This window comes from Microcebus murinus, chromosome 1 (genome assembly GCF_040939455.1).
Source record: "Microcebus murinus isolate Inina chromosome 1, M.murinus_Inina_mat1.0, whole genome shotgun sequence".
In the NCBI taxonomy this organism is placed as follows: Eukaryota; Metazoa; Chordata; class Mammalia; order Primates; family Cheirogaleidae; genus Microcebus; species Microcebus murinus.
In genome coordinates this window covers 24,844,162-24,988,340 of record NC_134104.1, presented here as the reverse complement: position 1 = coordinate 24,988,340, position 144,179 = coordinate 24,844,162, and the positions used below count along the sequence as shown (strand labels likewise).

Here is a 144,179-nt window from a genome sequence, read left to right as displayed (position 1 = left end):
AGAAGGTTATACCAGATCAGGTCACCACTAATCAGGGATTTTATAGTCTACCTAAATTCTATCCATCCTTTGAGAGAACTTCTCCAGACCAGAAACCTGGTTTATGAAATTCTATGGTATATTCAGAAATGTTAGAACCAATTACCAGGGTGAACATAACTGTTTCCTACAGGCTTCCTTTTTTCTTTTTAAAAAAATGTTATTTGAATTGTTTATTATTGTTCAGTTTTTCATCAGCAAAATAATTTTAAGCTCCTTCAGAGTAGGGATCCCACTTCATCTTTGTTTCTCTAATAGCACGAATTACAATGTTTTCTATTTTACAGGTGCCATACGTGCTTAACAAATAATTGATCCTTACAAAAATAATAACTTTTTAACATAATGGGCCAAAATGTTAAGATGGAGTGTATTTGCATGTTTTTAAATCTCATGGGCCAATAATAATTTTTTAATTAAACTATATATAAACATAGGAAGCAGTAATTATTTAATTAAATGTATTATCTTATAATAAAGCTAATATATTAATTATATTAATAATATTAAATAAATATATTAAAGCTTATGTATACTAAACTTAAGTAAGGGTATTTCAAAAATCTATTGTTATATAAATTAGACCACCCAGCTGGGTGCAGTGACTCATACCTGTAATCCTAGCACTCTGGGAGGCTAAGGGGGGAGGATCACTTGAGCTCAGGAGTTTGAGACCAGCCTGAGCAAGAAGAGCAAGACCCGTCTCTACTAAAAATAGAAAAATTAGCCAGGCATGGTGGCACAAGCCTATAGACCAAGGTACTCAGGAGGCTGAGCCAGGAGGATCCCTTGAGCCCAGGAGTCTGAGGTTGTGGTGAGCTATGATGCACCATTGCATTGACTCTAGAGTGCAATGACAGAGCCAGACTCTGTCTCAAAGAAAAGAAAAAACCACCATAAAGTTGTTATCAGAAAAATCTGTTAATCTGTTATCAGGTTTTTATAAAGCTGAAAAAAATCAATTTTTCATAAAAGTAGAAATAATATCTCAAAATAAAGGATAGAATTTTAAATTGAATACATTTATATGAAAAATTATCACACTATCCTAATTATTTTTATTTTGCCACTTAAATCGTTTAAGTAAGTTGTAGAAGTTTAGAGAAGATAAAGTAAAAGCTAGAAAGTAAATGCCATCATATCACTGATAGAGTGACCAATTATCTCAATTAATCCTTACAAGCATCCTGTAAAGTAGGTCTCAAAAGCCCCATTAGACTCAGAGAAGTAACTTGCCCAACCCAGGTCCCTAAAACCCACTACTCAAAGCCAGGTCTCTGTGGCACCACAGTCCTTGCTCTCTCCACTTTGAGTCCTTATACTACTCCTAGCAGGTTAGCATAGGGGAACTTCAAGGAGGTGGGGGTATTTTGAGTTAGGCCCCTGCGAATGATAGGTTTCAATATTGCAGAGATTTAGAGTAAAATGTCCCAGTGTAAGGAGCAATCAGAGCTAAGGCCTGAATGCAGGGAAGGCAGTGGAATGCAGGAAATGCCATGGTTAGCCTGCCAGATCCCCTCTTCAGACTGAGGTATTCACTTTCCCAACAACTGGCAGCACTGGATGCTGATGGCTCTTCAGGATTTGCCCTCAACGAGAACCACCTTACCCAGGGGCAGCCCAAATCGAGTCATTACTCAATGGCTGGCTGGTGGGTAGGAAAATGGGGCCTAACTGCTTTGCCTCAAGGGTTAGCCAAGCTCCACAAGTCTACGTGAGATTGGCTGAGGCTTTGTTGCATGAAGCTGCATCACTTCTGTCCAATCCTACTTACTTCATTTCTAGATAAACTTTCTACACGCAAGTCCCCGTTGAGAGTCCCCGAGAAAGCAGATATAAGACAGTAGGGTATATAATAAGGATTGAAAAACAACAACAATCTCAAACAGTAAGGGTATATAACAACAAGAGAGGCCCATACCTGTAATCCCAGTTCTTTGGGAGACTAGGGTGGGAGAATCACTTGAGCCCAGGAGTTCAAGACGGGCCTGCGGGCCAGGCGCTGTGGCTCACGCCTGTAATCCTAGCACTCTGGGAGGCCAAGGCGGTGGATTGCTCAAGGTCAGGAGTTCGAAACCAGCCTGAGCAAGAGCGAGACCCCCGTCTCTACTATAAATAGAAAGAAATTAATTGACCAACTAGTATATATAGAAAAAAATCAGCCGGGCATAGTGGCTCATACCTGTAGTCCCAGCTACTTGGGAGGCTGAGGCAGCAGGATTGCTTGAGCCCAGGAGTTTGAGGTTGCCGTTGAGCTAGGCTGATGCCACGGCACTCACTCTAGCCTGGGCAACAGAGTGAGACTTTGTCTCAAAAAAACACAAAAGACCAGCCTGCGCACCATAGTGAAACCTTGGCTCTAGAAAAAGTTTTAAAAATTAGCCGGGCATGGTGGCACGTGCCTATAGTCCTAGCTATTCATGAGGCAGAGGCAGGAGGATTACTTCAGCCCAGGAGTTGGAGATTCAAGCTTTCAGTGAGCTATGATGATGCCACTGTGCTCTAGCCCAGGCAACAGAGTGAGACCCTGTTTCTAAAAAACAAACAAACAATTCAATAAGATATGGTGTGGAGAAAACCTTGAACTTCAAGCTAAGGAATTTATACTTTATCCATGTAACAGTAGTTTCCAAAGTGGAATGACTAAAAGGATGCTAAAGCGTATAGGAACAAAATATTTATCATTCCTAGTTTTATAAATGTCTATTTTTCTGTATGTTTTATAATATATATTGTAAAGTAACACATCTATATAATTATAAGTATATGTATATGCACTTTGATATGTGCTCTATTTTTTAAAAAACCAATAGATGTATGCAATGAAAATTTGAGACCAACTCTAGACAGTGGCGAGACAATGAGATCTTTTTTGTGGAGGAGGATATGCTCAGGATATAAATTAGAATAGTGGTTCTCAACCTAGGAGAATCACCTGAGCATTATTAGAAAATACTGATGCCCAGGCTACATCCCAAATCAATTATATGATATCAACTCTCTGGGGTAGGAACCAGAATCAATATTTTTCTTTTCTTAGGGTTAAGAACCACTGAATGAGAGTTATGATCAAGTTTGTCTGAATTGACCAATGAAATATTATGCTTATCAATTAACTTAAACTATTAAAAGTCCTCAAAAGTTACAAAGGAATAAAAGTAAAGATTTAGGAATATTATTCTTTTCTTTTTTCTTTTTTGAGACAGGATCTCACTCTGTCATTTGGGTTAGGGTTTTAGTGCAGTGGCATCATCAGAGCTCACTGCAACCTCAAACACCTGGGCTCAAGCAATCCTCCTGCCTCAGCTTCCCGAGTAGCTAGGACTACAGATGAGCACCAACATGCCAGGCTAATTTCTTAAAAAGTTTTTGTAGAGATGAGGCCTTGCAATGTTGCTCCTGGCCCCAAACTATCCCTCCACCTCAGTCTCCCAGACTGCTGGCATCACAGGCAGGAGCTGCCAAGAAGTACTTATAAATAAATAGTTTTTCTCTCCACTGTTTGTTTTTACTTTCTTATAAAGCTCAGCAGTGACATGACCCTCAGGGCTCTCTCTGAGGGAAGTAAGGAGTAACTAGCTCATTAAGAGAAAAGGTCTCTTAAAAAAAAGTACATAAACCACTTTCTTATCTGCCAGAATCTGAGAGCGCTCTCTCAGCCTTTCAGCATGTTTTCCCAAGTTTACACAATAAGAAAATACACACAATGACTCTCTTACTCGTCTTTTACTAGCCGATTATTTAATACCGATTAGCTTTGAAATGCAAATAGCCCTATCAAGTGGCAAGCTGCTTGCCCTCACCTGTGCTAAAACTGCTTTGGAGTGAAAGTCAAAACCATTTTATGCAAAGACCAAGCAGTCTGTCCAAAAGCCCCTAGATCTTCAATTTTTTTTTCAGGATTATATTCAGGATATGAAATTCTTTGTCCTGACTAACAGATTATCTTTTCTTCTAAATTCTTACGTTTCTAAACACCCAGTCTGTTTTGACTTACAATTAACCCATTGCTGACCACTAGCTGAACTTTCAAACAGAACATTACTAATGCTTCCAGTATTTGTGTTTATATCACAATATGACACAAACTAGTAAGAGAGGGAATTTTTATAAAAGAATCTTATCTAGCCTATTACATTAGGACCGCTATCTATTTTTCCTGAACAGAGAGTAACAACTTCAGAGCTGCAAAAATACCTTCGAGATTACCCTAATTCACCCTCTTCATTTCACAGATAAGCAGCCAAGGTCTAGCATGCCTTTAGTAGGTCAGTGTTTGGGCTGGAGGAAACTGGGTTGGGTTGCTGAATAGTAAATTCCTGGTAGGGTGGAATCTGAGCTCACATTGGCAGATGGGTGTCAAACCAGCTGGAGTCTTTGGCCTGAAATTCAAGGCTAGAAAGGAAAAGTCAGAGTTCAAGCAGGGCCTCAGACATGATACCCAGACTAGGACTGATTTCTCAAAAGCAGCAGGAGTCAGTGGGCTTGCAGGCAGGTAACCCAGCCCCTAGTAGCACCTACCAAGGGACACCAGGCCGGGCGCGGTGGCTCACGCCTGTAATCCTAGCACTCTGGAAGGCCAAGGCGGCCAGATTGCTCAAGGTCAGGAGTTCGAAACCAAGGGACACAGGACTCCCTGGCACTGGCTGGCCCCAGGTGATCTGGTCAAACTGGGCTATCCTCTGCAATGTCCTCCGGAAAAGCTGAATTAGTATCTCAGTGGGATGGTTTAGAAATGAAACAGACCTGGCCAGGTGCGGTGGCTCATGCCTGTAATCCTAGCATTCTGGGAGGCCGAGGCAGGAGAATTGCTTGAGTAAGTTTAAGACCAGCCTGAGCAAGAGTGAGACCCCCATCTCTACTAAAAATAGGAAGAAGAAGAAGAAAAAAAATTAGCCAGTCAACTAAAAATAGAAAAAATTAGCCGGGCGTGGTGTTGTGCGCCTATATAGTCCCAGCTACTGGGAGGTTGAGGCAGGAGGATTGCTTCACCCCAGGAGTTTGAGGTTGCTTTGACTAGGCTGAGGCCACTGTCCTCTAGCCTGGGCAACAGAGTGAGACTGTCTCAGAAAAAAAAAAAAAAAAAGACACAGACCTGGGGCAGAAATGCAATGCTTGCCACTAGCTGCAGATACATCATCCCCTTTCCTTTCTCTTCAAAATTATCTGCCATTAGAAAATTGAACGGTTGCCAGGGGTTGGGGGAAGGGAGAAATGCTGAGTTATTGATTAATGAGTGCTGAGTTTCTGTTTGGGAGGATGAAAAAAGTTCTTAGGATGGATAGTGGTGACGGTTGTGTAACAATGTGAATGTACTTAATACCACTGAACTGTACATTTAAAAATGGTTAAATTAGTAAATTTTATGTTATGTATATTTCACCACAATAGAAAAATTTGGTTCTTAATTCACCATCTTCTTTCTGCCTTTTGAATAAATTTCTAATATCCTCATTTAAAAAAATTCCAAAAAACTCAAGAATTCTGTTTTGAGAAAATTATTGCCAGATTGAAAATCACCTGATAATAAAATTTCTAAGCAAATTTAATTTTTTGAAACTTTGTCAGAAGCAGTGGGTATTCAAAGAACACAATGATTTGTAAATTTTGGAAAAAATGAAGTTTTCTTATAACCTCAAAAATTTTAGTTCCCAACACTACTTTCCCCAAATACAAAAGATCTCAACAAATCAAACAGAAAGAGAATAGTCTTCTTCTGTTAGAAACATGTAAAAGAAAGGGAGAAATTCCTTTTGGAATTGTTTTATATGTCATTTAGTTGCCATTTTAAAGCCAAGGAAATTGAGGATTAGAGAGGTTAAGTATGTGGCCCAAGGTCACGAAGTTTGGAAGAACAAGGTTTTAGATTAGAACCTAAAGCAATCAAACTCCAAACCCTCCTTGTTAACAATTTGCTATTCGTATGCAAATGTGTTTCTTGCTTTAGGCTATGTAATAATTATAAATAATGGGGCTCGGATAGGGGTAAAGAACTGACTTTGAACAATGCCCCTAATAACCATGAAGTAAATTGCTTCTAAATAGTGGGAAAGAGTCCTCATAAAGTACTCAGTCTTGGATCATCCCTCCAAAAGCAGGACATCAAAAAACAAATTAAACAAAACAAAACAAAACCCCTAACACCATACCAGTGACAAGGAAAAGAAAGACATTTTGCAAAATGCAAAAGGAGAATCATGCTAATAAGTAGACAGTGCTCACTGTAGCAAATACAAACAGAAATATCTAGAACAATTAGCATAATGAAGATGAAAATTGAGTGTTTCTGTCTACCTAGAACAGCTAGAGATGGAGACTGAGCATTCCATACAGTTTCTGTGTTTATCCCACACTAGGAAATTCCAGTCTGGCGCGGAGCTGTACGGCCCAGCCTGGCAGGAAGACAGGTATGAGAGTTGCAAGAGGATCAGCAGGTGAATCAGAGCCAGAACAATGAGCAAAACAAGCACAGAGGTGTTTGTCTTATTTTAGTTACAGATTTTTTCAACATGCTACTGAGAAAGTATTGAGAGTCCACACCCTTGTGGTCACATGTAGTACCTTGGTTTTCACCTGTATCAGGAACTGGACGTGTCTAAATACTTACTGAAAGGGATGGCCTTGCAAGATAACAGGAAAACACCTAATCCCACAATTTCCCCAGTAAGAGTTAAGATCAATCCTTTGAGTTCTCTCACTAACAGGTACCCTGCATGGGTTCTGTTTTGCAGGGCTTCTGAAAAGAGTTGGATAGACAGAAAAGAGATGTAAATCTCTCTCTTTCAAAATAGTTTTTTGAGAATGTGCTTTTATAGAGTTTCTGAGTAAACCACAGGAGAATGAGCTCCAGGCCTCAGCCATATCTCGAGGACAAAGTCACATCTGTGATAACCCCTTCTCCAAGGAAAGGCAGGAGAGCCAACTGTTGGACTTTGACATCTTGCAGTTTTTGTTATCTACCTGCCACCAAGAAGAAAGGAAGGAGCAGATGCAGTAGTTTCTCAACTGTATCGACTGTATCCTGCCATTTTAACAACCCCCTTTATAAAGCCTCAATAGCTGGTTTTTGGGGCCAGCACATTCTTCCTTTTTCCACCTCCATGCTGGTCCTTTTCCCCTTCCCCAGGGAAAAGTAAATAAACTTCTTCTTTCTATCCTAATCTCCACATGAGAAATCTTTCTCCACCTGGCACCTTGAGCACCAACTAAGCTTTCTACCCTAACACACATAGGGAAGCCAGGCCTTGGGTAAAGCTATGGGCAAAGGCAGCCACAAATTTCTGTTTCCCCAGACCTGCTTCTTCTATTTCTTGGGCACTCTGGTTTTCACATATTCCTCCAGAATTGTTCTAGGAGGAACTAGGGCCTATTTATCATCAGTAACTGGGTCTAGTTCTTGGAAACTGTTTTTCCCTATCCTATGCCAATTCACTACAGTTATTAGATATGACTCTGGTCACTTCCAATCTGCAAATTAGCAATTGTGATGCCAGTGTTTGCTGAACATGCTGTCACTGCTGTTGAACATGCAGAGGTGTGCCATTTAGGGGCCAATGTCTGATGTAGAAGACAAACACGTGCTCTGATCTATGAAGTCAGATGGCTAGAGTTCAAAATCCAACATTCCCTAGGTTAACACTGGCATAGGTTTGTGTATTTATCAGATGGGAATTTTAATGGCCCTTACGTTGGGGTAGTTGTAATGATAGATGACATAATGCACATAAAACACCCAGTTAACATTTATTGAACACTTATTATGAGCTAAGCAATGTTTTATTATTGCTATTATTTGTAAGAAGCACACAGAACATACCATTCTCTGTGGTTTTCCATGCAACAAATTGCTCTGCCAGTTTTTACTTATTCTTTAATTGCAGCCCCTCTAGGACCTAGACTGCCCCGAACAACAGGAAGGGCAGACACTGTGCTACACTCAAAAACAGTCTTGGCCGGGCGCTGTGGCTCACGCCTGTAATCCTAGCTCTTGGGAGGCCGAGGCGGGCGGATTGCTCAAGGTCAGGAGTTCAAAACCAGCCTGAGCAAGAGCGAGACCCCGTCTCTACTATAAATAGAAAGAAATTAATTGGCCAACTGATATATATATATATAAAAAAAAATTAGCCGGACATGGTGGCGCATGCCTGTAGTCCCAGCTACTCGGGAGGCTGAGGCAGGAGGATCGCCTGAGCCCAGGAGTTTGAGGTTGCTGTGAGCTAGGCTGACGCCACGGCACTCACTCTAGCCTGGACAACAAAGCGAAACTCTGTCTCAAAAAAAAACAAAAAAAAACAAAAAAAAAAACAAAAAAAAACACAGTCTTTTGCACAGGCCCAGATGAAACTCACACCTGGGGTAAACCAGGTGGGATGCCACCAGTATCCTGCAGACATAATAAACTGTACCTAGTTCGTTAACTATATGATTCTAGTACAATAATACTTTTTGTTTCATTCGAACGTACCAATAAAAAATGTTAGATTAAAAAAAAGGAAAAAAAATCCACAATTTTCAGGGACCTCCAGGTATTGTTAAAGAGGCTCTCAGATATAATAAACTCCACATGAATGTATACTTGTGAGTGTTTTAATAGATATATACATATTTGTGTTTATACATGTAAAACAATTCTGGAAATATATACTCGAAATTACTGATGGGGGGCAGTGTTTCAGCTGTTCGGATTGAACTCCTTGCTACCTTTGATTTCCATAAAATTGTGAATGGACATCAAATGGACAAAGTACAAATCAATTACAACCATAATGTTTAGGAATTAAATGATACCTCAAACCCCTCCCTCTTGATGGTTTTACTTATTTGAAATAATATTTAATATGGCAAAATTCCAGTGAAAGAATTTGGATAATCTCTAGGAGTTTGTTGTAAGAAGGATGGTAGGGAGAAAAAATGTACTGGAGATGAATGGTAATTTCCTTTTACTAAACCTGCATTCAGGTTGTCTTTTCTGAACTCCTACTGACATCTCAGAACTGGAGGGGGTACATAGTTATTTAGTTATTTAAATATTACCATCCCCTGGTCATGTTCACAAGGGCAGAGAACAAAAGTATCTATTTTCCAGGTGCCTCAGATCTGGGAGAATTGAAAGTTACAAAGGGTTACTTAATATTATTTACACATTCCCTCACTTTAGTTTGACCAACTCTTACCAGGAGACTATCTAGGGCCCCATATTATAAAGAACAGAAGAACATGTCTTAATGATTGTTTTACACTATACAATAGCTTAATTAAAACTAAATTGAGTAAATCAAGGACTCTAAAAGAAAAAACAAGGACCAAAACAACATTAATATAAAGCTACTGAATTTATAATAAATGGTAGATAAGGAGATAATCACAATGAAAGCAGAATGTAAAAGATAAAGCTTAACGCAAACAGAGATGGGCTAGTAGATATGAAAAGAAAGATAATCTAAGGATAACTGATGTTCTTGAAGAAGAGGAGCCAACATATGCAAAGAAAGATACAATTCAAGAAATAGTCCTGAAATGAATCAAAAATTGAATCTGCAGAACAAAATATCACCTCCAAGAAAATTTGATATCAACTCACACGCAAGCTAATGAGGTTCAAAAATAAAGATTTTTTTTCCCCAGGGGCATTTAGATTTTACAGGTAAACTACCACCAGAAGGAGAAAATTTAAGCTGACTCCAACTTCTCCATGGCAATAGTCAATGCCAGGAGAAAAAAGGGCAATGGTAGCCAGTCTCCAAGATGAGCTTCAAAGATCCCTGCATCCGGTATTTCCTGGTGGAGCCCCCTTTCTCATTTTAACAGAGTTGTGTAACGAATAGAATTCTGCAGAAATGATGGTATGTCACAACCAAGACTAGATTATAAAAGACACGGCAGTTGTTCGCCTGGTTGCACTGACATTGGGCCATTCACCCTGGGATAAGCCAGCTGCTAATCAGAGGCCAACCTGATAAGGAGCTGAGTCTTTTGCAAACAGTCAATGAGGAACAGCCTCTCAACAAACACCACACTAGTGAGCCATCTTGGAAGCAGATGCTATAGCCCCTGTCCATCCTTGAGATGACCACGGCCCACACCTTGAATACAACATCATTGGAAATTCTGAGCCAGACCATGAAGCTGAACTGCTCCCAGATTCCTGATGCTCAGAAACTATGTACAATAATAAAGATTTGTTGTGTTAAGTGGCTAAAATTTCCAGTAATGTTTCGCAGCAATAGATAATTGAAGCAATCCTGAAAAAGAGAAACAGGGTGAGACCCAAAAATAATATATTCAGACAGATGTTATTTAAGACTGAAAGTAAGTATAAATGAAAAATGTTAGGCAATGCATAATCTATTTTAAAAACTACTTGTTAAGGAACATCAATCGATGGAGAGATCAATCAAAGCAAAGCATTCAGAAACAGAAATTATGGTGAAAAAATTAGCAGTGAGCATTGACTCAAATTGGAGAAATGATACTAAGTTACTATGAAAATTTTGATGCAGACTGGAAAATAAACATTAAGAATTATATAGTGTACAAATAATAATAATGTAATTAACAATGTTGAGAGGAATGCAAGAATGCTGATGTTCTCCATCTTTTTCTAGAAGGACATTGATATCAGCTAAAATGCAGAGATTTTATTATAAAATGAACACAGTGCCTCCAATCCTTTTGTATCTTTCATAAGTTCATTGTTAAGAGAAAACTTTCAGAAAATAATATCTCGTTGGCTGTTCTGATTTTGAATTCCAAAAATTCTTTAGTTTTACTGGTTTCTTTTTTATTGTAAATTTAAATTAAAATTATATTTGAAAGTAGCATTTCTATTATAATCTCATTTGTAAAGAAGTTTTTCTTTTTTTTTTTCTTCTTTCTTCCTTCCACTGAAAAATGTCTTACCAACCTGAACAACATAGCAAGACCCTGTCTTTAAAAAAAAAACTAAAAGTTAGCTGGACATGTGGTGCATCTGTAGTCCCAGCTACTTAGAAGGCTGAGGCTGGAGGATCACCTGGGCAACAAAGTGAGACTCTGTCTCTTAAAAAAAAGAAAAAGAATTAAAAAAAATTTCTTCAGCATGAGGTTCACTACTCTGTTAATTCCTTTTGTTTTAATTTTTTTTACGCTTAAAATTTTTTTTTTTTGTTTTTTTTTTTGTTTGTTTTTTTTCTCACGGCAATAACTCTTTGAATAAAATTTTTTTTAATATTATAATTTTAATTTACTTTTTTTAACCTGAGACTTCTGCTTTGACCAAATGTTAATTCCTAATGATAGAATGTTTAGGCAAGGTGGTGGCTCACGTCTGTAATCCTAGCACTCTTGGGAGGCTGAGGCAGGAGGATCACTTGAGCTCAGGAGTTTGAGACCAGCCTGAGCAACAATTGGGACTTGTCTCTACTAAAAATAGAAAAATTAGCTGGGCGTCGTGATGTGTGCCTGTAGTTACAGCTACTCGGGAAGCTGAGGCAGGAAGATTGCTTGAGTCCAGGAATTTAAGGGCGCCGTGAGCTAGGTTGACACCATGGGACGCTAGCTCAGGCAACAGAACAAGACTTTGTCTCAAAAGAAAAAAAAAAGAATTTTTTTCACTTTCATTTTTGTGCTTTTCTGCATTGCATAAATTGTTTGTAATCTGCTTATATTGTTTTTGTAGTAATGCTTGATTAATGTTTACCAATAATTAAGAAAAAATATTAGAAGCAAATATGACAATATTTAGTGATTTATTCTAGATGGTGGGAATATTTATGGTCGTGACTTTCTCCTTCATATTGTTTTGTATTTCAAAATATGAATAAAAAATCAGTTTTTTTTGTTTTTTTTTTTTTTTTTGAGACAGTGTCTCGCTTTGTTGCCTAGGCTAGAGTGAGTGCCATGGCGTCAGCCTAGCTCACAGCAACCTCAAACTCCTGGGCTCAAGCGATCCTTCTGTCTCAGCCTCCCAAGTAGCTGGGACTACAGGCATGAGCCACCATACCCGGCTAATTTTTTCTATGTATATTAGTTGGCCAATTAGTTTCTTTCTATTTATAGTAGAGACGAGGTCTCACTCTTGCTCAGGCTGGTTTCGAACTCCCGATCTCGAGCAATCCACCCGCCTCGGCCTCCCAGAGAGCTAGGATTACAGGCGTGAGCCACCGCGCCCGGCCAAAAAAATCAGTTTTTAAAATAGCAACAGGTATCAAAAAATTCTTCATAAAATGCATGCAATTACTGATATATTTGTTATATTATCACTTTATTGATTACAAAATTAACACATGCTCATTCTTTAAAAAATGAAAAATATGTCAATGTAAAGAATCATGACAGTCTATATTCCAGTACACAGCAGGAGGCCCTGTAAAGAAGTTTATGCATTTTCTTCCACTTCCTTGTATGTATAATCCTCTAGAATGAATCTCCTCCTTGAAATGATAGTGACTATTTGTTCACTGCTATATTTGCAGTGCCCAGAACAGGGCCTGCACATACTTGGCACTCAATAAGTACTTCTTACATTAATTAAGAAATGGTTTGAAATCAAGATAATGTAGTATTTATGGATTTGTGTTTCCCTTTATTCACTTCTGTTATATAATAAACTATTTCCCATGTGACTAAATACTTTTCTGAGACATTTCATGTCTGCTAATAGTCCATCATACAGTCATTTATGTATTGTTGCACTGTTATTTTTAAATTTCATTTTTATAAAAGGTCAAAGAACATCCTTGTACATAAATCTGTCTGCATATTTATGTCTGTTTCCTCAGAATAGATTCCAAAATGTAGAATTAGTGCATCAATGAGCATGAATATTTTTAAAGTAGAATAATTTAGTAGTTTAAAATAATAATAAACAGTTATAAGTAACATTTATTGAGCACTTACTCAGTACCAGACATTTTGCTAAGAATGTAACCCACATTATCTCTTTTAATTATCCCTGTAACCCTAAGATGTTAGTACTATTTTCATTATACAGATAAGAAAACCTAGGTTGAGAGATTACCATTTCCAGAAGTCACACAATTAATAAATGGTGAAGGCAGCATTGGATGCAAGATGAGAAACCCCAGGGCCTAACTTGATCCTCAAAAGTGGAAGTTTCAGAATAAGATTGCTTTAGTTTGTCTCCACTTCTACCATTTACTAGTTGTGAGACTCTACTCAAATTACTTGATCTCTTTGGCTTTGGTTTTCCCTAAAATGGAGATAATAATGATACTTTTTCCTATCGTGAGAATGAAATAATATAAATAAAACCCTTAGTAGTGCCCATATAGAAGAAGAGCTCAACAGGTTAACTACCCAATCCCTGTTATTGTCCTTGTTATTTATAAAGCTCTGAATATGCCTTGCATATTTTCCATAAAATCCTCCCAAATTACATTCTCACCAGGAGTGTTGTCGACAGATTTATGTAGCTACAGATTGTAGTGGGATCCAAGAATGCTAAGAGAAATAATGCACCAAAAAGATGAACTATATATAACAAAATCACTTCCTGTTGTTTGTACATCACATACATCCCCTAAAGTTGTTATTTAAATTTGCCCTAGTAAGTTTCCTTTTTATTCTTTGCTATAGAATTCATTTTGGAAAGAGGAATGTAAATAAGTGAAGTGGAGAATTGACTTTATGCAGTCACACAATAGAAAAATTTTAAATCATTTATATATATATATATTTCTTATTACAAAATGAATTGGTATCTGTTACAGCAAACTTGGAAAATATGGACAAATACAAAGAGAAAAATAAAAATCACCCATGCTGCTTCATCCACTTTTAAACCTGTTCACATTTTGATGTAAGACTTACAAGTATCTTTTCAGCACATCTATATCTGTGCAATTTATTTCAAAAACTGGGTTTTTAGCACACATTCAGTTTTAGAGTCTGATGTCTTCACTTAACATATTGGGTGGTTTTTTTTTTTTTCATTTTTTTCAATATCCTTCTGTGATGGCTGAATATCATACAATGTAGCTATACTCTGTTTAACCAAACTATTTTTAGACATTTTAAGTTATTTCTTGTGTTTTACTATTATTTACTGCAAGCAAATTTCTAAAAGTAGAACATTTGGGTAAAAGTGTGAATACAGGTTGTAGGTTCATGATACTCACTGCACACCACACACGGCCACTCCTCCCCATGCCCCATCACCCCACATTCACTAGGTTATACCCCCATTAGAAATGTATACAAGAGCCTGATCCCAGCACCCCACACCACAGGGCATAATATGTTTTTCATTATCGCCAATTTAGTTACTAGAGATTTTTCCCCCATACATTTAATTGCCTCTTCTATACTTCACCCATTTTTTTAACTATAATATTCAAAGTTTTTAATGATGTTTTTTTTTACTTTGAAAAAAATAAAGATTACAGTAATTGCCCTTTGTCACACACTTACAGTATTTTTCTCGTTTGTCATTTTCCCCATAATTTAGTTTGACATTTGTTTGATGTACAGGTGTTTTAAACTGACTATATTGTCACACTTATCAATCATTTCCTTTATGTTTTCTTCCTTTGGTTGTATGTAATGACATGGGAAATTTCACTTGGTTTGAAAATTTATTCAGCCCATTATGATTTGTGTACTTTTCCACATGTATGTTATATTTCAATAAAGAAGGTTGCTTCTGGCATACATATATATATATATACATATATATATATAGAGAGAGAAAGAGATACACATACACATACATATAGATAGATAGAGATAGATACATACATACATATAACCATTTGTCACTTCTTTTTGACCTAGGCATTCCTGTCCTGCAGAGTCTCCCAGCAGTGTATTCTTCCGACATTGGCAGCAGCATACACTCAAATCTTCACCAAATGTCAAGCATATTTTTGTATGTGTGTGTGTACATATATATATATATATATATACACACACATATATTCTTCTGGTTAGTCTATTATTTCCTTTTTAAATTATTTAATCCATTTGAGTATGTTGTTGTAAGGTGAAATATCTGAATTTATTTTTTGAATATGAATAGATTAGTAGCTCTTAATCCTTCCCCACCCTGCCCTGAATTTCAGCATCCACATTTGCAAAATGAATGAGATAAATTGGTCTCTTGGCTTTTCTCTGTGTCGTAGTTCTTGATTTAGCAGCATAGATGTTAGAGAATATCTTATGGTGATTTAAAATCTTAAAGAGTAGGAAACACTAAAGTAAATACTTCAAGCAGATATTTTATCTAACAAGTCCAGAAAGACATGAATAACCAACCTATCAATGGTAATAGTGTTCATATTAGCAAAGTCCAAGATATTAAAAAAGATGAAAATGAAGGTAGAGAAGCTGTTTCTTCCAGACTTCTAAGATAAGTAGTCCAGGGGAAAAATCATTAGAAGAAGCAAATCTAGCCACATTAGCCGTTTCTTACTTTGTGGATGAAAGGCAGTAAGATGGTACCTTCTCCTACCTCTGGTAACACTATGGGTAATTTGGCCTCAAGGTTCCAGCACATCCCTGTATCCCCCCATTAACTCCTGATATTGACTTGGAAGCACTGCAGGCTCTGGAAATTGTATTGAAATTACCAAGTTCATAGAAGTCATTGCCATTTGCCTTCAAGCTCCTCCTGCAATGGACACATGCAGTGAGTAAATCTGGGAATTGCAATTCTTAATCCCAGAAATTGGACCCAAGGCTTTTAGCATTAAGAGGAAATAGGAGGTAATTCTACTCATTACCAATGAATCACCATTCTTTTCAATGCTTCTCTAGGCCTCCTAGTTTTAGAGGCACATACATGCAATCATCTAGCCCAGCACAAGCATTCTGTGATCTTTTGCTCCTGCTATCATTGCCATGACCACGTACTACTGCCTCCTAGAGTAGCAGCTAAGGAATCTGCAAATGTATGGAGGCACCTGTGCCTCCATAACTAAGAGAACCACCTCCTACCATGGTAACCTGAGGCACCTGGTTAGCTCTCTGGTTCCCAGAACATAGGCCTTCATAAAATCTATATACTCCTTCTTTGATCCTGACACCCAAGTGCTCCAGCAATTCTAGATACCAATGTATGAACATCCCCTAACATTATTGATAAGATAATACATATTTATTACTAGGGGCAGGGGTTAGTAATGAATCCCACTTTGCATTTACTACTGGGGCCAGACTGTCATTATCCACTAACACTAGTTTTCTGTCTCTTTAATCTCAGAACATTCAGCAAAACTCAAGCATGCCTGGATCAGTACCTCTGCTGGGTCTTATTTTGAATAAGGGAAGTCAGAAGTGGAAAAAGGAAAACTGCCTTCCATACCAATACTGACCTTTCAAACACATTTATGCCATTTGACTGTATTACACACTAGGGATCTCACAGTGGATTTCATTTTCTACTAAATCTATTGAATAAAGGCCTGGTACTATACCTCCAGAAGCACAGAAAATTGTCTGTCATATTCCATAATATCTGTAATGGTATCCATCATGTATTTGTTGGGAAAATAACTATTGTAAAAAGTCTTTTTTTTTTTGGAAAGATGTATACACATAGTACAAAAATCAAGATGTAAAAGTATATATAGTGAAAATTTTGTTTTCTACCCTTGGTCTTCCTGTCATCTAACTTCCTTCTTCAGAAGCAATCATTATTATAGGGGTTTTTTCTATATCTTTTCAGAAATAATCATATGCATTTAAATACACACATATATTTCACACAAATGTTGGTATGTCATAGAAATGGTTTTGTATCCTTTTTTTTTTTTTTTTTGAGACAGAGTCTCGCTTTGTTGCCCGGGCTAGAGTGAGTGCCGTGGCGTCAGCCTAGCTCACAGCAACCTCAAACTCCTGGGCTCGAGTGATCCTTCTGCCTCAGCCTCCCGGGTAGCTGGGACTACAGGCATGCGCCACCATGCCCGGCTAATTTTTTATATATATATCAGTTGGCCAATTAATTTCTTTCTATTTATAGTAGAGACGGGGTCTCGCTCAGGCTGGTTTTGAACTCCTGACCTTGAGCAATCCGCCCGCCTCCGCCTCCCAAGAGCTAGGATTACAGGCGTGAGCCATAGCGCCCGGCCTGTATCCTTTTTTTAACTAACAAAATATACTTGATATATTATATTACAGAGAGAAAAATATTAATATTTCATGAAGAGCTTCCTCAATGAAAACCATTTTGTTTTTCTCACCTGGACAATAGGACAACTTAGTCAAAACAATTTCTGCCTTCCAATGAGAATTTTAAAAATTATAAACCTGATTTTTTAAAAAGATTGAGTTTCCAGAAAGAAGGAAATAAAACTTAATCCAGAAACTCCATTTGTCTAGATTGGATTGAAACCTATATTCAAAAATTCTTCCAGAATGTATTAGGTTTCAGATGGATTCAAGCAGAGTCTTTTTTCAAACATCAGTAAGTGTATTAGGAGAAGGAAGGCCTCTCTCCTTCTAAGATTGCAAGTGTTAAAAACCACATGTAGAAAGTACCTACCTAAAATAAAGCCAAACCAAACAAAAGCAGAGCCAAGGAAGCTGAGCCACAATGTGATCATTTGTACCTCTGTGTTCAGCCATGCTTGAAGTGGGATTGGAAGTTGGGTAAGGTAAGTGAGGCATTCATCTCAGAAGCAAAAGTTAAGGGGATGCAAAAAAACCTCAGTAACCAAGAAAATAACATTTTCAATGATATTTTTAAAAATCAAAATGCCAAAAAAGGACTGGGGCGTGGTGGCTCACGCCTATAATCCTAACTCTCTGGGAGGCCGAGGCGGGTGGATCATTTGAGCTCAGGAGTTCGAAACCAGCCTGAGCAAGAGTGAGACCCTGTCTCTACTATAAAATAGAAAGAAATTAATTGGCCAACTAATATATATAGAAAATATTAGCCGGGCATGGTGGTGCATGCCTGTAGTCCCAGCTACTCGGGAGGCTGAGGCAGTAGGATCACTTGAGCCCAGGAGTTTGAGGTTGCTGTGAGCTAGGCTGACACCACGGCACTCACTCTAGCCTGGACAACAAAGTGAGACTCTGTCTCAAAAAAAAAAAAAAAAATGCCAAAAAAAAAAAAAATCCGAAAAAATATCTAATTTTTAAAAGAAAACAGGATGCTACTCTGTACCTGTACGACTTTACCTCACATGGCTTCCTTCTAATCCCAGCTCTGAAACATTTTGATTATTATGTGTACAGATAAATTATATGCTTTTTTTCACTTAACTTTATTTTAGTTGAGTTTCTGTCATTTGCAGTTGAAAAAGTCCTGCCTAAAGTATCACTTCACGATGTTACTATATAAGCATTACGCGATTTCATGCACGTGTAGTACTTAGGAAAGGCTTGGTACACATGTAAATGTAGGTTTGCTTTGGCTGTTGTTATTCATTGCAATGTCACCCCACCTCTTCTACCATCCTAATATACTCCAGACTCCGACACAAATTTATTGCAGATATCCGAAATTGTAAAAATGACCCTTTCTACAAGGATCCCATGGGATGACCACAGGTGCTGTGCTCTGAATCCACCACCAGCAGGGGTACCAAGTTCAAGTGTCTTATGTATGAGCTGCTGCTCCCAGCCAACGACCAAGTATGGCAGGGAAACAAAGGAAGATCCATTTTTTACCTGGTGATTATGGCTTTAGGACTCCTCATTGACCTTGACAAAACTTTCTTAGAACTGTACTGAAGTCCAAGACTCTTCTTACCTCCTCTTCCTTCCTGCCCTCTTTCACCCCAGGGCTCAGTCAGATCAGTGTTGCATCCAAGGCTCTCTCAACTTTGCCTCTTCCCTCTCCATTTTCCCTCACAGGTATTTTCCCCAAGAAATTTCTTACACTTTTAATCCTGTCTTGACATCAGCTTTTAGAAGGACAAGAACCACTACCTGTCCATTGCCTGTCTTTTTATTCCTGTGTGTACATTTCTCCCTAAATGACTCAGGCAAGCAGAACTATAATACTTTTTATACACACACTCACACTCATCCTCCAAACTAAAGGCTAAAACTCCTTGGCCATCAGGTGGGCCTTAGGAGCTTGGTGAGTGGTCGTACCCAGGGGAAGTCAGGCTGTGGTTAAGAAATTTACCAGGAACTACAAGTCCTGGTAGATTATCAAAAAGCTGAGTTATGAACAGTTATTCCTCCTTATTGTTTTTTTAAAAAAATCACAATTTATTTGTTTAAATTAGTCAAGAAATTGGAAAAATTTCTAGTATTTTCTAGCTTAATTTTCTGAAACACCTTTATTCCTGGTACCCCCCAAATTGCAACATAAGCCATAGTTCCCATCTCCCACCCCTCACTCACAGTGACTTAGGCACCATATAGGAACTGTGTTGGTCAAACACTCTGCCACCACTTATTCTCCTCTGGATCAGCAGGTCCTATTGGAAAACAATCAGAGAATTCTTACATCTTCAAGACGTGTTTTACATCTCCCCTAAGCATCTCTCAATGAAGAAAAAGGCTCTATCTAGGGAGATAGAACACATCTGCTGCCTGTCTGGCCCATCAGTGTGTACTAGAACATAGGACCTTGGTGCATGGTCTCTACCACTGGATTACTAAGCGTTCCTTCACACACAACCAAGCCACAAGAGATGTTCGATGATTTCTTGAGCCATCACAGTGAGAGAACATTTGCAAGTTAACATGCAAAGTGTGTGCCAGCCCAGAAACCTAGCCAGTAAACCAAAAGGCCTCCTTCTTCACCTGGAGCAGGCACACTGGCTATATTTACTGGTTTTATGATGTTGCCTTTGATTCAAGGTCATGATGCCATCATAGCACTTGTGGATACTGTTTCAATAATGGTTCATTGTCCTAGGTACTGGGAATCTCCCTCCCACAACCACCCACACTACTCTGGTAGAAACTGTTGGCTTTATTGCTTCTAGAGGGATTCTAGATGACTGGCAGTCAGGCACAGAGAAAAAATGTTTACTTTTATATCCTTTTACCCTATTGAAGTTGGAGCCATATAGTTGCATTACCTACTCAACCAACAAGTAAAATATAAAATAAAATAGACTGCTGTGCCACCCCTCTAGGAATTTAGATGGCCTTATCAATATCAAACCACATTTTACAATTCATCCAATTTGAAAAGATACTCTTCTTTAGTCTCTAAATCTTTCTCTGGCACAACACTTTTACAACAATATCTTAGTTATACTACCTGCCACTTGAACACCTGGGTCTTGCTCCTTCACATCTCTGAGCCCTGCTAAGAATGTTATCTATTCCTCCACGAAGAACATGGTATTTTAATATAGCTATGAAGTCTATCATTCTGATTTCACAATACTTGCTTCCACAAGACTATCCAAGATTGATCATTCTCAGCATGCTGAGACAAAGTATGCATACATCAGTATAAATTCCTTAAGACAGAGCCTCTTTGGCACTTCAGGTAGAAATCCCAATAAATTGAATGCAAAATCACATACATATATGCTCTTATTATTTTTTCAAGTGAGAGGATCCTTTAATCAAATTCTACAAGTGATCGATAATCACCAAAAATACTGAAGAACTATGTAGCAGACACTGTAGGTGCCTGGTCCATACCCATTCAGCATTTACTGTTCCCATATTTCCTATGGGTAGGCACTAATGACTGACTGAGGGCTTTCTTTAGCTGTATGAGTGTGCTAGACCCTGAAGGGACATATGAAGAAAATCTGGGAGTTAATGCCTTTAGGAAAAATCCTCAACCATTGACAGGTGGAAATTATTGAACAAATACCCCAGCTCCTCACCTATCAGATGGGACAACTCCAAGACCTACTCTACAGTCTTCCAGGGTCTCCCATTGGGGTTGACTGGACATCCACAGAGTCAACCCACTCATCAACATACCCTCCATTGCCTTTTCTTCCAAGGTTGTCTCACTTCTCTATTCCCCTCTTTGTGCTTCTTGAGATCATCTTCTCACCTGAACTCAAATCTTTACCTTAGGGTCAGCTTCTGCCCAAGTCAAACCGCTACCCTATTGGTTCTCTTATTGATTATCCATTCTGGCTATCAACTGGGTCATCTGTACACAAGCCAACCAATTCTAAAATCAGAATGCCTGCTCAATGGGCCCAGTTCTTTATCCATCTTTGGAAATCTACCTGTATTTCCCTGATCCCTCCTCTAATGGTGAATCAGTCCCTACTTTGTATTTCAATTCAGTGTACTGTACACCACACTAGAAGTAGCTTTGGAGAAAATACATTATTTTTCCTAATATTTTAGCCTTTTGTACCCAGCATAGTTACATCAAAATTCTCAGTAGCCCTTTGGGGCCTAGTTGAGAGGGTAACAAAATGAGTGAAAAAGGAGCTGACCTGAGAGATTATGAAGGCGAAATGTTTCACTGATCTCCTCATTTTGTTGATGATCACAACCTACTTTGGTTTACTGTGTTTTTAGACTTGGTTTGAGATTCTTCCTTCTTTCTCCCTTTACTTGGCTCTTGTCCTTCTTCAGAAATTAATTGGAGTCTTCATAGCTGTTACAAGAAGTTGGACCCTGGAAACCGCAGGCATGTTGTTTGCCAGATGGATTTTTGCAGTTCTGCAGACCAAACCTAATTATCCATTTTGAGTTGTCATCTGAGTTTCTATTTGAGTTGCCAGTGTTTGTCCATTTGATTTTTATCCTGTCCATTAAGCAATTTTACTGCATGATAGAGCATCTGCACAGAAAGAATTTCAGGAAACCAGCAGCCATGTGTTGAGAGCCATAGGGGATATGCCGGACTATTCATCCCAAGGCCGTTTCTCTCTTTAATCAAGCAAGTAGGAAATATATAATATTAGAATAAAAAACTCAAAAAAGATGTGGCCTAACACATCTACAGGACACAGTCTGGAAAATTCCTGCCATGTTAACAGACTCCAACATATGCACTGAATGCATTACTACTTGGTCAAGCCAGAGAGTACTTAATCACCATCTGAATAACACAAAAATTAAAATGCTACAAATTGCAACCACCTACATTTTTTTGAATTAATACATATTAAATACACTTAACTATTATTTTCTCATTTTTCTTAAGTTTCCACGAAGGGTCCACTGGTACCCTCACCTCCACCAGCGTCTCTTGCCAAGTCTGAAGTTGGTCAGACTCATTGACGCAATAGAAATTAAGCTCCTTTTAGTGATACCTCCTATATTTCTTTTCCCTTTTCTTCATTGCTTAGAAATAGTACCATCAGGGAAATAGAAAAAAATAAAACCAAAAAAGAATAAAATCATAGTTTATTTTATATGCAATTAGGTTTACATAAAAGTGAAATAATGTTTAACAGTGACAAGAATGGTTTTTAATGAAAAAGGGGACCTCTTAAACCTTTCAAGTGCCTTTTTCTCTCTTGAGACAGAGTCTCATTCTGTTGCCCAGGCTAGAGTGCCGTGGCATCAGCCTAGCTCACAGTAATCTCAGATTCCTGGGCTCAAGCGATCTTCCTGCCTCAGCCTCCTGAGTAGCTGGAACTACAGGCATGCGCCACCATGCCCAGCTAATGTTTTCTATATATTTTTAGTTGGCCAATTAATTTCTTTCTATTTTTAGTAGAGACGGGGTCTCACTCTTGTTCAGGATGGTTTCAAATTCCTAACCTTGAGCAATCTGCCCACCTCAGCCTCCCACAGTGCTAGGATTTCAGGCATAAACCACCTCGCCTGGCCTCAAGTGCTTTTTAAAAATTGATATGTAATAGTTGTATATATTTTGGGGGATATATGTGGTATTTTGATATATGTATACTATGTAATGATCAAATTAGGGTCATTGGCATATCCATCAACTCAAAAGTTTATCTTTTCTTTGTGTTGGGAACATTATAATTTTTCTCTTCTAGCTATTTTTAAATATATAAAAAATTATTATTAACTATAATTTCCCTACTGTACTATCGAATACTAGAACTTATTTCTTCTAACTGTACCTTTCAAAGGATTTTGAATAAGAAATACTTAACTTTTTTTTTTCCTAAGTGATGAGGTTTTGCTGTGTTGCCCTGGCTAGACTTGAGCTCCTGGGCTAAAGCAATACTCGAGGCTCAACTTCCTGAGTAGCTGGGACTACAGACTTGTAGGACTGTATCTGGCCTACCTGACTTTTAAACCTATAAAAGCAGGGACAGATCACCTAGACAGCATATCCGTTTGCATAATAGTAGAGCTCATCCTTTACCAGAAAGTTACAAATTTCCTAGTCCTTTAGAGTTTGAGAGCTGGAATAATATGTTCTCACCACCAGCAATCCTAAAAAAAATCAACATACCTAGGAATTGCTGTCCTAGCAGGGGGTCATCTGGTGTCCAAAAAACAGCATTTCCCTGCCCACTCCCACTCCTCCTAAGCACCCCCTCCATGTTACCTTCCTTTTCTTCTTCGCTACTAACTAGCAGAATGCATGGCTGATATCTTCCCAAATTCAATAATAAGGCCACCAAAGCTGCACAGGATCTGAGTTTCCCAGACTTCCTATCCTTACTGATTCACCACTCTGGCTACTCACTCTTTCAACCCTAATCAGGGTCCTTCACCCCATCCCCACCAGCATCTATCCAGGCTAGATCACTTACCCCTACCTTAAACCTCTGCTAATTCTCCCTCTCACTTTTTAAAATGAAAATTGTGTCCCTTACTCCCTAAAACTACAAACGATACTAGTTCCACACCATAGAATATGCAACTTGCCCTTAAACAATCTATGCTCTGTTGTTACTGGGAAGATAGTAAGGTTTGGCAAAGAAGCCTTAGGTCTGTGACTTTTTTCTGTGATTTGAGTGAGAAAAGATGCTTTACTGAAGTACCAATTTAGCTGCTTAATGCAAGTCCCCATGGAAACATTCTTATAAATATTTCATCATGTTCTATCAGAAAACCTATAGGCTAAATGGGTGTTTGTGGGCTTCCTTGGGAAATTAACCACACTTACCACATGGTTGCTATGAGAAAATATATTTAGATTTACAACCAATATAAAAAACAAACTAATTCCTCAAAGGAGTATAATCTAAATTCCAAAATCTGGATCTCTGGCCAGGTCGGCTTTCTTTCTGGCATCTCCACTTGGATGTCCCTCAGGTGCTGAAAACCTAACATTTGTACTCCACTAAACCTGCTTCTCCACTATTCCTTATTTTGTTAATAGCACCCTTGTCCACTGATTGCCCAAACCTAGAAACCTGAGACAGCTTTGATTGTTTCTTGTTCCTCACTGCCCACATCCAACTGGGTTCAAATTTTGCTAGCCCTTCCTCTAGGTTTTTTTTTTTTCTTTTCTGTTTTTATTAAGATACGGGGTTGCTTAAGCTCAGGAGCTTGAGACCAGCCTGAGCAAGAGCGAGACCTCATTCTACTAAAATAGAAAAATTAGCTGGGTGTCGTGGTGCCCACCTGTAGTCCCAGCTACTGGGGAGGCTGAGCCAGGAGGATTGCCTGAGCCCCGGAGTTTAAGGTTGTGGTGAGCTACAAATGATATCACTGCACTCTACCCAGGGTACTCTACCTGCCACTGTACTGCACTGTCTCAAAGAAAGAGAGAGAGACAGAGACAGAGACTCACTGTCACCCTAGCGTGAGTGGCTAGCGTGCAGTGGCTCATCATAGCTTACTGTAACCTTGAACTCCTGTGCACAGGTGGTCTTCCCACTTCAGTTTCTGAGTAGCTAGGACTACAGGCTCATGCACCATCATGCCTGGCTAATTAAACACATTTTTTTTAGACACTACATCTCACTATGTTCCCCAGATTTGACTCCAACACCTGGGCTCAGGTGAGCCTCCTGCCTTGGTCACCTAAAGTGTTGGGATTATAGGCGTGAGCCACCATGCCTGGCTATAGTCCATCCTCTGAAATATCTCCCAAACCTCTCTTGTTGTCACAACTTGAGTTTAGATCCCACAAGCTTTTCCTGTGACTATGACAATAATGCCTTCAATGATCTCCTTACTTTTGTTTCTTCCCACCCTCTTCAGACCCATCCTTGGCACTGCTTTGGGAGTTTTCCTTTTAAAACACACATAAGATTAAGATAGGCCCCTGTTTAAAAGGAAAGGAAACACACAGGCACACCTTGGATTATTTTCTGCTAAATCAAATAGCCTGAGAGGAGGGATTCTTGCCCACTCTGTTACACTTCGGCACCTGGGCAGTACAACAAGGCTTTCACTGGCTTTTTTTGTCTGGCTTTTCCTCCAGGACTCTCGGATATGAGCCTTTCAATAAGGCCAGGGAATAGACAGCTGTAATGCATCCAGTCTTCTCTCTCCAGGTGCTCTAGAAAAAATCTATTTAATAAGTCTTCCCATCCTCACCAGCAGCCAAAGGGATATGAGGAGAGGAGTCTACTACTTGGATTTGAGTGGGGACCCCTACTACAGAAATAATCCACCGACTTTCCTGTCTAATCTCAGATGTCCCATGACCAGAGATAAATTTTATATTAATTATGGTAGCTCCCTTTAATCACAATTTTTCTGAGCTCTCCTTTTCACCACCTTCCTAGTGTGTCTCTTGTCATCTTACTAGAGGGTTCTTTTGTTTTTGTTTGTTTGGAGACAAGATCTCGCCATCTTGCCCATGCTGGAGTGCAGTGGCTATTCACACACACAATCATAGCATGCTACAGCCTCAAACTCCTGGGCTCAAGTGATCCTTGTGGAGTCCCAGCCTCCTGAGTAGCTGGGACTACGAGTGCACACTACCATGCCTGGCCTTACCAGAGTTGTAATAGTTTTAGTTTGAATTAAGTTGTTAAAACATTCTCTTCATTTTCTATTCAAATATACGTTAGAATAATGATTTGGAATGCCAAACATTTTCTCCCTAATTGTACTTCAACGTTGAAGTTTCAGGATCTGGGTGCAAATTCTGAAAGAATACTTTTCCTACAATCTAAATTAATTCAGTCAACAAATAAGTTTTGAGCCTATCTTAGTACCAAGCACTAAACTAGATGCTGCAGCTACAATAACAAGGAAAAATGGAAAAGTTCCCTGCCCTCACAGAGCCTGCAGCTGGGTGAGTGGCATCAGTCAATCAATTAACATTCAAGCATGAAATTGCAATGCTGGTGGCAAATGCTCTGAAGGGGAGGTGCCCGGTCTTTGAGAAACCATAATACTGGGATTTAATTTAATCAGAGAGGTCTCTTAGGAAGAGACACTTGATCTGAAATGGGATGACCAGGGGACACTCAATTTGAGAAGGTCAAGTATTGCAAGCAAAGGAAACAGCACCTGTAAAGTGGCTGTAGCTACAGCGGGGATGCAGAGCACGAGATGAGTTTAGAGAGGCAGGTTAGTGCCAAACCCTTGAGAGTTAGTATTATCGTTATAATAAATGCAACTGAAGCCGTTGAGGCAATCAATACCTTTGTGGGGAGGAAGTTTGTGCTCCTCTTTATGGTCTAATCAAAGAAAGTGGGACTTATTCTGAATTTCATCTCTGACTCCCCAAATGTCTCCACGACTCTAGTTTCTTTACCTATAACCAGTTTACCTCAAGGCTTGTCACCTCCACTTTTGTTGGGATATTTTAAGGAACAGTGAGTCATAATTGCTAACTTCTTTGAACTCCTTGGATGAAAGATGTTACACTGCCTATAAATGTAAAGCATTGTTATTACCTATCAGACAAAAAGCTGTCTCCAGCCAAAAAGAAGCCAGCAAAATATAAAGTATATGAGGCACCACACACTTCTGTAATATTTAAGTTTATAATCTGGCTATGAATTAAATGGGTTTAATGCTGGGTAGCCCCAGCATCTTTGATCTATAATGCCCATAGCACTATGCAAACATGAAGTCATCTAGTCTCAAAATGCCCTGTGGGTGTGTATGTCACAAACACCAGCCATTTTCTCTCTTTTAACTTTCTTCCTAAAGAAGAAAGATGAAGATACCATAAGGATGGGGATTTCTGTCAAAAGAGGTAAAATAGAAACAGGGATGGGAGGGAAATGTATAGATTCACTCCTTTCCTTTTAATGGAAATCTTTAATATTATTGGTGTCACCAAAACAACTTATATTTGGTATGGAGGGAGACACTTAGCAATTGCCCAGAACCAACTTATCCAGGGCATGTGAAAATTTTAATTTCTTTTAAACTAAGAAGTAATGATATGATCTAGCCTGGATTAAATTTGTTTTTATACCAACACCAACATAAAAGATAATTTTTAATACTTTTAATGTTGGGAGGGGTCCACAAAGGCAAAAGTACCTAGGGCTTCTGAAAGTCAGAATTCAGCCCTGGAAATGACCTATCTTAAGTATTTTGAGAAGAACTTGCAAAGAATATCCCTGACAATTTTACTTACTCTACCCAGAAACTAGGGAATACCTCAAAAGCAACTAAACACAACCTTTTTAAAGAAATTGAATAAACTAAATAGAGCAAGCTTTAAAAAAAAAACCCTGTAGGATTATCCACAAAGGAAAATGTGGTTTGAATTCTCTATACAGCTGATCTATAGAGTATGAGGAGTATTTTATTTAAAAGGCTATTGAGAGACCAGGCATAGTGGCTCACACCTATCACCCTAGCACTTTGGGAGACCTAGGCAGGAGGATTACTTGTGCTCAGGAGTTCAAGACCAGCCTGAGCAAGAGCAAGACCACCGTCTCTACTAAAAAATATAGAACAAATTAGCTGGGCATGGCAGCAAGTGCCTGTAGTCCCAGCTACGCAGGAGGCTGAGGCAAGAGAATTGCTTGAACTCAGCAGTTTGAGGTTGTTGTGAGCTAGACTTACACCCTGGCACTCTAGCCTGGGCAACAGAATGAGATGCTATCTCAAAAAAAAAAAAAAAGGCTGTTGAGGAGATGTCAGGAATCTCTTCTGAGAATTTATAACTACAAGTCCTTCCGCATGCTGGTTTCTAACCCAAATTTACCTTACCTGTGTAATCAAGAACCCTAATGCCAAAAGATTATTTTAGAAGTTTTTCAGTGTTAGTAGTGCCCCTAACATCATGGCAGAAGTTAATACAAATTCTCTCTCAAGGAAAGCACTTAAGACCCTCAAATAATTCACACAAAGTTCCACAAACATGAAAAAAGAAGGCTAACAAGCAAAAATCTGCATAAACAATAACAAAATGAGACATGCAAGTTTTCAGATCATGTAATTATCACATACATAATTTATATTAAATATCTTTACTATGCTTAAAGAAATAGATGAGATAGTTGGAAGTATAAGGAATAAGAAACCAGGTAGGCATGAAAAAAAGAAAAACATTAAATATCTATAAATAAAAATATAATTTAAATTAAAACCCACAAAGAGAACTGAATAGTAAGTTTAACACAGCTGAAGAGCAAAGTTGTTAACTGGTAGATAAAACTGAAAAAATTACTGAGAATTCTGCTCAGAATATAAAATACATGGAAAATATGAGCAAATAAGATATAAAGGATAGAATGAGACATTGTAATCCATATCATCCCAAAGGATAAGAGAGAACATGTGGGAAAAGCAACATTCAACAAAAATTTAAATATTGAGAATTTTCCAGAACTGAGAGACACCAAAGATGGATATTTTTAGACAAAGAGAAACAAAGTTTACCTTAAAAAGATCCTCAGCAATTTGTAAGGGACAAAATTCTGCAAGAAGGCAAACTTGCTAAGAATATCACTGAAGAAGAAATGGCGAACAAAGACATATAGACAAACCTAACAGAATATTGACTATATAAAAAACTTTGAGAATGCATAATTCATAAGGTGGACAGAACAAAAACATTAGATTATAATATAAATTAGGAGAGGGATATGACATGAGTTAAAACAGTCTAGGATCCTTGGATTAATCGGGGAAAGAGTAAAACTGTTGATTTTCTTTAGACTTTAAAACTTTAAATATGTGGTGGCTCACGCCTGTAATCTCAGCACTTTGGGAGGTCAAAGTGGGAGGATCACTTGAGGACAGGAGTTCAAGACCAGCCTGAGCAACATAACAAGATCTCATCTCTATAAAAAATAAAAAATTAGCTGGGTGTGGTGATGCTTGCCTGTAGTCCTAGCTACTTGGGAGGCTGAAGTAGAAGGATCACTTGAGCCCAGCAGTTGAAGGTTGCAGTGAGCTATGATTGTGCCACTGCACTTCAGCCTGGGCAACAGAAGAAAACCCTGTCTCACAAAAATAAATAATAAATAAATACATAAAAATAAAACTTAAATACTTATGAGGGCATTTCACGCTAATTGAGGCCAGACTTCTGGAAAATGACGGAGAATTAAACACATGCATTTACCTCTACTTCTGAAAACCTCATTAAAATCACAGTAAATGGATTTTTTAAAAAGGCCTCAGTCAGGCTGTGTGTGGAAACTTGAATAGAAAAGAGCAATTACAAAAGCTAACAATAAGATAAAAACAAGAAAAAAGTCTGAAGACACAAGGACATAGATAACAGAAGAAAATACCAAAATTGTGGTAACTGGAAAGCAGAGAGATGAGAGTTTACTGACTGAACACCTTCAAGCCAGCAGTGCTCAAAGTGACCCTTCCAAGAATTTCAGGATTTGGTGGTATCAGGATATTTGAGAGTGAGATGAAGATGAGGCTAAAAGCATGGGGATTGGTTAAAAGTTAGTTTAAAAAGAAGTTAAAAATTGATATCCCATTTCTACCCCTTGTGCCCTCTGGCATAAGACTAGATGTTTATTCTCTGGAGTAAAAAGAGGATCTTTGGAAGAGGGGACATCCAGCAGGGTTAGGGTGAGAATACTGTATTATATATGGAGGGTTTAAATGAAAGTTCATATATTACAGTTGATGCCCCAGTCCTCTTCCAGCCATCTCACCAGAAAGCTGACACCCTGTATTTGTGCTGAGTGGTGAAGACCAGTGGTCTGTTCTACAGGTAATTTTATTGGCATCTCCCCAAGTTGATCCCATCTGAGGCCACAATAAAAAAGTATCACCTGCAAGCCCAGAACTTTCAATACACTTTTTTCCTGCCCTATTTTAACCTTTGAGCAGAAAAACATTAGTTAACAGAAATTAAAAGAAAGCAACTAGTATGAAGTGACAGAGACCAAAACAAACAGAAGGAAGCAATTGAAAGAAATAGGTTATTCTTAGATAAGAATATTTGAAGGCCATTAGTAAAATTGTCAATTTTGGTCTGTACTATATAAATATATCATTTTGTGTATTCATTTTGGGATCTGTATTATTAGCATTTGGGTCACTGGCTAATGGCTGACTTATAACTATTATGTACATGGCAAAAAACTGTAATAAAACTGTACATATTTATAAATTCATTGCTTTATAATGAATAGCATTAAATAGCTTTCTGATGGTATTAATCCATAAAACCAATGATCTTAGTAAACAGAATACACTATCAACAAACCATTTTTTTATTGAAAACAGCATTATCATTTTTGAGAAAATACAAAATCAGCACTGTCATGTTTGATATAAAGTTTCTTATTTCACATGCCTTCATATTCCAGGCTGGGAAGAGATTGAAAATCCTTTCATTCTTAATTATAAATTAACTTCTAAATGTGTTTGTAGAATTTTTTTTTTGAGACAGAGTCTCACTGTGTTGCCTGGGCTAGAGTGCCATGGTGTCAGCTTGGCTCACAGCAACCTCAAACTCCTGTGCTCAAGCAATCCTCCTGCCTCAGCCTCCCAAGTAGCTGGGACTACAGGCAGGCACCACTATGCCTAGCTCATTTTTTCTATGTATTTTTAGTTGGCCAATTGGTTTACTTCTATTTCTAGTAGAGACGGGAATCACACTCTTGCTCAGGCGGGTTTCGAACTCCTGACCTTGAGCGATCCACCTGCCTCGGCCTCCCAGAGTGCTAGGATTATAGGTGTGAGCCACTGCGTCCGGCCCCTGTAGATTTTTTTCTTATTTTTATTTTTTTTCTTTCTTCTTTTTCTAATGTTTGTAGAATTTTGATCATCTGTGAGTGTGTTGACAGATCCATTACTGCTCAGAAAGTTTTGTAAGGATGGCTGCTTTATTAATCACCGAGTTACTTATGTCTCTATAATTATTACCTTCTTGATGGACCAGGAATGACCCTTCTGCTGGTTTAAAGGCTATATAATGTATGAGGTGCTTTACTAAGACAGGGCAATTCATTTAATTGTTGGGCACCATGTGTTACCTTGGTCTGAGAACACAAAACAAAGAACAATTTGTATATTCTAAGAATTAATAGGATTATCTCATGATAGCTTCCAGAAGACATAATTTCCAAACTGACAATAACTATAAAGACTTTTTAAGGGGTCATTCATTAATAAGTTTCATATAACTATAATTTTAGCTACTGTTCATATAAAATAATTTAGTCATAAAGTCTAAAGATGATTTCATATAACTTTTTCAAGAACAGTAGTTCCCTAAATAAGATAATCTGCTTCAATCAAGGATACTTTTTTTTTTTTTTTTTTTTTTGAGACAGAGTCTCACTTTGTTGCCCAGGCTAGAGTGAGTGCCGTGGCGTCAGCCTGGCTCACAGCAACCTCAATCTCCGGGGCTCAGCGATCCTACTGCCTCAGCCTCCTGAGTAGCTGGGACTACAGGCATGTGCCATCATGCCCGGCTAATTTTTTGTATATATATTTTTAGTTGGTCAATTAATTTATTTCTATTTTTGGTAGAGACGGGGTCTCGCTCAGGCTGGTTTCGAACTCCTGACCTTGAGCAATCCGCCCGCCTCGGCCTCCCAAAGTGCTAGGATTACAGGCGTGAGCCACCGAGCCCGGCCAAGGATACTTTTTTTTGAGACAGAGTCTCACTCTGTTGCCTGGGCTAGAGTGCCATGGCCTCAGCCTAGCTCACGGTAACCTCAAACTCCTAGGCTCAAGCAATCCTTCTGCCTCAGCCTCCTGAGTAACTGGAACTACAGGCATGTGCCACCATGCCCAGTTAATGTTTTCTATATACTTTTAGTTGTCCATCTAATTTCTATTTTTTTTTTCAGTAGAGACCAGGTCTCTATCTTGCTCAGGCTGGTCTTGGACTCTTGAGCTCAAGGGATCCTCCCGCCTCAACCTCCCAAATAGCTGGGACTACAGGCACACACACAATGCCCAGCTAATTTTTCTATTTTTAGTAGAGACATGGTCTCAGTCTTGGTCAGATTAGTCTCAAACTCCTAACCTGAAGCAATTCTCCTGCTTTGGCCTCCCAGAGTGCTAGGATTACAGGTGTTAGCCACTAGTGCCCGGCCAAGAATACTTAAATCTTAGAATGCTACACTAAAAAAAAATTGTGCTCAGTAATCTAAAGCAGATAAGTAAATTATTCAGCTTATAATGTACATTTTTTTAAAGTACATTCTAAAATGATAGGTTTAGGTGTGATGATTTGTAATTGCATGGATATATAATTTGTATTAATTATTAATCTATATGATATAGAAAATAAATATTGAATTCAACAAATACTCTAGATATTTGTTGAAAATACGGTAGGTATTGTTGAAAAACATAAGACCTATACTATGTGCTATACTTCCCAGAGTAAGAAAGATAAATAATGTGCCTTTTGGGCCTTATCCTTTTGGATAATTTCATTTTTCTCCTCTCCCCTCCTTCCTGTTCCCTTTCTCCCTTTCCCTTTCCCTTTCCCTTTCCCTTTCCCTTTCCTTTTCTTCTCTTTCTCTCTCTTCCTCTTTTGATTTCAGACACGGTCTGGCGCTTCCCTGTTGCCTGGGCTACACTGCTCTGGAGTCATCAATCATAGCCCAGGGCAACCTCAAACTCCAGGGCTTAAGCAATCTACCTGCCTCAGCCTCCAGGCACCAGCCAACCATGCCTGGTTACTTTTGGGCAATTCCTAAGATTTGCTCTAGTATCTGAAATGGCTCCTGAAGGGTGGTTTGATTTCCATTGGAGGAGACACTAAGGGTGGCAACTTTATCTTAATTTTTTCCCCCATGCAGCCAATGGAAGGTGTAGCAACTTTATAACATGTGTGTGCTACTATGAAGCAGTCAATACTAAGAAAAGTTCTCATAAAACAGTGTGGAATACAAAGAACTTCAATATTTGATCTCTTCTACTTAATTTCTTTCTTTCTTTGATAAAAGACAGTGTCTCACTCTGACGCCCAGGCTAGAGTGCAGTGGCGTCATCACAGCTCACTGCAATCTCAAACTCCTGGACTCCTCCTGCCTCAACCTCCCGAGTAGCTGGGACTACAGGAGCATGCCACCACGCCCGGCTAATTTTTCCTATTTTTTGTTCGGAGGTGAATCTGGCTCTTGCTCCGATTGCTCTGGCCTCAAGCAATCCCTCCCACCTCATCCTCCCTAAGTGTTAGGATTAGGAGTGTGAGCCACTGCGCCCTTCCACCACTTAATTTCATAAAGTATAATATGGTGAGTAAAAAATTAAATTCCAAAAACATCACATTCCAAATATTACGTACATGCAATGATATCCAACCATAATAGGAAGTTCCTAGCCGTTACTCATGTTGTCTGACATCTCTATCTATACTTGGACTCTTCTTAAGTAAAACCAGGATTCCACTCAAATCAAGTTAGATTTGAATCACTGTAGTGAGGCTCAGGCATTGGTATTTGTAAACTGTTCTCCAGGTAATTTTAATGTGCAGCCAGGATCACAACCCACCGGGCTAAATTGCAGTTGCGTGATTTTGGTCTTCCAGCTAACTTATTTTCTCTGCCCTTTCTCTTTTCTGGTTCAATAAATAATAATGTTCCAATATTATTTTTATTAGTTTCCACTTACTGAAGACTTGGTACGTGCCAGGCACGGTGCCAGACATTTTTTGTGCAGTATCTCATCTCATTTTCACAGCAACCCTCCGAGGTGGGTGCCATTTCTGAGTCACTTGCCCAGTTACTGCCCCACTGGAGCTCAAGCGCAATTCACTGCGCCTCGCTGCTTTTCTCTAATCCACTTCCGACATGAAACTGTTGTGCCATCTAAAGTCTCTCCGCAGTCACAAATAAACATTATCTGGGAAACGCAAGTGAGAACAAGCCGCCAAATGACAAAGGAGCAAAGGTGGCGGACACCAGGAGGCAGAGACGACACTGCAGGGTCGACAGAGATTTTCAAGATCTTTAATTCCCCGGAACCCCCGCCCTACCGCGTGCCTCTAACCACCCTGACTTAGTCCCGCTGTGAAAGCTCACTCGTTGGTCCTTGTGCGCCAATTTCTAGGGGTAGAATCACCTTTAAACGCGAGGGGGGAAAAAAACTCCAGTATTTCCCAAACCCATAGCTGCAGCTCAGGGGTTCAATCAGAACTGAAGACCGAGAAAAGCGCTTTCGCGCCTCCTGCGCAGCCCGCTCGCCGGGCCCGCGCGGCAGCACGCGCCTGGGGCTGCCCAGGTCGCCCCCGCGCCCGAGCCGCCAGTCCCAGGTCCGGCCCCTGCGGCAAAGGGCGCGAGGTGGGACGCGCGGCTGGAGGCCCCCAGCCCTCCCTGCCTCCGGGGCGGGCGCAGGCGGGGCCGTGCGCATTCGCCGCCGCTCGGGGTCCAGGGCAGGCGGGGGAGCCCTGCCCGGTGCCGCGCCTCAAAGGGGACGCGACCGCAGTTTGAGATATCCGGGGACACTGGCCGGACCGACCCTCGTTCACGACACCCTGATTTCACTGGAAGGGGTGGCGGCGGCGGCCGGGGCCGGGACTGGGGGCGTGGGAGGCGGCGCCCGCACACTCACGCCCAGCGCCGCGAGGCGCAGAGCTCGGCCGGGGGAGGGTCCCCAGGGCAGGCGCGCGCCGCACCCGGTTGCCGTGGCAACCCCAGGCGGCTGCGGGAGCCCGGACCGCCGCCGGAAGTGACGCGAGTTCACCTGCCGAGCGGGGGCGGGGGCGCAGAGGTGCCGCCGCCGTAGCCGCCGCGAGCGAGTCGGGAGCGCGCCAGGCGCCGGGAGACGCGGACCCCGAGCGAGAGCCGCCTACCTGCAGCCGCCGCCCTCGGCCCGGCAGCCACCATGGCGCTTCTGCTGCGCTTCGTGCTCCTGTGCGGAGTCGCGGGTGAGTGGGGGCCGCTCGGTCCTCAGCTCCCGCCCAGCCCGGGGGGCGCTCGCAGCCCGCGGCCACCCAGGAACAATGGGGCGTGGGGGAGGGGGCGGGCGCGATTTGGGGGCGCTGCCGCAGTGGTGGCGGGCGGGCGGGATTGCGCTGCGGTGCTTTTGCCCGGCCCGGCGCGTGAGCGGGAGGGGAAGCGGCGCGGGACGGAGCTGCGCGCGGGGCGTGGGGCGTTCGGGGACCGAGCCCGGGGCGACGGGCGGCGGTGGAGGGGCTCGGGGCGCGGCGTGCCGGGCGCGCTTCCCGGCGCTCCCGGAGCATTCTTGGCCCCAGTGCGGGCTTTGCTTTATTTGCTCGTGCCCTTTCCCTTGTTATCCTCCGCGCGAGTCTGTCCGGCGTTACCCAATCTCAGGAGCCCTGGGCGGCGAGTTTTCAGGTGTGGAGCAGTCCGGGCGGGGAGGCTGAATTACAAACGCCATTATTGAATGGGCACTGTGCTGCTCTGTGCCTGGATCGTCCAGGCTACCTCTAGGAAAGAGGCGCTGAGCACACGAACCTGGCCAGTCTCAGTCTGGTAGGGAAGGCTAGCCCACGCAAGAACTGCTAGCTAGACGGTGCATTATGAAGTAGACCGTGGGAAATCAAAAGTAGGTTCCTGCTGAAATGCAGTATTGATTTCTTCATTCCCGAAGGGGCAGAGTGCAAAGGAGAATTTAGTGGCCTTGGTTTTGAGTTTGTAATGAGTTGGTTCATTTTGAAGATGAGATGAGATGACTTGTACAAGGTAATTCCTAAAGGATTTGCCAAGTACATTTTTCGACCGCGCCTTTCTCTGGGAGGAGGAAAAAAAGCAATTAAAAAAATGCGTGGACCATTAGAAGGCATAATCATTTTGACACTTAACAAAACTGATCTGTTTTCATTTCTGTGTTTTAACCAGCTGACCTTGTGGTTGTCAAACTAATCACTTGCTGCATTGTATTATCAAATGATTCATTTAAAAAAAAATCCATAGGTGGGATCCTGGGAGGCACACTTTGTGTAGCCTCCGGAAGGATAATTTTTGTTGTTGTTGTTAAACACCCTGAAGCTGGATTGAGTGGCCTTTTCAGTTGGGATGGCTCTCTGCTTCCTGTTGAAATGTTAATTCCATTGTTGGATGCCATAGCTGTGAGCTTTACTCGCGGGATCACCGTTCTATTAACAAGTCTAATCTTCTATCTGAGCCTATGGCAGTACCTCCACTTTTTTAGCACATATCGTTTAGACTTGGCTGAAATTTCATTTCCAAAGTACACCTTCTGGAAAAGATGAAGGGTCACATAACCAGTTTACATGGTACATTCCCACCTTTGTTTTGTTAAGGCCTAAGTGAAGTTGAGAACACAGTGCCTGTGTTGTTCTCTGGGAATGAAAAAATGTTTTAGACCACAACTAAAGCAGAAAAGTGGAAGAATATAAACCATGTAGAGGAACTTCATTGTTTTTTTCCAAGAACGTTCAGATAATTGTCTGGATTTATTTTTTCTGGAATGCCTCAATTTGATAGGCACAGTCCCAAACAAGGATATTTTTTGATACGTGTAGAGTCATTGCACTCATACAGTGTACACTAGGGTACAGTGAACATCTCATTAAAGGACTAATGTCTTCAGCTAAACAAGACAACTATTTTTATTCCAATTTTTTCAGCTTAAGAAACAGCTTAAAAATGAATTGATGTATGGCTTTGAGTATTTCTTAGATTTAGAACTGCTTTGCTATGAACTCAGTCAAGTTCAGGGTTAACATGATTGACTTCTACATGAGCAAAACCAGGAAGAGGCTTTCATGTTAAAAATTGTAGTACCATCAGTGATAGTTATTCCTCTAGAACTGTCTCTATGTAGGTTTTAAAGAGTTTTGTAGTATATTCTGGTTGCTGATGGGACTCCTTTTGATGCATTTTTTATTGCCTATGTACTTGCAAGTCATACTGGTAATTGTGGTAGTAGTACTAGTAGTAGTAGTAGTAGTAGTAGTAGTAGTAGTAGTCATCATCTTAGTAAAGCAGTGGCAGTAGCAATAAGAGTAAAATCAAACTCCGGGTTGAACAGTTATTAGATGGCAGACACTGTTCTAAAGGCAGTACATATACTTACTTAATCTACCAAGCAGCCTTAGAGGTTATTTATTATAATTATCTCTGTTATACAAGTAGAGAAACTGAGGTACAGAGTTGTTATGTAATTTAACTTGCCAAGATTACAGATGTGCTCTTGAATCTGCTTTTGTCACTATGCTATTCTGTCTCTAAAGCTGCCACTTGCCTTTTGATTACCTCTAATCACCATCCTATTTTCTACCATTGGTCATCTGTCACTTATTAAGAACCTTCTGTTGGCTTGATTATATGCCAAGACTGAATGCTTTATTATTAGCTCTTTAATTTTATGGTCTTAGTTTGAGACATTGTGAGGGCACTAGGTTTAGATTGGTGTCGTAAACTGCTGTGACTCATGTACCTGCAGCATCAGCATTATCTAGGGATCTTGTTAAAGTTTGGGGTGCTGTTTTTCAAATTGCCAACAAGAGTGGAACTAAAAGTGTTCTCCCTACCACTTGTTAGCCATTTGATGGTGGCCACAGTCCCATCATCTCTGTGTGCCTCAGTTGTTTTATGTGTCAAGAATGAGGATCCTGGGAAGGGGGAGGGTTGGTCAAAGGATACAAAATTTCAGTTAGATGGGAGGAATAAATTCAAGAAATCTATCATATAATACAGTGACTATAATAACAGTGTATTCTTGAAAATTGCTAAGAAAGTAGCTTTTAAGTGTTCTCAACACAAAAAATGTATGCAAGGTAATGCATGCATATGTTAACTCAGTTGATTTATACATCCCACAATGTATACATATTTCAAAATAACATGTTGCATAAGGTAAATATATATAATTTTTGTCAATGAAAAGTAGCAAACCAAAAAAAAGAAACGAGGATCCTACCCTTTATTGAGTAAAGTTCAATATTTATTGTTTCGCTTTTCCTATAGTATTTTCCTTTACATAAAAATTTACAATGATTAGGTGTGAGCTTTATCCTGTGCATATGCCTCTATCTTAATATTAATGTTTTTATTCCTGCCATTACACTACCATCAGAACAAAAATTGCCTCTCCTCCAAAGCAAGACTACTTACATTGGCTCTTTACTGAGTCTGTTGTGGAGTCTCCATCAAGTATCCAGTTTATCTCCTTGCACTAGGTCAGAGAACTGGGCCATTACCTGTATTCATTGTTAAGGTCCCTGTCTGAGCTTGTGGCACCTGGAAGATGGCTAGTGTTCAGCAAGTGTTTTTTGCATGATGGCAAGTTTTCAGGTTCTTTGCCACTAGGCCTGTGTATATGACATAGCTTTCCTTAGTTCCATCTTTCACTCCCTTCTCATCCTATAAAGGTGGTACTTACAGTGGATCATTGCACTAGCCATGTCTTACTTAGTTTTTAGTCTAAAGAAGTTGAGCTTCTGCTTTATCTCTGACCTTTTGTTCTATTTACTTCCCTGCTTCGGTTGCCAAAGATTAACAATAACCTATGTACCAAACCTACTTATCTCTTTGGAGCTCCTTGATACCGGTTTCGGTTCTTTCCCACCCTGTTGACCTGCCTTTCACTGCCTTCTACAATAGGTGTCTTGAATGTCAGACTTCCCCAAGATTTGGCCCATAGCCTCTTTTCAGTGTCCATCGTTAATGTGGATTATGTCATCTAGCCATCACTGTAATCTCCAAGTAATTGATAGTAAATTAAAAATATTTCCAGCTCAGCCCCAGAATTCTCCTTTGAATTCTGGGCCACTATTTCCAACTACTTAACTTTCAACTTCCATTTGAGTACTTAAGACTTTCCAAGTCTCCAGTTGAACTCACCTGTTAATTAAGTGGTCTGTTCATTCAGCTGTTTAGAGCCTACTATGTTTTATTCCTGTGCTAGTGCTCTACAGTAGATATGACATTGCAAGTTGCAAAAGGTTTGGTAGAACATTCTAAGCAGATGGATGGTATAGCTTTTGTGAAGACATGGAGATCTGAAGGGCATGAAGTGTCTTGGGAGTTGAGTAGTTCAGTGCCATATAAAGTATCAAACCAACATGACTTAAACTTTGAATGTTCATCTGAGTCATTCTTATAAGGACATTTGGGGTGGGGGTCTGTGATTTTTTATTTTAACAAGTTCCACATGATGTCACTGCTGACCCCACTTTGTGTAGGCAAAGATCTAAAGGTTGTGCTGAGAGCTCTGTGAGAGATGATAGGTCAGGTTATGCTTCCATAACCCCAACAGCTCTAAGAAGCTTGTGGAAGTGTTGAAAAAGTGAAGTTATACAGTTAGGTTTATTTTCTTAAATGGTGCAGTTCTCAAGGCAGGTAAAACTGATAGATCTAACAGGAATCTCTGGGGTGATTTGGACATAAACTGTCTCCCTTTAAACACAGCAGGACAGTATTGGGCTTCCTTATTGATCGGGAAAGCTTTTCTGAGAAAGATGCAATGGAACTCGATGCCTGGTTGGTTGAATGAGTGGCCAGAAAAAGTTGGAGAGAAGCAGTAAGATTTCTGGCTTGAGTATATGGCAAGGTCACTAACTTCTAGGGAATAAAGAAAAGGGCAGGTTTTAGGAAGATGACAATGAACTTAAGTTTGGACAGGTAGTATGTGAGGTGCCTGAGGGGAATGGAAGTAAGAAATACCAGGTAAAAAAGTATAAACAAAGGACTGGATCTTGGGAGAGAGGCAGACATTGGTCATATAAATTTGGGAATTCACTGTTGATAGTGGCATCTGTATAAGGTTAACTAGGAAATGCAGGTAGGACTAAAAGAGAAGGTGAAACATGAGGTGGGGGAGACATCACCCTCTAATAAGTAGAAGAGCAAGAAGGAGTGGTAAGGAATGTAGGAGAACTAGAGGGTGAGGCTGTGCTATAGACAGATGCAGAAATGAGGCCAGTGAGTCTTAGCATTAGACCATTAGGAGATTACTGAACACTGAGGACGTTTTCAGCTCCATGGGGAGGACAGTCCCTGTAGTGATAAGAGTGAAACTGGATTTAATAGATTGAGGAGTGGGCATCAGGTAAGTGGAGAATGAAGAATGAACTTTGCACTCGCAGGTGGCTTGACAGTGAAGAGGTACACATGTGACCTTAATTCCGGAGGAAACTAGTGTATCCCCAGGGGAGAAGGTAGACGATTAGGACTCTCTTAACTTTCCTCCATCCAGAGGAATGGAAGACCTAGAACCTAGTCCACATCATCATCTTTCCTTAAAAAATGGTATTCCTCTTTAAGACTAACTCTTAAACTCTGAACATTTTGGTTTCTCAGGGATGTCCCTCTGTTATCTCTTATCTTATATCTGGATGCCATCAACTTAAAAATAAGCTTATTTATCCCTCTTTGATTACTGTTCTGTCTCTTCTTTTCCTATTTTTTTTTTGAGACAGAGTCTCACTTTGTTGCCCAGGCTTAGAGTGAGTGCCATGGCGTCAGCCTAGCTCACAGCAACCTCAAACTCCTGGGCTCAAGCAATCCTGCTGCCTCAGTCTCCTGAGTAGCTGGGACTACAGGCATGCGCCACCATGCCCGGCTAATTTTTTTTCTAGATATATTAGTTGGCCAATTAATTTCTTTCTATTTATAGTAGAGACGGGGTCTCGCTCTTGCTCAGGCTAGTTTCAAACTCCTGATCTTGAGCAATCCACCCGCCTCGGCCTCCCAGAGAGCTAAGGTTACAGGTGTGATTACCACACCTGGCCTCCTTCTTTTCCTTTTTTAATCAGATTTCTGAAAACAGTTGCTGCTTTTTTTTTTTTAATGTGCACTAATTCTTCCACTCTTTGCAATCAAATTTTCACTCCCCTCTACTCTGAAGAAACTGTAGTTGCTGTAGACTGCAGTTATCACTATGGCTACATCCAGTGGACACTCACACCTTCGACCTCTTAAACCTCCCAGCAAGAATAGCTTTGTTGAATAGTCTTCTTCTGCTCTTCAGCTAGTCTTCATTTTCCTTTCTGTGCTGAGTTTCCTTCTTTTATCGTAAATGTGGAGGTTTCTCAGTTTATGGCTTCATTTACCATATATGTGCTTGCAGCCTCCAGTCTATTTCTAGTCTCGCAAGCCCTACCCATATCAAACCGCCCACTTGACATCTCTGCTTAGATGTCCCACAGGCACCTCCAGCTGAATCTGTTTATACACTCTTCTTTCTCACATTATGTGGCATTTTCAGCCAACAAAATGCCTAGGCAAAAATACAGATTGGTTACTTGACTATTCCTATTTTCTTACCTGTTTACATCCAGTGTCTAAGTCTCTGTGTCCCTCCAGCCACTACCCGTAATCTAGTTTATACCATTACCTTTTAAGCCTGTTGAAATATCTTCATAATTGGCCTCGGATTAAGTGAACTTTTCCCTGTGCTCCAGGCACATCCTGTTAACTGCAGCATGTTCTAACCCTTATCAAGCATGCCTTTACTGTAATTGTTTTCTCTTGCCAGACTCTGCATTTCATGAGGTCAGGGACTGTTTACACTACATCCCCAGTATATGTGTGGCAAAGTGCATGTTCAGTGAGTAAATGGCAAAAGGTGTGCTAGACAGGAATTCATGTTTGTAGGCTGGGGAAGGATCTAGAGGGGAGAGAACAATTGAAGATCAAGAACAGGTACATCATGGAAGAGGTGAGTGAGCAGGGCTGGCTCCATACCTTACACAGGTCAGCTTTGTGTGTGTTAGCTTTGCCAGGTGTTCAGTCTCACATTTTAATCTATTTGCAGCCTGTTTTCCCCCTTCCTTTTCCGCCTTTCATCTGTCATTATTAAGAGAATTAATGCTTTCTGTCATTAAAGGAAATAATGGAGGCTGGGAACTTTGGATTGTGTTCATTTGGTGGCTGGCAGGTAGTAGATGTGAACTTTAAGATAATTATTAAAGTAATCCAGAAGGCAATTAAAAGTTATCTAACCAGAATGATTTTATGATCATTATCTTGCTTTCATCTAACTTGTATTTCTTTTTCTTTAACTTGTATTTCTTAAGAAAACAAACCTGATAATCTAGAGTACTAATTGTTAGATTGGCTTTGGATTTAAGTTGGTTTCTATTAAGAGTGTGGTGCTAAGTAGATGTAAAGAGGAAAGAGCTACCCTTTTGAGCTCTGGTGTCCTACCTTCTTTTCTACTTGATTTCTTCAGTGGGGCTGAAGTCACAAGTGACAGTGGAAGGAGCATAGAAGAACGTGACCTTGGTATGGTGAAGGGTTTGGTTCAGGAAGCTAGAACTGAGTTAATGAGTTGGTGATCTCTTGGGGATCTATGATTTGTATTTGTAAGTTGGGGCTCTATGATTATTTGTATTTGTAAGTTCTTCACTTTTTCGAATTCATTACTAACTCCGTGTAAAAGAAAATGGGAAAAAGTTAAAAATGTTTCTGCATTCAGTAACAAAACGATGATACAGGGAGACAATTCTGTGATTTCCCACTTGTTTTTCCTATGGTCCACCTTCATTGCCTCACCCATTTTGATTTCTAAAATAGAGTTAGCAATTAGAGTTTAAACCATAAAGGTATTAACTTAGCGGTATTTGCAATTAATTTAAATTGGCAGGGTGCTTATAGAAGAAAGGATTGTTTCCTGTTCTATTGACAAAGAGAAGGTAGGTTAAAGGAGGAGAGATTATATTATTAACTATGAAATGTCCGCTTTCCTTAAGTTCTGAGTTTGACAGTTGATATCTCTGACATTTCACTTTGACACTTGTTTTATTTTTATTGTGAAAGTACATTCTCATTCTTTCAAATGCACAGTTTGCCTTGTGATTATCTTTCAGATTTTTTTAGCACAATTTTTGTGAAACCATGGATAAGTCAAAAATTCGTGTTACAATCCATGTTTGAAATTAAAAAAAAATTCGTGTTTTTTAATTTTTTGTCTTTTTGATACAGAATCTCATTCTGTTGCCTGGGTTAGAGTGCTTATGGTGTCAGCCTAGCTCACAGCAACCTCAAACTCTTGGGCTCAGGCTATCCTCCTGCCTCAGCCTCCCAAGTAGCTGGGACTAAAGGCATGCTCGCTCGCTCTTGCTCAGCTGGTCTCAAACTCCTGAGCTCAAACAACCCGCCTGCCTCGGCCTCCCAGAGTACTAGGATTACAGGCGTGAGCTGCCACGCCTGGCCTCAGTGTTATTTTTGAATAAGAGTTCTGTCATGCAACCAAATGGAGCACAGACAGCTTGAAATGTCAACAGAGTGTTTGGGAAGGATGTGACAAATGAACGTACAGTATATTGATGGTTTGTGAAGTTCCATTCTGATGATTTTAATCTTGAAAATGAGCCTTATGGGTAACCTGAGACAGAGGTGGATAATGATGAGCTAAAAGCTGTTGTTGAAGCAATTGCATCTCAACTTACACATGAATTAGCAGCAAGTTTGTTGTTACTATTCCAACAATATTGGGCCATTTGAAACAAATCAGCAAGGTGAAGAAGCTGGATAGATGGGTACCACATGAATCAAAGGCATGTCAGAAGAGAAATCATCTCGAAGCTTGCCTTTCTTTGCTGTCATGACATAAGACACACCATTTCTATACCGTACTGTTATGTATGATGAAACATGGATTCTTTTTGACAGTTGCAAGCATTCAGCACATTGGATAAAGATGAAGTGCTGAAACACAGCCCCAAACTGAATATTCATCAAAAAAAGCTAATGGTGTCTGTTTGGTGGTCTAGTGCTGGTATGATCCACTACAGCTTCATGAAACCTGGTCAGTTGATTACAGCAGGTGTCTGCTGTAACCAGTTGGACAAAATGGTGAGGATGCTTGCGATTAAGCAGCCGAGATTGGTCACTAGAGACAGGCCAATCCTCTTTTGCAAGACAACTCTTGACCACATGTTGCACACACAATGCTGCTCAAACTCCAGAGGCTGGACTTAGAAACTGTCATCCATGTGTTCACTAGACCTTGCACCAACTGACTACCACTTCTTCCAGGCTTTGGACCACTTCTTGCAAGGAAAAATATTTAAATCTCAACAAGCTGTGTAAAACATCTTTTGTGATTTCATTGCCACTTGCTCTCCAGGCTTCTTCACTGCAGGCATAAACAAGCTACCCTTAAGATGGCAAAACAGCCCATAGTTTAAGCACATACTTTGATTAATAGTACTGTTTCTTGTTTGAGATATAATAAACTAAGCTTTTGACTCAAAATCTGACATTTTGTATTTAATGAGATAATAATAACTGGTTTTAGGCTAGGATGAGATCAGTGGCATGGTTCAGTTTGTGGTTTCATACTTGGTGAGAAAAAGGATTAACAGTTAAATTAACATCTCTATATACTGAGAACATGCAAATTTATTTGGAAAATTTTAAATCATTTTCATTCTTTCAAAGATATTTTACCAGGTAGAATGGGAGTGATTTTCATTTCATTTACTTCTAAGAAATAAAAGTATATTTAGATTTTAAGAAGAAGCAATATAACGTTATAAACCTTTTTCACCTTCGCATATTGTAGGTGTATGTTCTGTGTGAGTTTCACAGGTTTTTCCAAAGGAAGGATGGTTTGGTTGCACATCTGAAGTTTTCTCAATCCCAAGGGACATATAGATACAGTGAACCAATTTGTTGAGTGACATCTTTGGTAAAGTAGTAGAATGGCTGCTGTGGACTCTCCTCAGTCTCTCCCATAAGTGAAGAGTATTTTAAACTCTTTAATATCAGACAGTTTCCATGGGGGTTTTCTCTAATGGAACAGATAAAAACTTTTGTGCCAGGGTAGTTCTGCAGTAAGAATTGAGGAGACTCTTTTACCTACTCAGTTGTAAGATGTGAAATCTGATTCTTCTAGAATGAACTTGTAAATTGGGACTAGAAAAATGATTTTACCTTGTTTTTAAAGACAATTTCACACACATTGCATTTGAATTCATTCTCTTAACCTTGGAGTAGAAAGGACACATCATATTATTTTCATTTGTAGGAATCAAGCCAAGACCTGATGAGTCCAGTAAATTATGGCATTGGTGTAGAACAGTGCTGTCTGATAGAAATACAATGCAAGCCTCATGTAATTTAAAATTTCTTAGTAGCCATATTAAAAAGGCAAAAAGAAAAAGTGAAAATAATTTGAATGTATTTTGTTTAACCTAATAGTTATAAAATAAACCTATCTTTATATGTGATCAGACTTAAAATATTGAGATATTAAAAATTTTTTTTTTTTATCTTTCAGTTATTTAATAGGTTCTTTGTAAAAATTTAGAATACCAATCTGTGAGGATAAATTCCATTTGTCAGGGCAAACAGAGATCGTAGATAGCCCTGGAGCTGAGGAATTGCCTTGATTTTTGGTAAAATTTGGGAGTCCACGGCTTTCTGATCCACTTTGCGCTGTTCTGTAATCTCGTATTTCTCCTTTTCTGTGTCAAAGATCTCACCCTCCTGGTGTCTGGGCTTCCGCAGCTGCTGCTTCTTGAAGTAAGCATCGGTGAGATGCTTAGGAATTTTCACATTGCTGATATCAATTTTTGTGGTGGTGGCGATAACAAATTTCTGGTGTGTCCTTCACAGAGGAACTCGATTAAGGGTCAGAGGTCCAGTCACAAGTAACAAGCCACTGCCGAGTTGCTTCAGGAAAACCACCCTCTTGCCTCTGTGGCGTCCGGTGAGGATGATGAGGATGGTCCCGGGAGTGATGCTAGCTCGCAGTCTTCTCACGTGTTGGCTAAACGGTTTTTTGCCGTGGCTCAACAGCTTTCGAGGAACATCTTCTGTTGGATAGTACCTAGGCATTTTGCGAAGTTTAACCACCCGAGTGCCACCATTCTTGTCACCACCAACTGGTTTTGTAACAGTGGCGAGGACCTTCTCCTTTTTCTTTTCAACCTTGGATTTAGCCACTGAGTATTTCCTCTTGTACATGGCCTTCCTAGAGTACATGGCAGATCAGGAATATCGGCCGATTCCTCTGACGAGAACGGGATTTCGGCTGCAGTGTGGCTTCCCCTTCTTAACCTTTTTAGCCTTGAGGTTAGCCTTTTTCACTTTACCACCGGCATCAGCCTTCTTAGCATCGGCCTTCTTGGCATCGGCCTTCTTGGCTTCGGCCTTTTTGGCTTCAGCCTTTTTGGCTTCAGGTTTCTTCTCTTTAGTATCCAGCTTCTTCTCAACTTTTTCACCCGCCATCTTGCAAGATGGGAAAGAGCTAAAATTTTTTAAAATTCTGTCTTTTAAATCTAGTCAGTGTTTGACCCACAGCACATCCCAGTTTGCACTAGCCACTTCTCAAGTGCTAGCAGCTACTGTATTGGTCGTCACTTGGAGCTTTAGTTCTGGTCACCTTCCATTTTATCTGGTCCTGGAACATTTGACCTGAAAAAGCATGGGTTCAGTGTGCCATACAAAGAGTTTTGTCACATTGAATATGTGTTTGGAATTGTTCTCATGAGAGTTTACCTCTAAAATAATTATTGTGTGTCCCATGCTATTTCCTGTTGTCAATGAGCTAAATAAAGTCTCTGGTTTCTTTTACAGTCTCTTCTAATCATCAGAGCATTTGTTATAGGCACACAAAATTATATCATCCCTTCTTATTTGATAGTTAAAAGCATTCACAATTTAAGTATAAGGCAGAAAAATAAATATATATTCCCAAATCAAAATTTTAACTTACCTATGGGGGAAATAAATGCATTTATGGAGAGGTGCAAAATAAGCAGGGTGGAATGGTCCCTGGTAATGATTGCTTGGGAAATTTGAATTCACTTTGGGATATTAGAAAGGAATTTATACCAAGATTGAAGCAATCAAGTTAGACATGCTCACAACAGGGATGATTTTCTTATTGAGATTAACCTTTTCTTTATTAACTTCAGGATTTTCCATAAGGAGACACATTATTTACTCATTTTGCTATTATGCCTATTTCCTGGATTTCTTATTTTCTGTGATCTCATCTTTATAAGACACTTGACCTGGGTGGGGTTCCCCCTGCCCCCCAAAAGAGTCACTTTTCTTGTTTCATGTTAATTAAAAAGGAAGAGAAGCGAGCCTGAGGTTTTTATGAGCAAGGAAGCAAAGGATGATTTCCTAAAATGGAGTGATGCATATTATTCTATGAAGGTGATGAAATATTCACCATGGCAACCAGTCTGCTCTACCCATAATGCAAAATATCCTTATTTGCATTTGTTTTGCCAGAGAATTCTGAAATTAGCATCTCTGGCGGGAAGGTACTATACTATTTCAGTTGAAAAGAAGGACAAGAATAATTTTGATCAGGATTGAGATTTGGATGAACACTTCCCCCAGATGAGTGTGTCTGTGTGTGAGGGGAGGGTCACAATCCAATTTAACAGATGCTTTAGAGAATCTGTCTTAGTTTTTAACTCCCCCTGTCTAGTTTTCCACAGTAATTCACATTTTCTCTGGTCCTGATTTATAAAAATTATATAGTAAATATTTCTTAAAAGCAACCTCAATCCCTGTGGAAGTTTGAAGGTAAATAAAAAATATGTGTACTTATGGGCAGCAAGGCAGTGTAATAGTTGCTTCAGGAGATATAAATAAGACACCATTCCCATACTCTTGGCAAGTTTAAATCCAGGGGGAGGAGTCAGACAATTATTCACACAGCTATGATACCAGGTAAAGCAAGGCAGGGATATAGCAGGAGTACTATTATGCATTGTAAAAACTTAAATTATTCTGATTATTCTCTTGGTCCCAGTTGGCATCTCCAAGCCATTCCCCCTCCGCCTTGTGTACCAGCCCTTTATCTTTTAAGACTCCTGCTGTCTATGCTTATACCTAACTTCTGTTTGCTTTCCCTGCCTCATATCTGCCCTCAGCACCCCCCAGATAGCATTATCTTGGCATTTTAGTATTTACTTTTTACAATGCCATTTTCTAACATTTTTATACCACAGCTCCTTGACCTTTCGAATACTAGGGATTTTACTTAAGCAATCCTTGCCTTACACTTAGCTCGTTACCTCTAAAATCTTGAACCCTGTATGTATGGCAGCCGCTCAGTTTTCTCACACTCCATTATACCTTGTCCTTGAGGTCAGTGAGATCTGCAGACCTTCACCCCACCCTCACCCTCATGGGTCTTATGGCCACTTTAAAACCAGAATTTCTTCACTAATCCTGGATCCTGTGCTGAGACCCCAGCTCCCATCCCTAGGGGATCAATTCTGCAGGCCAGTTTCATTGCTCCTTTTCATGGGGTGTGATGCACAGCTGGAGAAAAAGAGCAGATACACAATCGTATGCATTAAGGAGACACCATTTTATTGTCCAATTTGGCTAGACTTTTTTTTTTTCTTAAGTATATTGATAAAACAGGACATTATATTTTTGAGAAAAATATACTTTTTTTGGTCTCTTACTCCTTCAGTCTTTTTTTTTTTCTTTTTAATTTTTATTTTTACGAGACAGTCTTGCTCAGTTGCCTGAGTAGAGTGCAGTAGTGTCATCATAGCTCACTGCAGCCATCCTGGGCTCACGTGATCCTCCTGCCTCAGCCTCCCGAGTAGCTGAGACTACAGGCATACACCACAACACTGAGTTGATTTTTCTATTTTTAGTAGAGTTAGGGTCTCACTCTTGCTTGGACTGGTCTCTCAATTCCTGAGCTCAAGCATCTGTCTCTCCTCAGCCTCCCAGAATGCTAGGGTTACTGGTGTGAGCCACTGCATCTAGCCTCCTTCCGTTTTTTTTTTAATTTATTATTTATTTATTTATTGAGACAGAGTCTCGCTTTGTTGCCCAGGCTACAGTGAGTGCTGTGGCATCAGCCTAGCTCACAGCAACCTCAAACTCCTGGGCTCAAGCGATCCTCCTGCCTCAGCCTCCCGAGTAGCTGGGACTACAGGCATATGCCACCATGCCCGGCTAATTTTTTTTTTCTCTCTCTCTATATGTATTAGTTGGCCAATTAATTTCTTTGTATTTATAGTAGAGATGGGGTCTCGCTCTTGCTCAGGCTGGTTTCGAACTCCTGACCTCGAGCAATCTGCCCACCTCGGCCTCCCAGAGTGCTAGGATTACAGGCATGAGCCACTGCGCCCAGACTAAAATTTATTTTTAAATAAAACTTCGAATTGAAGTATGACATTCATACATAGAAGAGCTCATAGTTCAAAGCATTACTAGTGCTCAGGTCACAGCACTGTCACAAAGTGTTCTATGTACCTACCACTCAGATCAAGAAATGAGATATAACTCACATCTCAGAAGCCCCCTCATGCCCGTTTTAGCCCTTTCCTTCACGCTCAACTTTATCCTTCCACTTTTGATTTCTAGCAATATATGTTAGTGTTAATGGTTTATATAAATGGAATTTTACAGGATGCATTTTTTTGTCTCATTGCTGCTGTGACGTTTTCGTGTGCGTGTTTTAGTGCATGTGTGCATACGTCTCTACCTATGGATGGAATTTCTGAGTCCCGTAGGTTATACGTATGTTTCACTGTAGTTGATGCTGCCAAACCCTTTTCCAGAGCTACTTGTACCAGTTGATGCTCCCCCCAATAGAGAATGAAAGTTCCAATTACTTTATGTCCTCACCATAGCCATTTTTTCATTTGGCTATTCTGATGGGTGTGTTAGTGCCACCTCATTGTGGTTTTCTTTTTTTTAAACCTTTTTTATTAATGGGAAATTTCAAATATATGTAAAACTAGAGAAAATGGTATGATAAACCCCAGTGTATTTTTGCCCAGCTTCATCAATTCTCATCTTATACTTCTGATGCTACTCTGCAGACCTTCATTTCTTTACCCATTCCTCCTCACAGGTATCTCAGACTTGGACCAGTCTCTAAAGCCCTCTCCCCACATTTCTTCAACCTCTCTTATTCTAAATTAATGTTGTATGCCTCTTTTGTCACAGATATTATTGGGTACAAATTCCCTTAGTTTTTTGCATACCAGTGTATAAACTTAACCATCATTGTGTCACTCCTTCCAACCTTCCCTCCAGTCTTTTTTTTTTTTTTTTTTTTTTTGAGACAGTCTCACTGTTGCCTGGGCTAGAATGCCATGGTGTCAGCCTAGCTCACAGCAACCTCAAACTCCTGGGCTCAAATGATCCTCCTGCCTCAGCCTGCCAAGTAGCTGGGACTACAGGCATGCACCACCATGCCCAGCTAATTTTTTCTATATATTTTTAGTTGGCCAATTAATTTCTTACTATTTTTAGTAGAGACAGGGTTTCACTCTTGCTCAGGCTGGTCTCAACCTCCTTACCTTGAGGGATCCTCCCGCCTCAGCCTCCCAGAGAACTAGGATTACATGAGCCTCTGTGCCCGGCCCTCCAGTCTTAATTAAAGGTGTCTTATCCCCTATTTTCTAGGTCTCATTCTTTTCTGGGGTCTTATCCTTCCATCTCTGAGTGTCCTATTGTATGTATGTTTAACTTTTCCCATTCTGTTTGCTCATTTTTGACTTAAAACATGCTCAACATTTCTCATTTCAAAACAACCTTACTTTGACCACACATAACACTCTACTATTTTTCTCCTTTCCTTGAGAGCCAAGTTCCTCAAAACAGTAGTTACTTCTCTTTCTGCTCTTTCTCAGCCATTGTAGTCAGATATATCCCATTGCAACTCCCCAAAGCCTTTACTTTATCAGTTTTGGCCTAGGTCACCAGTGATGTTCTAATTGCCACACCTAGTAGATACATTTCAATGTCATTCCTTTACAGTAACAGATTTTGAGTTCTTTCCCTTATGGAAGGTACTGCTAAGTGGTAGGGATAAAACACTACAAAGACACCTTCCCAACACATAGGGATTTGTGTCACTATAGGAGTAACAGGCTTGTCAGATGACAGCAAATTGCCTACTGGCTACTATTTATTGAAGAGTAAACATCGGGATTTTTGCTTGAACTGTTCTAAGAGTTTTATATGCATTATTTTATTTAATCTCTGCAATGAAGTAGGCATTATTACTATTAGTCTTCACCTTAAAAAGGAAAACTTCTAGTCATAAAGAGGGTAGAAATTGCCCATGGCCAACTTAGTAAGCTAAATTTCACTTTGAACCCAGATTTGACTTTAGAGATCTGTGCTGTTAATGGGCAAAACTGCTTCCATCTTTCAGGATGCTGATGTTTAAGAAATGTCTGCATTTGTTGGGAGGTGGACTCAGAGAACTCCTGCTAATGCCATTGAGATTTAGGTGGAGGGGAGAGAAAGAGGTGGATGTCAGGGGAAGGCTTCTTGTTGGTTGGTTGGTTGATTGATGGTTAAAATTAGAACACATTTAGATCTGAAACAGATGAAGTTCAACATCTTTAATTTTTATTTGAGCCCTGGAAAAACAACTTGTCCAAAATGATAGAAGTTTTTTTGGTGACAGGTTTGACAACTGATTCCTAGTCTGGTATTTATTTCCCTGATTCAAAAAAGAGGCTCATGCCTGTAATCCTAGCATTCGGGGTGTAGTGTGGTGGGTCAGCTGGGATGATGGATTGAGGTCAGGAGTTCAAGACTAGCCTGAGCAAGAGCGAGAGCTGTCTCTACCAAAAATATAAAAAAATCATCCAGGCATGGTGACGTGTACCTGTTGTCCCAGCTACTTGGGAGGCTGAGGCAGGAAGATCGCTTGAGCCCAGGAATTGGAGGTTGCAGTGAGCTTTGATGACGTTGCTGCGCTGTACCCAGGGCGACAGAGCAAGACTCTGTCTCAAAAACAACAGCAAGAAAAAAGACAGGCTAATTCAAACTCTGGCACGATGTGCTACCTAAAATACTACTGAAAAATATAATGTAGGAAAGGAATAGCATAAATTCTAAACCTTCCTCCACCATGGTGACTGGAATGGGGTTTCTTATAATGTACTTACTGTGTTTTCCATTGACTTCAGAAATGAAATATCTGTCTGGTATGTCCACTGGTCAGTTTCTATATACAACATGGGTGTGGATCTGGAGTTAATCAGCCTGTATTTGAACCTTGCTCCCTTAGTAGCTTAGATGCCTCTCAGGGTCTGTGTTTATTATAAAACAGTGAAGAAATAATATTAGTACCTCTCTCATGGAGGTGTTAGGAGAATTGAAAGAGTTCATATGTATAGGGTATTTTGAAAGTACTCAGTCACAGTTGCTATTTATTGTTAAGATGATGGTTTCCCTGTTTCCATCCCAGTTTATTTCCTGGGGGCCTGGTTTTTGATTTTTAACTGGGGATGGGGAGCTGGGAATTGATATTTTTAAAAGTATGTGGAAAAGCAAATAAGTATACTTATGTCATTTTTCATTGGTGTTAATATATCTGACTGTAAATATTTCCTTAGCTCCGAGTACATATTAACAGTATATACTGAGTAGCACATATGGGAATTAAACTAAAACTCCTAGACAGCAAAGGGATTTACTTCTACCTCCCTGTATTTTCTTCCTTCCCCCAGTCATATTTAAAGGCCTGGGTGGTACAGTTAATTAGTGTTAATGTATTTAAATTGTTTTTCCTTTTCCTTTCTTAGAAACCAGGACACTCACTATTTAGGTGACTTTCAAATACTACTAATCCCAAAGCAGCTTGCTGGGAAAAAGGAATTTGGCACAGGTTGGAGTTAGGGGAAAGGAAATGATCCACATAGCATGGTGGTTGCCTTTTTGTACAGGGTATAGAATATTTCAAGACTTGCTAACCCAGATATCTATAATATTTGCAGTCAAACATATAAGATTATACTTGTCTTTATCAATCCCTTAAACATACTAGTTCCTGATTTGTCTAATTTATTCTTAAAATTGCTCTATTGAATCATTTTTGACCATTGTGTTTTTATATAGTAAGGTTCCTGAATTCTGTGATCTGAACTCAGCAATACTGTTCAATGTGTCCTCTCTTTAAAATAGGAACCCTTATAGCATGCTGTAATGTGTCTCAAAAAGCTTAACATTAAATAAATTCTTTATAACAGTTGACATTAACATCATTCCCCCTTTCCATAAAACCAGATATGTAAGAGTTTGGGAATATAAATTCTTCTTATTTTTATTGCTAAAATTTTTCCCTTTTTATTAATATCTTTGGAATGACTCTCCATATTTTGAGAGGGAAGTCATGCACCAATGTGTAACTTTTTTATTTCTTTTTTCTTCATTTCACCCCAGAGATAGTTGAAGGATGAACAGGCAACTTTTCTTCATCTGTAGTTGTGATTTTGGAATAACCACAATAAAAGTTTTTCTTGACATTTTCTCTAATGGTAACACAACTATATATAAAGTAGCATACACATTAGTTTCTTACCAGATTTACTAACATTTCTTATTATTCAAATAATAAGCACGTAGTCTTTGCTTCTGTCAGTACTGAGCTGTTCCTCCCGTCCAGGTGTGTGGTTGGATTCCTTGGCTTCCCTCGAGATATGATATACAGTCTTCCCAGGGCTCCCCTCCCATGCTTTCCTGATGAGGTCTGGTGTCCTCTCTCCCATTGCTGTACCTTTTCAAATAGCTCCTCACTTTGCCTCTGAGCTCCCTCCTTCCACTTGCAGTTCAGCAGTTTTGTCCATGGTTGCGTGGGGGCAGAGGGGGATGCTGATTGAATGAGTCTTGGAGCACACCCTCCAGAGGTGAAGCACTGAGGCCCTGGTTAAGTGAGACCTGTAAATAACTACCTATAATAGAGGAAATGTTGTATAATGCAGAGGAGAAGCAATTAAACTGCTTGTGGGATCTGGGGAGCTTCAGAGAGGAAGTAACAGGTGAGATTTACTTTGATAAATGGCTAGAGGGACTCTCTGTGGAGAAGGTGGAGCAGGGGAAAAAAGGGACTTTTTAGACACAAAGGGGAAAGTGTACACCAACGGTGTGTTCTGCAAATGTGGCCTTAATTACCTTTTCCCCCTTGGTACTTCCTCTGATTTACTCCTTTTATGATTGGCCCCAGACCAGGACAGATTCACTTTGTGGTTCATCTTTTTTCTCCCTTTCTCCTCTCCTCCCTCCCCCTCTCCTCTGTCCTTCTTCCCTCTCTCTTTGTATTTTTTGTAGAAACGGTCTCGCTGTGTTGCTCAGGCATTGTATTTCCATCTTTAATAAAGAAAAAGTCTGTCTTTCAGTTGCATTTTATCTTGTTAATTTTTTCTTCACTATTTTGAACTGTACCATCTCTGGTGGATCCACTTTTATAAAGGTATGGTGCCTGTGAGCTTCGCTTTGCCACCTCTTCCCTCAACAGATCCCCAGATTGTGATCTGCTTGCTTCTGGGCATCCGGAATCATTTTATTGCTGTTTTATTCCTTGTAATGAAGGGCTTTGTTGGCTGTATAGATTTCAAGACAGACTATGCAGTGGCCTATCTCATAATTCATAGCTCTTCTCTGCACCCAGCTGAAAAGACTTCACCCTGTCACTGCTTGAAATCTGCAGTGAGACACAATCTTTAAAATCCCTGTGTATATGCCATGACTGGTCAGACCTGTCATTTAATGTTTTGCTGGGATAGGTAAAAACACAGAAACCATGTTTAAAACATTCTGTTTATTTTGTTTCCTCTGTGATAGAAAAGAGAAAAATCTCTGTTCATTCAGCAAATGTTTGTTGAATGCTGAGTACCTAAAATTTTGCTATGCTAAAGAAAACAAGTGATGATCAAGACCAGCAGGGTTTTTGGCTTCAGAGTCAAATCTGAAATAACCACTGGGAAGAGAAGGGTGGAAAAGGACACAGAATAAAGCAGCAATTTCAGTAAAGTGAGATCGTTGCTTGAGATGTAGGCATTGTCAGTGCCCTGTGGAGTATGTAGAGGATATTGGCTCAATCCACATATTGGTACAAGGAATGCTTTCTGGAAGCAATGACTGAACTGAAATCATAGTAGTTAGCCTAAAAGGTGGGCTGGAGCAGAGAAGAAGGTATCTTTTGTGAGCACTCACTTGGGAGAGATGATGATGAACTGGCTACAGTGTACTGTACCATACTATACCATGGGTGTGGGGAGTGGTAAGAAACTAAGGGTGTCGGTGTCTGATCATAAAGGGCCTTGAAGAATTAAGGTGTCTGAACCAAGTTGAAGCCACCACCAGAGACTTTAAACATGGCAGTGACATCTTTTTTAAAAACAATAACAACAACAAAACCCCCAATTTTGTGTAAAGAACACTCTGGGTGAAGTATGGAGAGTGGGTTAGAATGAGAAAGTGGGATGCAGAGGAGCCAGTCAGCAGGCTACCTCCCACTACAGCTACATGAGAGATGATAGTGGCCTGAATGGAGGCAGAATTATCAGGACATAGTATTGGTTTGAATGAGAAAAGAAGTGAACCTTGGTAACCCCCTCTCTTCAATCTTATTTCTGGATTTGTGCAGATGAATAGGTGATACAGCTATTTTTTTGCATCCATGATCTTATGCAGGGATTGATTGTGGAAGGTGATGATGCCAGGTTCCATCACAGAGATAGGGCATTGAGAGGAGAAATTTAGGGTTGTGCTGGGGGAACAAACCCGTGGCAGTTTGATGTCCCTCATCCCTCTGCCCCCAAATAGAGTATATGGGTTGAATTCTAAAATTACCCCCATATTTTCTTGTGCTATTAGGGGGTCTTTCAGCCTATCTTTGAAGCTATTGGTGATTTGTACTTTCCTCAGTTGAGAGTTCTAGGGGATCTAATCTACACAGATATCCCTATTACATAAACAATTTTTTTTTCCTGCCATTGATTTTTCTTGCCTCATTTCCTCATTTTCTTATATCGGTGCCTTATCATCTTCTCTTACTTCCCTCTTTTTTCACATTAGTCTGGATTAAGTAACTGGTGTTATTCAACATTTACTTGGATTTCACATGAGAAGCAGTTCCTTGTTGTCATTGTCTGTAATGCCTGTTCCACAGGTTTTGTAAGGATTAAATGAAATAATCAGTGTGAAGCCCCTTTCACAGTGCCTGACTTACAGATAAGCAGTAAATTTAAGTAAATTCATCGATCTCTGTATGCCTCTCTATTAATATGCATGTATTTTTTCTTCCTTAGTTGGAAGGACTATCCAGACAGTGCCTTCATAGTTGTCTTTGTTGGCTATGGATTGATAACCACATTTTCCCATTGTTTTGTGGACTCCCAATGTGTTTAAATCTTCTTGAGAGTTTTTTGCTGAATGCATTAACCTCATATCCAGTTGAACAGATTACCTCATGCATGATGAAAAACTTCATCACTCTGGGAACTGTAGGCACTGTGTCATCTTCTGCTCAGGCTGCCATAACAAAATGTCATAGACTGGATAGCTTAAACAACAGAAGCTTATTTTTTTCACAGTTCTGGAGATTGAAAAGTCCAAGATCAAAGTGCCAACAAATTGTGTTTCTGGTGATGGTGGTCCTCTTCCTGGCTTGTAGACAGCTGCCTTCTTGCTCTGTCCTCACCTGGTAGGGAGAGCTCTGGAATCTCCTCCTCTTCCTATAAGGGCACCAGCTCTGTTGGTCCAAGGCTCCACCCTTATTACTTCATTTAACCTTAATCACTTCCTTAAAGGCCCTGTCTCTGATACAGTCACATGAGGGGTTAGGGCTTCAACCTGTGAATTTTGAGGGGACATGATTCAGTCCATAGCACAGTCCCCCAAAATGTATTTTCACTATATTAGTATGTTCATTATTACACTTTAATGTTATATTCTTTCTGAAAGATCTAATTTGATTGGATGATTGTATTTTCTATAAGGTAAATGGAATTAAACCTGATGGTGGCAATACTTAGTCATACCTCTATTACTGTAAGTGGATGTTGATGTTACTGCCCAAAAGCCAAATTTTAGCAAGGTCCTTTTGCTGGAGGGGACTCATTCTATCTGGTATATTTGCCCTAGCTCTTTGTCTCAGGTCAATGAGCTTAGATTTCTTACCTTAATTCTCCTGTCTGTTGTTGGATATTTAGGTTGTTTTCAGATATTTTTCTGTTTCAGAGTACATCAGTGAATAAGTGTGCATCGGTGAATAATATCCTTGTATGTATGAGCTCTTCACTTGTGAGAGTTCAGCTGCATTTCCTAAAAGTGGGTTAACACATTGACATTTCCCAGGTCTTCTGCTGTGTTGATAGCAGGTTGTACTGATTTACTCACCATATTGCCACAGTCTGTTGCCAACACTTTTGCCAGGCTTGGCTTTTATTAAAATTTTTAATCACTGTCAATTTTATATCTGAAATATGGCATTGAATTTATATTTAATTATGAATATGGTTATGTATTGTTAGTCCTTTTTTTTTTTTAAGTAGCCTTTATTCGCAGAGCAGTTTTAGGTTCCCAGCAAAATTGAGCAGAAAGCATAGAGGTCCCTTATTCTCCCTGCCCCCATTCCACAACCTGGTCTACTGTCAACATCCCCCACCAGAGTGGTACATTTGTTAGACCTGATGAACTTTTGTTGACACATCATTATCATCCAGAGTCCAGTTTATAATCAGGATTCACTCTTGGTATTGTGCATTCTATGAGTTTAGACAAATTCACATGATGTACATTTGTTCTGGTGGAGATAACTTTGATTCTATTTCTCATCATACTTTTCAGCACTATTTTTCAGTATCTTGCCTGAAACAATTATTGCTCTAGTTTTATGAAATAGTGATTTTCTAACTAAAAAAATTTTAATATAGTTAAATTTTTGTCTTCTCCTTCATAGCTTTTATAGTTTTCTTTTTTTTAATTTTTATTTATTTATTTTTTTGAGACTGAGTCTCACTTTGTTGCCCAGGCTAGAGTGAGTGCCGTGGCATCAGCCTAGCTCTCAGCAACCTCAAATTCCTGGGCTCAAGCAATCCTCCTGCCTCAGCCTCCTGAGTAGCTGGGACTACAGGCATGTGCCACCGTGCCCGGCTAATTTTTTCTATATATATTAGTTGGCCAATTAATTTCTTTCCATTTATAGTAGGGACGGGGTCTCGCTCTTGGTCAGGTTGTTTTCGAACTCCTGAGCTCAAACGATCCACCTGCCTTGGCCTCCCAGAGAGCTAGGATTACAGGCGTGAACCACTGCGCCCAGCCTTTAGTTCTCTTTTCTACTTTTCTCTAAGGCTTTCCTCGTTCAAAACATGATTAAAAATTCTCATGATTACTTCTTTTTAAAAAATAAACAACCAACCACAATGTTTCATGAGCACTTTCTAACATTCTATGGTTTTAAGATTGCCAGAAGGAAAAAGATTATTGAAGACCATCCAGGTTAACAAATTCCTTAAACTTGAAAAAGCAAATTAAGGAAATAAAGGCATGATATCAGTTCAAAGCATTGCTTCCCTTCTAGAGGAATAGCTCCTCCCGTTATCTCTAGTAATGTTCCATTCTTACTTAGGGTAGAAGCAGATCTTCTAAGCCCTTAGTAGGAGGTGACTTCAAGGGCTAAAAAGTACTCTTTGATGAACTCCTGTCACTTTGATGCTCAGACTGGGCATAAGAGAAGATATAAAGATCCAAGTGACTTGGAAATTAGAGATAAAAAAGCAAGCAGAAAACTGGGAGATGTTATTTCAGTTACTGCCAATATGAGATGTGATTCAATTTGTTTATACAATCCAGTGCTGTGCACTTATTAACTGAGCTATGCAAATACTTGTAGCTTGATAATGTGCTGCATATTTTATCATACTCTGAATATTTTTAAATTAAATTATAAGAATATTGGATTTACTTTTCAAACCATATTTGAACCTACAAGTGGTTTGCAAGTTAAATTATTACTCTATTTGCTGCATAAATAAAATTGGGTAGTATCAGGAAAGAATCCTAGGGACACTGGATGAGACCAAGTGTCTGCCTTTTGTCTTATACAGATTTGTGACTGTTGCATACTTCAGCACTTGAAAAACTATGCCTCTGTGAAAAGAGGCCCTCCAGTGTTGCTAGGAAACACCATAACTGTTTTGCAGGATCTTGAGATTTCAATTGATTTCTAGTGTAACATAATGAAGAACAATTGAATGTTTTAACCATTTTTTGGAAAAGAAATACTGAAAGCCATTTACAAATCTGTTTAAAATTTCTTAAGCAGTATACACATAAGAAGACCAATAAAGCAGAAATGGGCAATCATCATCTTTTTTAAAATCTCAGTTCACAAAAATAATTGCTGTTAACAGTTTGGCGTGTATCTTTCCGGATCATTTTGATACACATATATGACTATTTTTTAAAGGCAATCTTTTTTTTTTTTTTTTTTTGAGACAGAGTCTCACTTTGCTGTCCAGGCTAGAGTGAGTGCCATGGCGTCAGCCTAGCTCACAGCAACCTCAATCTCCTGGGCTCAAGCGATCCTCCTGCCTCAGCCTCCCAAGTAGTTGGGACTACAGGCATGCACCACTATGCCCGGCTAATTTTTTTCTATATATTTTAGTTGTCCAATTAATTTCTTTCTATTTTTAGTAGAGACGGGGTCTCGCTCATGCTCAGGCTGGTTTCGAACTCCTAACCTTGAGTGATCCACCCGCCTCGGCACTCCCAGAGTGCTAGGATTACAGGCGTGAGCCACCTCGCCCGGCCTAAAGGCAATCTTTTAAAATAAAAGTAATCTTTTTTGTATCAGACATTAAAGAATGAAAGCTAATATGGTGAAAACAGTAGCATTTTATTGATTACTTTGTGTAGTATAAAGTACTGAGAGCATGAATTAGGAGGGCTTGAAATTTTATACATTTAGATATTTAACTGAGGTAATTTAACTTTTTTATTTGATTTCTACAAAATGAAAACTGTAAAAGCACACAGTAATCAGGAAGTTTTAATTATAGCAATTTTAATTCTTATTTATATATTTATAGCTTGATTTTGGGGGGCTATGTCTTAATTCATTTTGAAACGGAATTTTCATTCTGTAGTATGCTTAGATTATTTTTATCTTACTTGATACATAAAGTATTAATAACCAGACAAATTAAATGCAGGCAACAAGTATAGTAGCTATAGAAAGGAACACATGAATTAGCAGGAATTTCATCTGGCAGATTAATGTATTTTTTCAACATCTCTAAAATTGGTCAAATTTATAATCCAATCACAAGTTCTTTTCTATGTGCAAGAAACTATAGCAGGAGATAGAGGGTATCACAATTTCTCCCAACCCTAGTGGAGCTAATCACATAATGGTAAATCAAGACACGCATTTTAAAAGGTCCTAAAAATATGAGGTACTATGGGAAGAAGATAGGTTCAGGAGATGTGACAAAAACCTGGATGCTACCTTAGCTTCACCATAAAATTTATAAAGAAAAAAAAAAAATCCAAGGCAGCACATGATAAGTGCCAGATGGGTGATACAAATGGTAGAAAGTAAAGTACTGTCAACATTCATAGCAAGAAGGCAAGAAAAATCATTATAGGGTAGAGAGGTAGAAGAATGCCTTAGTGAATGAAGAAGGAAAAGATCTAAATTTATTGGAAACAATAGAAAGTGTTATTCAGGAGAAACATTTGATTATACACAAATATCAAATCACACAATTTTAAATAGAAACGTGGACATGAAATGGAGACCATAGTAGTCTATGGAGACCATAGACTTTTGGGCTGAATCAGTGGGTTTGGATAACTTCTTAGCAATCTTTGCTGTGTAATAAACCACCCCAAACTTTAGAGGCTTAAAACAAAAATCATTCATGATCCTGTGGGTTGCCAGGTTAAGCTGGCTGAGGTGGGAAGTTCTACGCTCACCAGTGGGGCTGCAGGCAGCTGGTCTGGACCTGGGCTGATTGTCTAGGGTGCCTGTATGTTGAGTAGTTGTAGCTGTCAGTCAGGTGTTGGTCACACACCTCACTTGCCCTCTGTGTGGTTTGCTCACACAGTGGCGGGCATTGGAGGAGGCAAGAGTGGGTGCAGCCAGGGCTTATGAAGTTTAGCCTTGGAACTCACATAGCTCGCCCCTACTATGTTTTATTGGTATAAACAAGGCCAGCCTCAGAATTAAGAGAAGTGCAGAGAATTTATCCATTTTTAATCTGTTAGAGGAGTGCACTTAAATATGATTAAAAGCTTAGGATGGTGCCTGAATGTAAATGGTCTTTAGTGTAATCTGGCTTTTGTTTAGTTCTCAATCTATTGATTTCAGCTTGATTAACAGTTTATTACAAGTGATAGTCTGTATGTATTAAGCTTATTTGGGGGCTAATGGAAAGAATATGCTATGGCTAACTTCGTTTAAACAACATCAAAATAATCATTGTGGAGAAGTATGACTTTGGATTGATTTACTCTTAATTTTGTTCTATTGTGCTTATTTTTATGGTGGAAGCAGAGGGAAGAGAGAGCCAGGGCCCAGATAGCATACCACAGTCTTAGTGCTTTAGACCTCTTCCGGGTCATCATCCAGGCCCAAGTGTCAGTGTCAGGTGAGATAAGTCCAAATGGTGGAGCAACTTAAAATGAAAATGGCGACACTTATGGATTTTGAGTTTATACTTAAGAAAATATTGGGTTATCACAAATAAACCATAGATGTGACAAAGTAGTGCTGTGTAGACTTTTATAGTGTGAAGAGTTTTAAAAAATTAAGTGTTTTTTGTTTGTTTGTTTGTTTCTTAGTTTTTTTTTTAGACAGTCTCACTCTGTTGCCCAGGCTAGAGTGCTATGACGTCAACCTACCTCACAGTAACTTCAAACTCCTGGGCTCAAGTGATCCTCCTGCTTCAGCCTACTGGGTAGCTGGGACTACAGGCCTGTGCCACTGTGCCAGGCTAATTTTTTCTATTTTTAATAGAGATGGGATCTTGCTAGTCTCGAACTCCTGAGCTCAAGCAATCCTCCTGCCTCAGCCTCCCAGAGTGCTAGTCTGTCTGTCTGTCTGTCTGTCTGTCTGTCTGTCTGTCTGTCTATCTATCTATCTATCTATCTATCTATCTATCTATCTATCTATCTATCTATTTATTTTGAGACAGAGTCTTGCTCTGTCGCCTGAGCTAGAATTCAGTGGCATCATCATAGCTCACTGCAACCTCCAATTCCTGGGCTCAAGCAATCCTCCTACCACTCCCTCCCAAGTAGCTGGGACTACAGGCACATGCCACCATGCCCAGCTAATTTTTGTATTTTTTGTAAGACCAGGTCTTGCTCTTGTCCAGACTGTTCTCCAACTCCTGGCCTCAAGCAATCCTGCCTTGGCCTCCCAGAGTAATAGGATTACACATATGAGCTGCCACACTAGGCCCAATGTCTTTTTTTTTAAAAACATTTTTAAATTTTACTTTTTTTTTTTTTTTTTTTTAAGGCTAGTCAAGTGAAGCAGTAGGAATAGAGAAGGAACAGAGAAATCTATAAGTGGTTGTGATCAATTAGATGTGAACACCACTGCACTAGGACCAGCCTTAAGCCATACCTTTTTAACAAACTCAACTGGAAGAATGTTTATGTGAAGTTTTGTTTGGAGCTCAGGATATCTTATTTTATTTTACATATTTTTAAAATACTGCTATTTAGCATTACCTTTTAAATTGAGATCTAAATGGAAGTTTTATAGAATACAAATTTCAGAATAAGTTATGGGATTTTAAGATGTCTTTTTAGAAATAATAAATATTTTGGTGACTTTTTCAGAAGGGAAGTAGGAGGGCATGAACAGTAAGAAATGTCTTTTTTTTTTTTTTAAGGCACGCATGGCAATGAGGTTTATTGAGGAAAGAAAGATAGGATTATAGAGCAAGAACAAGATATAGGTTTACATAGGTTTATAGAGCATGGTACTTACACCACAGATGACGACCGGACCCATTGTCACAGCAAAGGGAGAGCAGAAGGAAGGGCGCAAAAAGGGCTAGGAACTCTCTACTAGAAGAAACTTACATTTTATATAATGTTGGAAGTGCGCAGTGCTTTTAAAGGGGATTGTATCAAGTGTCATACCCTTTTTACAACGGCACAAACTAAAACCTGGGCATCGCTGAGTTTGGATTCCATTCCTGTGGACCCAGACCCCACCTCGTGACTCTGTATCCCTGTGCTGCCGGCGTAACAGCAGATGCTTAATTCCATGTACGTTTCTTCCTCCAGATTTCGCCAGAAGTTTGAGCATCACTACTCCTGAACAGATGATTGAAAAAGCCAAAGGGGAAACTGCCTATCTGCCTTGCAAATTTACACTTAGTCCTGAAGATCAGGGACCGCTGGACATTGAATGGCTGCTATCACCAGCTGATAATCAGAAAGTGGATCAAGTGGTAAGTTTGGTCACTCAGCAGATGTCTGTGCAACTGCTTGATGTGTCCATCACTGTGCTAACCACATGGATGGGCCACAGGGAGCTGGAAGAAGGCCCCAGACTTCTCAGGCTTATGGTCTGGGTGAGGAAGCAGTCATGGGAGGTGGAATAGGAGGACATACATGTAGTGGATGGAAATGGATAATCAGTGCCCTTAGGTTACAGAAGAGAAAAGGTCACTAGACCTCTTAAAGAAGGCTTCAGGGAAGGAGACCTTGTGAAAGTTCTGAAAATCTGGATAGAAAGTATTATAGTAAGGCAGGAAATGGTGGAGGGGTAAATGGAGCAGGCATGATACGAAGGCAGGAGTGTGCAAGGTTTGTTAGGAGAATAAACTCCACTTTATTAAAGGTCAGACAGAATTAGATTTTTAAGGATTCTGTTATTTGTAGTAGGGTAATTAGATAAAACATCGTGTAATGTAAGTACATTCTATTTTCTTTATTTTTTCATGTTAAATATCCTGGAAAATGAATTTCTTAAAAAAGCAAAACAAAGTCTTTAAAGCATAAAACAGTCTCTAAAATATTTAATCTTAAACTTAAAAAGAAATCAAAATATTATTACAGTATTTTTTCCAATCAAAGTAAAAAGAGCCTAATGTAGAAACCTTGCAAAGCCAAAAAGAGCACAAAGGAGGAAACTTGCCTAGTAATCTCACCTCCAAATACAGATATCACCCTTGGCCTTTTAATTGGTTCCAGAATATTTCACTTTATTAGAATGTTGCATATTAGCTTCATCTGAGACATATTTAATTAAAAAAATATCAATGTTAATAAATTACATTAAACCAGGGAGAGGAAAACAAGTCCAAATACTTGGGGGAAATGTAGTAACATATACATTTGGAAGATAATGTTTAAAAGTGATAAGTTCTTCCATTTAATGACTGCATCAGTATAGTTAGGAAATATTTTTGGTGGATCCAGTGAGTTTGCCCATGATATATTTGTGAAGGAAATAATTAAGGTGCTTTTCCAAGTCATGAATGACTAAGGCCACTCCCTCCAAGGGTGCCCCTTTGCCCTGATTCTGCTACCAGAACTTCCTTCTGTCTCCCTAAGCACAGTAAATTGAGCCTGATTCATTCTGTCTACTCATCCCAAACACCCTATTCCTTCCTGCTTTTGCTTTTACTTTTACTTCCCCTTTCTCTAGTTTCTCTCTCTCTCTCTCTCTGGAATTGCCAGCACCTTGCCAACAGGCTTCTCCATGAGGTCCTATAGTTCCTGTTGTCCCTTGCTGGTGCAGTGCACACCTCCCTTTAGGGACCAGCCCTGATCCCGTGCTTAAGATAGCTGAAGCCTGGGATGTATACGGAGAGCATGAGTCTTCAGTGACTCTGGCTTAAGACTCCTGAGAGTAGCGAAACCTGTGACAGGGTGCATATAAAGACCACGAAGCAGTGTGCCCTGAGCCTTTAGTTTGTCTTCTAATGGGAGGAGGATCCAGTGTCTTCTCTGCTCAGTGGGAGGCACAGCTGTGCTGTCTACAGGAGTTGGGAGATACGTGTGAAACTGGGGACTTGGCTTTGGTTGTCTCCTTATGGATTGAAACCTAGCCTGTAACCTAAAACACAGTAAGGTCAGACTAAAAGAAAGGTAGAAGGGTTAGAAAGAGATTGATGCAGAAAAGGATGCTTACATAGAATTTCAGCTATTTTATATGTTAATGGAGCCCCTATTTTGATATATTTTAGCTAGCTGTGTGGGTTCAGGACCAGGAATGTGAGAAACTGGGCTGGAGGAATTTCCATTCTTATTCCTGGTGCAATTGCTTTAGTCAGCAGTTACCCTGTACTGTGTGCTGGGCAGTGTTTTATACACTTTAATTGTATGTACTTAATTTAAGCCTTAATTGATGCCCTCAAGTGAGAATTATACATATGAAAAGGAGGAAACAGGCCCAGAGATTTGAAGGAACATGCCTAAGGTCACATAGCTAGCAACAGATGCAGCTGAAATTTGAAGCCAGGTCTCTCTGTCACACCTGCACGTATCCCTTGCAGTGGTCTGTACTGCCTCCCATGTTTCATACACCTGTTTCCTCATGTGTAAAGTAGGAACAAATACACCTATCATCTCAAGGTTGTTACTAGAATTCAATGAAATAGTATAGGCACAAGCATTTTGTAAACTTATGGGGGATATAGAAATGTTATTTGTGTACTGTGCCAAGTTAAATGAATCTGGTTTGCATCCTAGCTGTACGACTCTGCAAGTTGATCAGTGAGAGCCATTGCTTTCCTGAGCCTAAATGTTAAGTGTGAACATCCTTGCAGGGCTGTGAAGGATAATCAATGAAAACATGTAAAGTTGCCTGGTAAATGTTAGTTTCCCATTTCTTAATGAGTTTTTATAAGATTTTGTTTTATGGGGCCGGGCATGTTGGTTCACGCCTGTAATCCTAACACTTTGGGAGGATCGCTTGAGGTTAGGAGCTTGAGTTCGAGACCAGCCTGAGCAAGAGTGAGACCCATCTCTAGTAAAAATAGAAAAATAAGCTGGGTGTGGTTGTGCATGCCTGTAGTCCCAGCTACTTGGGAGGCAGAGGCAGGAGGATTGCCTGAGCCCAGGAGTTTAAGGTTGCTGTGAGGTAGGCTGACGCCACGGCACTCTAGCCCAGGCAACAGAATGAGACTCTGTCTCAAAGAAAAAATGATAAATCATTGTTTTTATGGGAAAATAATAAGATAGGTATCAAAATAACCAACAGTGGGGATAGGTCTTATTTGTCAGACTCTCCTGAAATACCGATAAAGTATGTGTGTAGCAAACCGAGCTATTAGAAATAGATTGAATGTTTTGGTCTTAAGTGCAAAGAAATATATAGAAGCTTCATTTGTAGGAGTATTAGGTGTTGCTGTTGACAAGTGGGAGTGGCAAAAATATTGAGCAAATACAGTAATGGCTTGTGTTTACATAGTATATCAGCTGTGGACCCTTCACCTGCTTGTTTTGTTGACTTAGCAAAGTGGTATTGAGCAGGACCTAGATGCAGACATTTCATATGTAAATAAAGAGCTTTAGTGGATTGAGGGTGGGGTCAGTGTGGTAGGAGAGGAGATAATACAGAAAAGAACCCAAATTCCAGGCCGGGCGCGGTGGCTCACGCCTGTAATCCTAGCTCTCTGGGAGGCCGAGGCGGGCGGATTGCTCGAGGTCAGGAGTTCAAAACCAGCCTGAGCAAGAGTGAGACCCCGTCTCTACTATAAAAATACAAAGAAATTAATTGGCCAACTGATACATATATAAAAAATTAGCCAGGCATTGTGGCACATGCCTGTAGTCCCAGCTACTCGGGAGGCTGAGGCAGTAGGATTGCTTGAGCCCAGGAGATTGAGGTTGCTGTGAGCTAGGCTGACGCCAGGGCACTCACTCTAGCCTGGACAACAAAGCGAGACTCTGTCTCCAAAAAAAAAAGAACCCAAATTCCTCCACTCAGGATGTTCCTACAGAATAAACTTATTAATTAAAAGGTATTCGTGGGCCGGGCGTGGTGGCTCATGCCTATAATCCTAGCACTCTGGGAGGCCAAGGCGGGGAGGATTGCTCAAGATCAGGAGTTTAAAACCAGCCTGAGCAAGAGCGAGACCAGGACTCCACTAAAAATAGAAAGAAATTAATTGGCCAACTAAAAATATGTAGAAAAAATTAGCCGGGCATAGTGGCGCATACCTGTGGTCCCAGCTACTCGGGAGGCTGAGGCAGAAGGATTGCTTGAACCTAGGAATTTGAGATTATTGTGAGCTAGGCTGACGCCACAGCACCTTTAGCTGGGCAACAGAGTGAGACTCTGTCTGAAAAAAAAAAAGGTATTTTTGGATGACATTTATTCTGATTATACTGCCCATAATTAGCATCTCAGATAAAAAATGATTTGCGGGATATAGACTGTAGTTGTGTTTTCTGAGAGTTTGTCAGCACTGCTCTTTGGCCTTTGGGATCTCATGTGACCAGAGTAGGGATTTTATTATCAAATGTGAGAAATTATAAAATGTGTTAATTTTAGGGATGACTACTATAATCCTCTTCCAAGTTGTATTTAACACATTTTATTTTCCCTCTAAATCTAGCCTTCAGTTATTACCATCAAAGGCTGTAACAGTGGCTCAGAAAACTTGGAGTTAGGAACAGAGCTTTGCCTTAGTCACAGAAGAGTCATTGAGAGGTTTTGTTAATCTGGTTACACATATGTTGAAAGGTTTATTTTATGATTTTATCTGTTAGAATCTAGAACCACCAAGTGCTTCCAACTTAGTATTAAGACAAAAAATAGTTATCTTTTTGTTAGATTGCACAGGTAAATGATGATAAGCCTTTTTTAGGGAGGCAGGGGGCAGTGTGTACCTGATTTTGTACACTTGACTGGCACACTGCAGCCTTAGAGGCAATTGAAAAATAGGGTCTATAGGAATGAACACATCTGTGTTCTTGTCCCATCTCACTATATTGCTCTACTTAACAACCTTAGTACAGCACACACTGGCCGTGAAACCTTGCCCACAGCCGGCACTCACGGTCCGCATGATAGTTTGTGCTGTGCGTTAACGATGAATCCGTTTTGCTCTTGTGTGATGAGGAAAGCTTTAAAGCACTGAAAGGTTGTTTTACTTTACAGGCAGCTTTACTTGTAATGTAAATCAGAATAGGTAACATATGCATATATGTTTTCATTACGTTATTTTTAAATGTTCACAATTTTGTTTTGATAAATGAAAACTAGAAAAGTCATTATCACGGCTGTCGGCTAAAGTTGTTGTGCGTGTCCATCTGTGGCTGTTGGCTATAGTCAATGCTGGTACCAAAGTGGTTAATAATGTTGGGTCTTGGAAATGTGGGACTGTACCCAAGGATCACAGTAACACTCTTCCATTTTCTTATTCTGTGATTTGGATAATTGTAGGTTTCCTCACCATACTGCGTTGTTCTCTCTCTCTCTCCCTCTCTCTCTCTCTCTCTCTTTTGGATTCTGTAGTAGCAGGTATGTACAGAGCTCCTTTAAGAGATATGCTTTTTTGTATGTGTATATTTTTGCTTTTCCTCCTGTCTTGTGTTTTTTTAGATCATTTTGTATTCTGGAGACAAAATTTATGAGGACTACTATCAAGATCTGAAAGGACGAGTACATTTTACAAGTAACGATCTCAAATCTGGTGATGCATCAATAAATGTAACGAATTTACAGTTGTCAGATATTGGCACGTATCAGTGCAAAGTAAAAAAAGCTCCTGGTGTTGCAAATAAGAAGCTTCAGCTGACAGTTCTTGGTGAGTTATTTTTATTTGTATAAATGAGTTACTTAGTAACAGGGTGAGTGGTCACAGTACAGTAATATCGGCATGTATGTAAGACAAAGCCTAGCTTTTTAAAGTAATAATTTTAAACATTTGAAGTCTTTCTGAAAGCATATGACTTAAAACTAGCATATATTAAAATTTTGTAATGAATATTGTAAATAAAGGTACATTTAGCTACAATTTCCCGTTTTCATTATGTATGGTGACTTTTGGGACACCCTGTAACCAGAAAAGTATTGTGGTATGGAGAAAGAACCCTAACCCAGGAGTTAAGAGATCTAGGTTTATTGCCTTGACCTAGCTTTCTTTGTCTACACTGAGTAAACATGGGGTAACTTTTCTTTTTTATAAATGTGTAAGCAGGTAAAAGTATAACAACTGGTCTGAACTCATATTCTAAGCTCAGAGATACTTGAGATGATAACCCTGACTGTACTTTCTTTGAACACTACTTTCTAAGAAGTAATGAGTTAAGATATATATGGAACATTAACTGGTTCATGATAAACCAAGCAGATTATACTTGGTTATCAGAATTATTTATTGTGAAGCCCCTGTTTAATGGTGTAGATACGCTGAAATTTATGTGATTAACATGTATTCCCAGAAGAGTTGTGGACAAGCATGTTATTTTGTCATTTTCTGTGTGTGTGTGTGAGAGTTGCTGGATCTAGTAGGACCAGGTTCAGGGTCATATTTGCAGGTCCCAGCAGAGATCATTACAGAATGAGGCGGCACATATCCCAAAGGGAACCTGGGTTAGGCAGTAGTCACGGCACATAATGTGGCTAGGCACACTCATGGCAGCAGCTATGACTGTCCAGCAGCAGGAATGGCCCTTTGACATTGAACCTCCAATCCCAGTATCTGATTCTTCAGGATGAATAAGTGGGAAGCACTGACACAGTTTACCCTTTTGTTACTGTGGCAGGGGATTGCTACAGCCATGTGAGCCATGAATTCAAACAAGGGAGGGAGAGAAGGGATAAATTTGGGATTGAAAGAGAAAGAGGAAGTGGTTGCTGAAAGGCAGTAGGGATGACTTATATGCTGATCCGGGTGAGGCTGTGTCAATGCCAGAGAAGAATTTCTTGTAGTTTTTTTCTTCCATGTTGTGAGATGAATCATGACTGGTGCTGGGAGAAACCAGCAGAATTGTTTTCTCTTAAAAGTGAGACTTGGATGGAAGCTTATCTGTTAGCTTTGCCTGAAAATTCTGCCTGGATAATCTGGGAGAAAGATAAGATGAAGTGCTCTCTAGTGACCCAACTAAGCAGTAGTTATCAGAGCTCTCATTTGGCTCTACCTTATGTTTTGATTTTTTTATGGGAGATCTGCAGGACTCACCACCATAGCATTCAAAAGGTAATGATAGTTCATTCATTGAGCCCTGTGCACTGCGTGACCATGAACCCAGGTGACTGTTGGTCTTCTGGATGTGAGGGGCAGCGTGTTGGTATAGTTTGCCCCATTGCCAGGGGCGCCCTGCTCTTTCAGATATACCAAAATGATGTGTGGATGCAGCTCAGTAAAGAAACTGAAGTGGGTAATAACAAAAGGAATTGATAAAAGATTTTATTGTAACCACATATCACCAGTGCCTTTCCTTGGAGTTCTCAAAGGCCCTGTTACTGAGTCCTGTTAATACAAAGAGACTGAGTTGTTTTGAAGAGTGGAGCATACATAGTTAACAGTTCCTGGATGTATATGGTGGACTCAAACTGCACCATGCTGCCAGAACACAGTAGCAACAGCAAGTATGGTAACTTAGTGAACTCTGGTCCTGAGGAATTTGCAAATCATTGGTACCAGGCATGGCTCCTCCAACCCTTTTGTTTTGAAATACTATTATAGAAAAGTTGCAAAAATATTAGGCAGTTTCTGAGTATAACCATTGTCTAATTTCCCCTAATGTTGACATCTTACAAAATCATGTTATAATTATCAAAACCAAGAAATTTACATTTGGTACAGTACTGTAGATTACAGACCTAATTTGAATTTCGTGGTTCTCCACTAATGTCCTTTTGGTACTAGGATCACATCTAGAATCCACATTGCATTTATGTCTCCTTAATCTCTTTAAGTCATGTCAGCGGACACATGATGTCATGTCTTATTGTTAATCATGGTCACTTGGCTTAGTTTTTTTTTTTTTTTTTTTTTTTTATTTTTTTTTTTTTCTTGACAGTCTAGACTGGAAACTTGGCTTAGTTTTATCAGATGGGTTTCTCCACTATGAAGTCAGGATTTTTCCCTCTGTAATTAAAAAATATCTTGGGGGAGCTACTTTGAGACTATGTAACTATGTTGTTTCTCCTCTGACTTCTGCCTATTGATTTTAGCATCTATTGATGGATTTTGCCTGGAGTAAGAGGTCTTTTTGAACCAAGCAGAAAGCATTCCCGGAAGGATGACATCACGATAAAAGTATAACCTGTCCCCATATAGGGATTTAAAGTGTATTTCCCATAGACTGAGGTAGGCCAGCTAACATGGAAGGATGATGAAGCAGTTCATGTATGGAACATGGCATTACTAAATTGGTGGGATACCATGGCCAAGTACAACGTGATGGTCATATGCCCTTATCTGAGAAGGACTATTGGCTATGTTAGTAATGATCATGGAGGCAAGAGTTCAGAGGACAATGGCCAGGTATTCAGAAAGCCCAGACCAAAGAAACGTTTAGGGAACGGGACTTTGTGTTTCCTTTGTGGTTTTCTTCCATTCCAGCAGGAGTGCCATGGGTTAAGAGTTAATCTTTCTCATGTTGTAATGGTTAAGGATCGGCATGACTTGTACTTTTTCTTCCCAGTGAAAAGTAGGTGGGCTGTTCCAAAGTGACACTCAGAAAACAGTGTTGATAGAATTTCATTCTGTTGTGGATAGGGTATGTTGAGATCTCAGACTTAGCTGAACCCTGAATTTCCTAAGTAGCAGCTTTAAATAACTGCCTGTTATTAGATATGTTTGGCATATGGGAAAGGGACATTTTTAGTAGAAAGGATGAAGGTTATAGTTAGGGGTAGGATACTGTATTACCAATAGATGTTTGATTTACAAAACATTGATATAATATCTTACCTACTTTGCTACTACCAAAGGATTTATTGGTAGTTTGAAGAAAGGAAGGTGAATAGGGCTTTTTCATTGAAGACTCACAGGATGAAATAATTTGCAAAACTTATTTGGAAGTATAATAGATGTAGTCTCCATAGCAACGGATCATTCTGAAAAAGAAACAAATTTACTTAGGAAAATCAACAATGCAATGAAATGTATCTGTTGTTCTTTATTAAAAAGTACAAGTAGTAACACATAAAGGGGAGAAATGTAAAACTATTAAATTTGCTAAGGAGTGTTAAGAAGGAATGAGATCATGATTGACAACCTAGTTGAAGACATCACCCTGGCTGTGACAAATCCTATTGGCCAGCTTTGGGAAAAGGTTTGGCATTTTCTTATAGAGTTAAACATACACTTACCATATACCCAGCAATTACCAAGAGAGAGGAAAACATATGCCAATGTTTACATAAGCATTCAAGCACCTAAGTGTTGTTCACAATAACGCAAAACTGTAAAACCCACTCACCTTTATTTTCATGGAAGTAAAAGAATAAAAACCCATCTCAAAGGATGAAAATGAACTTACTTAAAAAAAAAAAAAAAAAAGCAAGCCTGCCATCTATCAGCCTGGAAGGATAGATGGAAATAAAGCCAACCACAGAGTTTATAGAAAACATTTCTCCCAAGGTTGCAGAGCAGCAGTAAAATACAGACTATTGCTGTCTTCCTAATGTTGCCCCCAGACCCGCTTGGCACCACCTGCCCATTACTGGGATACTCAACTAGACGGCCCCACCCGCTCACAGCACCCACTCCTTATTTAACCCCTGCTTCTCCTAATCTCTCCTCAGAAACGTGTGATTGAGAGCTGATGGCCACTTCCCTTGGAGTCTCCTCAGAATCCTTCAGAATCCTTCTTGTCCAGTGGCTCCACGGTTCCTCATAATGCCTTCCTCACTGGTCAATCTGGTTTTGACAGACTACACACTTGCTCCTTGTCAGTTTGGCTAATTAGGCTTTAACAGTAGCCCCCAAACTGGAAACAGCGTTCATCAATAGGTGACTGAATAAGCAAACTTGTGTCACAGTCATTCGCTGGAATACTAAAACGACTACTGATACATACAGCAACATGGATCAATCTCAGAACCATTATGCTGAATAAAAGGAGCGAGACACAGTACATACTATATGATTCTATTCACATGATTCTAGAAGAAGCAGAAGTAATCTATACTGGTAGAAATCTGATCCGTGGCTGCCCAGGGCCAGGTTTTGAAGTGGGATCTGCTGGGACCAGCATAAGGGAACTTCCTTGGGAGAGGGTTGGAGTGGTGCTCAATGGATGTGTATACACATTTGTTAAAAGTGATCAACCCACATGATTAACGTGTTAATTTGATTCTGTGAATGTTATGCCCCAATAAAGTTTAGCAGAGGAATATGCAATGCCAAGGTATTAATCCAGGGTTGGGGTGATTTGCAGGCAATGGGTTAGCAGCTGCTGTAAACAGTTACCCAGGGAGACCTGGAATATAGCCTCAGATTTACTTTTTTATAACACTGCTGTCTGGATGGATTGAGTTAAAGGAAATGGGGAATGTTAATTGTTTCTTGCTGCACTAAGGGAATTATTCCTGTTATCAGCATTACTGATGATAAATCCCGATTGTTAAGGTAATGGCATGTAAAGGATATGACTTGGTACATACCCCCAGAGGGCTACATGTCAAGCATGGAGAAGAAGAATAGGTAAGGAATGGAGGGGGAGCTTTCTTGAATCTCACGTAGACCGGCCCATAGCGTCCTTGCTTTCTTCAGGTGTGCCCCATGGAATGTAGGGGCACTGAGCTGCGCCTGAATTATCGCCAAACCTCCTAATGCAATGGTGGTTTTGCCTGAGCTGCTGCTTTCCTGTTTTGTGTTGGATAAAGCTGAGTAAACTGATGTTGACAACCTATTGTGGTCTTTCATTCTTTTGTCAATTCTGAATCCAGGACCAACTGATAATGAGTCAGTGGTTGTGAGTATCATGCTGTGTGTTTAATCATTATAAAAATGAATTCTCTTATATAAAGTTGTAATTTTGTTTTTCAGTTAAGCCTTCAGGTACAAGATGTTACATTGATGGATCAGAAGAAATTGGAAATGACTTTAAACTAAAATGTGAACCAAAAGAAGGTTCACTTCCATTACGATATGAATGGCAAAAATTGTCCGACTCACAGAAATTGCCCACCCCATGGTTAACAGGTACTGCTGATGATACTATTTGTACCATGTGCCATTGATTTGGATTTAAATCTAGTAAGGTTTGTGTGGATATGCTTATATATTTTAAATTCACAAATGCCTTACCTTTTCTGTATAGAACAGTCAGGATTTTCCATGGCAGTTATTCAGTGTTTTATAATGTCAACTTAGTGTCATATATTATAAATTAAGAGCTATTTCTATCTTTTTAGGGTATTATAATTAGTTACTTTGGTAGATTTAATTAATGAGAAATGTTCATGATCATAAATTAGTGATTAAAATATAATAAGAATTGGATCTTGAGTATTTTGCCTAGATTCATGTCGAAGATATTTTATCCATGGTGTGTCTATAAATAAACAACAACAAAAACTTGTGTGACACTAACTAGAAAGTTGCAAATTGGCTAAATCTGATCACTCATCTGTTTGTTACAATTGACCTATAAATTCAGATTGATTACCAGGTTCTACCCATCTCCTGTTCACTGCCTCCTGGTCTTAAGTTGCTTTTCTCTCCTTTCCTTCCCTCCGTCCCCCAAACTGGATGACCCCTTCTGACTTTCTTTTGTATGTTTCTTCCATCTGTGGTGATAAAATAGGCTTTGCAAGTTTTCTTGCTGCGTGGAAGAGCCTTTGTGAAATAGGATAGTTTTTATAATCAGATGTGGCCCAAAATGGGTTTGGAACAGCTAACCAACAGCCCTGCTTCAGCTGAGGCTCTGTAATGGAAAGGGTCACGGTTGCTTTTGCCTTGATGCAAATGAACTGGAAGCGTGATTATTTGAATTCTGGAGATGCCCATGTGGCTGGGTGGCAGTTTGTTTGCTCCCAGCCTTGGTCTGTCTTGCTTTTAATTGGATTATCAAACTTGGTAGACGTTGCCTTTACTCAGAGCAACGAGTACTGTAAAAATAAGGTTTCTGTTTTTCTCCATCCCATAGAAATGACTTCATCTGTTATATCTGTAAAAAATGCCTCTTCTGAGTACTCTGGGACATACAGCTGTACAGTCAAAAACAGAGTGGGCTCTGATCAGTGCCTGCTGCGCCTAGACATTGTTCCTCGTAAGTGTCTTCTTTCGATGTTGGCTGTTTTGTTTGTTATCTTTATGCCACTTCCTTTAATGCAGTCAGCAAGTGTTTATTGAGGGCAAAAGGATGATAACTTTGATCAAAACATTCTCTGGTTTGGTTATTAGCTTTTCTAGAAAATACATTTTATTAATAAAACCTTCATCATTATAATGATATATTAAGAAAGTAAGGCCGGGCGTGATGGCTCACGCCTGTAATCCTAGCACTCTGGGAGGCCGAGGCGGGCAGATTGCTCGGGGTCAGGAGTTCAAAACCAGCCTGAGCAAGAGCGAGACCCCGTCTCTACTATAAATAGAAAGAAATTAATTGGCCAACTAATATATATATATATATATATATAGAAAAATTTAGCCGGGCATGGTGGCACATGCCTGTAGTCCCAGCTACTCGGGAGGCTGAGGCAGGAGGATCACTTGAGCCCAGGAGTTTGAGGTTGCTGTGAGCTAGGCTGATGCCACGGCACTCACTCTAGCCTGGGCAACAACAAAGTGAGACTCTGTCTCAAAAAAAAAAAAAAAAAAAAAAGAAAGTGAGAGTTGTCAAATCAACTCATGTACCATGTGTATCCATTATGAGAATGAGTAGCTTAGAACATTCCTATATGTTAACCAAGATAGCTTTCAATGGTAAAGTATTTTAGGCAAGTTTTATCGTTTTTGTGCTTGAAATAGATTTTACAGTTTAGCAGGAAGTTCTTTTTAATGAATTTTCCCCACTGGATCAAAAAGGCCGAATAACATGTGTCTTAAAGTTAATTTGTACAGTGAAATCAGTCTATTAATATGTATTTTACCTTCATTATCAATAGATATAGATTTTTTTTCACTATTCTTATTAATATCTTTTTCTAGCTTCAAATAGAGCTGGAACAATTGCGGGAGCTATTATAGGAATTTTGCTTGCTCTAGTGCTCATTGGTCTTATCCTCTTTTGTTGTCATAAAAAGCGAAGAGAAGAAAAATATGAAAAGGAAGTTCATCATGATATCAGGTAATTAAGTGAGACAGAAGTTGACTGATGCTGTAACAAGTCTATTATGTCTTTAAAGCATTAGTTCTCTCATTAAACATCCAAAGCCTCTGCCCTATGAGAATTGGGTAAAAGCTTTGGCCCCTCTCCCCAACACATTTGAGAGCATTTACCTTTAATTTCAAATGTACAAAATCAACCACCCTTCCTTGTCCCCCCCAAACTTTCTTCTACCCCATTTAAAGAAATATCGCAAAATGATTATCTCAAGACTTTCTGCCTTCTCACAATAAAATAGCAGGGACAAAGTTTTCAAAAATTAGAGGCAGGAGGATCACTTGAGCCCAGGAGTTTGAGGATACAGTGAGCTATGATGACACCACTGCACTCTAGCCCCGGCAACAGAGTGAGACCCTGTTTCCAAAAAAAAGAACATTTGTGATTCATGGGAAAAGGTCAAAATATCCACAACAATAACAAGAGTTTGGGAGAAGTTGATTCCAATTCTCACAGGTGGCTTTGAGGGGTTCAAGATTTCAGTGGCGGAATAACTGCAGATGTGGTGGAAATAGAAGGAGAACTATTATATTACGGAACTTGAAGATGTGACCAAATTGCTGCAACCTCATGATAAAACTTGAAAGGATAAGAGTTGCTTCGAAGGAACCAGGGCTCAAGTGATCCTCCTGCCTCAGCTTCCCAAGTAGCTGGGACTGCAGGCATGTGCCATCACTCCTAGCTAATTTTTTCTATTTTTGGTAGAGATGAGGTCTCACTCTTGTTCAGGTTTGTTTTGCTTTCTTATATCATCCATGTGTTCACTGGGGCAACACTTTAAATTTCCTTCAAGAACTTTTCCTTTGCATTCACAGCTTGGCTGGGCAAGAAGCCTCGCTTTCAACCTATGTTGGCTTTTAGCATGCCTTCCTCAGTAAGCTTAATCATTTCTAGCTTTTGATTTAAGTGACAGATGTGCTACGGTTCCTTTCACTTGAACACCTAGAGACCATTGTAGGGTTACTAAGTGGACTAGTTTCAATATTATTGTGTCTCAGGGAATAGTGAGACCTGGAGGAGAAGGAGAGAGAGAGAGGGGAATAGCCAGAACACACACAGCATTTGTTAAGTTTGCTGTCTTGGCACCCTGGAACAATTAAAATACTAATATCAGAGATCACAGGTCACCATAACAGATATAATAATAATGAAAGAATTTGAACTATTATGAGAATTACCAAAATGTGACATAGAGGTAGAAAGCGAGCACATGCTGTTGGAAAAATGGCATGGCTAGATTTGTTCAACACAGGATTGCCAGAAACCATCAGTTTGTTAAAAAGATTATATCTGCAAAGTGCAGTAAAGCAAGATGCAAGAAAGTGTAGTATGCCTGTATTTCTTAAATGTACCAAAGGTAACTCAGATATGTAGTTGTCCCTCAGTATCTGCTGAGGATTGGTCCCAGGACATTCTACGGATACCAAAATCTGAGGATGCTCAAGTCCCTTGTTTGAAATGGTGTACTATATGTTTATAACCTACATGCATCCTCCTATATATACTTTAAATCATCTCTAGATTACCTATAATACCTACTATAATGTAAATGCTGTGTAAATGGTTATTGTATTGTTTAGGGAATAATGACAAGAAAAAAACATGTGTGCATGTTCAGTACAAATGAATTTTTTAAAAATATTTTCAGGCCGGGCGCAGTGGCTCACGCCTGTAATCCTAGCACTCTGGGAGGCTGAGGTGGGCGGATTGCTTGAGGTCAGGAGTTCGAAACCACCCTGAGCAAGAGCGAGACCCCGTCTCTACTATAAATAGAAATAAAATTAATTGGCCAACTAATATATGTAGAAAAAAATTAGCTGGGCATGGTGGCTCATGCCTGTAGTCCCAGCTACTCGGGAGGCTGAGGCAGCAGGATTGCTTGAGCCCAGGAGTTTGAGGTTGCTGTGAGCTAGGCTGATGCCACGGCACTCACTCTAGCCTGGACAACAAAGTGAGACTCTGTCTCAAAAAAAAAAATATTTTCAATCCCAGGTTTGTTGAATTCATAGATATGGAACTCAGAGATATGGAGAGCCAACTTTGTCAGTGCTTGGTGTGAAAATTCTTATGCCTAAATTCTCAGTTTTTGCAAATTTAAATCTGCAAGATTTTCAGCTACGGTTTTAGATAACTTTCAAAAGGAAAGGAATTCCTTTTCTGGGAGGGGATAGAAATATATCTAGAGATGTCAGTATTTTATCAACTATAAAATGTTACATGACTGTAACTAGATTATCTTGATTAGTGATACTAGAATATGAAACTATTTGAAGTTTATTTGTAAGATAACATTATACAACCATATATATTTGTGTAAATACCATATTTCATTAAGTACAAAGGTAATCAAAATGATAAATTGAGGACAGACACAAAATTCGTGACATGTCTTGTTCTGCTTGCTTTTTTGGTGACATACACACATGCTTCTGTATGCTTAGCTAAAATAGAGGTCTTTACCCATGAATCATAGCTTATATAATTGTAGGGTTTTAGAAACTTAACTCTTTTAACTTGTACTGGGGACTTTGCTTTTCAGGGAAGATGTGCCTCCTCCAAAGAGCCGCACATCCACTGCCAGAAGTTACATAGGCAGCAACCATTCATCCCTGGGATCCATGTCTCCTTCCAACATGGAAGGATATCCCAAGACTCAGTATAACCAAGTACCGAGTGAAGACTTTGAACATGCTCCTCAGAGTCCGATTCTCCCACCTGCAAAGGTAGCTGCCCCTAATCTAAGTCGAATGGGAGCGGTTCCTGTGATGATTCCAGCACAGAGCAAGGATGGGTCTATAGTGTAGATACTGCGTGCTTCTCATCTATGCTCTCCATGTTTCTTTCCTCTTGATACATGAAAACGTATTCTGGTCTAAATTTTGTTACTAACCTCAAAATATATCAAAAAGAAGTTGATCAGAAACTGTAAGCAATATACTTCAAAAAAATTTTGTTTGGTTATATTGAAACAGTAAAAGCATTAAAGTTAGTAAAGACAAATTCAGGGGTTGATTTTCACAGTTTCTAAATAACAATACCTACATAAGATGTAGCACTTTGAATATCAAATCATAGCCGAAGAAACCAGTGAACTGACATGTATACCAAGTTGATACTTGAATCACGTGAAAGTGATACTTTATAATTTCTACCATTATTTTTAGGATGTATATATCATTTATTTATGGCCTGACAGTCTCCTCCAAATTAGTAAATGGCAGAATTACTTACGTATGTATGTTTGTACTTGTTTTTATAGCTTCTTTGAAAACTCTACATGTGTTTGGAGTATCTCTAATAACTTAGAAAACACCATGTTTTAGAAATTGCTAGTTTTATTTTTAAATCATTCATACACTTTCTCTATAAAATGATTTCTTAAAGATTTAGTTAATAGACTGCTACAGGAAACAGGGACATAGTAAGGTCTTATATGCTAAAGTAAAGGAGTACCTATCAGATTGAGTTAGAATATATGCTGTCAGCTACTTACAGATATGACACTAATGGTGCAATTGTGAGGATAGATTTTGTCGGCTAATGATCTCATGCCTTGAGGTCTGTGGTGGTCTTCCAAATAGTAACTGGCCAGATCAAGGATGTAGTGTTTCATAGTCCCCAACTAACCACTAGCTCTCCACTGTAGGGGATATTTTTCTAATAAAATATTACAACCCATTGATTATTTGGCAATTATATATTGAAATGTTCTAATTATTGATTCTAAATTTTAAGTGTTTTTTCTGGTACAGTGGTTTTTTTCTGTTTTTTTTTTTATTTTTTATTTTTTGGTCATTTTGTTTTGTTTTTTTGAATGGTGTTATATATTATACATTCTAGAAACATGTAATCCTAAATTTACCCGCTTGAATGCAGTTCCTGGAGGATATTTTCTTCATAGGCTCAGAATGATCAAATACATTTTAAGCAAGTGAGTGTCCTCTGCCAATTCTGTCTTCCAGACTTGGGGGGGTCTACAGTTGTGGTGTGGCCAAACTTGTGCAGTTCCAGTAAATCAAGTTGAGCTTTGAAAAAGTTTGAGTCTTAGTTTTCTGAAAGTGATTATTCTTTAAAGAAAAAAAGAAAGAAAGAAAAAGGAGTAAAGGGAATACTCCTACCTGCCAAATGTGTTAAATACTGTTTTGGAAGAAAGTGGATTTATTATATTTCCCTTTTAAGACTGTGAGGGAATGTGGATAAGGAGAATGAGTCAATAGTTTCTTTATAGTAAATAAGGTCTACAATAAATTATTTCACTAGCTCTAAAACCTTTTCCCTAGATTTTAGTAGGGAGTTGGTTTCTGTTAAACTATTTGGGTGCTGTGGTGGTAAATGCTACATTATAAATTAATGTTGGCATGTATTTACAATTAGGCAGAGTATTGTGTACACTTTTTAATGGTAAACTTAAGCTGAATGTCTGTGTAATGGATTAGTGTATAGTTTTACATATTTGGAAGCATTTTTAAAATAGGTTTTTAACCTTACATAAAATTACTTTTGTACTTGTGTTAACATTTTCATCTGTGCCTTTTGGGTAATTTAATTTCTATCATGAATTTCTGGTGCCTATGAGCTGTTGACACCTACTTGAAAGGTGCTTAGAGGTGAAGGTACTGTTACTAAAAACACATCACTGTGACACCTTTCTATCCTCGTATTTTCAGACTTGCCTCCTCTTCTCTGTTCTTCATGGATGTAACTTAAACAATTGTGTTATTCATAACGATTTAAAAACGTCAACATCCCCCAACACTCTTTGACTGTGTTTCTAGTTTTATAACAGTAGCTATTTTTGATTGCCAAATGTTTGGCCTATTTTATATAAATAAAATCTATTTATAAAATATTATGATAAACAGAACATGAGCTTTAATAATAAAGTATTGGTCATTCCTATTCCTGATTTTCATATAGTGAAGATTATGCTATCAATCTAAGTAGAAATTACCATAGAAAGTGGATGTGTAAAATACTTTCATTCTTTTACACTTCATATTTATCTAGGATTTTGCTATAAGTAAATCAAAATCTTTCAGAAAGGCTTTCAGTTATGATCCATACGAACTACAGTCTGAGAAACAAGCTTGTAAAAATCACTTGGGTAACCTTGAAGAGACCCCTACTGAGTGTGACTAAATTTAGAGGATACAGTTTAGTTTTAGGCTTGTCTCCAGCTCCTCTCACGGTAAGTTTCTGTTGCTCAGATAGTACTGATAACTTACCAAATAATCCTCACTGATAATTCCTGTTGAAACAGACATCAAATATTTATTCTAGAATTACTATTGGTAATCATCAAGTAGTTCAACAAAAAATTATTAAAGCATTTCAGTTAGGGAGCCAGGTAACATCGGTTAAGGCCAGTACTGCATCTTCAAAGCAAAACCGTTTGATTTTACCTTATACCTGAGAGGCTCAATACCATCTCTTTAGGTTACACAAGGTAATTTGGAGAGAAGTGATTCTGTACTTTGAATATGGAGTAGTTTACAAATGTTCTTTTTCTATTTGGCAATATTAACTAATATTATTTCCTTGTTACAAAGCCCCCCATTCCCCAAAAAAGTCTCTTATTTATTACACTGACCATTTATTCTGGATAAAGAACTTCCTTTAAATTTGAGCTATCTGCCATGGACTTATTATAATAGAAACACAGTCTGAGTGTGTCTTAGAGGGAGGTTAGTTGAAAAATCCCAAATCATTATCCATAAAAATTGTGGAAAAAAATATCTGATTAATTTTTTTTTTAATTTAAGATTGAGTCCTAGAAATTTGGAGCAAATAAAGGGGCAAGTAAACATTTTGATTAAATATAAAAAGAACTCATTGCATGAAGCTGACTATCAAATTCTGTAATGTGTAGCTTCTTAAAATAACTATTCTCGGTGTCTTTTCTGTGTGTGCAGCATGTATATTTGAAGTTATGTGAATGTTTAAATTTTTTTTTTATTTTTGCTTCAACAGTGTTTAGGGCTTTCAGATGCCTTATTCCAGTGTGAACAGAAAAAGTCCATATTTTATGTGGTTAATGCTTTGATGTGTCAAATAAGTAGTTTGTAGAAAGTGTTGGCACAATTTTAACTTTTTAGTGGCTTGTGACATAATATATATATGTACATATATCTTTATAACACTCTTGTGTTTAGTAGTGTAAATGTTCTGGGCAAGTTTTAATATTTCAAATGCCTTTGGATATTTCAGCAATAAAGACAACATGTTCTGCAATAGAATTTCTTACTCATCTACCTATTTTGACACTAAAATAGTTAATAACTGAGCACAAATTTCCTTTTAAAAATGTCATAGAAGCAGGAAAGAATAATAAATTTATGAATTGTGGTTCTGTTTATTTCTCTTTGGAGAAGACTAATCACTTCATGACGGTAACACTAGCCTCTTATTAGAATCAAGTTTTACATAATGTATATCCTATTTTGCAATTATAATGAGTATCAGTTGGGTTTAGTTTTGGTTATGGACACTAAAAGTTCCATCAAAGACCTTTGCGTTTTCTGCTAACTTATTTAGTGACATTAAGTGTTACGAGAACCACAATTTATTGATTCACTTATTCTTGTCCCTGTGAATTTTTAGTGATAAATACACTTGTACTACTGAGAAAAATATTTTGACACATCACATGTGCAAAGTAGAGAGTGGGTAGTGTCAGTTGTAGATTTTGTATTTAAAATTTTGGGCTTACATATCCAATGGTGCAGATTTTGAAATTTGTAAGAACAAAATTTGTTTAAAAAAACAACTTGCTCTAGTTTTGTGACCTTGTGTACTTTTGAAATAAAATCCTGAAAGTAGTTCTCTGCCTCATGGTGTGGCTTTATTATGCCTTTTAAAAAATATCCACGAAAGATTCAATATGTTATTCCTCCCTGCTTTCCTGCATAAAGGTTTCCTTTTTCCCCCGTGCATCCTTTAAGCAGAAGGAATAAAGATCGCAGCAATCATACAACAATGAAAACATGTCAAACATTTATTTCCCCAGTCCTGTGTATTTATATGACATGGTAAAATAATTGAGGTTGAAACCTCTAAAGTTCTATGATCGTTTCAGAATTTATAGTATAAACTCTTAAGTTTTTCAGATGCATTAAAAATGTGCATGCCCTTGGGAGGCCGAGGCGGGCGGATTGCTCAAGGTCAGGAGTTCAAAACCAGCCTGAGCAAGAGCGAGACCCCGTCTCTACTATAAATAGAAAGAAATTAATTGGCCAACTGATATATATATATAAAAAAATTAGCCGGGCATGGTGGCGCATGCCTGTAGTCCCAGCTACTCGGGAGGCTGAGGCAGGAGGATCGCTTGAGCCCAGGAGTTTGAGGTTGCTGTGAGCTAGGCTGACGCCACGGCACTCACTCTAGCCTGGACAACAAAGTGAGACTCTGTCTCAAAAAAAAAAAAAAAAAAAAATGTGCATGCCTTTATATATTAAATACACATCTGTCTTAGTCTGTTCCTGCTGCTATAACAAAATACCTTAGACTGGAGGATCAAGGCATTGGCAGATTTGGTGTCTGGCAAAGGCTTGCCCTCTGCTTCAAAGATGGTGCCTCATGCTGTGTGTGTCCTCACATAGCAGAAGGAAGAAAGAGAGCTTGCTTGAACCTTTTTTTTATAAGGGCACTAATCTCATTCATGAAGGTGGAGCCTTCATGACTTGATCACTTCCCAAACGGACCCCACCTCTTAATACTATGACATTGGGTATTAAACCTTTGCACTCGTATGTCGAGTGTGACTTGACACGGGTAGCAAAAATTATAGAGATTAAAATTACTCTTTGAATGTATCAATAATTTGAAATATTAAAAAATCCAAATAAATAAGTTTGTATGAAAAGAAACTCTAGTTTTTTATTCTACTGCCATGCTTTGTAAAATCTGGGGTATTTAAAAAATTAAATCCTGAGTAGAATAAAGGGAATCTAGAAAAAAGCAAGCGAGTGCAAAGGGTTAAGATGTCAACATAAGAATTAGAAAGAGACACAAACATTCAGACCATAGCAATATCTTGTTATGGCTTATTTTCATTGACTGTAAATGTTGGTTTCATGAAAAACCAGGAATAGGGTATTAATGCCTCTGTAAGAAGACATGTTGAGGAATATTTTGTTTATACTAAGATTTCTCAACCTTGACACTATTAACATTTAGGGCTACAACTTTGTCCAACAGCTCAACAGGAATGTCCTGTACATTTTAGGATATTTAGCATCATGCCTTGCCCCTACCCACTAGATGCCCCCCTCTCTCCACCACCAAAGTTGCGACAATAAAAAATGTCTCCAAACATTGCTAAATGTCTCCGGGTAGTGGGAGGCAAATCACCTCTATTTGAGAACCATTGATTTTTATTAATGTGAATTTTCTACTCTGGATTAAACATGAACAGCACAGGATTTAGAGTCAGGTGTGCTTGAATACCACTTATTAATATTACTAATTGCTTCACTTTGCTTCAGTTTCCTAGTGTTTAAAATGGGTATAAAAATACCTGCTTCACAGGGGATGTTGGAAAATTTGAAAGAAAATTACTATAATCTTGAAACATCTTTGTACTTATCCCTGACAGCTGGGATGCTAATAATGACACACAGACTTTCAAAGAAATGAGATTATCATAAAATATATGGGAAACTGAGAATAGTTTAATACATTTAATTTAGACCATATTTTAATCTTACAGCTTTGATGGCCAGATACTGTTTCTGGTTAATTAAATAAAAAATGGCAAAGCTGATTACATTGACAGTATTGAGTATGAAGTAATTTGTCAATATGGCATAGTTTAAAGTATAATCGAATGTAATTTCAAGATGCAATAATGGCAACAGTGAAAATATCAGGAAGCTAGTCTTAGAAAACTAAGTTCAGGTTTTTTTGCTGGTATGTCCAAAATACAAATCAAACATACTTTGTTGTTTGTCACTCAGATGATTTTTTAAATTTCGCTAAACATTTATAGGGGAAAAATATGGCTGCCTTAAAGTAATTGCACAAAAATAAGCTAGTAGGATCTCCTTGATGGTGGCTATTTAAATAAGAATTTCTAGAGCTAATGAAGAACCGAGAAATAAAGGACTAGTAACCAAGGACCAGGTTCTTGGTCAGTTTATTTCTTCTTTCCTGCTGAACTGTGAAAATTCTCTCTAATGGAAAATGAGAAGAGGTGGGAGAAAATATAGAAAATTACAAAGTTTGAGATGATCAGTCCCCAAGAAAGTATTAGAAGCTATTTTGATTTTGACTTCTCCTTCCCTAAGTCATGCTACTACCTAGTCTTACTGGATCAATTGTCTTAAAATGTAAATATCATATTATTAAAAACCAGACCATCTGAACATGACATAAAGGCTTCTCATGGTCCATTATATTTCTCTGTGGTTTATTTTCTCCACATCTCCAGGTACACCTTTATGTGATAGCCATGCTGAACAGCTAAGGGGCTGTGGTTTTCTCTCTGTGTGAAAATGCCACTTCCTTAGCTAAGGAAGGGCCTGCCCTTATTTACATGCCCAATGCCTATTTGCCCTGCAAATATCTCCTTTGAGTCATTTTTCTTGATTCACAACTCAGATAGCTAAATTAGGGGTACTTCTGGGCCCTCCCCATTGCCAATACAGGTCTTTTATGGCATAAAGCGTTTTGCATTCTTTTTGCTTCACATGCTTTTTATACTTCTAGGAATCTGAAGGCAAGGTCATGAGAAAAAAGGGTGGTGAGTATGTGGAGCGAGGGAAAGATGGCACTTAGCTGAGAAAGTTAACTTGCCATGCAGTGTCACAATCATAGCTCACTGCAACCTCGAACTCCTGGGCTCAAGTGATCCTCCCGCCTCAGCCTCGCGAGTAGTTGGGATGATAGGCGCACACCACCATGCCTGCTAATTAAAAAAAAAATTTTTTTTTTTTTTTTTTGTAGAGCCAAGGTCTCTTTATGTTGCCTAGGCTAGTCTTGAACTCCTGGCTTTAAATGATCCTGCCTTGGACTCCCTAAAGCCCTCCTTAGAGATTCCCACTGAGTGAGTGGGTCTAGGGTGAAGTCAGTGACTCTCTTTTCTCTCCCAGATTGTTTCAAAAATTAACTAACTTTGGGAACCTCCAAATAGTTTAAAACCCTGTGGAGATGACTCATTTCCACACTAAGTCGCTAATGTTAAAATATTTTTTCTTGGGCTCCACAAACTTGCAGACATACGTGACTACACTTAGTGGGCTAAAAATCATGCTTAAAAATTTTTGCCTAATTTTGGTATACTAACGGTATTTCTTGATATTAGAATTTAGGGAGACCTACCTACTTAGATACCTAAAACACCATTTCTTACTAGATAATCAGTTTTCAAAAAAACCTGGAGTATTATATCAATTATTTTCAAGTCTTTTTAAATGACTCTTCTTCTGCAATAACCAGTCATTTACAAGTAATTTTTATGTGCGATTGTATTAGTTTGCAGGGGCTGCTGTAACAAATTGCCATAAACTAAGTGGCCTAATCAACAGAAATTTAGTCTCACTGTTCTGGAGGCTAGATGTTCAAAATCACGGTGTTGGCAGGGTTGGTTCCTTCTGAGGGCTGTGAGGGAAGGATCTGTTTCAGGCCTCTGTCTTTGATTTGTAAATGGCCATTTTCTCCATCTCTCTTCCCTCTGTGTGTTTCCCCTCTGTGTCTAAATTTCCCCTTTTTATAAGGACACCAGTCATTTGATTAGGACCATGATCCCTAATTGCCTCCCCCTACCCCAGGAGTATACTCTCTTTATTTCAAATATAAGTGACTATAATTTGTTAACTTCACATCTGCTTGTGAAGTGAAAAAGTTGATGAAGTGGTTATGAATTTGTCTATTTAAATGACTCTTGCTGACAAGATGAAACAATACTTTTTGAGGGAATTAGAGCTTTAACAAATTTCTATATTTTAAGTTATTCACAGGATGACTTTTGATGGACTTGAATAATTTTCTTTAGTTTTTTTTAATATTCCAAAAAGGCAATGCATAAGGTATAGAGTGAAATCTAAGTAGCCTCACTCATATTTCCCAATTTGTCTCTACTTCCCCTTCAAAAGGCATAACTAGTTGCTTTTTAAAAATTATTTTCAGCATATTATGGGTGTGCAAATGGTTTGGTTGCATATATTGCCTTTACACCGCCCGAGTCAGAGCTACAATTGTGTCCAATCCCGACATCATGCACTGTATCCATTAGGTGTGAATTTGCCCATCCCCTTCCTGTCAACTAGTTGCTTCTTACATTTTATTAATTTCTGAATAGGTCATCTTCACAAAGCATAAAATTCAGAAGGTACAAGTACATACTGAAAAGCACAATTGCTTATTTATCCTAGAAAGGCTCTATACATATACAAGTACTTGTGTGTGTGTGTGGGGGGGGTTATCATAAATATTTTTAAAAATTCATTGTGAATGGATTGGTCATGGGTTACGTTTTTAGACAGGACTAGATGAAGTAACCATGGCAGAGAATGTAGAGAGATAGGCAGAGTTTGGAGTCCTGATCCTTCAAATATTTGGAAGTTAAGCTAAGGAATTCAGTTTTGAACATAATTGAGTTGGAGTTTATTATATATGCAAATGGAGATTTTGAATAGATACAGACATGTGGAGTATGAGAGGGCAGGGCTGGAGATGGAAATGGCATCTGTGAGCATGTAAATGTTGGAGATTACCAAGTGATGTAGACAAAGACAAGTGACCAGACCCTGAACGCTACACTTGAATAAGAAGTAGAGAAATGAAAAAAACGTATTAGGGTTGATATTTGGGGTCCAATGCTGTCAGGCAGTGCGAAAGGCAGTATTCCTACCAACTTTAGATGAACTGCCTAATTCCATCTGCTGCTGCTCCTGTCAGGAAGGCTTTTTTGGTATTTTGAAGATGTACTCAATTTTAGAATTTCTAAATAAAAAAAAAATGAGGGCATCGCTGCTTTGGGAGGGAGGAAAACGAGAAAAATACTCAACAGGGTTTCACTGATTGAACAATTTTAATTTGGTATAAATGTAGTAAGTATATACAGTGTGTGTGGGGTGGAGGGACCCCTGAAAACAATACTTCATGCAGGATAACACCATAAAGCAGCTTAGGAGACAGCCTGTCCTGGTTCCATCCCTGGGTCCTCTACTTACTAGCTGGATGACCTTAGATAAACCACTTAGCCTCTCTACACTCCTTTTCCTCATCTATAAAATAAAGAGTATGTACCTTGTAGTATCTGTCCCAACTGTTATGGGATAGATGTTAGTACATGTCAAGTGCTTAGGCTGGCACCTGGTTAATGCTCATAAGTGTTGGCTGCTAGCATCATCATTACCCTTATTGTAATATAATAGTAATATCTGCCTCATATTAACTGCTTCGGTAGGAACGTTGACTATAGTCGACAGCCACAGATGAGCGCGCAGAACCGGGCATCGACTATAGTCGATAGCCACAGATGAACCTAGCGTCAACTTTAGCCAACAGCTGTGATATGACTTTTCTCATTTTTCATTTATCAAAATAAAATTGTGAACATTTAAAAATAACGTAATGAAAACATATATGTATATGTTACCTATTCTGATTTACATTATAAGTAAAGCTGCCTGTAAAGTAAAACAAGCTTTCAGTGCTTTAAAGCTTTCCTCATCACACAAGAGCAAAACGGATTCGTCGTCAATGCACAGCACAAACTATCATGCGGACTGTGAGTGCCGGCTGTGGGCAAGGTTCCTTGGCCAGCGAGCGCCATACCAAAGTGGTTAATATGCCTGTCCAATTTTCTGAGGACAGTCTTGTTTTATGTCTGTTACTTCAGCGCAATTACTAACAGCAATAAATACTTTGCTCTCAAAAGTGTCTTGGATTGGACAGTAAGATTTATGGTTATCCTATCTTTGGGGTTTATAGAATGAATAGCTTGAAAGTAGAGCCTTGGTGTTACGTAGTCAGCATGAGAAGCGAAACAGCTCTAATCACACCTTCTCTGTCACTGTTCAATCAAAAGCAGTCTGGTCTGAAGGTAGTGAGTTCTGTCAATTGACAGTTAAGTCAGTTACAGATTGAATGCCTTTTTCCACTCTTTCCTCCCTTCTCACTACTACACTTGACTGGTCTTTAACAAAAGCAGCACCAAAGGCTGGGTGCAGTGGCTCACACCTGGGAGGCTGGGGTGGGAGGACTGCTTGAGCCTAGGATTTCGAGACCAGCTAGGGTAACATAGCGGGACCCTGTCTCTAAAAAAAAAAAAAAAAAAAAAGCAGTACTAGTATAGTTAAATTCCCATTATGTTTTATCTCCAAAAGTCTAGAACATACACCAGTACTGTTACAAAATGTGACAACATTCCCTATGTTATACAGAAATACCTACCAGTAATGGAAACTATTGAAAAAATTTCCATTTCTATGAGCCAAGATGTGTTTAACTCATTGCATATTCTAAATCTGATTTTCATCTGACTTGGAGTATTTTAAAAATTGTTTCCTTGTTAAGATAGCACTGTAACAATAGTAAATGAATTTTAAAATATTTCATTACATGACATCATCACCCAAATTTGTCCTATTTCTCTTCTGGCATATTTGATATATATACATTTTATTTTTAAAGTGCATATTCTTTGTTGGTTTCTTTTTTTCCCTACTTGATATTGAACATCTTACCTGTTCAAAGTATTTCATATATATCCATTTGCATGGAGCATGATATCTAATTAAGTTGATGTTCCATAACTCATCATTTTCTTACTTTTGGACCTAGAGATTGTTTCCAATTTTTGGTTATATGTAATACTGCAATCCTAGCATCTTTTCTATTCTTTTGAGCAATTTCAGAGAACAGGTATTAAAACAATGGGTTGTTAGGACAAGTGAAATTGTAGAATTTAAGTGAAACCACTGTTTCTTTTTTTTTTTTTTTTTTGAGACAGAGTCTTGCTTTGTTGCCTAGGCTAGAGTGAGTGCCATGGCGGCAGCCTAGCTCACAGCAACCTCAAACTCCTGGGCTCAAGCGATCCTACTGCCTCAGCCTCCCGAGTAGCTGGGACTACAGGCATGCGCCACCATGCCCGGCTAATTTTTTCTATATATATTAGTTGGCCAATTAGTTTCTTTCTATTTATAGTAGAGACGGGGTCTCGCTCTTGCTCAGGCTGGTTTCGAACTCCCGACCTCGAGCTATCCGCCCGCCTCGGCCTCCCAGAGAGCTAGGATTACAGGCGTGAGCCACCGCGCCCGGCCGAAACCACTGTTTCTTACATACCAGATCATCTCACAACCTTTTTTATTGATGCAGTGATCTCTAGACAACAATTTAAGGAACCTGATAAAGGAAAAAGTTGCAGCCTTTTTTAAAAAATTGTGGCAAGAACACTTAACATGAGAGCTATCCTCTTAATAAATTTTAAGTGTACCACACAGTATTTCATAATAATTTATGGGCACAATATTTTATAGATCTCTAGAACTTAAATAATTAATGAAATTAGCCATTTGTGCTATGAACTGCAACTTTTTTCCCTGAGTTATAATTTTTGATTGTTTATATTTGCCCTTTTCTATGTAATCCTAATCCTTTTTAAATCCCACCACCAGAGAAGCTATTTCCAAACCATTCTGATTCAACCTGACTTCTTTCTCTCTCCTTGAATTGTGCCCTCACTAGTAGCTGAGGGTCACCTGTCTTTTCATGTGTTTATCTCCTTTAACTGTATGTCAGACTTCTCAAAGGTGGAGACATCTTTACATCTAAATAATCAACCAACACGTAACAGACTCTCTCTCAGTACTCTTTGTCAGTGATAATTCCAGCAGTTCTGGCTATGTTCATATTAGGCCATCACCACATGTATCCCCATCACATCCCCATGTGTCTCCTTTATCTTTGTTTTCTTCGAATTGCAGGAGGTTTTGTTTGGTTTTTTTTTTGCCAAGAGCAATTTTATGGAATCAGCACAAACTGAACTAATGAAGAAAATGTTACCTTGCACTTGAAAAGATGTCTCTAGGTCACATGTTAGATCAGCCGTCACACACTATTCCAAGTTAAATGTTGGCTGCTGGCACTGTGCTCTTTTAATGTTGCTAAGTAGGACATGTTTCCCTTCACACAGTCCCAGAACTGTCAATAGTGAGAACACTTTTAGGGGAACAGTAGAATGACCTTGTGATTCTGGGAGGACAGAGTGATAGAGAAGATACCAGTGACTACAATTTGCAACCTGTTAGAAAAATCATAGTTTTTCAATATTCACCAGTCTTTTCATCTGACAAAGAGGTGACATTTTATGTGTTCAAAGAAACAGCAGAACACAAAGTAAAATTAAATAATTACATGAGAGGAAATGTAGTCTCTGCACTGTCAACTAAAAGACAACTATCTGCTGTGTTTAGAACAAGATAAAGATGTACTGTATAGAAGCCAATAGGACCTTATGAACATATGTATATATAGATTCGATTTAAACTTCTTGTAATATTATGGGCAAAAGATTTGTAATGTAGTTAAAGGAAACTTATATAGCAGTTCAAGTTCTGCCAAAATAGAAATGTCCATAGGCTACTGTAAATGTTAAAATAAAAACAATTTAAAATGTCTATGGTGGTAAATGGAAAGATATGCCAAATATTCAGAGAATAACTTGAGGTGGTAGTTTTTCAAATTTTCTCTAAGATGTATTTATTACTTTTGTGTATCATCCACTTTAGTATCAAAGCAATACTTGAAAAACAGTATCATCTCATCCAAGATAGCCATCAGAAGATCTGGCCATACTGACACACCCTGACACACATAATCCACTCTGCTCCCCTTGGCATCAGCAAGTAAGCATATTAATGATTAAACACTCAAATGTTAACTAAGAAACAAAAGTATAGTCCTCTTTTACTGTTTGCTCACAGGAAGAAGAGAGAATAGATTTCAAAAATCCAACACTGTCCCAAGTATTACATGGGATTCCTTTTTGGACCTTTAAGAATAATTTACAGAAGCAAACAGAAAGACCTCATTATGATCTGGTTTCATCTCTGTTAAAATATCCTGTAATGGATCCTGGAGTGGAAATATAGGGCTGCTCTTGGGTGTAGTACTTCACATAGAATGGATCTTAACTCCCTTCCTTTTGTTAGTGCTATTAATAGAAAGGGATCCATTGTGGCCACCAGGTAGTGCTTGCAAGGCCTGCATAAGAAAGAAATGCTTATTACTGGCTTATTACTGGCAATCAACTCCAGTGGGAAAGATTTGTGCTCACTTTGTGATTTTTAAGATAAATGGAAGGATTTGTTTAGAAGCAGTATAACTGTTAAAAGTGTTTGGGTTCGCGTTAGGCAAAAGTTTAAATCTTGGCTCAACCACTGAGCAAATGAACAAAACTATATACCTCATGAATATATATGAGATGATCTGTGTAAAGTGTCCAGCACAGCATCTGGCTGGTATTAAGCCATCATTCAGCGATGACTCTTATGAGAGATGTAGCTTTTAGCTTTTTATTTATTTTGGTCTGTAACAGCAATGTGAAGATAGTCTTCCAAGGGAAGAGAGTATTGTAGCACAGGGTGGTTAATGTATACCTCATTGTGCCATCCTGTATTCACAACTTTGGTCATTCTGTTGCACAAATTCTCAGATGGTTCTCAATGTATTTGGACATTTTACTATAAAGTCTTGCAAATCTGAAAGTTAAAAGTCCTGTTCCCAACATAATAGCTTGTTTAAAGCAAGAATAGGGATGTTTGGGAAAGAATGCTTATTCAGTGACACACACAAAAAAGAAAAAAGACAGATAGCATTTTAGAGGTAGGATGGTTTGTTTTTAAACCAGATACAGTAAGTTTAAATCATTATGAAGGACATAGTAACAAAAATGTTACTGTACAATGCTCTATGTTATCTATCTAGTTCAGTGTCATTTTAGGAAAAAAAAAATCAAGATTCAGAAAGGTTTTGCTTTCTGAATCAAGGCCACACAGTTAGGAACAGAATCCAGGTCTCTTAATTCCTGGTCTAGTATTTTTCTAGGAACCTTTCTAGTATTTGTATCAAACCTTGGCAGTCCAGACCCTGAGAGAACTATATTGTAAGGAAAGAAGGGAAGAGTTAGAGTGTCAGCAACACCAGCCAGGGAGAAGGCCAATGACAGGATAGCTGAATAACCAGTGCCCTCCATTGCCTCTGTGAAACGTGGTCACCTAAGAGTGAACAGCTACAGACTCTTCTCCTGATGCCCATGGATGCCCTGGTGGGGTATGTGCTTGCTGAGAGTTTGCTTTTTGTTGGGCAGCAACTCTTTATGCTTGTCATACTTGCTATGATTAGATATTTAGTTGTACATATCAACTATACTAGATATAGCAAAGATGACATATCTGAGGAAAATAAAAATCTGATTCTCCTGTCCCATTGCTTCAAAAGTATTAATATATTTTCACTCTATTGCAAAGAAACCAAACTTTAAATGAGGATCCATATGAGTATAGTTTATAAAGAAAATATAGGTAGCCCCTAGCAATAAACTCATATTTTTAGAAAAATTCTTTACATCAAAAATTTGGTGAGTGAAAGTATACTGATATATTTTACACTTCTAAAATGTTTAAGGGATATATCATTCTTAATGGATTCCCACTTACATTTTTTTTGGATTTCCAGTCCTGACTGTCAGGGGATATGGTATAGTAAACCCACATACCAAACCTTTATGTTACACCCTGTATTTTAACTTTTGTGTATCCCTTCCCAGATTTGTCAGTATCAAACATGACAAATGGTATTTTCAAAATTATTTACCAAAGGATATTATTTAGTTAGCAGTATCAGATTTTAAAAATGATCTGTCTTATCACTAGGCAATATTAAGAATTTATTTATTTATTTATTTTTGAGACAGTCTCTCTCTGTCATTGAGGCTGGAGTGGAGTGGCATCATCATAGCTCATTTAACCTCAAATTCCTGGGCTAAGGCGATCCTCCTGCTTCAGCCTCCTGAGTAGCTAGGACTACAAACACAGGCCACCACACCTGAGCAATTTTTTAATTTTTATAGAGATGGGGTCTTGATATGTTGTACAGGCTGGTCTTGAAGTCTTAGCCTTAAGCTATCCTCCCACCTCGGCCTCCCAAAGTGCAGTGATTACAGTAGGCATGAACCACCATACTCAGCCTTATTTCTATCTTTTGATCTGTACCTTTTATTAACCTTATATTCTAAATATTTGTGCCTTTTTTTTCCCTAATGGCAGCTTTACTGATAATACTAGTCATGTGTTGTTTTTTACACACACAAGAGTTCTGGACATCGGATATACATGGCGAGCAAGAAATCAACAATACACCTCAGTGCAGACTATCAGAATTTTTTATAGAAGGATATGAATGTCATAATGTCTTGTGTTTCTGTCTCTTCCTCTCTCACAGACACACACCCATCAGACAGAATTAGGAGGTTACAAATTAACCAGACAAAAAAGAAACAAGCAATAGATTTCACTTAGTAATAATTCACATGACATAACTTTTATATTTTTCATGTTCCAGTTACTTGAGACAAAGTTCCAAAATTTAAAATACACTTTCATTTTTAATCAGCATATTTTATCATTTCTTTGCAAAAAGTGGTTGATGGATGATTTGTAAGATGCAAAAAACAATGTTTGTTTCTTCTACTAAGTCTAGTGAAACAAAGTCAATCACACTTGCTGTTTTTCTGTTGAATTTTACAGCTTATTGATTTGACTTTAAAAAATTTATTGTGTATATATTTTCTATGTGTGAATTCAAAAAGTTGGCAGTTCTGTTATGAGATTAACTCCTCCATTTATTTCTGGACTTTAAAGGAATACTTCTGATCACCACCACCACCACCGGTGGTATACATTGAGATATATGATTGAAAAGACATTTCCAAAGGACATCTGTAGATTAATATTTAACAATAAAGATTGGTTAAATCGGTTAAGGCATATACATATGAAACTATAAAACTATCAAAAATCAGGTTTTAGAAAAAAAAAATCACATTCTATGACCATAAAGTGAATATATTTCATATCATAACAACGGCATTACAAATATAAAGTTCCCTCATCCAATAAAATATTAAGAGTTATTATCTCTGCTAGAGGGATAATAGATGATTTTGAATATCTGTGTGCTTTTGTATATTTAATTTTTATCCTAAATGAACAGTCAATCCTACTTTTATTAACAGAAAAATAATTCTAATAAAGAAATGTTTGTTGTATATAACTATGGCACACTTAATTAAAATTCTCCATTATCAAGACAATTTCTACATGTAGATCCATAGAAAAAGCAGTGATTTAAATTATAACCACGAACACTTTTCATGTAGAAGGGAGATGATTATTTGCAAATCCAACCTCTAGTTTTGAAGTTGGAAAAGAATATCTGGTGCCCTCTTGTGGCCAAACATTTTTATAGGTGATCTATTCCTTTTCATTGAAATCTGGTCTAAATCAAGAGAATACCAAAATGACATCAATTTTATTGCTTTCTAAATGACAAAAAATAATGCTCACACACTGTTATTAAGGTTAAGGGTAATCATTAATTAATGGTTTAGAAATTATCTTCCCAACCCTCTATCTAGCTCTTAAAAGCATATGTCCTGGAGTCACATACTGCACCTGGGTTTGAAGGCTTATTAGTTAGGTTACCTGGAGCAATTTACCTGAGTACTCAGAGACTAAAGTTTCCTTATCGGTAAAGTGAAGATAATACTAGAACATACACAGGTTTATCACTGAATGGAAAGCACTTGCAGTACTTAATTTCCATTTGGCTCAGTAAAATGCTTTATATGTGTATACATACATATGAACTATAATGGTGGCATTATCCTGTGATAAATCTAGGTGAGTTCTATTATTATCCTTACTTTTTTAATTATTATGGGTACATAATTTATCCTTACTTTCTATATCCATTTTTATTCTTCACATACCTTATGTAAACATATTTATTGAGCATTTGATACTTTAGTATTTTATTAGAGTATTTTACAGTAATCATCTCATTTTATCATAAACCTATTAAGCCCTATTATTAGTCTCACTTTTTGCTACTTTCACCCCTCACATATAACATCACAGACATCTTCTCCAAGTCAGTAGACACTGATCATACTTTTATCAGCCTCATACTCAACAATATGAATGAATTATAATCTTTCATTATTGCAAATTATGCTGCAACAAGCCTTCTTGCACATCAGTTTTTGTACACCTGTGAAAGTATTTCCATAGGCTATCTTCTAGATATATAGAAGTGTAATTACTGGGTAAAAACATTTTTACAGACTAAACACTTTTTCTGGCATTGTCAAATTGCCTTCCAGAAAGCAAACTAATCTCTCCCAATGTTTGTCAATTTATTAGGTGAAAAATGGCATTTCATAGTCTCAAATTATACTTCCCTTATTATTAGTGTGCCATTAGCATATCTTTTGTTTTTAGCCATTGCATTGCTATATTGATTGGCTGTAATAAATAATTATATGTAAACCTTTTATATACAGAAATTTAAATTCATTTTCTTTTATACATTCTGTGAAAATGTAAACTTTTTTTTTTTAAATTCCAAATTGCCAATCTTCCTGCTATGGGGAACATTTTCCAAAGCTAAAGTTTATAAAATATTTCCTTCTGTATTTCCCCTCAGTACCTTTTATAGTTTTATAATTTACATTATTTCTTTAATATATCTGAAATTGGTTTTTTATGGTTTGAAGTAGGGATTGATTTTAAAAAATGGATAGCCAAATAGCTATTAATTTTTCATTAATGAATTCTTCAATTTGAAAAGCCACATTCACTAAACAAATTTATGCATATAAATGTTTATGGTTCTGCACTTCTAATTCCCTTTCACTGGTGTATTAGTTGATTCTTATGTTATACTTTAGAGTACATATTAATAAATCATGCAAAAGGAAGAACACCCTCCTCTCATTTTTCTTTAAAGAAAAATTCTTGGGTATTCTTGAGAATTTTTTTTAAAAAATTATTAATTCTTGAGACATTCTTCCATGTACACTTAAAAATCAGGCTTCCAGGTTACATAAAATTTCATTGGAATTTTTATTATGATGTTGACTTTATATATTAGTGGAAAAATAAAGTTTTTATAATGTTGAATCAATTTACAAATAATGGCATATTCTTCTATTAAGTTTTGCCCTTTGACAGATTTTTATAATTTTTTTCTTCCATAGGACTCATTCATTTTCATTAAAGTTTATTTCCAGATATTTAATACTTTTTCTTAATAATAGAGATTTTTCTCCCACAAGCACTAAATTTAACATTTTTCTCATCAAATTAATATAAATTGGGAACACTGGAGGAAAAATATATAAAACCACTAGCATATTGCAAGCATTTTTTATTTTGGAATATTTCCTTCTAGACATAGTTTAATCATAAACATAAAATTCTGTAACCACATTGCAGTTGTTCAATTCAGAAATGTAACAGATTGCCCATGACACATACAATTTGATTATCAGTGATGTGTAGTATTTCTATCTGCTAAAAATAACTCTACTGTACTTGTCTTAAATCAAGTCCTTTCAAAAAGTGTTGTCTTTTTACCCCTTTTGTTACAAAGTAATAATGCTTAGTATAAAAATTTAAAGATTGAATTGCACAAAGTGGAAAACCAAAATTCTCTGGATTTGCCCCTTCTGCCTCTGATGACACTAACTACTGTTAAGAATTTGTTACTTATTTTTCTAAGTAATACTGGCATCATTCTAGACAACACTTTAATCTTTTTATTTTTTTTTTGGTTCTATATCATTACAAATTGATCTATTTTTTTTAATGGCTACATGGTATTTTCCACAGTATTTTCTTGAATAGATGTTCAAATATTACTTAACTGTTCATCTATTGGTATTATTTTTGCCATTCAAAACAATTTTGCAATGAACATTTTTACATAGATAATGGCCCTCTTGTTTGGGTACTTCTGGAGATAAATTTCTAAAAGTACAGTTGCTTGATCAAAGGATATGTACTTCAAAAAGGTTTAACTGTCCTCTTTATATTTAAATTTCTATTAACACTGAGTGTGACTGCTTCCCCACAAATCTTCACCAATGCTGAGTATTATTAATTTTATGATTACCAAAATAAATGTTTTAATTTGTACTCAATTACTAGTGAAGTTCACATATTTATTGGTCATGACACTTGAAATGATCAATTAAGTGATCTATCTAGCCTAGATAGAAATGCTTTTTACCCATAATCCCTATAGATTTATATTTTATAAATTTTATATAATATTATATAAGTATGTATGTACACACATAAATAAAATGGTAGTTTTTGTAACCATGCCATGGGTGTCTAAATCGTAACAGGTGGTCTTTTCAGGTCCTATGAAATTTAAGCAAAAGTCTCCCATGATTATGTTTCTAGCTTTTATGGAAGTCATTTCTACAGCTAACTATTCCTTTTTTGAGGATAGAAACAAATTCAATACTTTTATTTGTGCTGATTGTGTGTTTTCCAGAATAAACATCAAACCACCCTAATTGCACTGATGTATCTAAGTTGTAATGGTGAATTTGTTTTTGATAAGGCTTTAAATGTGCTTCCATTTTGGTCCTTATGTTATCCTTAAAATTATATGTGAACAGCAAAGGAACGTGGAAGATGGCCTAATGCTATTAAATTGGGAGGTGGGTGATGGTTTCTGCAACCACTGAAGTGTAACCATTTTAAACAGGAATTGCATAAGCCCTCCCAGTAACTAGTGCTTGTGTGACAACTTCCCAGGATGATAAGTCCAATGCCATAAAGTGCCAAATGTAATGCAGGGTTATTTTTGTGTTGCCCTAAGAACCTCACAATGTTACTCCTCTACCTACTGGAATATACAGATTCCAGAGAGTACATGGAAAATTTGGCACAAGGTATACTCATATTGTGCATCATGTTAAATTACCATATATTTGACAATTAAGAAAAAAGTTAAAAACTGATAAACTTGGGGTATTAAGTTATTAAGTATGAAATGTCTGATTTCCTTAAGTACCAAGTTTGACAGTTGTTATTAAGTATGAAATGTCCGATTTCTTTAAGTTTGAAAGTCAGTGTCTCTGACATTTCAGTTTGACACTTGTGGTTTTATTTTTATTGTGAAGGTACATTCTCATTATTTCAAACACATAGCTTGGTTTGTGATTATCTTTCAAATATTTTTTTGAGCAATTTTTGTGAAACCATGGATCAGTGAAAAATTCGAGTTATTTTAGAATATTAGTTCCATCTTGGAAACAATGCAGCACAGACAGCTTGAAATATCAACAAAATGTTTGGGAAGGATGTGCTAATGAACACACAGTACGTCGATTTGAAAAATTCCATTCTGATAACTTTAATCTTGAAAATCCACCATGTGGGCGACCTGAGACCAAGGTGGATAACAATGAGCTGAAAGCTGTAGTAGAAATGAGTCCTTCTCAATCTACATGTAAATTAGCAGCAAGGTTTCACACATTATTATATTGGACCATTTAAAACAAATTAGCAAGATAAAGAAGCTGGATAGATGGGTTCTGCATTAATTAAACAAGTATCAGAAGAGAAATCGTCTGGAAGCTTGCCTTTCTTTGCTGTCATGACATAAAGGTGAAGGTGAACTATTTCTATATTATATTGTTACTTGTGATGAAAACTGGATTATTTTTGACAGTTGAAAGCATTTGGCATAATGGTTGGATAAAGATGAAGTGTCAAAACACAGTCCAAAACCGAATATTAATCAAAAAAGCTAATGGTGTTTGGTAGTCTAGCGCTGGTAATATCCACTAAAGCTTCATGAAACCTGGTCACTTGATTACAGTGGATGTCTATTGCAACCAGTTGGACAAAATGATGAGGATGCTTGTGATGAACCATCAATAGAGACAGGCTGATTCTTTTGCAAGACAATGCTCGACCACGTCTCACAAACACTGCTCAAACTACAGAGGTTGGACTTGGAAACTCTCTGTCATCCACCATATTCACCAAACCATGCACCAACTCACTACCACTTCCTCCAGGTTTTGGACCCCTTCTTGAAAGAAAAATATTCAATTCTCAATAAGCTGTGAAAAACACCTTTTTCGATTTCACCACCACTCACTCTCCAGGCTTCTTTGCTGCTGGCATAAACAAGCTACCGTTAAGATGGCAAAACTATGTTGACAGGTTAGGTGCATGCTTTGATTAATTTTACTGCTTGAGATATACTAAACTTTTGATTCAAAATCAGACATTTCATATTTAATGACCTAATAATAGTGTGTCAGTTATCTCCATGTGTTCTTTCCACTTGACCAACCACTGGTACAGTTTGCTTTGTCATTTCAATCATCAGCTTATTGGGCTATACAGTCTCTTGCCATTTGATTTCTAGCTCAAGCAAGTAAAACTGCTATCAAATTGTTAGCTCCCTTTTCTCAAATATTTGAATAGTCTGTAACAAGGAACTTGGTCAAGGATTTATTAGAGGCTAATTAATAGAGACTTTAATATCTTGTGTTCTCATTCACTTAATATAATCTGCATCAATTCTTTTTTTCAAATCTTGGTCTAATACTGATTCACAAGTTTCAAGATTTGGTAGATTTTATAGGTAACAAAATGAATCTGGTACCAAGGTATCATAGAGCATATAGGCTTTTTTTTTTTTTTTTTTTTTGAGACAGAGTCTCGCTTTGTTGCCCAGGCTAGAGTGAGTGCCGTGGCGTCAGCCTAGCTCACAGCAACCTCAAACTCCTGGGCTCGAGTGATCCTTCTGCCTCAGCCTCCCGGGTAGCTGGGACTACAGGCATGCGCCACCATGCCCGGCTAATTTTTTTTTTTTATATATATATCAGTTGGCCAATTAATTTCTTTCTATTTATAGTAGAGACAGGGTCTCGCTCTTGCTCAGGCTGGTTTTTTGAACTCCTGACCTTGAGAGCAATCCGCCCGCCTCGGCCTCCCAAGAGCTAGGATTACAGGCGTGAGCCACAGCGCCCGGCCTAGCATATAGGCTTTTAAAAAGCTCAGCTTGGTTTTTGTTTTTTGAGACAGAGTCTTGCTTTGTTGCCCAGGCTAGAGTGAGTGCCGTGGCATCAGCCTAGCTCACAGCAACCTCAAACTCCTGGGCTCAAGCGATCCTCCTGCCTCAGCCTCCCAAGTAGCTGGGACTACAGGCATGCGCCACCATGCTCGGCTAATTTTTTCTATATGTATTAGCTGGCCAATTAATTTCTTTCCATTTATAGTAGATACGGGGTCTTGCTCTTGCTCAGGCTGGTCTCGAACTCCTGAGCTCAAACGATCCGACCGCCTCGGCCTCCCAGAGAGTTAGGATTACAGGCGTGAGCCACCGCACCCAGCCCCAGCTTGGTTTTAAGTCAGGGCTTTGTTATTTAGCTGTTTGTGATCTTGGGCATTTTTAACTTCTCTAAGAGTCCTTATGTAAAGTGGGATAATAATGATACTTACCTCATGTGGTTATTATGAAGAAGTATTAAATAAGTTTGGCACATAGTAATAAAAATAAAAAACTTATTGCTTATTATTATCTGATAAATGGACAGAATGGCTCCTGTGCAAGGTAAAATGTACATGTTTGTGAGTTTTTCCCTTTTCTCAAATAAGAAATTACCACATACCTGATAGCTAAATATAAGTCAACATAAATGCTGTATTATCTTAGCTTGAAATCATAGTTTACTGAGAAGTTACTTTTGAGATAAATATTACACTAAAACAACAAAAATAAGCACTTAGTATTGATGTAATAGAACTTACCAAAAGAATTTGTATTTTTCAAAATCCACGTCCAAGTTTAACCTCTAAAATTTAGAGCTTTGTAGTTATGCCTACAAATATAAAATAAAATAGAGTATTAAAACAAATTATCTTCATTGTTCAGTGACAAACCACTCCTGCTTGAAACAGCCTGATAAGGTTTTCAAGTTGAAATTACAGCCACGTTTTGTCTTCATTAGAGCAGTCCCGGAGTTGTCTAAGGGAGACAGACTTACAGACTTAACTCTTAAAATCATAATTAGTAATTACCATTAAAAAAGAGTTTGGCAAACTCTTGTACCCTATGCTTACTGGAATTTAAGACACAACTGCTGGAGAGAGGGATGGTTTTATTTCATTAGGAATAGATCGAAAAAGCCATATTGATGAGAGCTTTCTTTTGCTCTAAATATGTTTTAGAACAAGGTAGAGGATGGATAGTCAATAAGGGCAGAATCTTCTGCAGGTAGTACATCTTCGTGTATGCAAGTCAAATTCAAGTAATATTTCTGATCTGCGGTTGGCTGGATCTGCAAATATGAAACCACTACAGAGGGCCAACTTACCTATAACACAAGCAAACTAATAAACAAATACTATCTGCCAACTTCAAGATAAAAAAAACTTGAAACTTTCTAATTTTATACAAGTTGCCCACAATCTGTCAGTATTACCACAAAACTTTATAGAACCCATAAGGAAACAGTGCAATCACTTTGAAAGTTAAATTTCTTTTAACTTAAATAAAACTAATCTCCCCTGAGTTATCAATTACCCCTAGGAAAATATGCTCAATTCTGAATAGGCATTCACTATAGATTTCAGGCAAAAAAGTGAATATTATGATTTTGAAATATGTTAAAGGTTGTATATGGCTTAAAGAGTACAGTAACATTAAAACTAGAAAATTATCTAAGTTTAAAAAATGAGTTTTCTGATAAGTTGCAAACATTTTAAATACCACTGTAAAAATTGACTTCACACTTTCATACCTTTATGCATGTACACTATACCTTTATGCATGTACACTTTTCTGTATTCTATACTTAATAGAATTAAAAAAAAAACAGGAATTTTTAGAATAGCTAAGACCATCCAATTATTTACTAGCAAGTCATAATTTTTCTGATATGTCAGATAGTTTAAGACTGGAAATGTAAAGATGCAGGTGATTAAAAACGTATTGCTAATCTTAGTTTTTAAACATTTACCTCTGGAAAAAAATTCCTAACTCTTATAGAGTTATCTCTTTTTTTCTTTTTGTAGTTCAAGTACGCTTACAAGACTGATGGGATTACAGTGGTATAAGTATGAAGGACTACTGAAGAATCTGAAGTACTGTACTATTTGGCTTTATTTTAGACCTCTAGTTTTTTGAAAAAAGAACAAGGTACAAAGATTGGAGTGGCTGTAAGAACACTTTTCTGCTTCATGCAATGGCATTAGGCATGTAAGTCTGAAGTCATATCAAAATTAGTACTATAGGCCAAATTCCTGGTTTAAAAAATCCTATGGATAGTGACTTTGATAATTAAAAGATGTTTTATTATATTTATATTTTCATTTAGAAATAAAATAACTTTTTACATGCATATTTTGGTATGTGGTCTTTGGGAAAAGTATGGTTAATAAAAAGTTGTTTTTTTAAAGGAAATACTGAAATTTTCACATTTTGTTTAATATTTTTGCTAAATATTTAGTTAAATATATTGACATGAAATGTCCTCTCCTCCTTCTCTTTTATGCACAGAACAGAAACACACGTTGTCATGCCTCAAACTACTTTTTATTTGCAACTACATGATTTCACGCAATTTTTCTAAACAACAATGACATAAAATAGATTTTCTTGTATATAAATAACTTACATATGCTCCATAAAGTAAATGCTCAAAGGTGCTAGAACAGATCGTCCACTCCTACAGTGTTCTCGTATCCAACAGAGTTGATGCACAATATATAAATACTCAAGTCCAATATTAAAAACTCAGGCACTTGACTAACTTTAATAAAGTTTTCCAAACTATATCAATATATCTAAAGTGCATATATATATTTTTAAGAAAGATTATTCTCAATAACTTCTATAAAAATAAGTTTGATGGTTTGGTCCATCTAACTTCACTACTATTAGTATGAACTTTTAACTTTTAAGGTGTGGTAAGGTTTATTCTACCTTTCTCTCAACATGACACCAACAAAATCAAAGAAGCTAGTGAGGTGGTAACATGTGAGGATTAATCCAGTGATTCCGGTCACAATGCATTCCAGGAGGAGGTACCCATGTCACTGGAATTGGACGATATGGTTTATTCTTCCTTCCCTGATTTGGATAACCAAATGGAACAGGAGGAGGGTAGTGATTCTGATGGCCATTCCCTCGGTACATTCCTGGCTTTCTTCTGGGCAAAGGGTGCCACACTGGAAGAGGTGGGAATATCAGTTCTGAAATCTATAGGGAAGAAAAAACACTAAGTTAATTTAAAGGAAAAATTAGTCACATACTAAATAAAGACTAGGTAACCTTCCAGATTAAAGACAGAATCACTCATCCACAACCCTAAGAGTAGGTCTAAGTGACATTCCTACAGTCAAGACTAAATATGTGAAAAACTTCATGTGTTTGTAATGGGTGATCAACAGTTTCTGAATGCATGAAGAAATGAATAAACTTAAACATAGCATTCTAAAACAACTTCAACCAGAAAAAAAAATCAAAACACAAAATGAATGGAAGTTTATAAGGATATACCATGTTTTAGACAGTTTTCACAGCTAGCTAAAAGAGGAGTCACTTGAGAGCTTTTAAACACAAAATTGTTCATGGCCTAGCAATGGTCTACTGAACAATAATAAAATCTTAGGACTAGAGGCCACGTGTTCTGATAACACTTTCCCCCTGATTTTGATGTAGTTTAGTGTTTCAGAACAACAATCTTAGATTATCCCATAAGTCAGGTGGGCACATCAAATTTACATTATTCAAAATGTTCTTGGTAGCAGTTTTGGACCTCTGTTCAGAATGCTCAACCTCTGAGTTTCGGATTTCTCTATCTCTAATTTGCCCTCCTAAATATAGTTTCATAAAATTTATTTATATTCTGTATAGCACTGCATTTATATGATAGAAAATTCAAACAGGGGCCAACCATGGTGGTCAATGCCTATAATCCCAACACTTTGGGAGGCAGGAGTCCCAAAACACTTTGCCTGAGTCCAGGAGTTTGAGGCTTCAGTGAGCTATGATTGTGCCAATACATTCTAGTCTGGGCAACGGAGTGAGACTCTATGTCTCTTTAAAAAAAAAAAAAGAAAAGAAAGAAAAATTCAACACCATGAAAAGTCCTTCTTCTTTACTGGAGAACTCTACCCAATTACCCTTCTCAGGGACAGCTGACATTAAGCAATTCTTTGTGTATACCTTTAGAGATACATTCTATGCATACACTTGTGTGCACATGTACACATACATTTAAAAAAATACCATTCTGTACCTTGCTTTTTACACTTGATAATATATTTCAGAGGCATTTGTAACAATATATAAAGTCCTTTCTGGGGGCAAGGGCAATGTATGTAAACTTAACATTTGTACCCCCATAATATGTTGGAAAAAATAAATAAATAATAATAAAAAAAGACCTTTCTAATTGCTTTACAGCTATATAATGTAGCAATGACTATATCATAACTAAATTTACTGGTCTTCTGTTGAGGGGACATTTGGGCTGCTTTCAATCTTTTACTATTAAAAAACAATGTGGCCAGGAGTAGTGGCTTATGCTAGTAATCCTAGCATTTTTGGGAGGCCAAGGTCGGAGAACAGTGTGAGACCAAGAATTCGAGACCAGCCCGGGCAACATAGCCAGACCTAATCTCTATAAATAATATAAAAATTAGCCAGGCATAGTAATGCGTGACTATAGTCCCAGCTACTTGGGAGGCTGAGCCAGGAGGACCGCTTGAGCCCAGGTTGCAGTGAGCTATGATGATGCCACTGCACTCCTGGGAAACAGAGGAAGACCCTGTTTCAAAAAAAATAAAAAAACATGTACAACAAAGGATGCTGCAATGAATAACAGCATAGTAAATTCTGACAACGCTCTGTAGACATATATTGACATTTCTCTTGGTAAACACTTAGAAGTGGAATTGCAGAGTAATAGGGTAGATGCATATTTAACTTTGTAAGTGCCAGTTTTCCAAAGTTGTACCATTTTACAATCCCACCAGCAGTTTATAAATTTAGCTGCTTCACATCCTTGCCAACATTTAGTGCTGTCAGACTTTTAATTTAGTGGTTCTGGAAGAAGTAGTATTTCATGTAGTTTTAATTTGCATTTCTCTGATGACAAATGAGGTTGAATACCTTTTCATTTGTTTACTGTCCATTTATATAACTTCTTTTTCACAATGTTTATTCATATCTTTTGCCCACTATTTTTAATTGGGTCATTTGTCTTTTACTATCAATTTATAGGAATGATTTTAAAAATATATTCTGGAAACAAATCCCTTATAGATATATGTAATAAGAACATTTTTGTCCCAGGATGGTTTGCCCATTCATTTTCTTAATGGTTTCTTTGAGTAAGAAATAGTTTTAATTTTGATGAAGTCCAATTTATCAATTATTTTCTTTTTAGTGCTTTTTGTGACTCCTGGAAGAAATCTTTGGCTATCTCAGGATAATAAAGATTATGTCTCCCTATTTTCTTCAAAAAGTGTCAGAGATTTAGCTTTTATGTTTAGGTCTATGATCCACATCAAATCATTTTTTGTGTGTATGGTGTCAAGTAACAGGTTCATTTTTTCCCCCCTCTACAGTTCACCTAATTGTTTTAGCACCAGTTCTTTTTTTCTTTTTTTGAGATAGGGTCTCACTTTATTGCCCAGGCTAGAGTGCCGAGGCGTCATCCTAGCTCACAGCAACCTCAAATTCCTGCGCTCAAGTGATCCTCCTGCCTCAGCCTCCCGAGTAGCTGAGACTACAGGCATGTACCACCATGCCTGGCTAATTTTTTCTATATATATTTTTTCAGTTGTCCATATAATTTCTTTCTATTTTTAGTAGAGATGGGGTCTTCCTCTTGCTGAGGCTAGTCTTGAACTCCTGAGCTCAAATGATCCATCTGCCTCGGAAAGTGCTAGGATTACAGGTGTGAGCCACTGTGCCCAGCCTACAAACAGTTTTTAAAAAAATTAATAGCTAGGCATGGTGGTACATGCCTGTAGTCCCAGCTACTGAGGAGGCTGATGTAGGAGGATAGCCTAAGTCCAGGAATTTGAGGCTACAGTAAGCTACGACTGTACCATTGCACTCCTCCAGCCTGGCAACAGAGTGAGACCTGGTCTTTTTTTTAAAAAAAAAAAAAAAAGAGAGAGAGAACATAATCCTTTCTTTCTTTCTGCTGGCTATAAGGTTAAAATAAAACCCCACTGTACATATACATATGTGAGTCTATTTCTGGACTCTCCACTGATATATTTGTGTATCTTTTTTGTTTTTAAGAGACAGACAGGGTCTTACTCTTTAGCTGAGGCTGGAGTGCAGTGGCACAATCATAGCTCCCTGCAGCCTCGAACTCCTGGACTCATGTGATCCTCCTGACTCAGCCTCCCCAAGTAGCTGAGACTTACAGGTGCACACCACCAAGCCCAACTAATTTTTTTTTTTTTTTTTGGTAGAGACAGGGTCTTGCTATTGCCCAGGCTGGTCTCAAACTGGCCTCAACGATCCTCCCGCCTAGGCCTTCCAAATTGTTAGGGTTACAGGTGTGAGCCACCACGCCCAGCCATATTTATTTATCTTTAAACCATTACCACACTGTCTCACTGAATATATAATAGCTTTATATCATTGCTAGTTCTCTAACTTGTTCAAACTCCTGGGCTCTAGCTATCTTCTCACCTCAGCCTTCTAAGGAGCTAGGACCACACATGCACGCCACCATGCCCAGCTAATTTTTTTTTTATTTTTTGTAGAGAAGGGGTCTTAGTATGTTGCCCAGGATGGTCTCAAACTCCTGGCGTCAAGTGATCTACCTATTAGGTCTCCCAAAATGTTGGGATTATAGACCACTGGCCATCCTCCTTTTTAAAAATTTTGTATCAATTTGTCACTTTCTAGAAAAAGTCTTTCAAGATTAATAAGTTGGATCTATAGATCAATTTCGGGAAAACTAACATAATATTCACTTCTTAACTCACGGAGCGCTGTCTCTGAGGGTACCTTTCAGAAGACACTAAAAAATGAAGACCACAAGCTAGAAATTTTCTCTCCTTATTTGATAACCCTTTCTAAAACTCTTGACAATGCCAGATTGAAGACTAAAAAGTGCATAGAAAGGAAAGATTAAAGTTTGCCATTTCCACTAGCTTTCTACACAAGGGCTTGTAAAAGCAATGCTGTTATGAAATGTTTTGTTAATGAGTAGAGTGCCAAGGAGAAATGTTTTTCTTAAAAAGCACATAAAAGACACCTCAATTTGCATGCCTTTCTGTTATCCTAATAGTCTTTCAACATGGGGGAAAATAAAATGCAACATTAAAAGGAAATATAAAAATTATAGGTCAATTTACTTGTAAAAAATTAGCAGCAATCAATTTAATTTGAGACTGACATTCTTATGTGGTTAAGTAACAACAAATAAAATTCTGAGGAAAAATTGCCACACATTTGAATAAATTCCAGGAAATTCATTAAAGGTTATTTGCAGTATATATTAATAATACATCACACAGAGAAAAAATGTGGCAAATGTTTATGGCAAAGATTTCTTAAATGATTCTAAAATACAAAGATCTTGTATTTATATCTAGATAGCAAAGACCATATGATATACTTTAAAAAATTCTTGATTAAATAACATTCCTCAACAGAAAAGTTATTTTAAAGTCAAAACAATTTAAGGCCAGGCGTGGTGGCTCATGCTTGTAATCCTAGCACTCTAGGAGGCCGAGGCAGGCAGATTGCTCGAAGTCAAGAGTTTGAAACCAGCCTGAGCAAGAGCAAGACCCCATCTCTACTATAAATAGAAAGAAATTAATTGGCCAACTAATATATATAGAAAAAATTAGCTGGGCATGGTGGTGTATGCCTACCCAGCTACTGGGGAGGCTGAGGCAGCAGGATTGCTTGAGCCCAGGAGTTTGAGGTTGCTGTGAGCTAGGCTGACACCACGGCACACACTCTAGCCTGGGCAACAAAGCGAGACTTTGTCTCAAAATAGAAAGATCTTTTGAACTGAGCCTTATTCTATACATGTACTTATTTCTAATTTTTAAAGGCACCTGTTTTTATTAATTTGCCTTAATTAGACGTAATGAAACATTAGGTCTGTGGTAGAATTGGATAAATGAAAATTTAGACCTAATGAGTAAGAAGCAGTTACTTAACTATACTGGGAATCTCTCTAGAACTATACAACATCCCCTTGCTCCAAACCTGATGATGAATGCCTCACTGGACTGAATCCTGTGGAAGAGCACAAGATTGGTGGTTGGGGAAAGGAGGACTTCTCACTATTATACTCTCTCATATTGTTTGAAGTGTTATAAAGCAAGTGCATGGTGCATGATATATATATATATCCCTAAAATGATAATCTTCACAACTAATCTTTCCCTGAAGTCTAAGAATAATTTAACTGAAAAAAAAAGAGAAATAAAATATTGTTACACTGAAATAATACTGACTGATTGAAAAAGTCTCACTCTGTCATCCTGGGTACAGTACAGTGATGTCATTGTAGCTCACTGCCACCTGAAACTCCTGAGCTCAAGTGATCCTCCTGCCTCAGCCTCCCAAATATCTGGGATTACAGATGCGTACCATAAGTCCGGCTAATTTTTTCTATTTTTGATAGAAACGGGGCCTTGCTCATGCTGATCTTGAACTCTTTTTTTTTTTTTTTTTATTTATTTTTTTTTTTCTATTTTTGGTAGAGACGGGGTCTCACTCAGGCTGGTTTCGAACTCCTGACCTTGAGCAATCCGCCCGCCTCGGCCTCCCAAAGTGCTAGGATTACAGGCGTGAGCCACCGCGCCCGGCCTGATCTTGAACTCTTGACCTCAAGTGATTCTCCCTCCTCAGCCTCCCAGAGTGCTAGGATTATAGGCATGAACCACTGTGCCCAAAAGTTTAGTTTCTGATACTCAAAACACCAATACTCTGCTTCTTACCAAATGTTCTTTGGTATGTATATATAAATAACTGAATGAATCTATAAATACATGCCCATTAGTCTTTTAACTATCTTCAACTGTTAAAGCAAAAAGGGACACATTGTTGTGGCTTGAGTAAAAAAATTAATCAAAATATAATTTAGTGAAGCTTCTCTTTAATCATGTAAAGGGAGAGAAGAAGAAAGTTAAGCCCAATGATATGAATTGGAAAAGTTAAAGACTACAAATAATGATGCAATTTCTGAATAAAATAAGCAATTTTAAAATATCAGGAATGTTTTATTATCATGACTTTTCTATTTTTGACACATTTTTTAAAATATATTTATCCTAGTTATTGTGTGCTGAAGCAGATCTTTGATATTAATAAAATGACTCAGGATGCTTATTTACATCTCAGAGAAGCTGCTTTCCCTTAATGTGGGAAAGGCAAGAACTGTAATCCAGAATCTCAAATCAGAAACCTTGGACAACATGAGCAGGGTTACCTGGAACACCCTAGCAACCTCTGCTCATACCCTTCAATACGGATTCATTTCATGGTTACCTGGTACACAGGGCTTGGTGTTGCAGTCACCGAATTGGGTTTCACTTCTACTTCCTTACTTGTTTCTTCATCTGAGGAAGAGGATCCTGAATGATAATCAGAGGTAACCTTATCAAGGGCCCTGGTAACTTTCTTAGAGATCTCATCCTTGTTCTCATCCTCATTTTCAAAGCTGGCAACAATGAATGCATTGTTTTTCTCTCCATACCTAAGAATAAAATTAAAAACTTACAATCCTTGAAGTTATATCAACAAAGCAAAAAATATCCATAAAAACAATTAAACAGGTCTGGACATGCTATTGGTCCACAGCAAAGAAGGAACCATCCCAGAACTAACCACACACGTAGTGTTTCAAACCAGCTCCATGCCAGCAAGCAAGCCATAATTTTTAAATTTTGGTCTATTTATGTACACATAAAAGTGACCTCATATTTTTCCCCAACTTTCTTTCTTTTCTACTAATTCCTAAAACAACTGTTGAAAACATCAAAAAGAAATCATTGTTTTCATTACATTTTGTATATACCAATAAAACTGGTTGTACAATAACATTTTCTAATGTATTTCTGATGTCTTTTCTTATATAGACACATATATATGGAATTCCTGGCCTCAAGCAATCCTCCTATCTCAGCCTCCCAAAGTGCTGGAATTACAGGTGTGAGCCAGTAATTTTTAAAATTTTCTAATGTATTTTTAAATATAATGTATATCCTAGTAATTCAAGTTACAAACAAACTAGAAATCTGCTGACATTGACTTTTACCCTGATTAAATAAAAAAGGGACCTGTATCTCTTATATTCACATAGACAAAAGTGAGAACAAAGGCAATTAGTGAGGTTAAAAAAAAAAGATTATTGTTGAAGAACATAAAGATTTTGCTTTTCTCATAGATACTCCTCAAATAACTGTCCAACCTATACTGTAATTTTTTAAAGTGAGCAAGCCTTTTTATTCTTTCAAAAATTTTTGAAGGCTTGAGTTAAAGAAAATAATTGTCAAAATACACAACCTAGATTGGTTACTAAAAAATGAACAAACAAACAAAAAACAAAAAAATAAAAATAAATTCTGCCAATGAGGGAAAATAGCATAATGAATCCTAAAAGTAAAACCAAGAGTTTTTTCAGAGGACAAAGGAGAAACTTACAAATCTATTTAAATAGATTGCAGAATGTAAACACTATTAAACAACTTCCAGGAAGTGTTAAGACAAAGGATATTGTTAAGCAGTTATTATACAATATGTAATTAAAGTTAGAAACAAAATGATTCTAAGCTTGAAAAAAAGATAAAAACAAATAATTTCAAGTGGAAATAATGTCAAGCATTTGATTCAACAGAAAAATAAGGTTAAGCTGGTGTCAACTCACTTTATTTCATAACTTATCGCAAATTATTTTTGAATCAGGATAATAAGGTAAAAGGCTTAACTGCTATAAAGCCTTTGAAAATTCATGTGGAAATCAAATAGCCTCATAGATGAATTCCATTTCTTCATACAGCTGTCCTGTCTTACATTCCCATAGGTTGAATGAAGCCATAAATAATACCTTAATATGGTGCATAACTACCTTTTCTATTCTTTTTCAGTTTACTTCATAGAAAGACTTGCTATAGGATGGTGGAAACAGCATTAGACTAGTTTCTCATTCTGGCTCTGCCATTAACTATCTCTGCCACTAAGTAGCTCTGTAAGCAGAGGCAAGTCACTTAATTTCACAGGCTTTAGTTTTCTACCTGTTGGATGAGGAAACTAGAGCTGGCTAGATACTGGCTGACCTTCAGCTGGTGATTGAGCATAGTATAAAATGCCTGAACAGTTGGGTGAGTTTCTTACAACATAGAATTTGTATGCTGTAATTTCAAGTTTACTTAGTATAAGGTTTCAGCAATGGAAATTTACCTCTCTGTCCTCTTCATGGTTTGAAGATTCAACAAATTTCAATACAATAAAGGTTAATTCATATGTTAATACCAGTAATATTAACAATGGGCTTCGGCCAATCTTCAGTTTTGTCCATTAATGAAGTTAAAATTCAAGCAAAACAGAAAGGCAGGAAATTTGAGGAAAATCCCAGCCTTTGTAGAAACAGAAACCTGAATCAAGGGCTACCATCTGATGACTGAAAGATTAGCTTCATTAACATCTAATTAGGTTCTATACCTTTTCCTTTGTAATATTTTAGTATGAGGGCTCTCTCCTTGGTACGAGAAGCTGCTTGACTATGTTACTGGAACATTAGAACACATACTTAATGCCTTAGGACAGAGGTCATCAAACTTTTTAAACAGGGGGCCAGTTCACTGTCCCTCATACAGTTGGAGGGCCGTTGGAGAGTGTGGAGCACATTCCACACGTGCGCACTGTGGGCCCTGGATGAGTTGGCTGCTAAGCAGGACAGGCAGTGGCAGCAAAACACCTTGCGGGCCTGATAAATGTCCCCAGGGCCCTGCCCCCATGTGGCCTGTGGGCTGTAGTTTGAGGACGCCTGCCTTAGGAGAATTAGTAATAGTTGGACAACTTTTAAACTCTCCATTTTTCAATGATGTACCGTTAAAACACCAAGGCTAATTTAGTTATTTTGAAACAGATCAATATTTAATGCTTTTTATCAGAAAAAAAAAGGATTGCATAAATTACAAGAAAACACTGTGAAATATATTGAGAAAATAATGAAGTTGCCAAACTATTCTCAGACCTTCTCATCATAGGAAAGATCTATTATCTATTCTGTTTCCTCTCAAATATTTCCCAAAGTGGTAAATCTTTCTAACTATATGGCACTCTGCATTCTTCCAACATTTTTTTCTAACACAGTAACTGAGGACTATAAAGAATTCTCTCTTTATTCATCTCAATTTTTTTTTATAACCTCAGTCTCTGGTATACCAATGAGTTACTGTTTTTAAAGATTCTCAGATATTTGTTCAACTGTGTAACTGCTAGATCAGTTTTGTTTTAATTTTCAGAATATTTATCTTTCCAGTTTGGGACCAAAAGAACTTGTCAATATCTCAAGTTACTACTCTATTAACCACTTCTACTCAGTCACCTCTACTCAATTGCTAATCTCTTTCTGGGGTTTTATTACCTCTGAATGAACACCCTACATTCTGAAGGTGATTTCTATTAACTGTGGGGAAAAAAATCACATCATACACATTTCTGGCAAAATTTTAACTATATATAAAATTATTAGAAGACTACTAAGTACAGAGATTTTTAAAAATTAGTAAGATAAAAGCACAGTAGTTTTTTTTTTTTTTTTTTTTTTTTGAGACAGAGTCTCGCTTTGTTGCCCGGGCTAGAGTGAGTGCCGTGGCGTCAGCCTAGCTCACAGCAACCTCAAACTTCTGGGCTCGAGTGATCCTTCTGCCTCAGCCTCCCGGGTAGCTGGGACTACAGGCATGCGCCACCATGCCCGGCTAATTTTTTTTATATATATATATCAGTTGGCCAATTAATTTCTTTCTATTTATAGTAGAGACGGGGTCTCGCTCAGGCTGGTTTTGAACTCCTGACCTTGAGCAATCCGCCCGCCTCGGCCTCCCAAGAGCTAGGATTACAGGCGTGAGCCACAGCGCCCGGCCAGCACAGTAGTTTTTAATTATCAGACATCATCAAGTAATGAAGTATCTACTTAAGTAGACTGTCCATATAACTAAAGTTTTAATCTTCAGGTGCTGAGACTTATTACATATGTCCAAAATGTTTATGTAATTAACTAACTTCTTAAACATCCCTGGACTTAAAACTATTCCCTGTTGATTTAGGATTGTGATATTAAATATTAACTATTTGATAATATAATTGTGCTGACTCTTTAGCTTTTCCACTGTTGCCTCTATGTCAGAACATATGACATTTTTTCAGCTTTAAGACTACTATGAACACTCTCTTTCAAATGCTGCTTCTCATTTTTTATGGGTTGAGAAACCACACAACTAACCTAAAGAACTGTGTTAAATATAGAGCCATCCAGGATCTAAGTGCAGGTCAAATAAAAAAACAAGCAATTCAACAAAGTAATGTGACAGCTATTACTTACAAACTGAGGTCTTCTGTGGGGGTTCAGTGGCTAAAGTCTCTAAAGCCTGACACTAGCCTGAGGTAAGTCCTTAATTAGTCCCAGAATCTAAAAATGTTTGACTTTCTCAGACATAAACTTAAGATGGATTGCTCTTCTTTTTCTACCTGAGAAAGAGGCATTGGAGAATCTTCACCTCCAGAAACCTCTACCACCTATGCCTGGTCTCCCGAAGCAATAAACTTATATATCAACTACTGGCAAATCAGGTGGTAATTTCCAGGGATGGGCCTGATAAAATTATGGAAGAACAAGGTGTTATTTTTAGCACTTTACATCCACCTTCACTGTTGGAGATCAGGTCAAAGCTGTGACCACCTTTGGAGCATATAGTTAGGGTTGCATCAAAGAGTAGCTCTACTGCAATCAATAAAGAGGCTAGGTAATCAGGTGAATTGTACCACAAAACCAAAGAGAAATACCTTAAAAGTATAGCCATAGGAAAATTCTTGCAGGGGTTCCATGCCTCTGTTCATTCTGTTCCTCCTCTGTGTAATGTCCTTCCCCCCTTGTCACCTGGTCAATCATGACTCATCTTTCCCATCCCAGTTCAAGTATCACTTAGTCGGCAGAGTCTTTGTTGACTCGCCAGCAGATGCAATAACTTACTCCTTTGTGCCACCTATCACTGTATTTTGTACACATTTTTATTATAGCACAAATCAGACTATGTTGTAATTTGCTTATCCTTTCTTCTCTCTTATTACACTCTGTGAACTACATACAGAATAACTATAGAATAGTGCTTTCATTTCTGAAAAGCCCACAACTAAGAGTACCTGGTCCACAATGAACACTTTTTGAGTGAATGGAGTTCAAACAGATTTCATACCTGGCACTCATCTTTTATAATTCTGCTCATTAAGAGATGAGAAAAGTAATTTCCATTATTTAAAAAAAGATGACTGTACCTGTCAGTCACTTAAAAATCAAAAAGGGGGAGGGAGAGTAGAGACAAACAGACACAGAGGACAATCAAAAGTTATTATCCAGTATTATTTGGGATTAGCTTCTTCCTTAATTTAAAGAAGAAAAAGATAACAATTGACCTAGAAGAATGAAGGTGTCTAACTTCTACTTCTTGGCCTACAATAAACTTCTTGGCAAAGCTCTCCCAAAACCATGCCCAGTTTCTAAGTTTCTTCATGGTAAAGCAGGAATGTAACCAGTCCTTCACCATCACCTCAGGAACAGTACTTTGTAAAATTTATTTATATCTGAGAAAACTAAACTACCAGCTCCTGGTCATAAAGCTACAGGCAGAGCACACATGACAGAATTTCATAAAATCAGTTCCAGCACAGTAATCAGTTTAGCCACCAGACTCAAAAACTCACCGACAGCACACCTCACATGGGTCCACCCAGAGAGTAAGCTCCTTTGGTAAGCCCAGGTCACTATACAAGATGCAGCTGTTCTCACAGGCTTTTAAGACATCAGGATCAACTCTTTGAAACTTATTGACACGGATGCATCTACAACAAAGTGGAGTTACATTAATGGATTTAAAATAATCTTAATCATAAACATTGCTATGTCTATTAGTATTTGCCAAGGTGAATAATAGTACAGTAATAATAATAACAACAAATACCGTGGTGGAGAACACAAGAGCATATCCATCCCAACAGAAAAGAAAGGTAAAAGTTTTTGGAGGCTAAGTTCCTATACAACAAAATCTCTAACAAAAGATCTCAACTAAGGTTACAAATGATACTTGGAAATTCTTGTGACAAGTTTGGATCTGTCATTAACTTGCTTTTACATTCCAGATAATAAAGTGTTAAGAGGGCACCCTTTGCCTATAAACATAGACTCAGTCAAAGACATAGAACCATTTACATAAAATACTTAATGATTAAAACACCTAATATGTTATTGGCTTATTTCATTTAACTTTTGTTACTCAACAATTTTTTTAATAGTTGTCAAAATTAAATGAGAAAAATTCTAAACCAATAGAGCCTCTGTTCCATTTTTTTAACCTAAGAACTACTGTATCTACTAATAAAATGTTCAAAGATGGCTACTAGAGTGAATGTAAAAATATGCATTCTGTTAAGTTAAATATTAAATAAGCATCTTGATTAAGTAGAGAAATGTTAGCTATGATAGAAAGTATTTACTGCCTATAACCAATAATCAGTCAAGAAAACCTTAGTGTTGGTACTAGTCCTGATTATTACTGGGTGAGCTTAGCTAAGTCATTTCACCTCTTCATAGCTTCAGACATGAAGCTATAAAATATAGAAACACAAATTAATTGATAAATAGTAACAATGCCATAAAATACAATAATATCCAAAGTAATGTATGGTTTGAAATTTTTAAAAAAGTTAAAATTATTTTATTAGTTGGTTTCAATTTTCATTTAAAAACATGAAAAAGTTCTCATTAGGTAACAGCTAATAACAAATGTTTCTAAACAATATTAACAATAATAATTCTTTTTGGAAGTTTACTATGCAATAGTTTCCTAAATGCTTTGTATGTATTAATAACTCTTTTAATTTTCACAGTTATCCTGTGAATTACATACTGAACTATGTAAGGAAAAAAGGAGGCAGAGTTTGAGTAACTTGCCCAAGATCACACAGCTAGTAAGTGACAGACCAATGGTTAAAATCCAGGCCTCCAGACTCCAAGGTGCATGTTATTAAACAATACCCAATTCTGTCTATATGTACCTATCTTAGCAATACCATTAACAATATACCAAAGTCAGAGTGAAAAAAATTGCTTTCTAGTATGTCAACTGCTGTTTGGTCCCTTTAAAAACATGGTTCCAGGCTACATGTTGTGTAGGGTCATTCAAAAGATCCCAAGTGCCCTGGGATCAAAAGCAGTTAAAGATAAGGAGATATATCTTAGATGTATGTGCTCTTCTTATCTATAAAAAAGTGATGTAGGCTCTAAGCTTAAAAATTATATGTAAATATAGATGCTTAAACAGAGACTTTGCTTCAACAAAATTAGTATATCTTACATATTTTAATGCTGTTTTTTCACTCTACATACTGTGACTACTTATCCATTAACTATTCTTGAAAAACAAAATTTTAAAAGTTGAATAAAAATAGTTAATCATTTACTTAATGTTGACAGTTTAGTTTTTTCCAATTTTTTGCAATTATAAAGTATAAGAAAGATCCATATTCATACTTTTTTTTTTTTTTTTGGAGACAGAGTCTTGCTCTATCCTCTGGTCTAGAGTGCTGTGGTATCAGACTAGCTCACAGCAACTTCAAACTCCTAAGCTAAAGCAATCCTCCTGCCTCAGCCTCCCCAGTAGCTCGGACTACAGGTGTGCACCACCATGCCCAGCTAATTTTTTCTATTATTTTTAGTTGCTTGGCTAATTTTTTTTCCTATTATTTTTAGAAGAGATGGAGTCTTCCTCTTGCTCAGGGTGGTCTCGAACTCCTCAGCATAAGGTGATCCTTCTACCTCCACCTCGGCCTCCAAGACTGCTAGGATTACAGGCATGAGCCACTGTGCCTGCACTGTATTCATACATATTTATCTGCATTTCTGATTATGCTTTCAGAATAGATTCTTAGAAGCCTTACTACTCAAAAGGTATAAATATTTCTGCAGATCTTGATAATATTGCCAAATTGCTCTCCATAAGCACCTTATTTGTATATACTGCAGAAAAACAATTTAATTTATAAACATTTTGGAAAAAAATTAACACTCCACCTCTCTATGGATTGAAGAGTGTCTACTAACTCTAGTTAATCTCATATTCTATTCATTTTTATAACAGTTACAACCCACTATTAAGTTTAATAGTTTTCTACTTCAAAGACAGCTTCAAAATGACTCAATAATGATACTTCTGATCACATGCCAATTTAATCTTGTTTGAGTTTTTTCTCAAGTTTTTAGAATTAATAGAAATGAAATTGAACACTGCCTAACCTTTAAGTATTTACTTGACAGTGCTTCCTTTTTCAATATTAGTATAGTGGCTTGCACTTCCAAAAGCCTTCCATCCGATGTCAATTAGGTCAGTGTAAAAAAGCCTCAACATCTCTAACTCACAAAAGCTCTTCACTTTATCAAAAATGAAGATGTACAGACAAAAAGAAAATCTAGTAAGAAGACAAAAATGACCTGAGCCTGCTTTAACTTGCACATTTTTACTTTAATTCACCAAATTTTCCAATTTACTAGGAAATCTCTTGGACTAAAAACAAAAAGCAAAATACACTAATTTCCTTGTCAATAGAATATAAGCTCATCTGACTTTTTGCAAATGAGAATTGAACAAATAATATGTTCACTTCCTTTCTAGATTTCTTGAATAGTCTTACAGTTCCAAGAGCTCAGTGACTCAAATGAAGACCTTTTTACATCAAAGCACAGAAGTGTTAATTTGTGTAGGAAACTCTGGGGTCAGCAATATGCACAAATAAAAGAGAATTTTTCTGCAGTTGTTATAGCCACAATTGTTCCACTTTTATTTTTTGTGACCACATCCACAAATGGGGCAAGGTTTGACAGTTGAGTTTAGCAGGAAAACAATCTCAACCCAAGTGCCTGAGCAGTCACATAAGTACTAGGGAGTAAGCATGCCAAGACATGTTTTACAGGAGCCAGCTCTTCTTTACATTAAACTGTAAATGCATCTTATAAACCAGAGTACAAAAGATAGCTATAAGTGAGAATTCTCTTCCTTCTCAATGCCAAGGCAATGGTGGCTCTGTGGTGTGCAGAAAGCCCATGAGAACTTGGGGTCTGTTGGATCTGAGTTCACATCCCAGAACCAGTAATTACCAGTTGTGAATCATACATGAGTTACCTTCATCTACAAAATAGTTACACTGGCTTGTATTTATACTATGCACAAAGAATTATGCATAGTATAAATGAGATTATTCCTGTCAGTGTCAAGAACATACCAAGTGTCTAATAATCTTAGTTCCCTTTCTCTATAAAACCTTTTCTTCGGCCGGGCGCTGTGGCTCACGCCTGTAATCCTAGCTCTTGGGAGGCCGAGGCGGGCGGATTGCTCAAGGTCAGGAGTTCAAAACCAGCCTGAGCAAGAGCGAGACCCCGTCTCTACTATAAATAGAAAGAAATCAATTGGCCAACTGATATATATATAAAAAAAAAAAATTAGCCGGGCATGGTGGCACATGCCTGTAGTCCCAGCTACCAGGGAGGCTGAGGCAGAAGGATCGCTCTAGCCCAGGAGTTTGAGGTTGCTGTGAGCTAGGCTGATGCCACGGCACTCACTCTAGCCTGGACAACAAAGCGAGACTCTGTCTCAAAAAAAAAAAAACAAAAAAAAAAAAACCTTTTCTTCAAAAAACATTTGTCATGTAATCTACTTTTAGATATAAGACTCACTTCCCTCAACTCTTACCATGCCCATTAAATGGGTGATTAGGGGTCCCCTAGACTTGTGAAAACCCCAAGTACCTGTGATACACAGAGAAAAGCACTCAGTCAGGAGCCAGACTACCACCATAAGAGACTAAGTCCTATGACCCTATAGCATTGGCCTCCTGAGTCAAGGCCGTGAGACTCCACCAAGATACCTGCACTTTAAAAATGAGTAAGGAGGAAATACCTAGACACCCCAGAGTTCTGTATTTTGCAGATAAAACTGTGATAGGCATGGTCTGGATACCCTTCAGTCCTCTGGCCTTGCACCCATTTCAGGAGTTGATCAGCCTCTTCACTTAATCCAATCCAACTGTCCAATCTAATCCTTTACCTGTAGGCCTGTCCTTTTGATGGTTTTTCTGGATACCAGTGATTTTTATATTTTTCTTGAAGTATTAGAGTCAATTTCTCAGCAAACCTCTCAACTGCCTCTTTTTTCAACTTATCATGTTTTCGAACCAGCCTTGTGAAAAAGAAGACAACAGCAGCAATTTCGTTCTTCATCTTTTTCCCTGCAAAGACAAAACAGGATTGCTCAAAAAAGACAAAATATAAAAACTACAAGATAAAGCTCTACAAAATATCCTTCCTTCATAGCTTCCCTTCCTTCTTCCAATTTTATCATGTATTTCATTGGCTCATCTCTGGAGTAGGGAACAATCACTAATTTATGTTTATGCTATAAAGACCTTATTATAAAATACTCTTTAAGAACCTCATAACTTAGCTGTGTGAAGATGTTTAGTAAAGAGAGCACACCAAATTGCTCCTGTTGGCTAAAATAAAATCAAAGATATCACTCAAAGAAAAGCACTATAGGCCGGGCGCAGTGGCCCATGACTATAATCTTAGCAATCTGGGAGGCCGAGGCGGGCGGACTGCTCAAGGTCAGGAGTTCGAAACCAGCCTGAGCAAGAGCAAGACACCGTCTCTACTATAAATAGAAAGAAATTAATTGGCCAACTAATATATATAGAAAAAATTAGCTGGGCATGGTGGTGCATGCCTGTAGTCCCAGCTACTCGGGAGGCTGAGGCAGGAGGATTGCTTGAACCCAGGAGTTTGAGGTTGCTGTGAGCTAGGCTGATGGGACGGCACTCACTCTAGCCTGGGCAACAAAGCAAGACTCTGTTTCAAAAAAAAAAAAGAAAAAAGAAAAGCACTATAACAAATACTACTATACAATTTATACTACACCTGTTAATATTTAGCTACAATAAGCTAAAATGAAATGAATTTGGTGAAATGACTTGAACTTTAAAACACAAAAAAGTTCACTTTAAAATCTAGTACCAGAGAGCCATTTTGGAAAAGTTTGGCAGTTCCTAAAGAGGTTAAACGCAAAGTTACCATATGACCCAGCAATTCTACTTCTACTATACCCAAGAGAATGAAAACGTATGTCCATGCCAAAACCCTGTACACAAATGTCCTTGGCAACATTATTCAGAATTGCCCCCAAATTTTAAAATATCCTATTGTTCACCAATTGATGAATGGACAAACAGTGTGGTATATTAACATATACAAATGACCGCATACTGTATGACTCCATTGATATGAAATGTCCAGAATAGGTAAAACTATATAGATAGAAAGTAGATCAGATGCATAGGACCAAGAAGGATTCAGGGGAAAGGAAGAATAATACTAATAAGTACAAGGTTACTTTATGGGGTGATTAAAATATTCTAAAATTGACTATGGTTTTGCCTCTGAAGAAAGGAAAAAAAAATAAATAAATAAATAAATAAAATTGACTATGGTGATGGTTGTACAACTCCATGAATATACTAAAACCACTGAACTATACATTTTAAAAGGGTAATTGCATGGTATATAAATTATATCTTAAAGCTGTTACACATTAAAAAAAATTCAGTTTTGAGTTTCTGTAAGTACTCTTTCAGGAATATGGATATATTTACCTAAAAGTTAAGATACATAAAAAATAGTGGCTCTATCAGAAGAGAGTAAAAATTCAGGGTCACAGAAAATCAAACTAAAAGAAATAATCAGAGATTGAGCTGCATTTTGGACTGCCTCAAAGAGGACTTTTTAGAATGGTAGATCTGATTTATCATTGATTAATCCATATAGGCAAAAACCTTGTCATGGGATTGTTTTGACATATATTCTGTCTTTACTCAGTGAGCTCATTCATTTGGCTGCTGTAAATAACTTGGAATTATTCAGATGCTGCATTTAGTAAGCAACATAACCTTTTTTGGAGCCAATTACATATTAAAGACATACAGCCTCTGTTATGTTTGGTATAAAAACCAACCAACCTAGCAATAGTTTGTGTTCCTACACATTCAAAATATAAAGCTGATTTTTTTGCTTTCTTTTTCTTTTCTCAAACTGCTCTTAAGTCTTCCTTCACAATGTGATTTCTTTACTCCATGTGCAAATTCAAACAAGGAACCTCACTGTGAAATAAATTCTGTATAGTTACTTGAGAGGTGTGCTGGCAGCCACAGCCACACTGATTCTGGATGGGAAGATACCCAAACCTTCCTCCTGGAACCCTAAAATGCCAAATTCACTTTCTACAGCCAGCTACCAGGCACTGGCACAGGTCCACATACAAGAGTGTGCAAGCATACAAAACCCCAGCCTACCACAACTGCTGTGCAGCATCCTCTTGAAAAATGTGAGCCATTTCCACTTTATAAAGCCACATTTATACTCCACCACGGTATGATGGAAAGGAAAACCCAAGGCAATTTAATACATGGTTTGAGAAGAAAGTTGCTGATGGAACTACTCTAGCCTCCACCCCGCCAACGAAAGCAAGGAACCACACTAAAGAAATTTACTGAACCCTTAACTAGATCATTCTCCTCATTACATTTGTCCACTATGTGGTATATGTGAGAGTTTTAGGTTCTGTTTTTGTTTGGTACGTTTCATATCAAAAAAAATAAAAAGGAAGAAAGGAAAGAACCACTTAGTGGTTGCTGTTGGTTGTAATACAAGATGACTCATATGGACTTTATTTTTTTTTTCCTGTTTCAAAGAATGATGACTGGAATAGCTGAAAAATTAGCCCACCCCCACCAGTATTCTAGGAGTACCAAAAGGTATAAGGGAGAGTTATAAAGTCAGGGACGGAACAATCAGAAGTAAGCAGGGCCAAGACCTCAGGCGCCTCGAGTAAGGAGCCGCAATTCCTCCACCCACACTCAGAGCAAAGCTCCCATTTTAAATATCGCACAGTGACGTCATCCCGGGAGGTCGTCACCGCCGCGGCGGCTCCTCAAGTTCTACTTTGTTCCACAAGCTTCTCTGCTCAAGGCTGCGTGGATAACACCCAAAAGGAAACCAAGCCCGGCCTTCCAGGAGTTTATAACTTTGTACTTCTCCCTCCCTTGTAACGAAAAAGCTAATCGCAACCGTTTCTAGAAACAAATTTTTCTCCTGACAGACGTTCCCAAGGTTGAGGGCGCGGGAAGACGGGCCCGAGGGGGTGAGGAGCCCCTGCCCGGCCTCAGCGGCGTTGCGAGGCGGCCTCCGGACCCTGAGGAACGAAAGAATTTTCCAAAAGGGCCCCGGGACTGTGACTTTTCGAAGCCATCGAAACCTGCCGCTAAGCACTCCCGCCGGGGTTCGGAGAGCTAGGTGAGGAGGCATCAAACGTCTCCACCCACTCTTGAAAGAATGGCCTGCTGGCCGCGTCCAACTTCTGCAATCTGGTTTTCCCCCAAGTTCAGGGGGAAGGGCCCAGAAGTCCGGTTCCTTGGCCGGCCTCCCCCGACAACATCCTCGCAGGGCGCCTGCCCTGCCTTGCCCCTGGGGCTGCTGTCCCCACAGGCGACGAGTTGCCAGGTGGCCCCGGGTTCGAGGACCGGAATCCCCTGAGGCGCGACCCTCCCCACAACAAGCAGCGTCCTGGGATCCAGAAAACCCACTGACGCGAAGGGGGTTGGCCGAGGATGGGAGGGCGCAGGGGCCGTCGCCCACCCTGAGGCGGAAGGTAACGCGCTGTGGAAACGTGGCAGGAGCCTCGAGGCGGCGTCTCCTCCCTCCGGAGCCCGCCGAGGGTCCCAAGGAAACCCTCGGGGGCCACCCCCGCGGCCCCCAGCGCTTCCTCGGCGCCGAGAAGGAGCCCACGCACCCAGTTCGATCCCACGCCCCTTCCCTCTCCTCCGAGCACCGCCCGCCAGCGAGCCTTCGACGTGGCCACAGGGGCGCCCAGACCACCCTCCCCCACGATGCCCTCAGCCCCGCCATGTCTGCCTCCCGCCGGCCGGGTCTCCTCACCACTGCTGCCGCCGCCGCTCTGGGGCCGCAGATTCAGCGGTGCCGACCGTGCCCTGGCCGGGAACCGAGGGCGCCGCCTCAGCGGGCCCGGGCTCAGCTACAGGGAGCGCAGCAAGCCTCGTCCGGCGCGTGCGGCTCCCGCGTCGTCGGGCGGCCGAGCGCGCGCTGAGAGGACGGGCCGGCGGGAGGGCGCGCGCACGAGCGAGCGCGGTCCCGAGGCGGCGCGCGGGGGGCTCGCGGCCCGGAAGAGGGGAGGGGCGATGACCCGGGAAAAGGTTGGCGCCGCGCGGGACCGGCTCGCGCGCCTCAGGGGGAGGAGCCTGGGGGCGGGGCTTTGCCTGCGAGCCCGCCCCCCGGCCCCGGGCCGAGCCGCGCGGGCGGCGACGCATCCTCGGCGTTGCCACGCGCTGGGTACGGATCTCCGACCCCGACCCCGACGGCGAAGCCCACAGCGCAGTGGGCTTTCCTCACCCGGAAAGAGCCGCGCTGAGGCCCGAACGGACCCCCGCCCGGCCACCTTATCTGCCGCACCACCCTTCGGGGGTCGCGCAGGCCACCTCTCTTCGGCCTCGGCTTTTGCTTCCTTCTCTGGTCTCTCTTCGGCCTGATGCTCTCCTGCCGGGAGGGCAAGTTCTAGACCCAGCCCAGCCAGGGTTTCGCGGGGCACACGGACAGACGGGAAGGGGAACTTTGCATTTATGGGCCGATCCTAATCCTTCTTGCTGTGGTAATATAAGTGTACAGCCGCTATATTGTAGGCAGTTTGTTTAAAACTCCCATTTGGACCCTTCTCTGGCCAGCTGGTAGCCCCTCGCAGCAGGGGCTGCCTCCTGTGGACTGTAGCGTCCTGGCCTGGTATCTTGCACTAAAGAGAGGCTCCAAGAATTTTGGCCAGATGATTGAAGCTTTGAGAGTCCGGGGTTTCTATTTCTGAGACACTTACTCAAGGACTCCTCAGATACAAAGCTTAATCTTCGAGTAAATACAAATATGGAAAAGGAACATTAACTTTATGAAGAAAAGAAGGAACATCTTTCCAAGCTTTTATATTGAATTGGCACCATAGTGTTAGTTTTGTGAAAGCACTTTAATACATCAAACAGGCCAGAAAAATATAAGACATTTCCCACTGATTTTCTTTGTTATTAAAAAAGAGCTAAAACATGTTGTAAATTACTAAAGAACTGAATGTTCAGGTTTTACAGTATATCGACCAGTTTCCTTACTGCCTACTAGATCTGGAGTGATGTTTTCAGCCCAGTTTTATGAATATTTAAAAATTTTAATACTGACATTTGTGGATTATAGCCTATTGACAATTCAAAATAATTTTCTAGCAGTAGTAAAAATACAATCCCCAAACCAGTACAATGAACTTTATTTTTTAAGAAAAAAATATTTATTATACTGTTTTATGACAGTATACATTTAAAGAGGGTGCTAGTATTTACACTTCGGACTATTCTAGGAGATGTGGGGGTATTTTCATTTGAAAAATCATAACAATCTGATGAGGTGATTTTACTGATAACTCTGCAGTTTCATAAAATAGATAGGTAGCCACAAACATTCTCAAAATTTGTCCAGAAATTTCTGTAGTTTGGGCTTAGTATTTTGTGTAATATTTACAAATCTATGACCCACATGGTTCAGTCTTTGAGCAGTACCACATTTAAAACCACAGGTGATATAACCTGAAACCTAATTTTAAAATAACTTTGAAAAAATTGTCATAGCTGCATATGTGAAGAAGATACACTTAAACACTTTCTGTCTCATTCCTTTCTCTTGCACACAGTAGCTGCTTTTGTGCCTATTTCAAAACTTGCCCTGGCTATGTGCTTCAGATCCTTTGCCTCAGCTCTCTTTCCTCCTGAGTCAGAATCACAAGATCCCAAAAGAATTTGGTTTAGCAAGGCAAGATCCTCCTTTTTAGAAGACTGGAAAAAGAGAGCTGCTGGGAACTAAATGTGTTCCTCTCAATCCCTCCTCCCACCCCCAGATGCATATGTTGAAGACTGAATCCCCAATGTGATGGTATTTGGAGGTTGGGTCTTTGGGAATTAGTTAGGTCATGAGGATGGAACCCTCAGGAATGGGATTAGTGCCCTTATAGGAAGAGAAACAGAAGGATGATCACTCTCTTTGCTCTCTACTAAGTGAGGATACAAGAAGACAGACAAACAACCAGGAAACATACCTTCACCAGACACCAAATCTGCTGGCACCTCAATCTTGAACTTCCCAGTCTCCAGAACTGTAAGAAATGAATTTCTGTTGTTTAAGCCACACAGTCCATAGTATTCTGTTATAGCAGCCCAGACTAAAACAGGAGCAGAGGTGATATAAATAATTACAGTAGTCCCCACTTAGCAATGGGAGGATATATTCTAAGACTCCCAGTGGATGTGTGAAACTGTGGATAGTCCTGAACCCTACATATGCTGTTTTATTTTTGATACATACATACCTATGATAAATTAGGTAAGTAAGATATTAATATTTAGTAATAAGATACAACTATTATAACAATTTATTGTAATAAATGTTATGTGAATGTATTCTCTCTTTTTCTCCCTAAAAATATCTCATAGTACTGTACCACAGGTAACTGAAGCCATGAAAATTAAAACTGAGGATAAGGGGGGATAGGGACTAAGTAAACATTAATATGTATTTCCATTCCACAGCTAACTTTAAATGTTCACTACTGTTGTGTGTTAATGAGTGTAGTTTGCTTTCAGTATAAGTAGTTTCTTTTGAAAATGAGCCACCCTGATAGGGCCGAGGTTTTATAATCACAGACATCCTATGGTTGTATTCCAAAGTCACAGAGAATGCAACTCACACTCAATCAACAAAAATCTGTAAATAGCTTTCCAAATCAGGGTTTATTTTCATTAAGTAACAGTGTAACTCTTTAACAGTCCTTTGGGCTCAGAGTAGTTTAGCAATAAAAACAAAGCAGTCTCAGGTAGACTATTTTTAGTTCACATGTCAAGTTTGAATCTGAATACAAAACTGTCACTTTTATAGTGGACATAGAAGATTGTGTTATGTAATGTCAGGGAAAAGTGTATGCAGCCTTTGGGGCTATTGGAGGTCCAGCAAGTAGGATCTAAGACTTTTTAATTCTAGAAACACTTCAATATATTTCTTCAAAAATGTTTAGGAGTTAGCCATTTGCCTTAATTAAAATAAACTAAATCTACTTTTTGTGCCTCAACTTCTTAACTATTTGTGAACCAACAGTGGTTAAAAAAATAAGCATAAAGAAAATTTGAAATCTTCATTATTTTCTCCATTACATCATGCAATAAAACTGACTTCCCAAAGTCACAATACAAACTCTTGATAAATGAGGCAGTGGAAACTGGGCACACTAACCTCCTATTTTGAGTGGCATTAACTGTGAAACCCTCCTCCCTGCCTCAACCAGGTCCCAAACATGGTCCATCTTTTTCAGAAGAAAATATTTTGATCAAGATTTTCAAGTTCTTGGTTGGTAATTGGTTAGGATTTGTGTGAACTAGGTTAGGATGTTATATAGGCTATAATACTTAAGTGGGCCAGACACTCTGGGTTCAGGTAGCACTTCATATTGGAAACCCTGGTGTAAAATTTCCTTGCTTGGCAGGAGAGGTGCCATTGTTGTTGGGTTCCTTTGACAATACTCTTCTGTTCTCCATACCAGCAGAGAAACTGACTTTTATTAGAGAGTACCACATAAGCTCCTACCCTTATTTAGTGCAACAAGATTAAGAATACAGGTATCCAGGCATACCTCAGAGATATTGTGGGTTCAGTTCTAGACCACTGCAATAAAGTGAGCATTGCACTAAAGCAAGTCACACAAATTTTTGGTTTCCCAGTGCATATAGAAATTATGTTTATGGTATATGTAATCTAATAAGTACACAATAGCATTATGTCTACAGAAACAAAGTAGGTACCTTAATTTAAAGATACTTTATTGCCAAAAAATGCTAGCAATCCACTGAGCCTTCAGCAAGTCCTTATCTTTCTGCTGGTGGAGGGTCTTTCCTCATTGTTGATGACTGTTGACTGATCAGGGTGGTGGTTGCTGAAGGTTGGGGTGTCTGTGGCAATTTCTTGAAATAAAACAACAATTAAATTTGCCACATCTATTGACTCTTCCTTTCAGGAAAGATTTCTCTGTAGCATGCAATGTTGTTTGATAATATTTTATCCCAGTAGAAGTTCTTTCAAAATTGGAGTCGATCCTTTCAAACTCTGCCTCTGCTTTATCAACTAGGTTTATGGAATATTCCAAATCCTTTGTTGTTATTGCAACAATGTTCACAGCATCTTCACCAGGAGTAGATTTCATCTCAAGAAACCACTTTCTTTGCTTATCCATAAGAAGCATCTGTTCAAGTTTTATCATGAGATTGTAGCAATTGAGTCGCATCTTCAGGCTCCACTTCTAATTCTAGTTATCTTGCTATTTCCACCACATCTGCAGTTACTTCCTCCACTGAAGTCTTGAACTCCTCAAAGGCATCTGTAAGGGTTGTAATCAACTTCTTCTAAACTTTCTGCTAATGTTGATATTTTGACTTCCTCCTATGAATCATGAGCGTTCTTAATGGCATCTAGAATAGTGAATCCTTTCCAGAAGGTTTTCAATTTACTTTGCCCACATCCATCAAAGGAATCACTATCTATGGCAGTTATAGCCTTACAAAATGTATTTCTTAAGCAATAAGATTTGAAAATTGTAATTATTCCTTTATCCATGTTCCGCAGAATGGGTGTGTTAGTAGGCATGAAAACAACATTAATCTCCCTCCGAGCTCTTGGGTGATTAGGTGCATTGTCAATGAGCAGTAGTATTTTGAAGGGAATCTTTTTTTGCTGAGCAGTAGGTTTCAACAGTGGGCTTAAAATATTCAATAAACTCAGCTGTAAACAGATATTCTATGATCCAGTCTTTGTTGTTCCATTTATGGACCACAGGCAGAGTACATTTAGCATAATCCTTAAGGGGCCTAGGATTTTTAGAATGGTAAGTGACCATTGGCTTCAACTTAAAGTCACCAGCTATATTAGTCTCTAATGAGAGAGTCATCCTGTCCTTTGAAGATTTGAAGCCAGGCATTGACTTTTCCTTTCTAGCTATGAAGGCCTAAATGGCCTTTCATTATAAGGCTGTTTCATCTCCATTGAAAATCTATTGTTTAGTGCCGTTACCTTTATCAGTGATCTTAGGTAGATCTAGATAACTTGCTACAGCTTCTAGATCAGCACTTGCTACTTCACCTTGTACTTTTATGTCATAGAGATGGCTTCTTTCCTTAAACCTCATGAACCAATCTCTGCTATGTTCAAACTTTTCTTCTGCAGCTTCTTCGCATCTCTCAACTGTGATAGAATTGAAGAGAGTTAGAGCCAAAGCCTGGAGTAGGCTTTGGCTTAAGAGAATATTGTGGCTGGTTTGATCTTCTATCCAGACACTAAAACTTTGATAAATGAGGCAATGGAAACCGGGCACACTAACCTCCATATCAGCAATAAGACTATTTTGACATCTTATCATTTGTGTGTACAATTGAAGTGACACTTTCAATATCCTTCAAGAACTTTTCCTTTGCATTCACAACTTGGCTAATTGTTTGGCACAAAAGGCCTAGCTTTTGGCCTGTCTCAGCTTTTGATATGCCTTCCTCACTAAGGTTAATCATTTCTAGCTTTTGATTTAAAGTGAGAGATGTGCAACTCTTCCTTTCGCTTGAACACTTAAGAGGCCATCATAGGATTATCAAATGATCTAATTTCAATATAGTTGTGAGAAACCTAAGGAGAGGAACAGAGATGGTGAAACTGATGGTCTACGGAGCACATATAACATTTAGCTATTTAGCTGTTAAGTTCACTGTCTTTTGTTTTGTTTTGTTTTTTGAGACAGAGTCTGGCTGTGTTGCCCAGGCTGGTCTCAACCTCCTGGACTCAAGCAGTCCTCCCACCTGAGCCCGCCAAGTAGCTGGGATTACATGTGCATGCCAATGTGCTCAGCTCATATATGGGTGCAGTTCATGGCAATCCAAAAGAATTATAATAGTAACATCAAAGATTACTGATCACAGATCAATATAAGAGATATAATAATAACAAAAATCATTTGAGGCCGGGCCAGTCTACTGTATATATTATAACTTGCATTATGAATTAAATACCAAATAGAGGCATAAAGGCAATAATGGTATAGATATATAAAATATTTGGATATGATTGAGATCCCAGCTGAAAGAAAGTTTCACAGACTTGTGAGGGCATCATTTCAAACCTTCCTTACTATTTTTTTGATACAGGCTGGTGGAAGGGGAGAGGCCATAAACATAAGAAAATTGCTTCCAAGGCAGTGTAACTCCTTTAATTCGGGCAACGTCAATTGCACCACAGAGATGGCTAGAATTATTCAAATTCACACAGCAAGTCCTGACATTTGATGGCCTAATTAGGGTGATTATGGGTAAGCTTTAAAAATCTGCTTTGTCAGCAGATGAACCAATGAAATGTTACCATAAAGAGTATGTTCCCACCCCACCCCTAGCCCAGGAGGAGCTCAAAAACATGGACTGAAGTTGGTACATTAATAATTGTTTATGATGTGGTTGGCAAAAATATTTTGTAATGATGTCCTTATAAAAATGCTTTAGGAGATAATTGCAGCAGGTCAGGTTTTTCTCTACCTTGTAGGAAGGTTCAACTAATCCTTTTTGTGATACAAAAAGATATATCTATATCTATATATAAAGCATTTGTGTATATGCTTTATATTTGGGGGGATGCAAAAAATTTATGACTGAGAAAGATTTTTTCAGTGTTTTTATATTAGTCTAATGTGCTCACAAATACTTTTTATTTTTCCAGAAGGAAAGTTGGTGAGAGTAATAAAATAGGTATGACCTATATCATTAGCAACAACCGGAACACAATGGGAGCATTATGTATCGAAGGAAAGAAAGTAGAACAAAGTTGTTAGGTTGGTAATTTTCTGTTTTGTTTTGTTTTTTGTTTTTAATTGCAGACGTGTAAATACCAAATTCTCATGGTGCTGAGAAACCAAAATGAAAAAATAATACTTCTTATCAGATGTTCAGCATAAATGTTAAATAAAAAGGTGCACAATCTAAGACATTAAAGTGTCTCAGAACAACAATTATTGGGGGAATATAATTCACTGGTCCTTCCATATGGGTGTGTTGTTTATACTAATATTACTGGGCTTTTTCTTTTTCTTTTTTTTTTTTTTTTTTTTTTTTTTGAGACAGAGTCTCACTCTGTTGCCTGGACTAGAGTGCCATGGCATCAGCCTAGCTCACAACAACTTCAAACTCCTGGGCTCAGGCCATCCTCCTGCCTCAGCCTCCTGAGTAGCTGGGACTACAGGCATGTGCCACCATGTACGGCTAAATATATATATATATATATATATATATATATATATATATATATATAAAATTTTATTTTTTAGTTGTCTAGCTAATTTCTCTCTATTTTTTTAGTAGAGATGGGGTCTCGCTCTTGCTCAGGCTGGTCTCAAACTCCTGAGCTCAAATGATCTGCCCACCTCAGCCTCCCAGATTTACTGGGCTTTTTCAACTATATAATCTGTTTAATTTAGAAGACCTAAAATTAAGTGATGACTATTTTGGATTTTCTATAATGTACAGTTTTCATTCAGTTATATTATTTTTAAGGTAGATAATTCATTAAATACATAACTAAATTTTAAAAAATATTTTGGTTTGTACAATTATCCATATATTTGTATTTATGAATCAAAAAATTACAATCTAGGGGAGACTTTTAAAAAAGGGTAAGCCAGGAGGTACCACTTTTCTCTCATTACATTCATTTCCTTGGTGTTTGAACTCATCATCTCATAGTTTTGAATATCGTCTATGTGCTAGGATTCCCTAATTAAACATTCCAGCTCCAAACAGTCCTCTGAACTTGACTTGTGTACCTAACAGTTTAAAGAGCATCTCCATTTGGATATCTCATAGGTATTTCATATATGGCGCTTTCTAAGAGGAACCCGTTCACTCTCGTTTCCCAATGCCCACTAAGCTCGTAACTCGTTTTTGTTATCTCAGTATAAGTCTTTTTCTTTCCCAGTGTGGCTCAGGCCAAAGATGTGAAGTAAGCAATGACTCCTCTCTTTCCCCAGCACACCATAAGATATCCCTGAGCAAATCCTCTTTATTCATGCCTTGATTTTCAACTCTTTTTTGACCCACATAAGTAGCAATTTTATGTGGTTCAACCCAAGGTATCCAGAATCTGACCATTCCTATCTCCATTACAATTTCCCTAGTTCAAGTTGTTGCGTGAACTATTGGGACATTTATCTAACTGGATTCTACACAGGGTAGTTCAGAGTGATCCTTTTATAATGTAAGTCTGATGATGTCATGCTTCTGCCCCAAACCCCCAGGAGCTCCCCATTTCACCCACAGTAAAAGATAAAGACCTTATGACAGTCTCCCAAGCCCCATGGTAGTTGTTCCCTCATTTAGCCTCTTCCCCCAACCAGTGCCCTCCACCTCTCTTACTGCTTCTTCCACCACACTTCTCTCTCCTTTCAATCTAGTGTCATGGTCTGTATTTGTTTTCTATTGTTTGCATAACCAATGACCACAAATTGCCCCACATTTAGCAGCTTAAAACAGCGTAAAGAAGTCTGGGTTGTCTTGGCTATTTTTTGTTTGTTGGCAGAATCCAATGCCTTCTGTTTGTAAGACTGAGGTTCTTGTTTCCTCACTGGCTATCAGCTAAGGGCTACCCTTTCCTCCTAGAGGGCTCTCTCTGGTTCTTGCTTATGGGTTCCTACACCTCAGAGCCAGCAACAATGCATGGTATATCCTTCTCATACTTAGAATCTTTCTTGCTGCAGTCAGATAAAGTTCTCCGCTTTTAAGGGCACATGTGACTACAATGGGCCCACCTGGGTAATACAGGATACTTTCTTTATCTTAAGATCTGAAACATTAATTCCATCTGCACAGTTTCTTTGCCATGTAATATAGCAAATTCATACATTCCAGGAAATGAGGGCATGGACCTGTTTGGAGGAGGATTATTCTTCCTGTCATTGCAGCCTGCTGGACATGCATGTTTCCCTCTCAGGGACCATTTACCTACTGTCCTGCTACCTGGAATGTTCTTCCCTTGGATAATTACACAGCTTATTTCTGCACTCCTTCAGGTCCCTGTTCAGTTATCACTAGATTCTAACAGCCTCTCTGACCATTCTTTAAAAGAAATATCTCCAAATATATTTTCCTCCTTTTTTTTAAATTTCAAAAATGTATTCTGGTTCTTAAATTTTAAAAAGAAAACAAAACAAAAGAAAAAAAAATATATAGAGGGTACAAGTGTTTTTTGTTACATGGATGAATTATATCATGCTGAAGTCAGGGCTTTCAGTGTACCCATCACCAGAATAGTGATGTACTTTATAGTATATTTTTATCACTCATTTCCCTCCCACTCGCCCCTCCTCTTAGCTTCTAATGTCTATTACAGCTTTTTATGAACATATATATCCTTTGTTTAGCTCCCACTTATAAGTGAGAACATGTAGTATCTGTTTTTCTGTTCCTGAGAGATTTTATTTAGGACAGTGGTCTCCAATTCCATCCAAGTTGTTGCAAAAGATATTTCATTCATTTTTCTGGCTGAGTGGTACTCCACGGGGTGTGTGTGTGTACCACATTTTCTTTATCCACTCACCAGTTGACACTTTTTTCCCATTAACTAGCTTTTTTTTCTTTCTTTCACCACAAAGTGACAGAATATTTGTTAACTTGTCCATTTTTTTTTTTTTTTTTTTTTTTTTTAGACAGAGTCTCACTCTGTTGCCTGGGCTGAAGTGCCTGGGCTCAAGTGATACTCCTGCCTCAGCCTCTCGAATAGCTGGGACTACAGGCATGCACCACCATGCCTGGCTAATTTTTTCTCTATATCTTTTAGTTGGCCAATTAATTTCTTTCTATTTTTAGTAGAGACAGCATCTCACTCTTGCCCAGGCAGCTTTCGAACTCCTGACCTTGAGCGATCCACCCACCTTAACCTCCCAGAGAGCTAGGATTACAGGTGTGAGCCACTGTGCCTGGCCTGTTTACTTGTCTATTACCTGTCTCTCTCTACTAAGTCCCTTGAGAGCAAGAACTTTGATTTATTCACCGTTGGATTCCCACTACTTAGAGCAGTTCCTGGCACATACTAAGATGTTCAATAAATGTTTTTTGAATAAATGCATATCACCCAAAAATCCCTAGGAGACTCACTTCATTAATCATGTTTGAGAAAAAAATGAGTCAGCTACCTGAACTTACCTAATGGAACTATTTTTTTTAAAAAACATTTTATTCAGGTCATTAGTTTATCAAATGCCTTGGTCATTAGTAGCAACTTCTATAAGCATCTCTTCATGTGTCATAAAAGAAAACAAGTAGTTTGTCATTACTGTCTTTGGTGTACCTAAACTAGCTCAAAGTTTTCATCTCTTCTATCTCTAAATGCTGACAAGCATTTTAATAATCTGTGCTAAAATCTTGAAAGAGCTCAAAATCAAGTCTGTAGTTTTCACAATTGCTTTTTACTTCTTCAAAGTCAGGACATATCCCATTTGCAAATCCTTGGTATTTCTCTTATTTTAAACATTTCCTTATTTATTTATTTATTATTGACAGTGTACCCTAGATCTACAAATGAGTCTAGAGGCAGAGATATCAATCCTCTCAAAGTTACTATTCCTTTTTTTTTAATCCTTTGCCTTAGGATGTTGGTTCTTTTCTTTCTTGTTTAAAGTTACTTTCTTTGGAGTAAAGAATAAAAACAAAATGAGATTCTGAAGATTGTGCTTTTGTCTATACCTGCACTGAGCAGGGGTTCTTAACACTTTCTCTGAACTCAACTAAATGACCCCTTGTGAAGTATCAGCCATTCTGACTTTTGGCCTTCCCTTCACTATTGTTATGGGTTTCAGCCAATGATGTTTTTATTTGTAGCTGACCCATTCAGAAGGAACTTTGCAGTCTCTTTGGTTTCCTATACATTTTCTTTTTCTCTTTTCTCATTGGTATTATTTTCGATATTAATAATATGGGCAGGCCATTTTAGAGTTATCCATCCCTCATGAGCCATTTTCTATTTTAGATCTTTGTCAACGAAAGTATACCTATCCCCTAGAATGAAAACAGATTTTTTTTGTTTTGTTTTTTTTTCAGATTTTTAAAAAATATGTTTTAAACACATGCTAAGTGTAAGCAAGAAAGTGTGCTATATATACAGCAGAGCAGTTTTTTCTCTAAGTGTGGTCCCTTGAATTGGAACCTGAATTGGAATCATAGGATGAGGAGGGAGGGTACTTATTACAAGGTAGATTACCAATTACTGAATCAGAATTGGTAGGGGGTAGATGGGAGATGACAGAATCAGCATTTTTTTCCCAGCAAGTTTCTCAGGTTATACTGTTCAAAGTTTGAGAACTTTATCTGTAAAAGATATGCAGAAGCATAAATCCATGCTATAAAGGAGCTAATACTATATTTAAGATGACAAGACATAAAAATAACATGTAAATAATGACTGGCATAGACAATCAGTGCACTTGAGTCAGCAAGTGCAGCTGTTAGGAATGAGGTGGTGGGTGTTAAGGTTGTCTTTATAGAGCAGGTGTTTATTGCTCATAAGACGCACTCAAGAACTGTTTGTTGAAATAATGACAAAAGCTGTGCTGAAGGGGGAAGAAACAATAACTGCTTTTAGTTGAAAAAGAACTTAGAACTCTTTTATATTTCCCCATTGTCATATAGATAAAGAAATTGAGTTCAAGAGAAGTTATTTAACTCAAATACCTCATGTCCCACACAATAAGTATTGGTATTGGAAAAGACTAGAACCAAAGTTTCCTAACTCCAGCCTTAGTGCTTTCTTCACTGTTCTGCCAGAGAATCTGGACTGGCTACATGCAAGGAGGAAGGCATTTTAAGAACTGGAGTAAAGATAGTTTGAGGTGTGTTAAAGAAGTGTTCATCAACAAACAAGGAAGGGTGAAGGATTTGATTGAGAGATTGAAGGCAGACAAGCCTGAAAAGGCAGGTTGGGATCAGATTGTGAGTGACTGGAATACCAGAGTAAAGGGTTCAGATAATGGATAGCTGCTGAAAATTTGGAGACAAGTTAAAGGCAATTTATTAGGAATATTGACCTGTACTTGCTACTGAGAAAGATGAGAGTGATGAAAGGTCAGAGCTAGAGAGATACCTGAAGAGAAACCAGCTTCGTACTCTATGATGAAAAAATTAAGACCCAAGTTGGTAAAAGTGTAGATATGTGAACAAATTTAAAGTGTAGGTCAATAAAATATGAAAATGAGTCCAATTCTGGTCTAGTTCATCAGTTTCTTTCCTCTTTTTTTTTTTTATTTTATTTATTTATTTATTTATTTTTTAATTCTCTCTTTTCTCTTTTTGTTGGCTAACTTTTCAGTTGGACTTTTTTTTTTTTTTTTTTTGCGACAGAGTCTCACTTTGTTGTCCAGGCTAGAGTGAGTGCCGTGGCGTCAGCCTAGCTCACAGCAACCTCAAACTCCTGGGCTTGAGTGATCCTTCTGCCTCAGCCTCCCGAGTAGCTGGGACTACAGGCATGCGCCACCATGCCCGGCTAATTTTTTATATATATATCAGTTGGCCAATTAATTTCTTTCTATTTATAGTAGAGACGGGGTCTCGCTCTTGCTCAGGCTGGTTTTGAACTCCTGACCTTGAGCAATCCGCCCGCCTCGGCCTCCCAAGAGCTAGGATTACAGGCGTGAGCCACAGCGCCCGGCCTAAGTTGGACTTTTAATAAGCAAAGAATTCTCTTTTTCTCATACCAATATAGAGCCCAACTTTTATAAACTTCTCCTTTTCTCAAAGCCCAACTTTTCCTTTTTTCATAAACAAATAAATAAATGCTCAAATATAAGTCTGACACTTAGGAGACTAGAAAAGTGTTAGGTAGTTAGCAAGGGATTCCAGGTCTCCTAGAAATGGAATTACCTTGGTGCAATTGCCCCACCTGGGAAGAAGGACAGGGTGGGCCCCAGGCCCCCATCATGGTCCTGCCCGACCCTCATCCTGTCCTGAGCTACCGCCATACCTGGTGGAGGAGGGAAAACCCTACAAATCTGCCAATCATAACTTAGTGTGCCAGCTGCAAAAGAGTACAGAGGACTCTCTAGCCCACAGCCAAGTAGCATAGGTACCATAGAATCCAGAAAGTGATCTAGAAACCCGAAAGTGTAGTAAGACTCAGGTCATGCAACTCCAAACTGTCCAATCAAAGTGATTCCATGGTGATATCTGAGCCACAGAGAGGTCCCAATCCGTGCACTATAAAATAAGATGCAGACCATAACCAACCCCTTTTGGCCCTTCTCTTTTTGCTCTCCCTTTCCTTTGACCATGGCTTTGGTCATCATCTGTGGTGTATGTATCATGCTTTATAAACCTATGTCTCGTTCTTACTCTATAATCCTATCTTTCTTCAATAAATCTCATTTTCGTGCTTGTCTTACTTTGGTGTATCTGGTCATTCTTCAGCCATAAGCATGTCAAGAACCAACATTTCAGACTGAAACCTGACAAAAGTACTATATTAAAATACAAATTCATTCAGCAAAACCTTTAAAAGAAGCATCTACTCATTGGTAGGTACTGTGCCAAGATCTTGGCCCTTAGGGAATGCACAAGATATATTCTCGTTTTAGTCAGTGTTCTCTAGAGAAACAGAACCAATATGATGTGTATAAATATATATAAAGAGATTTGTTTTAAGTAATTGGCTCATGCAGTTACGAAAATTGGCAAGTTTCAAGATCTGCAGAGTGAGTTGGGAAGCTGGAGATGCAGGGGAGGCAATGCTGTAGTTCTAGTCTGAGTCTGAAGGCCTGACAACTGGGAGAGACCACGGTGTATTTCTAGTCCAATTCCTGCAGGCTCCAGACCCAGGAAGAGGTGATGTTTCAGTTGGAGTCTAAAGGCAGGAAAAAGGCAATGTCATAGTTCAAAGGCAATCAGGTAGAAAGAATTTTGTCTGAAGTAGGGGAGGATCAGCTTGTTTGTTCTTTTCAGGCCTTCAACTGATTAGCCAAGTCACATCCACAATAAGAAGGGCAATCAGTTTTACTCATTCTAGTGATTCAAATGTTAACATCATCTAAAAACACCCTCACTGGAGACACCAAGAATAGTGTTTGACTAAATGTCTGAGCACCTCAAGGCCAGTCAAGTTGACACATAAAGTTAACTGTCACGGTCTTTGTCTTCAGGGAGCTTACAATTTACTGGAGGGAAGACAGACAAATAAAAGAATAACTTGTAGTTAATACTACCATGTAGGTATTTTTAAAATGCTATGAAAATACAAAGCAGAGAGGAATAAATTCTGCCTGTGGAGAAAGGTTAAGTCAGTAAAAATACAGGAAAAGTAGCTTTTGTGTAGGAAAACACCAAGATGAACCATTTGGCTTATGGACACCAGGCTTTCTAAGCATTGCCAGAATAATCCAGGATATTTCCAAATTGCTGTAGGTGGGAAATAAATGGGCATTTGAAAGTTAGATGTAGGCTGGAGATTACGAGTAAGAGTCTAAGAAGAAATCAAGGCTATCCAAAAATATGTTGAGCTGGTTCTTAAGTGGAAAATATGTGCAAATGAAAGTTTCAAAGATTCAGGATTTATCAAGGGTTCTAAGAACAGAAATATCTAATTTTTTATTTTTAAATTTGAAAATTGAATGAAATGGAAACTTTTAAGCTGATAGAAAATTATAAAGCACAACACAATGAAACCTCCATATTCATTAAGATATAACTGTTGTCAAGATTGTGTCACACGCCGTGGCACTCACTCTAGCCTGGGCAACAAAGTGTCTCAAAAAAAAAAAAAAAAAAAAAAAGATTGTCACATTAGTTTAATCTCTTTTTCTTTCTTTGCTAAATATTTGAAAACAAATCTCAGAAATGCTGTCATTTCACTTCCACCTACTTCAAGATGCATCTTTAAATAATATAGTCTTTTTAAAAAATATAACATAATGCCATATTTATACTTAACAAAAAATCATAAAGGAATAATAGTAATTACTTGATATTCCTTGATATCATTTTGGGATTGTAGAACACCCCATCCATATTAAATTGTCCCTGGTTGTCTCAAAAATTTCTTTATACAGTTGGTGGCTGAATAACTCAAAGAAAGTCCATACATTACATTTGAATATGTGACTCTCAAGTCTTATTAAAGCAGAAAAGACCACCTTCCTTCCATTTTTCTTGTTTCTCATTCCATTGATTTGTTGAAGAAACTGAGTCTATTGTCATTTAAAATATCCTACATTCTCAGTTTGTTCTAATATTCATTTTTGTGTTATTTTTTGTACTGCTCTTCATTGTCATCACTTCATACAATTTTCAAATGTAATCTACCTTTTGCTGTATTCTTTCAAAAATTCTGCTACCTACTCAGCTTCGAGTCAAAGATTCTTATAGACCAAAGAATTTTGGAGATGCTTTCCAAGAGGATAGTGGATTGTGGCAAAGGGAAGTGCAGAATTAGAAATGCAGGGTATAGATCAAGAAGACGATGGAAGCAGGAATGGAGAGAGACAGATGATGCAGAGAATATAAGACATCTCCCTCACTCCCTTATACCTACCAAAGGAAGAGAACCAAATTTGATAAAATGGAGACATCAAGTGGTGTTGACTCTCTAAGATAGTTGTAAAAAGATCAGTATTATATTAAGAGGATCATGGTAATCTGAATAGCAAAATGTATTAAATAGATTATTGTTACATCAACATCATAAGTTGTTTAGCATAAATTTAGAACTGAAAATTTTTCTGGAGGAAAAGGTAGATTATGATACTTACTATAGAATCATGTAGAATTCAGTGGTACATAGTTAAGTATAGTTTTACAGTTGGTTGCTTTTATAGTCTTAGACTATAAAATAAAATAGTTGAACTAAAAATGTCTTGCTCTTACCCAGTTTTATCACTCCACTGCTTTTCATGCTCTTTTGCTTTTTGTTGGCCAGCACACTAGTTCGTTTTTAGCCAAGTATTTGAAAGTGTCAAATAAAAGTACTGCTGCAGCCAGGCAGCAGCTGACTTCATTTTTACTCAAGTGTAAGATAGCACTCATAGCTGTCAACTTGTATTTTTTTTAATGAAATAATTTTTATGAATTCCAAATATACTAGAACATTGCCAGAATCACCTTTGAAAATTCATCATACAATAATTCATCGTACAGTGCAGACTCCAGGAACATCTCAAATACATCAAATATTCTTTCTCATAGAGACCTGGTATGATCAACATGACAGTATTATGATTGTAGTTTTAATATTCACTCTTGATATAATTTCCATTTTATATATTTCTCCACAGGTTGTCATTTTATATGTTTCTCCACTTTACTGCCATCTAAAATAGACTGTATGCTAAAGACATTTGTTTTTTTGTTGTTGTTGTTGAGCAGCCCCCCAAGGGCATTAAATTGGATACCACTTGATTATGATGACAATGAAAGCAAGATGAGATTTAAAAACTATATGAATTTGGGAAATTTCAACAGAAAGAAGCAAATATGTTTGAGAATTTGGGTATAAATAACTTATTTATTTCCAGTTTGAGTTCCACATAGTGAAAGATTCAGAGTAGGCTATTTGAAGTTGACAAAATTCACACTTCTCTCCAAGAGTTTGAAGGGTTTTACAGTCTGTGGGTTAAGATTGGAGCTTGAGTGAAAATTTCTGTGAAATACAAAGTTTGAGGGTTTAGAGGGAAACTTAAGAGAAGACAATGTAAGTTAACAGCCTATTAGGAAAGATCAAGGATGAGCACTATAAAAAGAACAGATGAGGAAGCACTCAGAATAACAGAGTTGCATACTGATGTGGAGGCTCAGCTAAAAGGGGATTAGAACAAGCTGGTCAAGGTTTCCAAAGAATACAAAAACCATGTTGGGAAGTTAGGTGTTTATTAGAAGTATAACTGGTCCTTAAAACTAAAGAGAATAGACTCAAGCGAAAGCCTGAGTCTATAGATCTGAAGGGTTTGAAGGAAGGTTCTCAGATTTGGTTAGAGGTATGATCATGGTGGTCCCAAGGTTTAGGTGGTCTAATTCTCTAAACCTGTGCTAAGATAATTGTATAATGTAGGGGCTCAGAAAATAATACCTCTAAGTATGGCATTTTAACATGTTGAACACTTTGAATTAAAGAACACTGGAAGGCCTTTGAAGCTGTCTCAGAATCAAGGTCTTTCAGACCTTCCTATTTCTCCCCACAAGCACAGGGCTGGCTCTCTCTCAAGTTCCTTTGTTTGAGCTCTTCCAAAAGAAACACAGTTGCTTTTAATCGGCTGTCTGAGATTTCATTAACCAGGGGAGATTAATCACCAAAGAAGAAATTAAAGATTAAAGATCATCATCCCACCCTCCCAGATAAACTTTTCATCTATTCTTCTGTGAGACTTAATCTGCATAACAAGGCAACCTTTGTTCACAGTGCAATCCTGCCCCTCACCTTCCCATAAATTGTCACCACCTCCCTCAGAGGCCAGGTGAACTTTGTCTCAGGCTATTGTCTATTCTTTAGAGCCCATTCATCTCCCCTAAAAATAATTTACTCTTTCTCTAAGATCATCTACATCTTCCACTTCTCTCTCTCCTATGAAGAAGGTATTTAAGCTTCAACCATCTGGCCCTTCTTTGAGTTTTATACTTTGTATGACTCCCATGTGTTTGTACATTAATAAATTCATATGCCTTTTCTCCTGTTAATCTATTATCAGTTTGTTTATAGATTCAAATTCTCAAACCTTCAGGGAGTAGAAAGAAAGTTCCTTTTGCCCCTACAGTGACATGAGACTACGGCTGGAATTTTCTTTAATTATATGAAGTTTATATATATATCAGAATGTCCTCACATACACTAGTAAAGATTAGCAGGTGATTTGGGCTCATGTTATGTTCTGGAATAACAGAGAAGGAAAGAAAATTTCAAACAATCGTGAACCCAGGAATATGATCTTCAGAGGAAGGATTACATCTCCCTCAAACTCTTCATGAATAATGGAGATCTATATGGGCGAATTTTTCATTTGGGATCTACTTTGGACAGAATAAGGTAGGGGTACCTCATTCTGTCATAGCTAAAAGACAAAGTATAATTCTTCTTAAGACTTTGAAAAATTTTGTTCATGTTGTTTATCTTTTCAAAGTCTGGCTCTGTGCACTAAAAAGAGATAACACAAACAGGGCTCTTTATGGAATAAGATTATTATGAGCCCAGTAGTTCTTCCAGTAAGGAAGGAATCAGACTTACAAAATTATGGGAGAGAGATTTTTCAGATGGAAGTAGACAAAGGTCATTTGATAGACTTGAACTAGTTATTTCTGTTCAGAACACTGCATATTTTTTAGTTTACTTATGTATCCTTTAGTACTCTATATGGCTCTGGAAATCAGTGAAGAGAAATGATGGTGGGATTCCATGCATGTGATATATCACAGACTACATTTTAGAGGACTGCAAAAAAGAAGAAAGAAAAAATAGAAGTTTCCATTACTAACAATGAAGGCATGCTAAATGCCTCTTTTTATTTTTAGTTTTTATTTTTTTTAGAGATAGGGTCTTGCTGTGTTGCCTGGGCTAGAGGGCAGTGGCTGTTCACAGGTACAATCGTAACATACTGCAACCCTGAACTCCTGGGCTCAAGTGATCCTTCTGCCTCAGCCTCCCCAGTGGCTGGGACCACAGGCTATGCGACCATGCTGGACTTAAATTCCATCTTTAAGGTGCTTTATGGTGAAGGGGAAGACCATTTGAGAACCCTTGATTCCTTGGACACAACCACAATAATCCCATGGTATTATTCTCTAATAAAGATAAATTATGAGGAGGTGGATTCTCTAGGGAAGAAATGAATGAAAGTTATTTCAAAATGTAGTACACTGAAATATTCATAGAAAACCCTAAATAAAATCTGTGGTATAGCTCTCAAAACAGCGCTTTAATAAACTCCTTTTGAAAATGTCAAGGCTGAAACCTAGAGAGGTAAAGTTAACTGCCCAATGTCAACTGGCTGGTTAGTGGCATACCCAGCACTAAAGTTTACATCCGTAGGTTCCCAATTCAGTGCATTTTCTGGAGCTTCTAAAAATTCATATACCCCGAAATATTCTGAAATAAAATAAATAAATAAATGATGAAAAATTCAGTGCATGAAAAATTCAGTGCATAAAAAATTCATGTTAAGTTACTCTTTGCTCTATTAAAGCATAATTATAAACATCAAATATTTGTAAAATATCTTCTGTATAATAGGCTATTTCTTGTAATTTATTAGTAAATTTACCACTATATTAATTTATTTAGTGAATTAGAATTGTTTCCTCCTATTCCACATATACGTCACCAGTGGGTAATCCCACCCTATCTCCTCACCCCATCCCATTTCATTCTCATAAAATCTCTAAAGGGTGGAATCACTTGGGAATTTCTCAAGCTCATGAGAACTTCTAATTTACCTTTAAAATATTTCAAATCTAAAAGTTTTTGAGATGCAAAATTTATTTTAATAATATATTGAGTATTCTTAAAAATAATTATAGCCTTTTATCCACTAATTATACTCCTAGAAATTACTTCCTAGGAAAATACCTTTAAAATAAAACACACAGACACATGCAAAA

The 144,179-nt window shown here is 38.3% G+C and overlaps 2 protein-coding genes and 1 pseudogene across 3 annotated transcripts; 1 reads left to right on the top strand and 2 right to left on the bottom strand.

Moving 5' to 3' along the window:
• Window positions 1-34,834: 34,834 nt before the first annotated feature.
• Window positions 34,835-103,556, top strand: CXADR (CXADR cell adhesion molecule). Of its 2 annotated transcripts, XM_076000716.1 has the most exons (8): window positions 34,835-35,035; window positions 63,093-63,259; window positions 68,368-68,572; window positions 73,772-73,927; window positions 74,874-74,996; window positions 75,878-76,016; window positions 78,592-78,775; window positions 103,169-103,556. In XM_076000716.1, exons 1-8 carry the CDS (start codon window positions 34,993-34,995, stop codon window positions 103,208-103,210), a joined length of 1,059 nt encoding a protein of 352 aa, XP_075856831.1. In that variant the 5' UTR covers window positions 34,835-34,992; the 3' UTR covers window positions 103,211-103,556. The 2 variants fall into 2 exon arrangements, with proteins under 2 accessions (XP_075856831.1, XP_012641455.3); XM_012786001.3 differs by lacking the exon at window positions 103,169-103,556 and having other exon boundaries at window positions 78,592-82,870.
• LOC105883102 (large ribosomal subunit protein eL6 pseudogene) lies at window positions 45,346-46,048 on the bottom strand (annotated as a pseudogene).
• Window positions 103,557-103,672: 116 nt separating the features above from the next.
• BTG3 (BTG anti-proliferation factor 3) lies at window positions 103,673-124,621 on the bottom strand. Its single transcript, XM_012786003.2, has 5 exons — window positions 124,396-124,621; window positions 120,461-120,641; window positions 116,070-116,207; window positions 110,637-110,844; window positions 103,673-104,354 (listed from the first exon to the last, which is right to left on the bottom strand). Exons 2-5 carry the CDS (start codon window positions 120,631-120,633, stop codon window positions 104,115-104,117), a joined length of 759 nt encoding a protein of 252 aa, XP_012641457.1. The 5' UTR covers window positions 120,634-120,641; window positions 124,396-124,621; the 3' UTR covers window positions 103,673-104,114.
• Between the last annotated feature and the right edge of the window lie 19,558 nt (window positions 124,622-144,179).

Bases quoted from the DNA above. Each gene is read 5' to 3' on its own strand.
- BTG3 (XM_012786003.2), bottom strand. From the start codon at position 120,633: ATGAAGAACGAAATTGCTGCTGTTGTCTTCTTTTTCACAAGGCTGGTT. The intron at 110,845-116,069 runs GTGAGTTTTTGA...TTTTATTCTTAG, and splicing joins CCATGTGAGGTGTGCTGTCG to GTATGGAGAGAAAAACAATG. The intron at 104,355-110,636 runs GTAACCATGAAA...TCTTCCCTATAG, and splicing joins CACCAAGCCCTGTGTACCAG to ATTTCAGAACTGATATTCCC.
- CXADR (XM_012786001.3), top strand. From the start codon at position 34,993: ATGGCGCTTCTGCTGCGCTTCGTGCTCCTGTGCGGAGTCGCGG. The intron at 63,260-68,367 runs GTAAGTTTGGTC...GTGTTTTTTTAG, and splicing joins ATCAGAAAGTGGATCAAGTG to ATCATTTTGTATTCTGGAGA. The intron at 68,573-73,771 runs GTGAGTTATTTT...TTTGTTTTTCAG, and splicing joins GCTTCAGCTGACAGTTCTTG to TTAAGCCTTCAGGTACAAGA.